Below are 144,179 nucleotides of genomic sequence, written 5' to 3'. Positions count from 1 at the left end.
CCCCCATAAAATCGGCTGTTCGATCGGCCGACGTTACCACCAATGGTAAAAAAAAATCGGCTGATTTTAGTCCCGTCTACGGCCGGCATTTAACCCCATAATTACTTCTGTCCCTTGCAGAGAGCTCCGCTATTATATTTTACATGAAAAAGTCTTGTGGTTGCAACAATGTATCCATTTGTATCCTTTTCGGATACACATTGTTTTATTTGGATACTAATAGATACATTGTTGCAAGACTTTTCATATAAAATATAATAGCGGACTGGAATTCTTCTTCTTTTTCTTCTTCTTGCAGGTCACGGCTCATGCGCAGACTTTTTATCGGTAAAACGATCGGCCGATTTGCCCATCATTGGCGGGAAAATCGTCCGATCGTCAAAATCTGTCACAAATTTACCAACTTGACCAATAAAAAAATGTGCCAAAACCCCGAAAAACGGCCGACCAATTAACCCACTAACGGTGCGAAAATCGGCCAATTTTTTTTTCGGACAAAAAATCAGTCGATTTTTGACCCGTCTATAGCCTGCATTAGACTTATTACTGAGCAATCACATGACTACTTACTGCCCAGTTCTCAGTCTTCTCCAAGTGGAGAGAAGTGACTGTCAGTCATGTCCTCTCCGCTCTGCTCCTCCAGCACTCACAGAAGCATTGGTCAGGGGAGGGGGTGGGTGCAGCTGGCTCCAGATCTCAGTCGCATGCTGAGAGGCAGATCCAGCTGTCAGTCTGACAGTCAAATGGATCCTGACAATTTTGTCGGGATCCTTCCACAGCCTGTAGAGGCTGTGCCATGTCAGATGATAGCGGGCAATCTGGGTCACAGAAGAGTAAGTAAGTGCACTCCTGTGCCCCACAAGAGATGTACGGACGAAAACCATTTTTGGAATATTTCTCTTTCAAAGTATTTTTATTTTGTTTGCTTTATAAACATTCATTTTAACACCATTGTGGTGCTTTTTAAATTGTATATCAGATTAATGGCTTCCATCAGAATACACAGAGCTAAAGGAAATAGCTAATAGGTTTGTTCTTTATCCTCATTGCAAATAATGTCAGTTCTCTGTGTGATAACATAGACGCATGGCCACATACCTACAAGGGTTTCTTGGTAGGTGACCTTTGTCTTGTGTCTATTTTCCAGGAGCGCAGTAATAAACGGTCCTACAAATGGTACAAGTTATACAGCCGTAATGGCAGCCTTTACAGATAACACATATTCGGTCGGGCTCTTGGAAGAAGACACCGTGACTGTGGAAGATACTATTTACCTTTCTGTGAGAGTACCAGATCTGGATGCCAACACCTTCAGTCTCTCAGTGGTGAATATTTATGCCTCTCCTACCAACTCAAGCTCCCCCAAGTACTATCTTCTTCAGGACGGGTAAGTACACAGTATGCCGGTTAGCAATTCTATGTGGTCTTTGACTACAGAAATAATTCATTAAATGCCCAGAAAAAGATATCATATTAGGAGGTAGGTTGCTGTAGTGTTGCCAAGAAGTTCTGAACTAATCTGGTCAAACAACTTATTAAAGTGACATAATTAACATTTATTAACATTTATTTTTGCTTGATACAGGGGGGTTTATTTACTAAAGCTGGAGAGTCCAAAATCAGACTCACTTCTGCATAGAAACCAATCAGCTTCCAGGTTTCATTGCAAAGCTTCATTGAACAAGCTGAGGTTAGAAGCTGATTGGTTTCTATGCAGAAGGGAGTCTGATTTTGGACTCTCCAGCTTTAGTAAATAAACCCCAGTATGTTTTCCATTGAAGGGCTCATTCACACCACAATCGATGGGTTCCTTTGCTCAAGGCAGGCCCAATGCATTGACAATCCGTTGTTTATTACAAGTCCAGGTCACAGCAATGTGTTGGTGCGCATTGGAGGAAAATGGAGCATGCTGCAATTAAGCAGAGTGCAATACATGCAAATTGATGTATTTCATTCATCTCAATGGAGAATACATCAGGGAGAAAATCATGTAGGTGTGAATAGGTCTGAGGTGTGAAGAAATACTGGTCACAGAGCATGTAATCATTTCTTGTGTACGGCACAATGACTCCACCAATTAAAATGTGAATTGGGGACTTTAATTCTGAATAACAGGAACAATATAATGAACACATGCCTAGAACTGTTCAGTTATAAAATACATATAAAATAGGGAAGACATGCCATGTATTGTCCATCTATAATATATATATATATATATCTGTAAATCTATATCGATAGATAGATAGATAGATAGATAGATAGATAGATAGATAGATAATAGATAGATAGATAATAGATAGATAGATAGATAGATAGATAGATAGATAGATAGGTAAATAGATACAGTATTTATATATTGAACATACCCCATACATTGATCAGCTCTATTAGTATGTACCAGTATTGTGTTCTAATCTATAGATTACAGTAACTGAAAGCTGATGAAAGGTTTCTGTATCCAGGTGCCCATCTAGCCAAATATCTGCTGACCAGCTAACAGTGGATAACAATGGAGTCGGCATTGAAGCTCTGTTTGCAATGAAAGTCTTCAAGATCACCAGTTCTAACACCGTCTATCTCTTTGCTGATCTTAGACTCTGCACTAATGATTGCACCGTGGTAAGACTCAACGTACACATAGAGGATGTTCTGTGATTTCTGTACCTGAAGGAGCAGTCAGGGCTTCATTAGCCATACCCACATATTAGGAACCGGGGGTTTTCTTCAATGGGAATGCAGTTCTGGCACCTTCAGCACAGAATGTTTGTAAGGGCAAGGAGTGGTGGGAAGTAGAGGTCTTTTGTTGCTAAGGAGGTCAGTTGTTGCTGGGGGCAATATTGTTACGGGTTGGGGGGTCTATTGCTGTTGGGAAGGATCTATTGTTGTTGGGGGGTATTTACTTGTGGGGGGTCTATTGTTGTTGGTTGCTGACAGGTATACTGTTGCTAAAGGGTGTCTATTGTTGCTATGGTGGATCTATTGTTGATGGCTTTATTGTTGTAAAGGGAACTATTGTTGCTGGTTTGGATTTATTGTTGCTGGGATGATATTTTATTTGGGGGGGGGGGCTATTGTTGATGGCTGCAGGGGATCTATTTTACTGCTTTTTGTTATCATTAACATATTCCAAACAAATTTAGCAATACAAAATTATACTTTGTTCTGTGTCTTTTAAAAGGGGCGGTACTGGAAGGTCGGTATGGGGTGGAACTAAGGGACAGTACTTGGAGGTGGGTGGAGGGTGGACACACGGAGTGGCTTGGAAGGAGGGAGTTCTTGCACCTATTCTCTGGGAAAAAACTCCTGAAAGGAACAGTTTAGACAGGTACCAAGAATCCTACTAGCATGTTGGAGGAAATCCACACAAACATAACATGCAAACTCCATGCAGTTAGTGTTCTGGCTGGGAGTTTAAGATCCCCAGTGCTGCAAGGCAAAGAGTACTAATCATCAAGCTACTGCGCTGCCCAAATGTCCACATTTGGCTTTCTGATCGTTGCACAGCCTTATTAAGATGAATAGAGGTGTTTATGGACCAAAAATATATGAACACCAAGCATAAAGATACCAGTTTTCCTCCTGAATACCAGATCTGCTGCTGCTAACCAAGCGGGTAGAACATTGCTGTGTGTAAAGAGTATAGTAGCTGAAATAATGGCCAACTCCACACAAAAGTGGCAAATTAAGTTATATGCTGGCTTCTGATACTGAGATATCACCACCAGAATTCACAGTTCTGCCCATCTGCTGCAGCCATAACATGGGATGAGCTAGAGTTTGGCTCAAACCCAAGTCCATCCCTAACAAAGTTGATTGATGGCTTCATGCTTATCCCCAACAAAGACAATGGATGGTTTCATGCTCATTCCTAACAAAGACAATGGATGGTTTCATGCTCATTCCTAACAAAGACAATGGATGGTGTCATGCTGCCCCGATACAATGTATAATAAATAGGTGATTCCTATTACAGGGAAGTCTCACCATTGGAGTGATGGAAGAACCTGGTGCGCCCGCATCCTCCACTGTTTCCATTGTGGGGATAACACAGATAAAGGAACATGAAGGGGACGTTGTGACTTTAGCATAGCTGTGGTGTTTCTTTGATACAGTTTGCAGTTCCTTTATCGATTTCACTTGTCTGGAATTTCTGTTGAATTACTTTTATTTCCTTACAGACCTGCGGCTCCAGATCAGGTGTTTCCAAGAACATTGCAGGAAGAACCGGTATCTATCTGAATGCAGGTAAGTCATCTCAGGTTCAGTTTTGTTACAGTAATTTTCCGTGTTCCTTCAGTCACATATATTAAAGACAAACATATTTTTTGGGGTAATGTGGGAAAAGGGTTAAAGCTTTTGTCAAGTATTATCTGCTGTCTTTGTTCCCTTTGTGGGAATACCTCTCACTTCCCATTCTGTCTGACTCCTGTCACCTGACCAGGAAGAATGGAGAAATGTCCCAGAGGGGACAAATCAATAAAACTTGCAGAGATTCTAACCCTTCACTGTCATAATAAAAAAAAATTTTTCTTGCTGAGTGTGTCCCGTATATTTAAAAGATAAAAAAGTGAACAAATTGCCCATTGTTTGGGTTTATTGTCGGGGCTTACAAATGCTTCAACGTCTACGGTGAACACAACCCAATTATTTCAGCCTCCAGTGAATGTGAATGTCATACGATATATCCAGAAGAATGAGTCTCAGCCCTGTTGAGATCTCCAATTAACAGAAATGTTTTTCTTTATTTCCAGCTGATAAGTCTTACGATATAGATGTCAGTTCTGCTAGCGGTAAGTAAACTCTTACATTGAGAATTCTCATTGTTTAAACATGTTCAACCCATTTACAGCAACAACACCCCTATACACTGGGGAAGGGCAGGTCGACCTCAACATCTATCCCCTGCATATATGCCCCACCCCCAGAGCTGTAACCGAGCTGTCACCAATATCCCACAGTCAACTACCGATAATCAGCAGTTGGTAGGATTGGCTCTGGATGATGTCAGCACTGAATCATCTAAACTAAACATCTAAGCTCATCAACTAAAGCTGAATTCCAGGAAATAATCTACATTTTCAGATGATTAACAGATAGGGGAGCCATAGTACCTGCCAACGGATTTGTAATTCTGTCTATGCATTCCTGAGATTTACACAACTCTGCCATGCAGCACAGCCATGAAGATGACGCCATTTTTACTGTTACACTTAGGAATACAATGGTGTCCTCTCCTCACCCCCAGTTGGGCAGTAGCACACTGATTAGGTCATCTACCCCTCCTCCTATCTGCATGCTCCTTGTAAATACTTCTGTGTGCAGCACATGATTAGTATTCTATCCTTTGTGCTGTTTCTTCCTCTCACTTTTATTTATTATTTTATTGCAGGTACTTATATAGCACCACCAATTTACACATATATTATACATTCATATCAGCCCCGCCCTCAAGGAGCTTACAATCGAAGGTCCCTAACTCTCATACCCACATACATACAAATACTAGGGCCGATTTAGCTCCCATTGTGTAGGTAGTATCGTGGTTGGGATTTGAACCAATGAACCCAGTGCTGCTAGGTTGAAGTTCTAACCACTTAGCCACTGTGCTGCTCTCACATTTAATCTCTACTGTACAGGGACGGCAAAAGGCCGATACCAGGTAACATCTAGGTACTTACACTGCTTGCATTAAAAAAATGCTCAGCAAAAATATTGTCTCCTTTTCAGCCTTTGCAGATTCCTTTTACTGGCCACAAAAAGAATTAACTCCTCCATAGAGATATGTCAAATTTCCCATTTCCCCCATCTCACCTGTCTAATTCCAACACTGACTGAGAGCTTTGACCTATCCATATAATTCTATGCATACAGTTAGTATTTATCTAAAAATGTATTGATGTTATTTTTTTTATAAAACTATAAAGTTAAAAGGTTGTTAGCAATGATTGAGACTTTCAATTAGAAAGAGACAGTCTGAAGGCAAACAGCTTCTGTTGTGCTGTCTTTGGAAAACACATAATGCTCCATGACACAAATATTGTATTAACATTTTTTTTTGTGGTATTTAATGCTGTCCCCCACTAGACAGATTTCCCTTCACCTGTATTAAAATGTTACTGTTTTTGGTGGTATTTATTGTTTCCCCCCCACTAGACAGATTTCCCATCACTTCCTGTGTGGTCAACAGAACTACAGTGGAGGGGATCTCTGTATTAATGAGTACATCCAGCCATTTTTTTCTCAGCTTTAGAAATAGTTGGAAAGGATAAGGCTCCATTTTGGGCTTTTATTACCATCTTGGGATATGTTAGAGAAATTTCCCTTTGCTTACTGTCCCAGTGGCAACGGTTTTACCAAACCAGAAGTGAGAGCAAATCTCCAACAACAACACAGACAGAAATAATTTTTTTTATTAAGTAGAGTATAGAAAGGTCAAAGTACCTGCCAGCTTTTTTATTGCTGTTTGGGTCCTTGTAGCAGATTTTCCCTCAATTCCTTTTTTTTAAAACCATTGTCACTTTGACGGTAAATGAGGGTAAATTTCTCTATATCAGTTAGACTGACAAGAGTTCGAATTCTATCTCTATTGTATCAAGATTTATAAAAATTTTGGTTGTACATACACTTTAAATTCCCATAGTCACAATCTGGTATAAAAGTTGGCTTTCTTCAGACTGCAACTACAATGAAAACTTAGGATTGAACAGAAGATCTTCCATAGGAAGGTGAAGCCCTTCCCAATCCATTCCTAATATCTCTTGTGTGATGTTATTGGAAGATGAAGCCCTTCCCGCTCCATTCCTAATATCTCTTGTGTGATGTTATTGGAAGATGACAACCCTTCCCTCTCCATTCCTATTATCTCTTATGTGATGTTATTGGAGGATGAAGCCCTTCCCTCTCCATTCCTAATATCTCTTATGTGATGTTATTGGAAGGTGAATGTCACGGTGTAAGGTCAGGTTCAGAGACCAGTTGCTATAGCAGTAAAAGGCTTACCTGGAACCAGCAGGATAGGTACACCAGCGGATCCCCCTGGGAATGACGCAGGCTCACCTGAGGTGCGGGGTCTAAGTATTAACCGGTATTCACCAGAGCTCCTAATGGTGGAGATGGATTGGGCTGCGTGTTAATACCAGGTCGCAGATCTCAGGATCACCCCACCAGGGAATGAGCAGACTGGGAACCAATAGCGGATCAACAGGTTAGGGATCAGACGAAAGCAGAGTCGGTCACAAGCCAAGGGTCGGTCACAAATGGTAGCAGATCAATCGTGGTCAGGAACAAGCCAAAGGTCAGTAGCGGAGGTGTAGACAGCAGCAGGAACAGTAGCAGGAATATTGGCTGGAAAGGCACAATAATCTGGCAAGGAGGAAGTCCAAGGACATGGCTTATATAGGAAGTTCATGGGAGGAGCAAGGAGTTCAAGGTTCAAGAGCAAACAAGGCACAAGGCAGGATTATCCAATAGATGAGGCAAAGTGTTGTCCAGCATCCCAGGTAGCTCAGTGAGTAGAGTTACTGCCTGACACAGTAGAAGTCCCAGGTTCAAGTCCAGGCCCTGACAGTGAAGCCCTTCCCGATCCATTCCTAATATCTCTTATGTGATGTTATTGGAAGATGACAACTCTTCCCGCTCCATTCCTAATATCTTCTCTGTGTTGTTCCAGGATTCTCCATGCCTTGGACTTTGTCTGCTCTGATCTCCTCCTGGATCCTGATGAAGCTGATGTAAAGTCTTCGAGCACCAACCATCCCGGGCACCATGAGGCTTTGTCGTAACGTCAACCCCAATGCTCTCGGCAGAGAGAAGTTATGAAGGAATCTTGTATCTATTTCATTTTCTGTGTATGCTATTGGCTGCATCATATATAACGCTACCTAGGATAACCTCGCCGCTATGCCCCCTGATTATTACTCATTTTGTACAGTGCCGATATTCTGCTCTTTTGGCTTAGAGGTGCCGGCTTTATATCTGAGCTATTTATTGTGTTGTATTTATTGTACGGCAAGAATGGTTAATGGAGTGGACAATATATTAGATATTTTGTATCCCTGGTGAGCACAACCTGTACTTTTTACTGTTCTTTTACATATAATAAACTGCAAAGTAATGTAATTCAAGGTGTTTCTTTGCATTTATATTCAGTCATTGCAGGTGCTATGGTTAGGGAAAGGTGCCTCCTAAGGCATAGCTAACCCCAAAACCCAAAATGTAATATATTGCAGCTCACTGGCCCTTAGATTAGTGGTTGCATTTTTCTTTTTTTACAGGCATTTTCCCCCTTTTTATAATTTAAACTTTTATTTGATTTTCCAGTACAAAAAGAACAACACCTTTGCAAAAATTTTTTCACATATACATATTTCCATTTACTACAATATTACCCCCACCCACCCTTCCACCCTCCCCCCAACCTATTTAACCCGTCCACATCCTCTTTCCTGAACTATATCTTCTCTCATATATATCTATCTATCTCTGATACTGCTCTCTCTCAGATTCTCAATTAAGGCTCTCTCCTGACTTCTAATTTTCCCCCTCAATTCCGACCAGTTCCATATATTTTTCAGAGGTTTTACATTTCAACCTGCACCACATTTTCCTGAATTTTTTCCATTTTATGCTTCTCCATGTGACATAGATATTTTCAACTCTATTTATCCATTCGTTAATTCTTGGTGCTTCAGCAACCTGCCAGAACTTGGCAATCAAACCCTTAGATGCCCTAATTAAGTGATAAAGTCCCCTATTTTTATATAATTTCGCTGATTGCTCAAATTTATAAAATAAACACCTCCAGGGATCACTCTGTACAGTTATCTCACATATTTCCTGAATGTATTGGATTATTTCCCTCCAGTAATCCTGTATTTTTGGGCAACCCCACCATAGATGTGCCATTGTACCCCTCTCTCCGCATCCTCTCCAGCACAGAGGTGAAGTATCTACTTGTTACCTGTAAGCTACGTTTGGTGTAATATACCATCTAGTTAAACATTTATAGTTCATCTCCACTGTGCTCATATTTGTCACCTCATTTGTTAATTTGAAAACTTTATTCCATTGCTGTGCATTCAATTATGTTCCAAGCTCCTTTTTCCATTTTTCCAAGAACCCCAGAGGATCAGTTCCTTCCATAGCCATAAGGATCTTATAAATCCTAGAAGTGACACATTTTGGGGTTATTTTTTCATTTAACAATTTATCAAATGCATACATGTCCAAAACTTATATGGTATCCATACAATCTTCTTTAACTGTGCCTTAATTAAAATCCCTTCCATCTTTACCCATCCTTCCCCTTGTGAATTAAATGTCCAATCTACTATTCATGACAAAATCATTGCTAGATAGTAATTCCTTACGTTGGGTAAGCCCAAAACCCCATTCCCTTTTACTCTACTCAGGACCTCGTAACTGATTCTTGGTTTCTTATTTGCCCATATAAACTTAGTAATCATCTTATTATCCTGAAAAAAGACCCTGAAAGGTGAACCGGGAGCATGTGGAACTTATACAGAATTTTTGGCATTATCACCATCTTTACCAAATTTATACATCCGAACCAAGAGGCTCCTCCCTTTGAAAGTCTCCTTAGCTCTTCCTTAACTTCATTTAGTAGTGGGATATAGTTTGCCTTATATATACCTTTTATTGAGGGGGTTAATTTTACTCCCAGGTAACCTATTTCCTTTTCCCTCCAGATAAATGGAAACTCTTTTTGTAGACTCAACTTCTCTGACATTGGGAGGTTGATATTTATTATTTCTGATTTTACCGGGTTTATTTTCAGGTTTGGTAGCTCACCATACTGTTTTAATACTCTCATTAGGTTAGGCAACGTTATTCTGGGGTTTAACAATATAAAACAACGTATCATCTATGTCAACATATCATCTGCATATGTGGCTACTTTATGCTCCATTTCACCTATCTTTATTCCCGCTATATCTACACATTTCCTTGCCCTCGCCAGAACAGGTTCCAAAGACAGTACAAACAACAAGTTGTTCATTCTAAAAAACTGAAAAAGAGATCCGTTAACCGTGACCGCTGCTGACGGGCTATTATACAATCATTTTATCCATTTTAGCATTTTAGGCCCTATTTCTAATGTCTAGTGTATCAAACATGAATCCCCAATAAAACCTAAAAAAAATTTTCAGCATCGATCGATAGGAGTATTGCCAGCACGTTCTCTCTCTTAGCTCTTTGTACAAGAATCAAGGGTCTCAAACCATTATACCTACCTTCTCTTCTCGGGATAAAACCCACCTGATCTAGATGTACTCATTCAGGCATCAAGTCCTTCAGTCTCATTGCCAGCACCTTAGCATATAATTTAGTGTCTATGTTTAGTAATGATATAGGCCTGTAACTGGCCTCCAACTCCTCCCCCCCGTGATTTCATATACCTGCACATTTTAGGGACAAGAAGATCTCTAAACTTTTTTAAATATCCCACTGTGTATCCATGCAGCTTTGGGATTTTACCTCCCACAGTGTTCTTTAAGGCTAAGTTAATTTCCTCTGGGATAATAGGTCTCTCAAGGGTCTTTAGTTTTTCTTCCACTAATCGTGGCAACTCCACTTCATGTAAATAATTTACGTGGTTCTTTTCTTTTCCTCTTCCCTTTCCTTTTGATCACCACCTTCTCATTAAGTATTTTCCAAGTCTATTCCCCCACTGGTATCTTTCCTTTAAGACCCTATTAACTATTCTCCTCGACTCTTGTTCCAAAAGATCTTTTAACTCATCTCTTTTAAGTATTATCTTCTGATATACATCTGTTCCTCTTTTCTTTGTGTAGCTGTTCCAATTTATAAAGCTCTTCTGTCACCATCTTTATTTTTTTTCTGTTCCTATCAAAATCAGTATTCCCCTAATATAAGTTTTATGTGTATCATACTGTGGCTACCAAGACCTCATTAGTCTCATTGAGCTCAAAAAAGTGTTAAATTTCTCACCTTAACAAACTTCAGGATCCTGTATGAGCATTTAATTTAATCTCCATATAGTTGTTTTATCTCGGCCTCCTCCTACTCATAATCTCATTGTGATGGGAGCATGGTCAGAAATGGACATGACTAGAGATGAGCGAATCGAACCAGGCGAACCGGAATTCGAGTCGAATTTCAGGAAATATTCGATTCGCGTCGAAACCGAAATTTTGCCTACTTCGGGTGCGCAAATCGAAGATTTCCCGATCAGCCGGCAAAAGTGTCCCTGCAGTGAGCTCCGCTATTTCTGACAGTTCTCTGACAGAAGGAACACATGTTTAGCGGTTGAAACATTGTATCTATTAGTTTACATTTAGGATACAGATGTTTCAACCACTGTACATGTGAAGAAGCTGTGAGAGAACTGTCAGAAATAGAGGAACTCTGCACATACACTTTTTGCCGGCTTGGAATTATTCTTCTTTTCATCCTACTTCTTCTTCTTCTTCATCCTCATCCTCAGAAGAAGAGGATGAGGATGAAGAAGAAGAAGAAGAAGAAGTAGGATGAAAAGAAGAATAATTCCAAGCCGGCAAAAAGTGTATGTGCAGAGTTCCTCTATTTCTGACAGTTCTCTCACAGCTTCTTCACATGTACAGCGGTTGAAACATCTGTATCCTAAATGGAAACAAATAGATACAATGTTTCAACCGCTGTATGGAAGGAATGTCCCAGAACTGTCATTAATAGTCTATTTCTGACAGTTCTATGACATTCCCTCCATACAGCGGTTGAAACAGCTGTATGGAGTGAATGTCCCAGAACTGTCAGAAATAGACTATTTATGACAGTTCTGGGACATTCACTCCATACAGCGGTTGAAACATTGTATCTATTTTTTTCCATAAATGACATTCTGCAGATACACTTAGAGGAGCGCTGCAGATACACTTTTTGCCGGCTTGGAACTATTCTTATTTTCATCCTACTTCTTCTTTTTCTTCTTATGAGGATGAGGATGAAGAAGAAGAAGTAGGATGAAAATAAGATTAATTCCAAGCCAGCAAAAAGTGTATCTGCAGCGCTCCTCTAAGTGTATTTGCAGAATGTCATTTATGGAAAAAAATAGATACAATGTTTCAACCGCTGTATGGAAGGAATGTCCCAGAACTGTCATAAATAGTCTATTTCTGACAGTTCTATGACATTCCCTCCATACAGCGGTTGAAACAGCTGTATGGAGTGAATGTCCCAGAACTGTCAGAAATAGACTATTTATGACAGTTCTGGGACAATCACTCCATACAGCTGTTTCAACCGCTGTATGGAGGGAATGTCATGGAACTGTCAGAAATAGACTATTAATGACAGTTCTGGGACTGTCCTTCCATACAGCGGTTGAAACATTGTATCTATTTGTTTCCATAAATGGATCCATTTATGGAAACAAATAGATACAATGTTTCAACCGCTATATGGAGTGAATGTCCCAGAACTGTCAGAAATAGACAGAAACTGTCACAGAACTGTCCTTCTTCTCATCCTTCTCCTTCTTCTCATCCTTCTTCTCATCCTTCTCCTTCTTCTCATCCTTCTCCTTCTTCTCATCCTTCTCCTTCTTCTCATCCTTCTCCTTCTTCTCATCCTTCTCCTTCTTCTCATCCTTCTCCTTCTCCTTCTTCTCATCCTTCTCCTTCTTCTCATCCTTCTCCTTCTTCTCATCCTTCTCCTTCTCCTTCTTCTCATCCTTCTCCTTCTTCTCATCCTTCTTCTTCTCCTTCTTCTCATCCTTCTCCTTCTTCTCATCCTTCTCCTTCTTCTCATCCTTCTCCTTCTCCTTCTTCTCATCCTTCTCCTTCTTCTCATCCTTCTCCTTCTCCTTCTTCTCATCCTTCTCCTTCTTCTCATCCTTCTCCTTCTCCTCATCCTTCTCCTTCTCCTTCTTCTCATCATTCTCCTTCTCCTTCTTCTCATCCTTCTCCTTCTCCTTCTTCTTATCCTTCTCCTTCTCCATCTTCTCATCCTTCTCCTTCTTCTCATCCTTCTCCTTCTCCTTCTTCTCATCCTTCTCCTTCTTCTCATCCTTCTCCTTCTCCTCATCCTTCTCCTTCTTCTCATCCTTCTCCTTCTTCTCATCCTTCTCCTTCTCCTTCTTCTCATCCTTCTCCTTCTCCTCATCCTTCTCCTTCTCCTTCTTCTCATCCTTCTCCTTCTTCTCATCCTTCTCCTTCTCCTTCTTCTCATCCTTCTCCTTCTCCTTCTCCTTCTTCTCATCCTTCTCCTTCTTCTCATCCTTCTCCTTCTCCTTCTCCTTCTTTTCATCCTTCTTCTTCTCATCCTTCTCCTTCTCCTTCTTCTCATCCTTCTCCTTCTCCTTCTTCTCATCCTTCTCCTTCTCCTTCTTCTCATCCTTCTCCTTCTCCTTCTTCTCATCCTTCTCCTTCTCCTTCTTCTCATCCTTCTCCTTCTCCTTCTTCTCATCCTTCTCCTTCTCCTTCTTCTCATCCTTCTCCTTCTCTTTCTTCTCATCCTTCTCCTTCTCCTTCTTCTCATCCTTCTCCTTCTCCTTCTCCTTCTCCTTCTTCTCATCCTTCTCCTTCTTCTCATCCTTCTCCTTCTTCTCATCCTTCTCCTTCTCCTTCTTCTCATCCTTCTCCTTCTCCTTCTTCTCATCCTTCTCCTTCTCCTTCTCCTTCTCCTTCCTCATCTCCAAGGGCATTTAAATTAAAGGTACAGTGTTCTGCACTAATTTAAAGGCTCTCTGAAGCCTAGAAACCCTTTTTATAAGTCATCTTCGTAGCGAAGAAATTCGCATAGAATCGAATTTCATACTGGAATTCGCCGAATCAGCCGAATCGAATTTTTCATTTCTTCGCTCATCTCTAGACATGACCTCTATGTTGGAACTAACCAATGATTCCAACTGTCTATGCTCTATCATTATATAATTTGTACTAGGAGGGGGGATGGAGGAGGGAATTTCTGCTAGGAGATGGGATGGGATGATTAGGTGGTTGGTTGTGCTGGGAGGGGAGATTTTGGGGAAACTTTATGCTAGTAGAGGGGATTGAGTGGGAATTTGTACTAGGAGAGGGGGAGTAGGGGGGATTTGTGTTAGGAGGGGGGATTGGGGGAAAGTTGTGCTAGGAGTGGGGATTGGGAGGGGTTGTGCTAGAAGATGGGATTTGTGCTATGAGGGGGGATTTGGGGGGGGAGATTTGTGCTGGGAAAGGAATTTTGGAGGGGGTTGTACTAGGCTCGGATTCAGGGGGGATTTCAAGTAGTAGGTGGGATTGGATGGATTTATGCTAGGGGGTAAAGTAGAACTATAGGTGAAGTTTTATCTTTTTGAGGGGGGATGCAAGTAGCTGATCTTGCCTAGGGCACAAAATAGTCTAGCACCATCACTGGGTAGGATTGCAGGAAATAGAGGAGTAGGGATGAGATTACTGCTCATTCCGGAGCATATGAGGGTCATGTAGTGGATGAAGCTGAAAGGAACAAGCAGAAGAGTAGTTGATGGACAACCCAAAGGGTCAGTAATCAGTAGTAGCTGGATGGGATCTGATGGAAGCTAAGGGTCAAAAACGAGTGTTAGCAAAGAGCAGTACAGCAGTAGGTATGCAAGGAGCATGAAATCGGCTGGATTGAGCTCAATATTCTTGTAAACAGGAGGTACAATGACATGGCTTAAAGCAGAACTTTAGTCAGAAAAGTCCTTCTGGATCACTTAAGGTTGGCCCCTTTTGCAGGTGTAGCTAGGTAAAACATTAAAAATAAGTGCCTATACTGTTTAGAATACAGTAATACACCATCTCATCTTTTTCTGCACATGCTCAGTTGCTCTTTATTTTCGGCGTTGTGTTCAAAATGTAAAGGCTTGTCCACTGACAGCCTAAAGATTTACTGCTGCTCGGGGGCTCTGGTCTTCAGTAAGTTGGCGGCCTCCAGCAAGAAGAAATGGGAGCAATGCTGGAGGAAATTTAGAGCACGCACTAATTTTGGTAGCATAATTATTAATTTGGAATGTATTTTCCTTGCTAAAGAACAATGTTTTGTACCAAGTGGTTTGGGTAAAGTTCCCCTTTAAGCTATGTCCCTACACCTCCTATTTGTCTGATTATTGTGCTCTCTCCAGATGATGTCTTGCCCCTTGCATACCTTCTGCTGTCTTTCTCTTTGTTACCACATTTTATCAACCCTTGGCTTGTTCATTATATATGCTTCCACCTAGGACCACCGCTAGACTATTTTGCGCTGTAGGCGACTAGGCAGCTCCTTTCTCCACCCCCCAAAAAAATAGAACTTCACCTGTAGTTCTCTTCACCCCTCCTAGCACACATCCTCTTTCCCCTCAAATTTTCCACACTAGCACAAATCCTCCCCTCCTAATTCCCCCCTCCCCCATAGCATTAATCCCCCCCCCCCCCCAATCCCGCCTCCTAGGAAAAATCTATCTAAATGTATTCTCTTAGCACAATCCCCTCCAAATTACCCTTCCCTGCACAAATCCTTTCTCCCCACCCAAATCCCCTCTCCTAAGACAGATCCCGCCCTCCTAGCACAACCCCCTCCAAATTACCCTTCCCAGCACAAATCCTTTCCCCCCACCCAATTCCCCCATCTTAGGACAAATCCCTCCCTTCTAGCACAACCCCTCTCAATCCCCTCTTCTAACCCAATTTCCCCCCAATCCCCCCTCCTAGCACAACCCCTCCCAAAACCCTATGGAGGATTGCTCCACTGACAGGAGAGGAAAGCAAAGCCTACACCTCCTGGCTCTCTCCTGTCATTTCTCCTTTGCAGGCTTCACTGATTCAGGCTGCTCTCCCCTTGTTCCAGCCGTGAGTGTGGGAATAGAGGAAAACACTCAGTGGCCAGGCACAGCATCAAGACTGGCCTGACAGGGGCACAACTGAAATCTGGGGGGAGGTGTAACCCATCCCAGCACTCCCCTTAGATCAGGCCATGGAGGAGAGTAAGGACTTCAGCGGCCTTGGCTGCACCCTAGGTGGCATTGTGCCCTAGGCAGCTGACTATTTTGCCCAGTGGTAGCGCCAGCCCTGCTTCCTTCTACTCTCATCCAGATCCTACTGATTACTGACCTTTTGGCTTGTTTTTGATCGACTACACTCCTGCTTTTTTCTTCCTGCTTCATTTTCTACCTGACTCCTTCTTCCTCTCTTCCTGTTGGGGCAAACCAGAGGGTCGTGACCTGGCATTAGCCCCACTGTCAGGAGCTCTGGTGAAGACTGACTAGTACTTATACCCCAGCCTGTGTTATTGCTAGGAGGATCTGCTTGTGTATTCATCCATCTGACTACTGTGTGAACCTCTCTACTGCTACATCCACTGGCCTTCAAGACTAATCCCAGACCATGACAGTCTGGGTCCCTCACTGGTGCCATTCCGAAAGTGAGAGTGTGTAACGTCTTCTCATTGCGCTGTCTTCTGGATCATGAGAGAACCCCACCACTGGAAAGACATTGTCTATGTCCATACAGTGATGTGGGCACTTGAAGAAGGACCTTCTTACCCTGCTGTAGGAAAAGTCAAAGACTCAAGACCAGGAAAGAGACCACAGATTTAGGTAAGTAAAAGGAGCTTTTAGATAGTCTATGTTCCTAAACAAGGGACAGGTGTTCCATAATTCATAGAGGCTTGAGATAAGACTGCAGGGTGCACAAAGATCTTTTTCTCCAACCTAATTGTATATTTTAAAGACCCAAAGTAGAACTATTGTATAGAGTATACCAGGTAAATTGGTAGAGAAAGGTACCACATCCGAAAATGTACAAGAATCACGTAATGTCATATGTAAAGGACTGACTAAACTGAGGGTGTTAGATAGGAAAATTGGATGGGAGCTGGAGAGACATTCAATCTCACCGTCCTTGTGTAATGATTTTACAGGTGCCACACCCCTATTTAATCAGAAAAAAGCAAAGACCCTAACAGAGGAAAAACTTATGGGGCTTTTCAAGGCATCATACCCTATGGTTTGGTATATGGTATGGTGCCTTGAAAAATCTCATTAGTTTTTCCTCTGTTAGGGTCTTTAAACTGAGGGTGCTTACAATGTAGTTCTTTCCACATTGGTGATCCAATGGAATAGGAACTCCTAGGTATTTTTTAAGTAGATAGAGGAAGAATGGACACATTAAGGGATCCAACAGGAGAAATGTTATTATACCATACCTGTATAATTGGCTATCAAAGGGGATATTTTGAAGGGTGGTCTTAGATTTTCATCATTAGCTAGAAGTTCCAGTATTTCGCTCTTTCCTTTGGTGCCTCTCTATGCTCCGGTGGGAGGTTTTATGGTCTTATCGGTGGTGTAATTGGCTGGCAAGCAATCACCATGCATACACTGCCAATACACTTCTGAGAAAGTAATTCTTGTGAAATATGTTGAGTCATCCCATTCCACTAGATCACCAGACTATGATAGGGAAATAGCTACATTGTGACACATTTGTGTATCATAGTAAATCTAATCATCTTTAGGTGGTATGTGGGATGCAGTATATGGAAGTCTAGCACCATCAGTATAGTCAGTCCTTCATATATGATCTTATGTGACTTTTAATCTATTTGTTGTACAATAAAATGGGTTTGTTTATACCTTTTGTTGGGGTTTGGTATCTCAAAAGCCTGATCTCCTGTTTTGTAAAGACTAAAAAGCAACAAATAGGAGAAGTTCCTTTCTAAGTTTATTTGCCTTTATAGTTTGTCAATAATAGATTTTTGGGCACTGAAAAAAAGTGTCCAAAATTGTGTTTTAAACAAATATTTAAAATGTTGAAAGTTTATTTTTGTAATAGAACTTGCTGACGTTTCATACCAACTATACGCATTAAATGCCTCCAGAAAAATATTTCAGCCAATAAGAATTGTTTTAGAGTTATATCGAGACAGCTCGGGGCTAAATCCTGCCTGAGTGAGGCCCATGTACTCTAACGTCACCCAACCTTCTACGTTCTTCACAAGGTAGACGTATGGCATTCCATCTGGACCAATGAGTATATAAGAAGCTGAGAGATCAGTAATTGTCCACAGATCCCCTCCAACATCCAACTGCCTCTCCTAAAGGTAGCAAAGCTCAACCGACAACGAACTTTGCGCACTTGTTGGAAGATCATCAAGCTGCTGGAAGTTTCGTGAAGACCTGGGACGTTTGAAAACCACATTTATCGGTTAGTATACAATTCCTAAGTCATTTACAACTGATAGCAGACAATAAGGATACAATTGTCATTTTCTAAAGCTGTACAATCTCCATGATGGGAGGGGATGTCATGGGAGAACGATGGAGATTGCCATTGGTGACTCTGTATTTTCAGAATGCTGGTTGGTTATCAAGATAATTCACTGATCTGCGGCTTTGTAATTGCGCTACTTTATGTGATTTCAAAGTCGCATTCAGTGTGAACCAGAGCTCACCGTATTTCTCTAATGGTTTGAATCTTAATGTTTTTTCCTAGTAAATAGAAATAATGAATATTGTAACATATAATAATGTTTTTTCTTTCTTTGTATTTATTTTGTTTTACTTTGTATTTTGCTATATTGCTCTTCAGGTTTGAATCTTATTCTTTAGTTCACGTTATAAATTCTTCTTCTTCTTCTTCTTAATAATAATAATAACTAGAAAAGCTACAATTTCTGGGGAAATTGTGTGAAGTGTTCTTGCCTCCACCTGTAGTCTACAACTGGAGTGGGCGGAGTAACTGGGTGGAGTAGCTTGAGTAACATTGTGTAGTTGGAGTGGCTGAAGTAACTGTGAAAAGGTTGGAGTGGGCAGAGTAACTTTATGGAGTGCGCAGAGTAACTTTATGGAGTGTTTGGAGTGAGTAAAGATAGTAAACATGACACTAACCAATTGATCATAGCAAGCTTGATAGAGTGAGAAATGCATTTCAACTTTTAATTATTTATATAGCACATCAAACAGTTGTAATTTAAAAATTATAAATCCTACACCAAAGAGCTTTGTATTGTGAGAATCACAAGACCCAGACCTACATTTTGATGCATAGTATGTCTCTGAAATATTAAAAATGAAGGCACAGTCACAGTTTAGAAATTGCCCTTCAAATTTGAGGTGACTAGAGTGGAGTTTCAATGAATGTCAATGGGCGGCGTGAGTTTCAAACAAATGGTTATATTGTGAAAACTATCAGGACTATGGCTTAGCCGTGGACATTTTTAGTGGCCACAGGGATAGCTGAACGTTTTGATATAAGATTTGTGTAGGGGGGCTCGCAAATGAGGGAGTGATGGCAGTTTAGAAATCATGTCCTGATTTTTCAGCTCACACTCTAGCTTTTGTCAGCTCACACTCTAGTTTTGAACATTCCACCATTCATTCCTATGGGACCAATTTCACCACAAAAATGCTGATATTTCGTGAACCATTCGGCGAAACGTTCCACAAAGTAATAGCGCACCAATCGGGAACAATCCGCACGTTTCAGTATATTACTGTCTATGGAGTGTAAAAACTGTGGGAGGAGTTTGGGGGGTAAATTTGGCTCTAATAATCAGAATATATATGTGAGATAACAGGAAGTAGTCTTGCCATGCAGGAACACTTAATAATAATAATATATACATATATATGAAATAATTTCTTATCAAATATTGTTAGATCTTATATGTTATGTAGTCAACAAAAATAATGAATATTGTAAAATATATGGATGTTTGGTGTTTGTTTTTTTATTGTATTTATTTTGTTTTATTTTGGATTTTATTGTATTACTTTACTGGTTTGAATCTTATTGTATATTTCTAGTTATAAATTTATATATATATAATTTTTTTCAGTTAAAATTTTGGTAAGTCTAGTATGTTACATAGTCAATAAAGATAATGAATATTGTAGCAGATATGGACATTATTTTTTCTGTTGTATTTATTTTGGGTTTTTCTGTATAAAACTATGTATAAAATAAAGCAAACTCTGCAGGACTTGTTTCTTTTTCTTTCTGTTTTTTCTTTTTTTTCTGATTTTTGCTGAATCACAAACAGAATTTGGTTGCTCATACTGGATGTATTTTCCAGGGTCCCTGATAACCATGAAGACAACACTGCTGCTCTCTGTATTGTGCGCTGCCATGGCGGGTGAGTGAAGTTGATGTCCTTTTCTCCTATAATAACACATCTGGAATACAGAGGCAGCGATAGTTCCCAGAAATTAGATGGCACAATTGGGGAAGGGCAGATGGACAGAGAAAGAATGAGGGAGATCAATTCTCTGATTTAAATTTATCTAAACTAAATCTAAATAATAATGTAATATATTGCAGCTTGCTGGTTCTTAGTGGTGGCTGCATTAGTTTTCTTTTTTTAGACTTTTTTGTGAATGTTTTCATCTGGTGATCCTGCCAGCCTCCATGTAACATCTCCCACTCTCCATATTGTATCTATGAACAAGCACTGCCATAGGACTACAAAATCCTTCCCCCTTTCCTCATCTGTGTAAGATAGGAGGAAGGGGCAATAAACTGACCTGACAGGACTGATAACCCTGTATGAGATAAGACTGCAGAGTCCACAGGAGAGCATTGGATTTCTGGCAGGATCAACAGATAACAAAACAAATTAGGAATGAATGGCAGCCCCGCGTATCTGCTGAATATCAGCGTGGTTTGCCTGAGGGTGCAGGAATGCGTGTGATTTACACAAATTCCGGCACCTACATATATGTGAACCTCGCCTTATTCAGGAACACGGGTGACTACAACGCAGGGAAGAGGGTTGTGGAGCACTTTGTTTATGAATTGTAACACTTTTGGTAGACGTTTGTATATTGGAACACTCGGATACAAGTTGCAGCGGTTGGACAATTATTGGATTGCTGTGGAGAACTTTGAAACAAACTAGACATTATCGCTGATTTATTTGAACTGTTGTGATCCTTGTGTCACATAGTAGCTTGATATGAGACCTGTTTAGACTTCCACACAGGAACACAGGGCGCACTTTAATGTTTTTCTGTCTCTCCAGTGGCTGCGTCTCAATCCTGTGACACTATTACCTGTGCTGCTGATGAGTATTGTGAAAATAATATTGCCTGCGTGTGCAATACAACTCTCTATACAAACTCAGGTATGGTATGATATAATATGGTCAGAATGGGAGCCTTTTAAAATCAAATATTGAATTTATGAAATAAAATGTATTTCTATGAATAAACCATATGAGGTGCATGTAGCACACATTAAATAGTGGGAAGGTGCAATGGTCACTTTACACCAGGATTCTAAATGAACCGCAATGGAGTGCCCTGGTGTGAATGAGCCCCCCGACTTCCTGAACATGAATGGTGGATAGTACAGGAATAATCTGACTGTCTGCAGATAAACATACAAACTGGGATTGCTGTGTGTAATATGGAGTCAGGAGACCATAGCAAGACCCAACTGAAGTCAGCTTATCGTGTCCCCAAAGAAACAATCACTGTTTGCACCCAGATTTGTGGCTTAGGGAGGTCTGTATCGGGGAAATCACGAAAAGAGTCTTCAGCTTCTGAAGGACTCCGGTGTGCCAGACTATACCAGACATTGCATGGGGTTCCTTGAGCAAAGTCTGCCTCTGATAAGTCTGCTCTTTTTTCTTCACTCCCGATGAATGACAGATCTGATGGGGGACAGATGATATATACAAAAGGTGGGGTCTCCCTGGAGATATCAATGATCATCTATGGACATGACCAACACTGGGATCCAAATGCCTGAAAAGCCAAGCTACTTGACTTGTTCAGACGGAATCCTAAGCTCTACTGACCACCAATGTATGGGGGCTCTACACTGACCACCAATGTAAGGGGACACTACACTGACTAACACTGACCACCAATGTAAGGGGCACTACGTTGACCACCAATGTAAGAGGGGCTCTACGCTAACCACCAATGTAAGGAAGCATTACACTGACCACCAATGTAAGGGGGCACTACATTGACCACCAATGTAAGGGGACACTACACTGACCACCAATGTAAGGAGGCACTACACTGACCACCAATGTAACAATCGATACCCAACCATTAACAGTAGCTCTCCCCAGCAAAAATGGACAGACACTCAAAATAGATGTCTTCCAGCAACAATAGATCCCAAGCAGCCAGAAACAATAGACCCATCTTAACAGTAGATCCTGTCCAGCAACAATTTACCCTCCCACAATAATAGATCCCCCACCAACAACAATAGACCACCCAGCAGCCAGCATTAATAGACCCAGCAACACACCCCAGCACCCCTTGCCATTACATAAATTCAGTGCTGGAGGTGCCGGAATGGCGTTCCCCCATGTTCCCACTGAAAAAAAGCCCTGGTTGGCACTACACTGACCACCAATGTATGGAAAGGGGGTGCATTGACTATGAACAGTCTGTACTGTATGTAAACTGGAAGTTTAATTTGTCTTTAACTCTGACTCTGGCTGCTTTCTCCCCAGTCCCTGGTCACTCCTGCCACCCCAAAGTGGGTATATATAGAAACCCCCTATAGTGTATAATGTACATCAGGTATGTCACCGTCACCTTCTCATCTCAGAAATGCTGAATGAATTTACTCTTTTTACAGGAAGCAAACCATCTCCAAATTTGACTTGTGATGGAGGATCTTTCAATATACAAGTGTCAAAATGTTGGTTGGAAGCAAATGGTTATAATACGTCCAATATAAGTCTGAACGACACCAACTCCAAGTGTTGGGCAGTAAGGGAGATTGTGGGTGGAATATCGCAGATGGCCATTCATAGTCCATTGACAAAATATGTCTGTGACACTGATACTGTGGTAAGTTCTCCTGACACGGTCTGACTGTTTACTATACAAGAGAAGTAAAAACAGATCCATTAAAGTATGTATGGACAAAAATATTCTGTTTTAGGATTTTAATGTAATAGAGAAAACTTAGAACCCTTGTTATGTTATTTTTGTTTTCAGAAGAATGTTTCACCTTCTATATATTTTTGCTACTTAGTCTTGTAAGAAAAGAAATGACAAAACAAACACTTTTGTTATATGCCCCAGGCTCAACAGAACACATTAAGATTGCACTAATGCCTAAGAATTTTTTTGTTACCCCCATGCCCTGTTGAATTTACAACCCCCCCCCCCACATCCTCATATACATACCTGGTGTCCCTGGTCATTTCCACCGGGTCCTCCAAGTCTGCACCCTTCCTCGAACCTCCTGTTTGTAGAGGAGATAGTGAGGGAAGGGGTGTGTTTGGCTCCTGCATCTGCATGGGAGGAGGGAGCAGGGGCGTGGCTTGCTGGGCGCTGTGTGTTTGAAAAGACGCACACAGCCCCAGCTGGGGGCCCACATGCATGTATGTCTCTTTAGCAGCAGGCTAGTTAAAAGAGACATGCAAAAGGATGAGCTGAATTCCAGGCAGATATAAAAGACACAAATAACACAGCTCTGTATTTATTTACATCATTAAATTTATTTTTTTTAATACAGTCAGTATAAGTACCTCCATGTGATCTGGTTTCAGCCTCTGGCAATCCCTGTTCAACTGGGAGAAAGAGAAGCAGCACATGTAGATAGTTAGTTCATGTGCTGACAAAGATTATGTTGATAGGAGGAGAGAGCAGAGTGACAGAGAGATGAGCTCATCAGTCCTCTGCTTCTCTTATTACTGAACAGTCACAGGCTGGGGGTGTGGGGTCCAGGGGGACCTGGGCTCAGAGAAAGTGGGTTGATACTGGCTGTCAGAGTGAGCACATAAATTGGCAAAAAAAAAAAAAATCCACAGGAGGAATCTCTGAACTGAAGTTGAATTTTGCACGTATTTTGTTATTTTATCTTTGGGATATTTATTTATTATTTTTTACAATGGAGTTTATTGATAGTATCAAGTCATCAGATGAATCCAAGGATAGAAATATCAGTGAAGAGGAATAAACATGCAGCTCCTCTAGGTAACATAAAGCATAATAAATGCACTGAGTTATAGAAGCAAACAAGAAATGTGATTACAATTTGTAATGAAATGATAAGATACATAACAAAGTGCAGTATTGATTAGCATATGAAGATCTCAGATTCATCAGTAGAAAAGGAGAAAATGGGGGCGACCATTGGGTGGTAGAAGGTCACACCCCGGGAAATGTCATAGAGCCACGTCCCAAGCGTTTTCCACACAGCTTTGATATTCCCCACCCTCTGAAAGAGGTAAACTGTATCCACCATCTCCATTCATCTCCCGGATGGGAGAGCTGCCGATGCAGGGGGACGTTTCTAAACGTCCCCCTGCATCCAGTGCTTGTGCGCACTCCCTGGGAACGTATGACACCGCATTTAGTGCCTGCTTTGCCCTCCGGACACAGCGGAACACCGATCGCTGTATGGACCCTCTGTGTGAGGTCCAGATTCATGTGATCACCGATTGGCCAATCAGTGATCATATGAATAGTAGTAAACAAAATGCCACTTCCTGACATCATTGCTTATTACTATGATCACAGAGGTCACATGGTACAGGCAATGTGACAAGCTGTGACCAATCACAGCTCACACATTATTTCTCAATGGCTGCAGGAATGCAGCCAGAGAGGAGAAATTATTGCATTTACAGCCTTTATGGGTGTAAATGCAATCAATGTAAAAAAAGAAAAAAAAATCTTCATCACTCCCCACAAGTAGTACAGTGTCACTATGGTGACATTGCACTTCTAGGGTGACAGTATGTAAGCCCCCACCCCATAAATAATAATATAAAAGAAATAAAATAAAAATGTAAAAAATTTAAAATTTTGTAAATTTGAAAATTTTAAATGTTTGGTTATAAACTAATTTGTTTTTTTTTTGGTTTGCTAAAAAGATAGCTGAATACATTTTGGCCAAGATTTATGAAGAAAGATTATTGATTTGCAAAATTTTATAAGAAAAACACTTTTTTTCCAAATTTTTGGTCTCTTTAATTTATATAGCAAAAAAATAAATATCCCAGCGGTGAATAAATACCACCAAAATAAAGTTTTATCTGTCTCAAAAAAAGACTATGGGTACAGTGTTGCATGACCGCGCAATTGTCAACCAAAGCACTGAAAGCTGAAAATTGTCCTGGACAGGAAGGGGGTGACAGTGTCAGGACTTGAAGGGGTTAATAAAGCAACATTGTTTTTGTTCTTTGTGTACGGAGTTTATGTGCCCAAAAAGTCCATTAGGTTCTCATGAATCTGTAAGTAAACATGAAGACAGCATACAAAGCATTATGTGTAACCCCATGAGAGGAGTGTGGATATGCCAATCCTGTGGGCCCAAAATGGGTCCAGCGATTATACAAAATGCTTCTGTTTCCAAAAAAAATGCATATTCAGCTGAAGTACAGAATGAAAAAGAAGAGTAGATGAAAAGAAAGAAAAAGTTAAAGAAAACATAAAGGTTCCCGGGGGATCACGGTAGAAGGCGGGTATTTATTTTTATCTGGTTGTTTTTGGCCGGAGTTCTGCTTTAACAAAACTGGAGACTTGCTTTTTGACTTGTCAGGGAATACACTGACATTAATAGTAACTGTCTGTAAATGTGCAGATCACTGTATGGAGTTTTCTGACCTCGTCTAATGACTTATGTGCTTCCTCTCTCTACAGGTAAACAGAACCCATATCACATACACAAATCAGCTGAATATTTTTGCCAATACGGGTCCGATCATAACACAAAATGACGCTGCCATGAATGTTTCCTGCTCTTACCCGCTGTATATGAATATCACGCTTAATGTGACCCTGCACCCAATACTCGGGTAATTATTATTACACATTGTTGGTCTTTCAGAAATCTATGTTGGCCATCTCTTATGACATTGGATTCCATCATATACTCTTGTATGAGGTGCTTATAGCGGAGTTCCAGCTGAAAAAAAAATACAGACACTTACCTGTCCCTCAGTCCAGCGGTGTCCTCACCATGGCTGGTTTCGCCGGTTGTCTTCTCTCCCTGGCGCCAGCATCTTCAGCGGAGTTCCAGCTGAAAAGAAAAAAAAAGTCAGCAGCTACAAAAACTTTAGCAGCTGACTGCAAACACTTACCTGTCCCTCGGTCCAGCGATGTCCTCACCACCAATGTTTCACCAACCGTCTTCTGCGCCGATCCCCCGAGAGCCAATTGGATATTCCTTGGATCAACCCTGGATCAACTTTCCCTATAAATGTTAGTCCATACTCGTCCGTACGAATGAAGGGCGCACTCTCTTCGTGCATTACCGTGGTGAAACACGAGTTTATTAAAATGCATAAATGTACATACTCACAAACCAAAAGAGATAAAAACAGAGACAAAGAGTCAGTGGTGACGGTCCCAAATGACGGGAGACCCTTGATTACGTCGGGAGATGTACTCCCTTCTTCAGAGCTCTCCTTTGGTTTGTGACTATGCACTTTTATGCATTTTAATAAGCTCGTGTTTCACCGCGGTAATGCACGAAGAGAGTGCGCCATGTTTTTGCTTTTCTTCACCAGTTACAAGGTTTCCTGATCTTCCAAGGGCTGCACCTCAGTGAATGACAGTCACAGTACCCCTAGTCAGCATGAAGATATGAGCGCTGGTTTTCTTTTTTGGATACTCGTCTGTATGCTGCCATAATGGTGTAATTGGTGTGTTTCTGCAGCTGCCCCACATTGGCTCTAAGACTGAGATGTGAGCAATCGCATGACTACTTACTGCCCAGTTCTCAAGTGGAGAGAAGTGACTGTCAGTCATGTCCTCTCCGCTCTGCTCCTCCAGCACTCACAGAAGCATTGGTCAGGGGAGGGGGTGGGGGTAGTTGGCTCCAGATCTCATTCATATGCTGAGAGGCATATCCAGCTGTCATTCAGATAGTCAAATGGATCCTGACAATTTTGTCGGGATCCTTCCACAGCCTGTAGAGGCTGTGCCATGTCAGATGATAGCAGGCAATCTGGTTCACAGAAGAGTAAGTAAGTGCACTCCTGTGACCCACAAGAGATGTACGGACAAAAAAGATTTTGGAATATTTCTCTTTCAAAGTATTTTTGTTTTGTTTGTTTTATAAGCATTCATTTTAAAACCATTGTGGTGCTTTTTAACTTGTATAGCAGATTCATGGCTTCCATCAGAATACACAGAGCTAAAGGAAATAGCTAATAGGTTTGTTCTTTATCCTCATTGCAAATAATGTCAGTTCTCTGTGTGATAACATAGACGCATGGCCACATACCTACAAGGGTTTCTTGGTAGGTGACCTTTGTCTTGTGTCTATTTTCCAGGACCGCAGTAATAAACGGTCCTACAAATGGTACAACTTATACAGCCGTAATGGCAGCCTTTAAAGAAAGCACATATACGGGCGAGCTCTCAGAAGGAGACACCCTGACTGTGGAAGATACTATTTACCTTTCTGTGAAAGTACCAGATCTGGATGGCAGCACCTTCAATCTCTCAGTGGTGAATATTTATGCCTCTCCTACCAACTCAAGCTCCCCCAAGTACTATCTTCTTCAGAACGGGTAAGTACACAGCACACAGGTTAGCAATTCTGTGTGATCTTTGACTACAGAAATAATTCACTAAATGCCCAGAAAAAGATATCATATTAGGAGGTAGGTTGCTGTAGTGTTGCCAAGAAGTTCTGAACTAATCTGGTCAAACAACTTATTAAAGTGACATAATTAACATTTATTAACATTTATTTTTGCTTGATACAGTATGTTTTCCATTGAAGGGCTCATTCACACCACAATCGATGGGTTCCTTTGCTCAAGGCAGGCCCAATGCATTGACAATCCATTGTTTATTATAAGTCCAGGTCACAGCAATGTGTTGGTGCCCATTGGAGGAAAATGGAGCATGCTGCAATTAGGCAGACTGCAATACATGCAAATTGATGTATTTCATTCATCTCAATGGAGAATACATCAGGGAGAAAATCATGTAGGTGAGAGTAGGTCTGAGGTGTGAAGAAATACTGGTCACAGAGCATGTAATCATTTCTTGTGTACGGCACAATGACTCCACCAATTAAAATGTGAATTGAGAACTTTAATTCTGAATAACAGAAACAATATAATGAACACATGCCTAGAATTGTTCAGCTATAAAATACATATAAAATAATGAAGACATGCCATGTATTGTCCATCTATAATATATACTGTATAGATAGATAGATAGATAGATAGATAGATAGATAGATAGATAGATAGATAGATAGATAGATAGATAATAGATAGATAGATAGATAGATAGATAGATAGATAGATAGATAGATAATAGATAGATAGATAATAGATAGATAGATAGATAGATAGATAGATAGATAGATAGATAGATAGATATGAAATCATCCAGCTATAATACAGTATACATGTAAAATAATGAAGACATGCCATGTATTGTTCATCTATAACAGATATATGTATTTATACAGTATATACCCCATACATTGATCAGCTCTATTAGTATGTACCAGTATTGTGTTCTAATATTTAGATTACAGTAACTGAAAGCTGATGAAAGGTTTCTGTATCCAGGTGCCCATCTAGCCAAATATCTACTGACCAGCTAAAAGTGGATAGCAATGGACTCAGCATTGAATCTCGGTTTGCAATGAAAGTCTTCAAGATCGCCAGTTCTAACACCGTCTATCTCTATGCTGATCTTAGACTCTGCACTGATGATTGTAACGTGGTAAGACTCAACGTACACATAGAGGATGTTCTGTGATCTCTGTGCCTGAAGGAGCAGTCAGGGCTTCATTAGCCATACCCACATATTAGGAACCGGGGCTTTTCTTCAACGGGAATGCAGTTCCGGCACCTTCAGCACAGAATGTTTGTAAGGGCAAGGAGTGCTGGGAAGTAGAGGTCTTTTGCTGCTAAGGAGGTCAGTTGTTGCTGGGGGCGATATTGTTACTGGGGGGGGTCTATTGCTGTTGGGTAGGATCTATTGTTGTTGGGGGTATTTAGTTGTGGGGGTCTATTGTTGTTGGCTGCTGACAAATATATTGTTGCTAAAGCGTGTCTATTGTTGCTATGGTGGATCTATTGTTTAGGGGTTTTTTTTGTTGTAAGGGAACTATTGTTGCTGGTTTTTATTTATTGTTGCTGGGAGAGTATTTTATTTGGGGGGGGTATTGTTGTTGGCTGCGGGGGATCTATTTTACTGCTTTTTGTTATCATTAACAAATTCCAAAAAAATTATTTAGCAATACAAAATTATACTTTGTTCTGTGTTTTTTTAAAAGGGGCGGTACTGGAAGGTCAGTAGGGGGTGGGACTAAGGGACAGTACTCAGAGGTGGGTGGAGGGTGGGCACAAGGAGTGGCTTGGAAGGAGGGAGTTCTTGCACCTATTCTCTGAGAAAAAAAACCCTGATAGGAACAGTTTAGACAGGTGCCAAGAATCCTACTAGCATGTTGGAGGAAATCCACACAAACATAACATGCAAACTCCATGCAGTTAGTGTTCTGGCTGGGAGATTAAGATCCCCAGTGCTGCAAGGCAAAGAGTACTAACCATCAAGCCATTGTTCTGCCCAAATGTCCACAGTTGGCTTTCTGGTTATTGCGCAGCCTTATTAAGATGCATAGAGGTGTTTATGGACCAAAAATATATTTAAAAAATAATGAGCACCGAGCATAAACATACCAGTTTTCCTCCTGAATACCAGATCTGCTGCTGCTAACCAAGCAGGTAGAACATTGCTGTGTGTAATGAGCAAAGTAGCTGAATTAATGGTCAACTCCACACAAAAGTGGCAAATTAAGTTATGTGCTGGCTTCTGATACTGAGATATCACCACCAGAATTCACAGTTCTGCCCATCTGCTGCAGCCATAACATGGGATGCGCTAGGGTTTGGCTGAAACCCAAGTCCATCCCTAACAAAGACAAATGATGGCTTCATGCTCATCCCAAACAAAGACAATGGATGGTGCCATGCTGCCCCGATACAATGTAGAATAAATAGGTGATTGGGGAATATGGCTTGGAGTGACTGAAACCAATGTGGAGGGGAAATGCAAACTATTCCAGGGAGGTCTCACCGCTGGAGTGATGGAAGAACCTGGTGCGCCCGCATCCTCCACTGTTTCCATTGTGAGGATAACACAGATAAAGGAACATGAAGGGGACGTTGTGACTTTAGCATAGCTGTGGTGTTTCTTGGATACAATTTGCGGTTCCTTCATCGATTTCACTTGTCTGGAATTTCTGTTGAATTACTTTTATTTCCTTACAGACCTGCCCCTCTGTATCCAGATCAGCTCGTTCCCAGAACATTGCAGGAACAGTCAGTCTCTATCTGGATGCAGGTAAGTCATCTCAGGTTCACAGTTTCCTTACAGTAATTTTCCGTGTTCCTTCAGTCACATATATTAAAGCCCAACTCCAGACCAACCCATTGTTTGGGTTTATTGTCGGGGCTTACAAATGCTTTAACGTCTACGGTGAACACAACACAATTATTTCAGTCTCCAGTGAATGTGAATGTCATACGATATATCCAGAAGAATGAGTCTCAGTCCTGTTGAGATCTCCAATTAACAGAAATGTTTTTCTTTATTTCCAGCTGATTCCTCTTACGATACAGATGTCAGTTCTGCTAGCGGTAAGTAAACTCTTACATTGAGACTTCTCATGGTGTAAAGAGGTGTAATTAAACATGTTCAACCCATTTACAGCAACAACACCCTTATATGTGGGGGAAGGGCAGGTGGACCTCAACATCCATCCCGTGCATATATGCCCCACCCCCAGAACTGTGACCGAGCTGTTACCAATAGCTCACAGTCAACTACCAATAATCAGCAGTTGGTAGGATTGGCTCCGGATGATGTCAGCACTGTGCAGCAAATCACAGTGCAGCGTGATCAGGTGACCCTCCTATCGACCTTTGGGTATCAGGGACCATTTAAAGCACCAGCTGCCACCAGCATAAAGAGGCTAATGCTGAATTCCAGGAAAAATCTAAATTTTCAGATGATTAACAGATAGGGGAGCCATATTACCTGCCAACGGATTTGTATTTCTGTCTATGCGTTCCTGAGTTTTACACAACTCTGCCACGCAGCACAGCCATGAGGATGACGCCATTTTTACTGTTACACTTAGGAGTACAGTGGTGTCTTCTCCCCACCCCCAGTTTGGACAGTAGCACACTGATTAGGTCATCTACCCCTCCCCCATCCCAGGGGTAGGCAACCTGTGGCTCTCTAGCTGTTGTGGAACTACATTTCCCATGTAAAAATTTTAGAACTGACAGTTACAGCTATGACTTGCAGAGTCATGTAGGAACTTGTAGTCCTGCGGCTCTCAAGTTGCCTACCCCTCCTCCTATCCGCATGCTCCTTGTAAATATTTCTGTGTGCAGCACATGATTAGTACTCCATCCTTCTGCTGTTTCTTTCTCTCACTTGTATTTATTATTTTATTGCAGGTACTTATATAGCACCACAAATTTACACATATATTGTACATTCATATCAGTCCCGCCCTCAAGGAGCTTACAATCGAAGGTCCCTAACTCTCTTTCATACATACAAATACTAGGGCCAATTTAGCTCCCATTGTGTAGGTAGTGCCGTGGTTGGGATTTGAACCAATGAACCCTGTGCTGCTAGGTAGAAGTTCTAACCACTTAGCCACTGTGCTGCTCTCACATTCTACCTCTGCTGTACAGGGACAGGAAAAGGCCAATACCAGGTAACATCTAGGTACTTACACTACTTGCAGGTAGTGCCGTGGTTGGGATTTGAACCAACAAACCCAGTGCTACTAGGCAGAAGTGCTAACCACTTAGCCACTGTGCTGATCTCCCATTCTTCTTCTGTACAGGGATGGCAAAAGGCCGATACCAGATCACATTTAGGTACTTACACTGCTTGCATTAAAAAATGCTCAACAAAAATATTGTCTCCTTTTCAGCCTTTGCAGATTCCTGTTACTGGCCACAAAAATAATTAACTCCTCCATAGAGATATGTCAAATTTCCCATTTCCCCCCATCTCACCTGTCCAATTCTAACACTGACTGAGAGCTTTGACCTATCCATATAATTCTATGCATACAGTTATACATTTATCTAAAAATGTATTGATTTTTTTTTTTATAAAACCATAAAGTTAAAGGGTTGTTAGCAATGATTGAGACTTTCAATTAGAAAGAGACAATCTGAAGGCAAACAGCTTCTGTTGTGCTGTATTTGGAAAACACATAATGCTCCATGACACAAATATTGTATTACAATGGTTTTTTTTGTGGTATTTATTGTTTTCCCCCCACTAGACAGATTTCCCATCACTTCCTATGTGGTCAACACAACTACAGTGGAGGGGATCTCTGTATTAATGAGTACATCCAGCCATTTTTTTTTCTTAGCTTTAGAAATAGTCGGAAAGGATAAGACTCTATTTTGGGCTTTTATTGCCATCTTGGGATATGTTGGGGAAATTTCCCTTTGCTTACTGTCCCAGTGGCCACGGTTTTACCAAACCAGAAGTGAGAGCAAATCTCCAACAACAACACAGACAGAAATATTTTTTTTATTAAGTAGAGTATAGAAAGGTCAAAGTGCCTGCCAGCTTCTTTTTATTGCTGTTTGGGTCCATGTAGCAGATTTTCCCTCAATGCCTTTTTGGTAAAAGTCACTTTGACGGTAAATGAGGGTAAATTTCTCTAATGATGCCCCATATCAATTAGACTGACAAGAGTTCGAATTCTATCTCTATAGCATCCAGATTTATAAAAATTTTGGTTGTACATACACTTTAAATTCCCATAGTCACAATCAGGTATAAAAGTTGGCTTTCATCAGACTGCAACTACAATGAAAACTTAGGATTGAACAGAAGATCTTCCATTGGAAGATGACAACCCTTCCCGCTCCATTCCTAATATCTCTTATGTGATGTTATTGGAAGATGAAGCCCTTCCCTCTCCATTCCTAATATCTCTTGTGTGATGTTATTGGAAGATGACAACCCTTCCCGCTCCATTCCTAATATCTCTTGTGTGATGTTATTGGAAGATGAAGCCCTTCCCTCTCCATTCCTAATATCTCTCGTGTGATGTTATTGGAAGATGACAACCCTTCCCTCTCCATTCCTAATATCTCTTGTGTGATGTTATTGGAAGATGAAGCCCTTCCCTCTCCATTTCTAATATCTCTTGTGTGATGTTATTGGAAGATGAAGCCCTTCCCTCTCCATTCCTAATATCTCTTGTGTGATGTTATTGGAAGATGACAACCCTTCCCTCTCCATTCCTAATATCTCTTGTGTGATGTTATTGGAAGATGAAGCCCTTCCCTCTCCATTCCTAATATCTCTTGTGTGATGTTATTGGAAGATGAAGCCCTTCCCGCTCCAATCCTAATATCTCTTATGTGATGTTATTGGAAGATGAAGCCCTTCCCGCTCCATTCCTAATATCTTCTCTGTGTTCTTCCAGGTTTCTCCATGCCTTGGACTTTGTCTGCTCTGATCTCCTCCTGGATCCTGATGAAGCTGATGTAAAGTCTTCGAGAACCAACCATCCCGGGCACCATGAGGCTTTGTCGTAACGTCAACCCCAATGCTCTCGGCAGAGAGAAGTTATGAAGGAATCTTGTATCTATTTCATTTTCTGTGTATGCTATTGGCTGCATCATATATAACGCTACCTAGGATAACCTCGCCGCTATGCGCCCTGATTATTACTCATTTTGTACAGTGCCGATATTCTGCTTTTTTGGCTTAGAGGTGCCGGCTTTATATCTGAGCTATTTATTGTGTTGTATTTATTGTACGGCAAGAATGGTTGATGGAATGGACAATATATTAGATATTTTGTATCCCTGGTGAGCACAACCTGTACTTTTTACTGTTCTTTTACATATAATAAACTGCAAAGTAATGTAATTCAAGGTGTTTCTTTGCATTTATATTCAGTCATTGCAGGTGCTATGGTTAGGGAAAGGTGCCTCCTAAGGCATAGCTAACCCCAAAACCCAAAATGTAATATATTGCAGCTCACTGGCCCTTAGATTAGTGGTTGCATTTTTCTTTTTTTATTCAGGCTGGTTACCTTTATTTTGATCTGGTGATCCTTAGAACAACACTCCTCCTGTCACTTTGTGGCTACGCTCATTTATACACTGTATCTGTGCTTTAAGTGGAACTCCAGTCCAAACCTTTTTTCTTGTTTTGGATAGAGTGAAGAAGTATTAATACCTCTGTTAGGTTTTTTTACCAAAACCGGAGAGTGCAAAATCTGGTGCAGCTCTGCATAGAAACCAATCAGCTTCCAGGTTTTATTACCAAAGCTTCATTGAACAAGCTGAAGTTAGAAGAAGATTGGCTACCAGGGCCAGCTGCACCAGATTCTCTGTGCTCCCTGTTAGTAAATCCCCCCCCCCCATGTGTGTCCACTGGGGAGACTTCCCACCAGTTCCTATCTAAGAGCCACACATCAATTGAGTAAAAATCTCTCTAAAATAGGATAAAATCCCACCTTAGACAGTTCTTATGGAACATTTTGTCTAAAAATAAGCCCTGCTGAGAGACACTGTGTATCCAATGCCTTGTGAGTAAAATAAAAAACAATAAAATGATCAATAAAAACTAAATGTAAAATTGGAAATAATATTTAAAAAAAACCCCTGTGCCTTGTGAATTGTCTGAATTGAATGCAATGGCATGGGGTGGTGGGGGGATGTGGTGCTTTGGTGCACATTACTTTACTGCACATGTATACAGTGAGGTACTGCAAACAGAGGGTGTCAGCAACAAGTGTACGTTCTGAGACCCCCAAATAAAAAAAAAGTCCCCAGCAAAATTAAATAAAGTATACATCCCCCCAAAAAAAACAAAAAACAGCAGTAGCTATTGTAATCTCTGAATGGATGCAGGTACTGATTGGACAACAATTTTCCACTTGACTTCTCTGATTTTTTTAATGGAAGGATGTTGGCTGGGGGGGCCACCAGCTGATCAAATTGTGGACAGTCCGTTAGAGAGCAGCCAAAATTTGCTCAGTGTATGGCTAGCTTAAGAAGAGAAAGGCTTTGTCCACTTCAATACATCCAGTGTGATGAGTGCAATGAGGGCAGGATTGGTAATGTTGGCAGAAGTTTGATAGGATCAGGGTCGGTGCTACCACTAGGTAACCTAGGCAGCCGCCCTATGGCGCCCTGTGGCCAGGGGAGCAGCCATAGCCAATGGTTTCCCTACTCTCTGCCATGGCTGGATCTAGGGATTGAAGGAAGAGGACTGATGCTGGGAGGGGGATTTGTGCTAGGAGAGGGGTGGGGAATTTGTGCTAGGAGATGGGATGGGGGGAGTTGTGATAGAAGGAAGGATTAAGTTGAGGGGGTTGTGCTGGGAGGGGGTATTTAGGGGATTGTTTATGCTAGGAGAGAGGATTGGGTGGGAATTTGTACCAGAAGAGGGGGGTTGGGGTTGATTTGTGTTAGGAGGGGGGATTGGGGGGAAAGTTGTGCTAGGAGAGGTGATTTGGGTGGGAAAGGAAAGTTGGAGGGGGTTGTGCTAAGAGGAGGGACTCAGGTGGGATTTCTGGTAGTAGGTGGGATTTGGTGGATTTATGCTCGGGGGGGGGAGGGGGGTTGAGAGAGAGGATTGCTAGGAGGGGTGAAGTAGAACTATAGGTGAAGTTTTATTTTTTTTTGAGGAGGTGCAAGTAGCTGATCTTGCCTAGAGCACAAAATAGTCTAGCACCGTCCCTGGGTAGGATTGCAGGAAATAGAGGAGTAGGGATGAGATTACTGCTCATTCCGGAGTTCAAACCAAACCTTGGCTGTTTGGGCATTTGGGAAATACCTGAACATTTCAGCGGACATTGCTTCCTTTATTATACATGACAGATTGCTGTTGTTAGTGGTTATTAAGGATGCAAATATGCCGAGTCCTGAACAACTAGTGACATCACTCTTCCCTATTTACTTCCATGTATGGGAATCCCTAGCCAAGTAAGCAAAGGAGCTCGGGATATATATATATATATATATATATATATATATATATATATGAAAGAAAAAACATTGTGGTGGGTCCTCCCATAATTCATACTAAGCCTTTCAGGTCTGCTATGAATTTTAGGAGAACCACATGCAAAAGAATTGTGTGGTGGCTTCCTCAATATCCATACTAGACCCTTCAGCTTCCTCAAAGATTTAAGGGGGAACCCTATGCAAAAATCAAGAAAAAAAATGTTGAGGTCCCCTCAAAATAGAAATATCAGACCCTTTTCTGAGCATGCAGTAATGGGGAGCAAGCATGCCTCCCTTCCTCCTGAACCATACCAGGCCACATTCCCTCAACCTGGGCAGGGACAGAAGAAAGGGGCTTCTCAGAATCTGAAAGCCCCTTTAACAATTTGGAGGACACCAGATAACACCTCCCCATGTGAATGCATAAGGGGTAAAAAAAAAAGCCCCCCCCCCCCAAAGTACATCCTTTGTTAATTATGTTTCCCAGCTATTTAGATCCACATCAATCATTATATGTGACATTTGCTGAAGGAAAAAAAAACCTGATGCCCACCAACATGATCATACCCCAACGGCGGCTTGTCCACTTCTTACAGCTGATTTAGATAAAAGAGGAGGTTTCTCCCAGGTGACATCACTTACCATATTTAGACATGACCCAAAGGGTCTGACGTGAAACACAAAGGAGGACTCCGACCCTAGTTTTGTATGGGGATCACCCTTAAAATTGACCTGACCTGATTCTTTTCTTTGTAAATATCACTGTTGCTGTAGTGGGTTGTATACATCAAACTGATGCACCACTTCACAGGCAGGGACCCCCCCCCCAGGCATGCTATTCAATAGAGACTTGCATTTTTAATGTTGTAATTTGAATGTTACTAATATCACTGCTCTCTGTCATATGGAAATATTTTTGCTTTTTTTGTTTTGATACATATTTCCTAGGGCAGTGCCCTGCCCCCGGTGACATTTGCTTGACGTTTCCTGGCCTATTCACCTAGAAAATGTCCAGAAATGATTTAAAGCGGTATTAAACTCATAACCAGAAATGTAATATATTGCATTATACCAATTAGATGTGGTGGCTGCTTTAATTGTCTTTTTTATGCTTTCCCCCTCTGTTTTCACTTGGCCAGTAACACTGCTCCTGTATTACTCTCCATGGTTCCACTTCAGTCACAAGACTTCTGTTGGAGTGTCCCCTGACAGCACCTTCAGAAGTGCAGGATGAAGTCTCCGGCTCCAGTACTGACTGTTCCTACTGACTGTGAAGCTAAGTTGTGTCACATGACCTCAATGCAGAGCAATGCAAAGAAAGTCAGCACTGCGACACTATGTGAGAATGAAAGAGAATAGAATGTGCATGTGTGGGTTGGGAATGAAGTCAGGAGTGCTCATTTGTAGGTTTTGGGGGCCTCACATCCAACAATGGGTACATCCTGCCATTTGCAGGATGGAATGGGGAGGACAATAACACAAGCAGCTGAAAAGGTAAGCATTTATTTGTAAAATGGACCACATCATTTATTGGATGAAGGATACTGCAAGGCATAGCAATGATTTTAGGAAAAGTATTTAAAGGAGAACTAGACCTTCAAAGATTCATCTTCTGTGGGCTTCAATACCCTTCAATACCCCATGACCCCAGTACGATGGAGATGAGGTATGTTTATCTCATTACAACTACTAACTTCATCCTAGTTTGTATATGTCCCATTGATAATTGCTGTCTACTGTCCATCCTTTGACTCGTTCTTGATCCATGTACACAACCCAATGAACAGAACATTGCACTCTGAGACAGAAATAGTTGGGATTGATTGCCATTCCACTCCCAAGGATTGCATGCTTCATGCTGGTATTGGATATCCCAATGTCGACGGCTTTTAATGTCTATAGCTAAGAGATGTCCACTTAGTCACTGTGGAAATGAAGCATGTGATCAATCTACAGCCACAATGGTTCATGACTGTTTCTATTACCTTTATAATAATTTATCATTGTCCCATCAGTAGTATTGGCAGTTGGAACCTCCCCGGGTCATGGGTATTTAACAAATTTGAACACCGTCCCAATGCTCATAGAATAGATATTGTTAAAAGCTAGTCATTTACCCGAGCTGTAAACATAAATCCACCTCTAATAGCTAAAGTGCAACCCCACCTATAACCATAAAGTCCAAATCCCCCCCAGTGCCCTTGAACCTGAACTCTAACCTCACCACTAATAAACCAGAGAGGGAGAGTCTAAGGGAAAAGAGGCTCTGAGGTTCTCTCGCTTGAGAAAACTGACAATGCTCTGTGAATCCTGTGTCAGGGGCACACCTCGAATTAAATGTCTATTTGTAAAACATACATTTTATATAAGTAATAAAGGACCAAATACTGTATAAATCATTATCTTAAACCTGTACAGACTTTACAAAAATTACAAAAGACTTTAGAAAGTTTTTGTTAAAATACTCTTGCTTTAAGAGGTAACTTTAAAGCCCATACATTCTCCAGGCCTCTCCTCTGAGTGAATGAAAGGTTAACCAAACTTTTGTGAAGCAATGGCATTAAGCAGGACATCCAGCTAATCCCTGTCTACACCAGGAAGCCACCACCATGCCCTGCTCAACTCCTCTCTCCAGACACAATACCCGTCGCTCATCCACAACCAGCATTAGTGCCCAAAACCAATTCCTTCACCCCTTAGCTCATCCACTGTTTCAGAGTTCCTTTTATGGAGACAATCTAATTGTAAGATTTATCGGCAGCTTTGAAGATGGTCATTTAATCCTGATTGTCTGCCAGTTTTAAATGACTTAGAAATTAAAGCTTAATACTAACCGACAAATGGTGTCTGCAAATGTCCCGGGACTGCAAGAGGCTTCCAACAGCTTGATGTTCTTCCAACAAGTTAGCTGTTGGTTGAGCTTTGCTTTAGGAAAGGCAGTTGGACTGCGGTGGTGGTTCTGTTTGCAATTACTTTTCACTCAGCTACCTATATACTCATTGGTCCAGATGGAATGCCCTTCATGTATCTTGCGATGAAAGCAGAAGGTGGAGGTCAGGTGACATTAAAGTAAATTGGCCTCACCCAGGCAGGACTTACCCCTGAGCTGTCACAGTTTAACTTTAAAGCAATTCTTACTGACCGATGTATTTTTCTGGAGGCATTTCATATTTGTAGCTGATTAACACTACTTATACTAGTTCTATTAGAACTTAAGCTATCAATTCTTTATATACTTGTTTATAACCCAACTCTGACCAAATTCTTTTTTTCATTTTGGACATTCAGTGCCAAAAAAAATCTATTAACGACTGTCTATAAAGGTAATAAGACCCTGGAAGACATCTGGTTATGACGAAACGCGTTGGACGGAGCCTCCATTCTGATAACATTGCGTAAGGATCGCCATGTTAGCTTGTTTCTACTGATTGATGTTTTTAAGCTTGTAAGTGCATTTTCGTTCTTCTAAATAAATTAACCTTAACTTACTATGCGAGGCACCTCTTTATTTGATTCATATGAGTCTATGTTGACCCCAGGACATCGGGATGACTTGAGGAGTCTTGGGTGGTGCACATGATCCGATCTGAGACACATGAGCCTGGACAGGATTATATATATTGAGCACGTTGTGACCTCCTATGATGAAGGGATCAAAGGATCTGGTAAGTCTCCAATTTGATATCACGGTGGTCCAATTCTTGTTGGTGGTTATATTGGAATGAAGATTTTTCATCATTTATCACAGATAAAAGGGGGCTGTTCTATACACTTTATAAGGACTGTTTTATAAATGTTTATTTATTTTATTTGTTTTTTGGCAAAGGTTCACTCTTGAGCACTTTCTTGTTTATCTTTTATTGGACATATATTATTTGTACATTATTTATGAATAATAATCTCGGACCATTTATTAGGGGGGCGCTGGGTAGACCAAGAGATGAGAGTGCGGAGGTGAGTAGCCAAATAATATGTCACAAGATCTGGTGATAACCTCACTAAAAGAGAAAGAAAAGCTCTAAAAGAATTAAAAGAGACTAGAGATATTGTCATTAAGAGAAGTGATAAAGGGGGTAATGTGGTGATTATGAAAGAACTAAACTATGTTAGGGAGGTGAAACGTTTATTGAGTGATTCATCCACATATAGGAAAGTGACTGCGAATCCTTTCCATATGGTGGTTAAAAAACTGAATTCCATTTTAACATTAGGAAAAGAAGTGGGTTTATTAACAAAAAAAGAATATGACTATCTGAGAACTGAAGAATTCAATCACCCTACTTTTTACATTATCCCAAAAATACATAAAAACCAAGAAAACCCTCCAGGCAGACCTATTGTTTCTGCCATTAATGGTCCCCTAGATAAAACAGGGAAATATATTGACTTGTTTCTTAAGGATATGGTTCCGAATCTCGCCTCATATGTTAGGGATACTAAAGATGTGTTGGCTAAAATCAAAAATATGACTATTCAGGACAACTCCATTCTAGTGGGAATAGATGTGGAGTCACTTTACACCTCTATCCCACATGAATGTGGTGTGAGATCAGTTTCCTACTTCCTTGACAAAACATATCCCACTTTAGGAGGACAGAACGAATTTATTAGTGAGTTACTGGAGTTTGCATTGAAACATAACTTCTTTCAATTCAATAATACCTTTTATCAGCAAACTAGAGGTACTAGTATGGGAGCACCGTGGGCTCCGGCTTACGCATGTCTCCATTTGGGGTTTTGGGAGGAACAAGTAGTGTTTAGATCACCAAGATTCCTAGCTAATGTCCAGATCTGGTTAAGATATATAGATGATGTGTTCCTTGTATGGCAAGGAACATCTGAGGAATTAAAATTATTCCTGGAAGAGCTAAATCAGAACTCCTTTAATATTGGACTTACATACATATTTGATGAAAGATGCATTTCTTTTCTGGATCTGGAGATTAGACTGGAAAATGGAAAACTTCTCACTAAGACATATAGAAAACCCACAGCCGCCAATACTTTATTGGAGGCAAGAAGCTACCATCCACGTTCACTGATCTCAGGGATTCCTGTGGGACAGTTTTTGAGATGTCGAAGAAACTGTTCAAACATCAATGATTTTAAAATAGAAGCTCAGGACCTCTACAAAAGATTTAGAGAAAGGGGATATTCCCACTCCCAAATTAGAAATGCTCGGAGGCGGGCATATCAAACTGACCGCGAGGACTTATTATCTACCAAAAAAGAAAGAAAAGGCCAAATTGAGTGATCAGCCTGTGAGAATGATAACCCAATTTGGAGCCCAGTGGCAAGATGTCAAATTGATATTGGAAAAACACTGGAAGATTCTCACCCAATGTCCCAGGTTGAGTAAGATAGTAGGTGAACGTCCCCAAATGGTAGCAAGAAGAGCACCAAATCTTGGTGATCTCCTTATTCATTCAGATTATCAACCATTAAAACAAACAACATGGCTAAAATCACGTACTAAGGGAATGTTTAAATGTGGGAAATGTCAAATCTGCAAGTATGTGGATCGCACAGATTCTTTTCATGATTCAGGAAATAATACTCACTACAAAATTCAGAGTCTTATAAATTGCTCTACAGTAAGAGTACTATATATTTTAACCTGTCCCTGTAAAAAGATGTATATAGGTAAGACTAAAAGACAACTTAAAGTACGAATAGGTGAACATCTTAGAGATATCAGATCTAATGACCCTGATAGTAATCTTGCTCAACATTATGCCAAATACCATGGAGGCAAATTGGATGGTACCAAAGTAAAAGGTTTCTATGCATTGCACTTCCCACAAAGGAGGGGTGACTTTGATAGAGAACTGCTTAAAAAGGAGAAATATTGGATATATAAACTTGATACACTGTACCCTAAGGGGCTAAATGTGGAATGTGATCTCCAAGTGTTTTTGGAAAAATAGATCTATGGGACTATGTACTGGTTCACTACCATGTGACGGTTAGTTGATGGCATTTCCCCATCCCCCTTGGTGGTTGGAATTGTGATCAACTAATCTCATTAACCACACTATATACAGTGGGAATATTTATACAAGTAGGGATGATCCTATGATATGAACTTTCATGTAGCTTGTATAATGTGTAAGGGTTTACGGCCTGATCAAATGATCTTTAGTACTTCCTTTCTTTGTACAATAATCACATTATGAGATAGCTGTTAAAAAATTGGGAAAGAATTGGGATATTTTAGTCGTAATGACCCTTATGTGAATTTTCAGGTTATATTGCCATCTTGTGGTGGTTTTAGGTAATACAGGATACCTGTTGATAATAGATATTGATTTTTAAGTAACCAGATTTGGTGAATGGAATTGTTGATTCTCTGATCTATATCACTATCTATTGGTGGGAATGTATGAAAGGCTTTAATAGATTGAGAGATATATATAATTTATGATCCATGTGATCAATATATATATCGGTAAATAATATTCAGCCTCTCCCCTCATTGTTGACTCCAGCCGTCTGTTTTCTTTTAATTTTATTAAGACCAGCAGCTGTGCTAAGTATTTAGCCTCCCCCCCCTTGTTCTTTCCCATTAGAATAATTGCAGGTCATCCTCTTTTGCATAAATGGGTGGGTTCTTACCCACTATAAATAGGATATTGAAATGCAGTTATCTCATTGGTCCTGACGAAGCTGAGTGAGATACGCCCATCGGCGAAACGCGTTGACGTCATACGTCAGTTACGTCACTTCCGGTCATGCGCACTAGGTGGAACGCACGCTGGTCCATGAGGAGGAAGCCATCTTCACATGCCATGAGGCAAGTGTGAGCAGCACAAGCGCCAAGAAGGGGCTGGAGCCCGCGGTATATCGGCGGATGTCAGCGGTGGCTCCCTGGTCTCTGTGGCCGTGTATGGCAATACCCATGAAGGACTTTTCTTTTATTCTCATTTTCCACAGCACAGGTGGTGAGTGGACTGTTGCGGGACATTAGATATATGATCCTCTGTGATCTATATGATCTATATATCTTACTGAGTGTAAGCTCTGTCAGTGACTTCCCACATTATTTGTTTTACTACAGGATGGGGACATCATGGTGCTTTATGTAGGACACAAGATATAACACCATATATATTTCTACAAGCAGAAGATACCTTGGGACATGTCTTGTTGTTTTTTCTACAAAAGGTGGTGTGTAGTCCACAAACAGTGGTGAAGACACCATTTCAAGCAGTATGTTGCTATTTGCATCTTTTCTCCCATCCTGGGAATAACTGGGGCTTATTTTCATTCAAAAGCTATGAGATACAGCTGTTCATATTACAGATGAATGGGCCCCAACCACGTGTGCTGGCACAGGAATGCATTGTATCATATATTGGACATTTATGTCTTTTTCCATACAGGCCCTAGGCCTATTGTTCTCTACTTCACGCTTTTTGTGCTGCTGCCTTGCATACATGTGATATACATATATATCCATAGTATAATTTTTGGATTCCCTTATTGGGATTCACCAGATTGATATGGTCATTCATTATATATTCTATATTATGGTATACCTATGGTATAATTTTTGGATACACCTCCCCATGGAAGTGTTCACCTATGTGCTTGCGCTGCAGAGGTATTAGACTCTTGTAGTCATTCCTTCTGTTGCACATGCATTTAGACCGGTCTTGATGTCATTTTATATGGTTTTAGGTCTGTGTGTTATTGTCTCATACTGAGGTGATGGTAAACCAGGGCATATGCCCATATGTCATATCTATATATGTGTAATAAAGCATAATTTTTGGAAATTTTCTGAGTGTCACGTTCTATTCATTATGTAGCCGCTTTTCTGTGAATCTCTTTTCACAAACCCCTCTTTTTTGAATCCCTAGACCTCCCCTAGGTCGTGGTGAGGTGTGCAATCAATTCGGTGAGATTTATTATGCCAGATAAAGTGGAGGAAAAATTTCTGAAGGGAACAGAGCTTGGACATAGGGATAGGGACTGGGAGCGTCTCAAACAGGTACAAGAGCTTTGGTCATTTTTAGTACATTAATCCTTCCCAGGAAGGAGATGGCAAGAATTTAAGGATTGAGTAATGGATTGAAAAAGGTGTGGTAAATTAGATTCATAAAGGGAGTTGTAGGAGGAAGTGAGGTTGTTACTTAAATATCTCAAGGAGTGGGGGCACCAGTGGTAGGGGTAGTTTAATTGAAGAGAAGATAAAATGGCAGGGGGTATGTGAAGTGGTAACACTTCTGTTTTAGAAGTGTTAACCTTGTAGCCAGACAAGGCACCAAAGAGCTGGAGAGTACGATGTAGAACAGGAAGAGTAGTGTGGGGCTCTGTCCGTTAGTTAGTAAAATTACATCAGCAAACAAAGACAGCTTAAAATCACTATTGGGGGAACGTATCCCATGAATATCAGGATTAGATCTGATAGCTATAACTAGGGGTTCCACACAGAGAATAAACAGTAAAGGGGAAGGAGGGCACCCCTGGCACATACCATTAGACATCCGAAATGAAGGTGATAAGTATGAGGCCAGTTTGACCTAGGAAGAGGGAGTGGAGTAGAGGGCTTTCAAAGCTTTTACAATCGGACCACTAAATCCAAACCTCTCCAAGATGAGAAACATATAAGGCCAACTTGCCTAGTGCAAACAGAAGCCTTCTTCAAATGAGCGACCACAGAAATACAGAGGACTCTATAGATGGTCTTATGGGTCTCCCAGAGGGTAGAGGATGAGGATACTGAGCCAACATTTTATTGAAAATAAGTGTCTAAACCCTGGGAGAGCTCCTCTCGAAGTTGTTCAGAGCACAGACAACTCTCATTAAAGTGCCAGTGGCAAACCCTAGGGGTAGAGTTAGAGAGGATAAGATCAAGTGGTCCGACACGTCATCGGATTGATCAAAGAAACCAGGAAAGGGATCATGGGGGCAGTGACAAAAGAAATGATCCAACCTAGAGTACATGTGGTGTGGATTAGAGTAGAATGCGATTTGCCTATGGAGAGGGTGTTTAATTCACCAGGCGTCAAAGAGGCGATGCTCCCAAATCAATTGGCGGAAAGCCATAGAGGAGGAGCATAGTCTCTTCGACAAAGTGGGGGTAAAGAGTACTCTTCTATCCTTATGGGATGACATGACTAAATTAAAATCCCCCCGATTATCATACAAGGAGCAGATATTGAACATAACTTGTCTAGAGTCTGAGAGAGAAATAACAGCTGACCAGGATTGGGTGCATACAAATTCAAAAGTACAAGTTGAGTGTTAGCATACATACATTCAAACAAAACATAGGGACCATGTGGGTCAACCTGAGAGGAGGAGACACTCAGAGAGCAGTTTTTCCAGATCAAGATAGCTACTTTGGCTTTCCTGGAGGCATTAAAGGCTGAGTAGGATTGTGGGAAGCTCTTGGAGGCAAAACGAAAAGAGCCCTCCTGTTTAAAATGGGTTTCCTGAATGAATATAATATCTGCTCCCAAGGATCTCAACTCCTTCAGAGCCATCCACTGTTCTTGGACCGAACTGAGCCCCTTGACATTCTATGACAGCAGCTTTAGAGCCATCATGAGGCAGTAATGAGTATAGCAGCTGTGTAACCTGAGCATACGAGGTAATTATCTTCAATGACACAGAACATAACATAGTCAGAAAACCATAAAGCTATCATGGAAACAGGCCTAGCAAGTGCATCACAAAGAACAGAGGCTACACAGGATACGGGCGAAAGAGCAAGAAATGCCAAAGATATCATCAAACATCCAGATGTCTCGAGTCGCCAGGACAAAAAGCCTGACGCACAAGGGGGCAACACAGCAGCTGTCCCTAAATAGCAGGTGCTTACCTCTGTTAACCATGCAATAGCAGTATTCAGGACATACATGTGAGAGGATACAAAGAATAATAGGAGTTCCTAAAGTACACATGAGAATGTAGGAGCTTATTCAGCAAGGCGGGAAACCTGGTATGCGGAAGAGTCAGGTGGTGGAGCCCGACGAGCCAGGTAGTCTGGGCTGCTGGGGAGTGCGTGGGATCCTCTTCATCCCTGGTTTAGCTGGTGTCCAGATCTTATGTGGAGTAGTGGAAGGTCTGGATGATGTAGGAGGTTGCAAAAAGGCCTCTTCTGTCAGGGGAGGAAGACCCAGCTGCTTGAAGAAAGCATCCGCTTCATGTAAATCGTGGAGTAGAACTTGGGAGTTATCTTTGGAGACAACGAGCTTAAAAGAAAACCCCCACCAGTAGGCAATACGATGCGGTTGGAGATGAGTGGTAACTGGCTTCAAAACACACTGCTTGGCCAAGGTAATAGGAGATAGATTGCTGAAAATCTGAAACTTGTCCCCTTTAAATTCCAGGGAGGCCTTGTCGGTAGAGGTGAGCAAGGCTTCTTTGCTGTCAAAGTAGTGGAAGCGAATGATAATGTCTCTGGGCCTAGTACCCTCAGGAGGCTTCAGGCCTAATGGTCTATCGGCCCAGTCCATACGCCAATCAATAAAATAAATGACATCTCAGACTGGATGTCGTTCCATTTCCTCAAGCTTAACCTTTCCAAAACCGAGCTCCTCGTCTTTCCCCCTGCCCACGCCCCCCCCATCCTATCCATCACTACCAACAACACCACCATCAATCCTGCCCAGCAAGCCAAAGTCCTTGGCCTCACTTTGGACTCAAACCTTTCCTTCCAACCTCATGTCAAATCACTTACAAACACATGCAGGCTCCACCTCCGCAACATCGCCAAGATACGCTCCTTCCTCATCCCAGACACCACTAAACTACTCGTACACTCCCTGATTATCTCGCGCCTTGACTACTGCAACTCCCTTCTCACCGGCCTGCCCCAGCGCAGGCTCTTCCCGCTTCAGACCATCCTGAACTAGACTCATCCACCTCATCAACCTCTCCACCTCTGCCACCCCCCTCTGCCAATCCCTCCATTGGCTCCCGGTTGCCCAACGCATCAAATTCAAACTGCTAACTCTGACCTACAAAGCCATTCACAACACTGCCCCTGACTACCTCACCAACCTGATTCCCAAGTACCACCCTACCCGTACCCTTCGCTCCTCACAGGACCTCCTTCTGTCTTGCTTCCTGGTCTCCTCCTCCCACGCACGACTGCAAGACTTCTCCAGGTCCTCCCCCATCCTCTGGAACTCACTACCCCAATCCATCAGATTGTCGCCTTCCCTCCTCACCTTCAAGCGCTCCCTGAAAACCCATCTCTTCAGGGAAGCCTACCCCACCCTCACCTAACAGCCGTCCTTCTTCATTCCTCCTACCACTCCATCCCCCAAAGCCACTTCCTCCTGTACCACTACTCCCTCCCTCCTAGATTGTAAGCTCGAAAGAGTAGGGCCCTCTAACCCCCCGTGTGCTGTTTGTTGTTGCTGTACTGTTTCATGTATTGTCCCCCCCCCTCTATTGTACAGTGCTGAGCAGACCCGTTGGCGCTATATAAACTCGATGTAATAATGATAATAATAATATCTGGAACTCTGGGTGCCAGAGTAGTAAACAGGGACAGCAAGTAACGTTTAAGTTGGAAGTCAGGGACCGTCTCAGAGATGCCACGAACACGAATATTCTGGCAGCGTTCCCTGTTTTCCAGGTCCTCCTGTTGGAGCTGTAATTGAGTCACGGAATGTTTCAAATTCTCATTATCTTTTTCCAAGCCATGCACATACTGCACTCATTTCTGTGCGTCTCCCAATTGAGTAATCTCCCCCCTGAGCTCTTGGGCTAATTTCCCGGTCTCAGCAGAGATAGTGCGAGTGATATTATGTAACAATACCTGCAGTTTGTCCTCCAGGATATCCACCATCAGGTAGGGAGATGCAGGATTAGGAGGCAGAGCAGCAGGATTGTCTGTGTCCATCCCTGTCATTTCAGTGGACTCTCCTGAGCACTCACTCAGGCCTCCGCAGCTACTCGAGGCTGGGGATGCAGGCCTAGTGAAGAAGCGATCCAGAATGGAAAGCCTCAGATCCAGGGGAGGCGGCGTGGACTGTTTCCACCACCCAGTTTATCTCATGGGTGTGCTTAAGGGCGTCCTGATGTGGAAAAGGGCACTCCTGGGTCTGTGGTGACTGTAGGAGTGGATTGGCGGAGCTCACCTGCTACACATTCGCCATCTTGGGAATGCTGCGCATGCGCCCCACCCATACTGTTTAAAATCGAGTAATACACCATCTCACCTTTTTCTGCACATGCTCAGTTGCTCTTTATTTTCGGCATTGTGTCGAATATGTAAAGGCTGATCCACTGACAGCCTGAAGATTTACTGCTGCTCGGGGGTTCTGGGCTTCAGTAAAATGGTGGCCTCCAGCAAGAAGAATTAGGAGGAAATTTAGAGCACACACTAATTTTGGTAACATAATTATTATGTGGAATGTATGTTCCTTCCTAAAGAACAATATTTTGTATCAAGTGGTTTCGGTAAAGCTCCCCTTTAAGCTATGTCCCTAAACCTCCTGTTTGTCCGATTATTGTGCTCTCTCCAGCTGATGTCTTGCCCCTTGCATACCTTCTGCTGTCTTTCTCTTTGTTACCACATTTTATCAACCCTTGGCTTTTTCCTCATATATGCTTCCACCCAGGGCCACCGCTAGACTATTTTGTGCTCTAGGCGACTAGGCAGCTACGTTCACCACCACCACCCCAAAAAAATAGAAATTCACCTGTAGTTCTACATCACCCTTCCTAGCACACATCCTCTCCCCCTTCAATCCCACCTCCTAGCATTAACCCCTCCTCAATCCCGCCTCCTAGAACAAATCTCCCTAAATCTATCCTCTTAGCACAACCCCTCCAAATTACCCTTCCTAGCACAAATCCTTTCTCCTCACCCTACCCCCCCCCCTAGGACAACTCCCTCCCTTCTAGAACAACCCCTCCCAAGCCCCTCTTCTAGCCCAATTTCTCCCCAATCCCTCCTCTTAGCACAACCCCTCCCGAAACCCTATGGATCATTGCTCCAATGACAGGAGAGGAAAGCAAAGCCCACACCTTCTGGTTCTCTCCTGTCATTTCTCCTATCCAGGCTTTTCTGAGGCTTCAGGCTGCTCTCCCCTTGTTCCAGCCTTGAGTGTGGGAATAGGGGAAAGCACTCAGTGGCCAGGCACAGCATCCATGGAAACACTAGCCTGAGGCGGGCACAACTGAAATCTGGGGGGGGGGGGGTAGCCCACCCCAGTGCCCCCCTTTATCAGGCCATGGGAGAGAGTAGGGAACCCAGCGGCCATGGGTGCACCCTAGTGCAGTGTGTCCTAGGCAGCTTTCAATTTTGCCTAGTGGTAGCGCCGGCCCTATTTCCATCTGATCTCATCCAGCTATGGCTCACTACTGACTTTTTGGCTTGTTCATTGACTACACTTCTGCTTGCTCCTTTCTGCTTCATTTGCTACCTGACCCCTACTTGCGTTCTTCCTGCTGAGGCAAACCAGAGGGTCGTGACCTGGCATTAGCATGAAAGTGAAACCCATCCCCACCATCAGGAGCTCTGGTGAAGATTGGCTAGTACTTAGACCCCACACCTTAGTTGAGCCTGTGTTATTGCTATGGGGATCTGCTTGTGTATTCATCCAGCTGACTACTGTGTGAACCTCTCTACTTCTACAGCCACTGGCCTTCAAACCCGATCCTAGACCATGACAGTCTGGGTCCGTCACTGGTGCCATTCCGAAAGGGAGAGTATGGTAACGTCTTCTCATTGTGCAGTCTTCTGGATCCTGAGAGAACCCCACCACAGGAAAGATAAGACATTGACTATATCCATACAGTGATGTGGTCACTTGGAGAAGGACCTTCCTACTCTGCTGTAGGAAAAATAGAGGACTCAAGAACTGACAAGAGACATTAGATTTAGGTAAGTAAAAGGGGCTGTTAGACAGCCTATGTTCCTAAACCAGGGGGAGGTGTTCCATAATTCATAGAGGCTTGAGATAAGACTACAGGATGCACAAAGCACAGGTCAGCGCTGGATTTCTGGCAGGATCAACAGGTATTCTTTGCCCTTTTTTCCAACCTCATTGTGTATGATAAAGACCCAAAGTAGAATTATTGTATAGAGTGTAACAGGTAAATTGGTAGAGAAAGGTACCACATCTGAAAATGTACAAGAATCACGTAAGGTCATATGTAAAGGACTGACTAAACTGAGGGTGCTAGTCCTCCACCCCACACACCACTGACCAGCTCTATCTATGTAAGACGATTAGATTTACTACAATGAACAAATGTGTTACAATGTAGTTATTTCCACATTGGTGATCCAATCGAATAGGAGCTTCTAGGTATTTTTTAAGTGGATAGAGGAAGTATGGACACATTAAGGGATCCAACAGGGGTGATGTTATTATACAATACCTGCATAATAGGTTATCAAAGGGGATATTTTTAGGGGTGCTCTTAGATTGTCATCATTAGCTAGAAGTTCCAGTATTTCGCTCTTTCCTTTGGTGCCTCTCTATGCTCCGGTGGGAGGTTTTATGGTCTTATCAGTGGTGTAATTGGCTGGCAAGCAATCACCATGCATACACTTCCAATACACTCCTGAGAAAGTAATTCTTGTGAAATATGTTGAGTCGTCCCATTCCACTAGATCACCAGCACTATGATAGGGAAATAGCTACATTGTGACACATTTGTGTATCATAGTAAATCTAATCATCTTTAGGTGGTATGTGGGATGCAGTATATGGAAGTCTAGCACCATCAGTATAGTCAGTCCTTCGTATATGATCTTATGTGACTTTAAATATATTTGTTGTACAATAAAATGGGTTTGTTTATACCTTTTGTTGGGGTTTGTTACCTCAAAAGCCTGATCTTCTGTTTTGTAAAGACTAAAAAGCAACAAATAGGAGAAGTGTCTTCCTAAGGTTTATTGCCTTTATAGTTTGTCAATAACAGATTTTTGGGCACTGAATGTCTAAAATGGAAAAAAATAAAGTGTCTGAAATTGTGTTTTAAACAAATATTTAAAATGTTGAAAGTTTATTTTTGTAATAGAACTTGCTGACGTTTCATACCAGCTATACGCGTGAAATGCCTCCAGAAAAATACTTCAACCAATAACAATTGCTTTACAGTTAAATCGGGACAGCTCGGGGCTAAGTCCTGCCCAGGTGAGGCCCATTTACTCTAACGTCACCCAACCTCCATCTTCTACGTTCTTCACAAGGTAGACGTATAGCATTCCATCTGGACCAATGAGTATATAAGAAGCTGAGAGATCAGTAATTGTCCACAGAACCCCTCCAACATCCAACTGCCTCTCCTAAAGGTAGCAAAGCTTACCTGTCAAAAAACTTTGCGCACTTGTTGGAAGATCATCAAGTTGCTGGAAGTTTCGTGAAGACCTGGGACGTTTGAAAACCACATTTATCGGTTAGTATACAATTCCTAAGTCATTTACAACTGATAGCAGACAATAAGGATACAATTGTCATTTTCTAAAGCTGTACAATCTCCATGATGGGAGGGGATGTCATGGGAGAACGATGGAGATTGCCATTGGTGACTCTGTATTTTCAGAATGCTGGTTGGTTATCAAGATAATTCACTGATCTGCGGCTTTGTAATTGCGCTACTTTATGTGAAGCAGCGTGATATCAAAGTCGCATTCAGTGTGAACCAGAGCTCACCGTATTTCTCTAATGGTTTGAATCTTATTGTTTTTTCCTAGTAAATAAAAATAATGAATATTGTAACATATATGAATGTTTTTTTTCTTTGTATTTAGTTTGTTTTACTTTATTGTGTGTTTTGCTGTATTGCTCTACAGGTTTGATTCTTATTCTTTACTTCATGTTTTAAATTCTTCTTCTTCTTCTTAATAATAATAATAATAAAAAATAATAATTTTATATATATATACATGAAATAATTTCTTATCAAATATTGTTAGGTCTGGTATGTTACGTAGTCAATAAAAATAATGAATATTGTAAAATATATGGATGTTTGTTGTTTGTTTGTTTTTTCATTGTATTTATTTTGTACTATTTTGGGTTTCACTGTATTACTTTACTGGTTTGAATCTTATTGTATATTTCTAGTTTATATATATATATATATATATATATATATATATATAAACATTTTTTGGTACGTCTAGTATGTTACATAGTCAATAAAGATAATGAATTGTAGCATATATGGACTTCTTCCATTGTATTTATTTTGGGTTTTACTGTATAAAACTATATATAAAATAAAGCAAGGACTTTTTTCTTTTTTTCTTTTTCTTTTTTCAAATTTTTGCTGAATCACAAACAGAATTTGGTTGCTCATACTGGATGTATTTTCCAGGTTCCCTGATAACCATGAAGACAACACTGCTGCTCTCTGTATTGTGCGCTGCCATGGCGGGTGAGTGACGTTGATGTCCTTTTATCCTATAATAACACATCTGGAATACAGAGACAGCGATAGTTCCCGGAAATTAGATGGCACAATTGGGGAAGGGCAGATGGACAGAGAAAGAGTGAGGGAGATTAATTCTGTAATTTAAATGTATTGAAACACGTGAATAATATTGCAGCTTGCTGGTTCTTAGTGGTGGCTACATTAGTTTTCTTTTATTTCAGACTTTTTTCACATGTTTTCACCTGGTGATCCTGCCAGCCTTCCTGTGACATTGCCCACTCTCCATATTGTATCTATGAACAAGCAGTGCCATAGGACTACAAAATCCTTCCCCCTTTCCTCATCTGTGTAAGATAGGAGGAAGGGGCAATAAACTGACCTGACAGGACTGATAACCCTGTATGAGATAAGACTGCAGAGTCCACAGGAGAGCATTGAATTTCTGGCAGGATCAACAGATAACAAAACAAATTAGGAATGAATGGCAGCCCCGCGTATCTGCTGAATATCAGCGTGGTTTGCCTGAGGGTGCAGGAATGCGTGTGATTTACACAAATTCCGGCACCTACATATATGTGAACCTCACCTTATTCAGGAACACGGGTGACTACAACGCAGGGAAGAGGGTTGTGGAGCACTTTGTTTATGAATTGTAACACTTTTGGTAGACGTTTGTATATTGGAACACTCGGATACAAGTTGCAGCGGTTGGACAATCATTGGATTGCTGTGGAGAACTTTGATTGCTGTGGAGAACACGGGGCGCACTTTAATGTTTTTCTGTCTCTCCAGTGGCTGCGTCTGCATGTGGAACCTGTAACTCTGATGAGTATTGTAAAAATAATACTACCTGCGTGTGCAATACAACGTTCTATACAGACTCAGGTATGGTATGATATAATATAGTCAGAATGGGAGCCTTTTGAAATGAAATATTGAATTTATGAAATAAAATGTATTTCTATGAATAAACCATATGAGGTGCATGTAGAACACATTAAATAGTGGGAAGGTGCAATGGTCACTTTACATCAGGATTCTAAATGAACCGCAATGGAGTGCCCTGGTGTGAATGAGCCCCCCGACTTCCTGAACATGAATGGTGGAGAGTACAGGAATAATCTGACTGTCTGCAGATAAACATACAAACTGGGATTGCTGTGTGTAATATGGAGTCAGGAGACCATAGCAAGACCCAACTGAAGTCGGCTTATCGTGTCCCCAAAGAAACAATCACTGTTTGCACCCAGATTTGTGGCTTAGGGAGGTCTGTATCGGGGAAATCCTGAAAAGAGTCTTCAGCTTCTGAAGGACTCCGGTGTGCCAGACTATACCAGACTGAACCCGAGTTCTGTGCAATCGTGGGGTTTCTCCACAGATTGCATGGGGTTCCTTGAGCAAACTCTGCCTCTGATAAGTCTTCTCTTGTGTCTTCACTCCCGCTGAATGACAGATCTGGTGGGGGACAGATGATATATACAAAAGGTGGGGTCTCCCTGGAGATATCAATGGTCATCTATGGACATGACCAACACTGGGATCCAAATGCCTAAAAACCCAAGGTACTTGACTTGTTCAAACGGAACCCTTAGCTCTACTGACCACCAATGTAAGGGGCTCTACACTGACCACCAATGTAAGGGGACACTAAATTGACCACCAATGTAAGGGCACACTACACTGACCTCCAATGTAACGGGGCACTACACTGACCACCAATGTAACGGTGCACTACACTGACCACCAATGTAATGGGGCACTACATTGACCACCAATGTAAGGGGACACTGCACTGACCACCAATGTAACGGGGCACTACACTGACCACCAATGTAACGGTGCACTACACTGACCACCAATGTAATGGGGCACTACATTGACCACCAATGTAAGGGGATACTACACTGACCACCAATGTAAGGGGACACTGCACTGACCACCAATGTAAGGGGACACTACACTGACCACCAATGTAACGGGGCACTACACTGACCACCAATGTAATGGGGCACTACACTGACCACCAATGTAAGGGGACACTGCACTGACCACCAATGTAAGGGGACACTACACTGACCACCAATGTAAGGAGACACTACATTGACCACCAGTGTAAGGGGGCACTACACTGACCATTAATGTAAGGGGCACTACATCGACCACCAATGTAAGGAGGCACTACACTGACCATCAATATAGGGGGGCACTACACTGACCATCAATGTAAGGGGCACTACATTGACCACCAATGTAAGGGGCACTACACTGACCATCAGTGTAAGGAGACATTACACTGACCACCAATGTAAGGAGACATTACACTGACCACCAATGTAGACCTCTAATTCAACATCAGATCCCTTCCAGTAAAAATGGACCCCCCAGCAAAAATAGATCCCAAGCAGCCAGCAACAGTAGACCCCCTCTTAACAGTAGATCCTGACCGGCAACAATTGGACCCCCAGCAACAATAGATCCCCCACTGAAAACAATAGACCACCAAGCAGCCAGCATTAATAGACCTACCAGCACACCTCAGCACCCCTTGCGTTCCCCCACATTCCCACTGAAAAAAAGCCCTGATTGGCTCTACACTGACCACCAATGTATGGAAAGGGGGTACACTGACCACCAATGTAAGGAAGGGGGGTACACTGACCACCAACAGTCTGTACTGTATGTAAATTGGAAGTTTAATTTGGCTTTAACTCTGACTCTCTGGCTGCTTTCTCCCCAGTCCCTGGTCACTCCTGCCACCCCAAAGTGGGTATATATAGAAACCCCCTATAGTGTATAATGTACATCAAGTATGTCACCTTCTCATCTCAGAAATGCTGAATGAATTTACTCTTTTTACAGGAACGTTTCCACATTTGATTTGTGATGGAGGACATTTCTTTATAAACATGCCAGAATGTTGGTTGGAAGCACATGGTTATAATAAGTCCAGTATAAGGCTGAACAGCCCCAACCCCGAGTGTTGGGCAGTAAATGAAACATTTGATGGAATACCACAGATGACCATTGATCGTCCATTGACAAAATATGACTGTAACACTAGTACTGAGGTAAGTTCTCCTGACTCGGTCTGACTGTTTGTTATACCAGAGAAATAAAAACAGATCCATTAAATTATGTATGGACAAAAATATTCTGTTTTAGGATTTTAATGGAATAGAGAAAACTTAGAACCCTTGTTATGGTATTTTTTTGGTCTTTGTTCTCAGAAGAATGTTTCACCTTCTATATATTTCTGCTACTTAGTCTTGCGAGAAAAGAAATGACAAAACAAATACTTTTGTTATATGCCCCAGGCTCAACAGAACACATTAAGATTGCACTAATGCCTAAGAATTTTTTTGTTACCCCAATGCCCTGATGATGTTACACCCCCCCGCCCATATACATACCTGGTGTCCCTGGTCATTTCCACCGGGTCCTCCAAGTCTGCATCCTTCCCCGAACTTCCGGTTTGTAGAGGAGATAGTGAGGGAAGGGGTGTGTTTGGCTCCTGCATCTGCATGGGAGGAGGGAGCAGGGGCGTGGCTTGCTGGGCGCTGTGTGTTTGAAAAGACGCACACAGCCCCAGCTGGGGGCCCACATACATGGATGTCTCTTTAGCAGCTGGCTAGTTAAAAGAGACATGCAAAAGGATGAGCTGAATTCCAGGCAGATATAAAAGACACAAATAACACAGCTCTGTATTTTTTTACATCATTAAATGTATTTTTTTAATACAGTCAGTATAGGTACCTCTGCGTGATCTGGTTTCAGCCTCGTGCAGTCCCTGTTCAACTGGGAGAAAGAGAAGCAGCACAAGTAGCTAGTTAGTTCATGTGCTGACAAAGATTATGTTGATAGGAGGAGAGAGCAGAGTGACAGAGAGATGAGCTCATCAGTCATCTGCTTCTCTTATTACTGTACAGTCACAGGCTGGGGGTGTGGGGTCCAAGGGGGACCTGGGCTCAGAGAAAGTGGGTTGACACTGGCCGTCAGAGTGAGCACATAAATTGGCAAAAAAAAAAAAATACAGCAAAGGGAATCACTGAACTGAAGTTGCATTTTGCATGTATTTTGTTATCTTATCTTTGGGGTATTTATTTATTATTTTTTACAATGGAGTTTATTGATAGTATTAAGTCATCAGATGAATCCAAGGATAGAAATATCAGTGAAGAGGAATAAACATGCAGTTCCTCTAGGTAACATAAAGCATAATAAATTCATTATGCTTTATGTTACCTAGAAATGTGATTACAATGTGTAATGAAATGATAAGATACATAACAAAGTGCAGTATTGATTAGCATATGAAGATCTCGGATTCATCAGTAGAAAAGGAGAAAATGGGGGCGACCATTGGGTGGTAGAAGGTCACACCCCGGAAAATGTCATAGAGCCACGTCCCAAGCGTTTTCCACACAGCTTGGATATTCCCCACCCTCTGAAAGAGGTAAACTGTATCCTCCATCTCCATCCATCTCCCGGACGGGAGAGCTGCCGATGCGGGTGGATGTTTCTAAACAACCCCTGAATCCATTGCCTGTACACGCTCCCTGGGAGCACGTGGCACCTCATTTGGTGCCCGCTGTGTCCTCCGGACACAACGGAACATAGATCACTGTACAGGACCCTCTGTACGAGGTCCCGATTCATGTGATCACTGATTGGCCAATCAGTGATCACATGAATATCAGTAAACAAGATGTCACCTGCCATCATTGCTTACTACTATGATCACAGAGGTCACATGGTACAGGGCTATTCACAGCAGCCTTGTACCATGTGATAAGCTGTGACCAATCACAGCTCACATAGTATTTCTCAATGGCTGCAGGAATGCAGCCAGAGAGAAGGAGAAATGATTGTTTTTACAGCCTTTATGGGTGTAAAAGCAATCAGTGTAAAAAAAGAAAGAAATCACCCCCCACAAGTATTACAGTATGTAAAAAAAACCCCATAAATAATAATATTAAAAAAATAAAATAAAAATGTCAAAAATTATTATTTTTTGGTTATAAACTAATTTTTTTTTTTACTAAAAAGATAGATGAATACATTTTGGCCAATATTTATGAAGAAAGATTATTTATATGCAAAATTTTATAAGAAAAATATATAATTTTTTAAAATTTTTTAAATTTTTGGTCTTTTTCATTTATATAGCAAAAAAATAAAAATCCCAGCGGTGAATAAATACCGGCAAAATAAAGTTTTATCTGTCTCAAAAAAAGCTAAAAAATTCATATGGGTACAGTGTTGTATGATCGCGCAATTGTCATTCAAAGTGTGATAGCGCTGAAAGCTGAAAACTGGCCTGGACAGGAAGGGGGGGGAAAGTGTCCGGACTGGAAGGGGGTGAAAGTGTCTGAACTGGAAGGGGGGGAAAGTGTCTGGACTGGAAGGGGGTGAAAGTGTCTGAACTGGAAGGGGGTGAAAGTGTCTGAACTGGAAGGGGGTGAAAGTGTCCAAACTGGAAGGGGGTGAAAGTGTCCGGACTGGAAGGGGGGTGAAAGTGTCTGGACTGGAAGGGGGTGAAAGTGTCTAAACTGGAAGGGGGTGAAAGTGTCTGAACTGGAAGGGGGTGAAAGTGTCTGGACTGGAAGGGGGTGAAAGTGTCTGAACTGGAAGGGGGTGAAAGTGTCTGGACTGGAAGGGGGTGAAAGTGTCCGGACTGGAAGGGGGTGAAAGTGTCTGGACTGGAAGGGGGTGAAAGTGTCTGGACTGGAAGGGGGGGAAAGTGTCCAGACTGGAAGGGGGGGAAAGTGTCTGGACTGGAAGGGGGGGAAAGTGTCCAGACTGGAAGGGGGTGAAAGTGTCTAAACTGGAAGGGGGTGAAAGTGTCTGAACTGGAAGGGGGTGAAAGTGTCTGGACTGGAAGGGGGTGAAAGTGTCTGGACTGGAAGGGGGTGAAAGTGTCTGGACTGGAAGGGGGTGAAAGTGTCTGGACTGGAAGGGGGGGAAAGTGTCCAGACTGGAAGGGGGGGAAAGTGTCTGGACTGGAAGGGGGGGAAAGTGTCCAGACTGGAAGGGGGTGAAAGTGTCCGGACTGGAAGGGGGGGAAAGTGTCCAGACTGGAAGGGGGTGAAAGTGTCCGGACTGGAAGTGGTTAATATACCAACATTGTTTTTGTTCTTTGTGTACGGAGTTTATGTGCCCAAAAGGTCCATTAGGTTCTCATGAATCCGTAAGTAAACATGAAGACAGCATACAAAGCATTATGCGGAACCCCATGAGAGGAGTGAGGATACACCAATCCTTTGGGCCCAAAATGGGTCCAGCGATTATACAAAACGCTTCAGGTTCCAAAAAAAAATCATATTCAGCTGAAGTACAGAATAAAAAAGAAGAGTAGAGGAGAAGAAAGAAAAAGTAAAAAAAAAAGAAAAGGAAAAAGGTTCTCGGGGGATCACGATAGAAGGCGGGGTATTTATTTTTATCTGGTTGTTTTTGGCCGGAGTTCTGCTTTAACAAAACTGGAGGCGACCTTTTTCACTTGTCAGGGAATACACTGACATTAATAGTAAATATCTGTAAATGTGCAGATCACTGTATGGCGGGGAGTTTTCTGACCTCGTCTAATGACTTATGTGCTTCCTCTCTCTACAGGTAAATACAACCCATATCACATACACAAATCAGCTGAATATTTTTGCCGAGACGGATCCGATCCGAATAGCCAATGACGCTGTCATGAATGTCTCCTGCTCTTACCCGCTGTATATGGATGTCAAGCTTAATGTGACCCTGCACCCAAAACTCGGGTAATTATTATTACACATTGTTGGTCTTTCAGAAATCTATGTTGGCCATCTCTTATGACATTGGATTGCCTCATATACTCTTGTATGAGGTGCTTAAAGTGGAGTTACAGCTGAAAAAAAAAGTCAGCAGCTACAAAAACTGCAGGTAGAGCCATACAGGGGGTCATTTCCAGTAACCCCCCCCCCACATGCCTTGCTGATCACCCTCCCTGCTCACATCCAATTCACCCAGATGCCCAGGACCCCCTGCTGGCCTGGGCCCCGTACAGGAGGACTGGTGCTACCTCCTTATCCACAACCCTGGGTGTGTATATATATATATATATATTCTAAAATCAAGTCTCATAAGGTTGTCTAACATGTCTGCATTACACAATCCTAAAGATTCCACAACAGAAGATCTTATAGAAAAATGTACATGAACTCTTTATTAACAATAACAGGTTAAAAGTTGGGTAAACCTCTTGCACCAAGCCTTAATAAATTATAAGGAAAAGCTAGCTAACTGAGCTCAACTCTCTGAGGACACATGGGTGTAAGCCATCTTAGCAAAGTGTTTTCCAGCAACTCTGGCAAATATTTAGAAGAAATGTCTCTGCAATAGAAGAGTTTTCACGGCCTGTGTCTGCTACCTTCCTTCTGCTTCAGTTCTAAAGCCTACACGAGACTCTGTGGCATTCAGTGTTCCTCAGGGTCCCCTGCCACATTGTGTGTTCCTTCCTCCTCACCCTACAACACTGCTGAGTCCTGTATGGACATTGGGGTCAGAGAAGGAACCATGGCATGCAATGGAAGACACTCTTTCAGAAATGTTGAATATTGAGGAGTCTGGTGGAGGCTGGAGCACAGGAACGGAGGACAGATAGGAGACATGGGCTGACAGGTGAATATAAAAGCTCTTATATTGCAGGTACGTTTCTTCTAGATTTCTGGATTTAAAAAGTAATAAACATACATAGTTACATAGTTAGTCTGGCTGAAAAAAGAAAAATGTCCATCCAGTTATACCATAAAAAAAAAGTTATAATCCTACACCCACAGTTGATCCAGAGGAAGGCAAAAAACCCAGCAATCCAATTTGCTTCTGCAGGGAAAAAATTCCTTCCTGATCCCCCGAGAGGCAATCGGATATTCCCTGGATCAACTTTCCCGATAAATGTTAGTACATACTCATCTTTGCACTCTCTTCATGCATTATCGTGGTGAAACACAAGTTTATTAAAATGCATAAATGTACATACTCACAAACCAAAGGAGATAAAAACAGAGACAAAGAGTCAGTGGTGACGGTCCAAAATGACGGGAGACCCTTGATGAGGTAGGCTGACGCATTTCGGGAGACGTACTCCCTTCTTCAGAGCTCTCCTTTGGTTTGTGACTATGCACTTTCATGCATTTTAATAAGCTCGTGTTTCACCGCGGTAATGCACGAAGAGAGTGCGCCCTGTTTTTGCTTTTCTTCACCAGTTACAAGGTTTCCCGATCTTCCAAGGGTTGCACCTCAGTGAATGACAGTCACAGTACCCCTAGTCAGCATGAAGATATGAGCGCTGGTTTGGTTTTTTGGATACTCGTCTGTATGCTGCCATAATGGTGTAATTGGTGTGTTTCTGCAGCTGCCCCACATTGGCTCTAAGACTGAGATGTGAGCAATCACATGACTACTTACTGCCCAGTTCTCAGTCTTCTCCAAGTGGAGAGAAGTGACTGTCAGTCATGTCCTCTCCGGTCTGCTCCTCCAGCACTCACAGAAGCATTGGTCAGGGGAGGGGGTGGGTGCAGCTGGCTCCAGCTCTCATTCATATGCTGAGAGGCATATCCAGCTGTCATTCAGACAGTCAAATGGATCCTGACAATTCTGTCGGGATCCTTCCACAGCCTGTAGAGGCTGTGCCATGTCAGATGATAGCGGGCAATCTGGGTCACAGAAGAGTTAGTGCACTCCTGTGCCCCACAAGAGATGTACGGACAAAAAAAGTTTTTGGAATATTTCTCTTTCAAAGTATTTTTATTTTGTTTGTTTTATAAACATTCATTTTAAAACCATTGTGGTGCTTTTTAAATTGTACATCAGATTCATCTCTTCCATCAGAACACACAGAGCTAAAGGAAATAGCTAATAGGTTTGTTCTTTATCCTCATTGCAAATAATGTCAGTTCTCTGTGTGATAACATAGACGCATGGCCACATACCTACAAGGGTTTCTTGGTAGGTGACCTTTGTCTTGTGTCTATTTTCCAGGAGCGCAGTAATAAACGGAACTACAGCAGGTACAAGTTATACAGCCGTAATGGCAGCCTTTACAGATAACACATATTCGGTCGCGCTCACAGACGATTCCATCCTGACTGTGGAAGATACTATTTACCTTTCCGTGAAAGTACCAGATCTGGATGCCAACACCTTCAACCTCTCAGTGGTGAATATTTATGCCTCTCCTATCAACTCAAGCTCCATCAAACACTATCTTCTTCGGGACGGGTAAGTACACAGCACACAGGTTAGCAATTCTATGTGGTCTTTGACTACAGAAATAATTCACTAATTGCCCAGAAACAGATATCATATTAGGAGGTAGGTTGCTGTAGTGTTGCCAAGAAGTTCTGAATTAATCTGGTCAAGCAACTTATTAAAGTGACATAATTAACATTTATTAACATTAATTTTTGCTTGATACAGAATGTTTTCCATTGAAGGGCTCATTCACACCACATGTGATGGGTTCCTTTGATCAAGGCAGGCCCAATGCATTGACAATCCGTTGTTTATTACAAGTCCAGTTCACAGCAATGTGTTGGTGCGCATTGGAGGAAAATGGAGCATGCTGCAATTAAGCAGAGTGCAATACATGCAATTTGATGTATTTCATTCATCTCAATGGAGAATACATCAGGGAGAAAATCATGTAGGTGTGAGTAGGTCTGAGGTGTGAAGAAATACTGGTCACAGAGCATATAATCATTTCTTGTGTACGGCACAATGACTCCACCAATTAAAATGTGAATTGAGGACTCTAATTCTGAATAACAGGAACAATATAATGAACACATGCCTAGAATTGTTCAGCTATAAAATACATATAAAATAATGAAGACATGCCATGTATTGTCCATCTATAATATATACTGTATACCTATATATATTTATATAGATAGACACAGTATTTATATATTGAACATATCCCATATATTGATCAGCTCTATTAGTATGTACCAGTATTGTGTTCTAATCTTTAGATTACAGTAACTGAAAGCTGATGAAAGGTTTCTGTATCCAGGTGCCCATCTAGTGATATATCTACTGACCAACTAAAAGTGGAAAGCAATGGAGTCGGCATTGAAGCTCGGTTTCCTATGAAAGTCTTCAAGATCGCCATTTCTAACACCGTCTTTCTCTTTGCTGAACTTAAACTCTGCACTGATAATTGCACCGTGGTAAGACTCAACGTACACATAGAGGGTGTTCTGTGATTTCTGTGCCTGAAGGAGCAGTCAGGGCTTCATTAGCCATACCCACTTATTAGGAACCGGGGCTTTTCTTCAAGGGGGATTCAGTTCCGGCACCTTCAGCATAGAATGATTGTAAGGGCAAGGAGTGCTGGGAAATAGAGGTCTTTTGTTGCTAAGGGGGTCAGTTGTTGCTAGGGGCGATATTGTTACTGGGAGGATCTATTGCTGCAGGGTAGGATCTATTGTTGTTGGGGGGTATTTAGTTGTGGGGGTTTATTGTTGTTGGCTGCTGACAAATATATTGTTGCTAAAGGGTGTCTATTGTTATGGTGGATCTATTGTTGAGGTTTTCGTTTTTGTAAGGGGAACTATTGTTGCTGGTTTAGATTTATTGTAAAGATGGTATTTTATTGGGGGGGGGGCTATTGTCGTTGGCTGTGGGGGATCTATTTTACTGCTTTTTGTTATCATTAACAAAGTCCAAACAAATTACTTAGCAATACAAAATGATACTTTGTGCTGTGTTTTTCAAAAGGGCCGATACTGGAAGGTGGGTAGGGGGTGAAATTAAGGGAAAGTACTTGGAGGTGGGTGGAGGGTGGGCAAAAGGAGTGGCTTGGAAGGGGAGAGTACTTGCACCTATTCTCTGAGAAAAAAAATCCCTGATAGGAACAGTTTAGACAGGTGTCAAGAAACCTACTAGCATGTTGTTGGAGGAAATCCACGCAAACAAAACATGCAAACTCCATGCAGTTAGTGTTCTGGCTGGGAGGTTAAGATCCCCAGTGCTGCAAGTCGAAGAGTACTAACCATCAAGCCACTGTACTGCCCAAATGTCCACAGTTGGCTTTTTGATCGTTGCACAGCCCTATTAAGATGCATAGAGGTGTTTATGGGCCAAAAATATATGAACAGCAAGCATAAAGATACCAGTTTCCCTCCTGAATACCAGATCTGCTGCTGCTAATCAAGCAGGTAGAACATTGCTGTGTGTAATGTCTGATACTGAGATACCACCACCAGAATTCACAGTTCTGCCCACTGCTGCAGCCATAACATGGGTTGAGCTAGGGTTTGGCTCAAACCCAAGTCCATCCCTAACAAAGATGATTGATGGCTTCATGCTCATCCCAAACAAAGACAATTGATGGTTTCATGCTCATTCCTAACAAAGACAATGGATGGTTTCATGCTCATTCCTAACAAAGACAATGGATGGTGCCATGCTGCCCCGATACAATGTAGAATAAATAGGTGATTGGGGAATATGGCTTAGAGTGACTGAAACCAATGTGGAGGGGAAATGCAAACTATTTCAGGGAAGTCTCACCATTGGAGTGATGGAAGAACCTGGTGCGCCCGCATCCTCCACTGTTTCCATTGTGAGGATAACACAGATAAAGGAACATGAAGGGGACGTTGTGACTTTAGCATAGCTGTGGTGTTTCTTGGATACAATTTGCAGTTCCTTCATTGATTTCACTTGTCTGGAATTTCTGTTGAATTACTTTTATTTCCTTACAGACCTGCCCCCCTAAATCCAGATCAGCTGGTTCCCAGAACATTGCAGGAACAGTCAGTCTCTATTTGGATGCAGGTAAGTCATCTCAGGTTCACAGTTTTGTTACAGTAATTTTCCGTGTTTCTTCAGTCACATGTATTAAAGTCCAACTCCAGACCAACCCATTGTTTGGGTTTATTGTCGGGGGTTACAAATGCTTTAATGTCTACGGTGAACACAACACAATTATTTCAGTCTCCAGTGAATGTAAATGTCATACAATATTATTATTATTATTATATAGTGTTTATAAAGCACCAAAAAAGTTTGCTCAGCGCTGTACATTACAATGGGGGACAGTACATGAGACAATACAGTAACAATACAATACATGAGGGGTTCGAGGGCCCTGCTCTTTCGAGCTTACAATCTAGGAGGGAGGGGCTAGAGGTACAGGAGGAAATAGCTGTGGGGGATGGAGTGGTAGAAGGAGTGGAGGAGATCGGCTGTTAGGTGAGGGTGGGGTAGGCTTCCCTGAAGAGATGGGTTTTCAGGGTGAGCCTAAAGGTGAGGAGGGTAGGTGACAGGCTGATGGATTGGGGTAGGAGGTCTTGTGAGGAGCGAAGATTACGGGTTGGGTGGTATTTGGGTATCAGGTCAGTGAGGTAGTTTGGGGCAGCGTTATGAATGGCTTTGTACGTCAATGTCAGTAATTTGAATTTAATGTGTTGGGGAATCGGAAGCCAATGGAGGGAATGACAGAGGGGGGTGGACGACACTGAGTGGAGGCCAATGTAGGGAATGACAGAGGGGGGTGGAGGACACTGAGTGGAGGCCAATGGAGGGAATGATGGAGGGGGGTGGAGGACACTGAGTGGAGGCCAATAGAGGGAATGATAGAGGGGGGTGGCAGATGCGGAGCGGCTGGTAAGGTGGATGAGTCTGGCCGCTGAGTTCAGGATAGACTGAAGCGGGGATAGTCTGCGGTGAGGTACGCCGGTGAGGAGGGAGTTGCAGTAGTCGAGTCGTGAGATAATAAGGGAGTGAATGAGTTGTTTAGTGGTGTCTGGGGTTAGGAACAGACGTATTTTGGAGATGTTGCGGAGGTGGAGCCTGCATGAGTTAGCCATAATGATATATCATGTTTTTTGCTGTCTTTGTGACTGCGATATATCCAGAAGAATGAGTCTCAGTCCGGTTGAGATCTCCAATTAACAGAAATGTTTTTCTTTATTTCCAGCTGATAAGTCTTACGATATAGATGTCAGTTCTGCTAGCGGTAAGTAAACTCTTACATTGAGACTTCTCATGGTGTAAAGAGGTGTAGTTAAACATGTTCAACCCATTTATAGCAACAACACCCTTATATGTGGGGAAAGGGCAGGTGGACCTCAACATCCATCCCCTGCATATATGCCCCACCCCCAGAACTGTGACCGAGCTGTCACCAATAGCTCACAGTCAACTACCGATAATCAGCAGTTGGTAGGATTGGCTCCGGATGATGTCAGCACTGGGCAGCAAATCACAGTGCAGCGTGATCAGGTGACCCTCCTATCGACCTTTGGATATCAGAGCCCATTTAAAGCACCAGCTGCCACCAGCATAAAGAGGCTAATGCTGAATTCCACGATATAATCTCAATTTTCAGATGAATAACAGATAGGGGAGCCATGTTACCTGCCAACGGATTTGTATTTCTGTCTATCCATTCCTGAGATTTGCACAAATCTGCCACGCAGCACAGCCAGCAGGATATTGCCATTTTAACTTTTACATTTAGGAATACAGTGGTGTCCTCTCCCCAACCCCAGTCAGCTGATTGGGCAGTAGGTAATCTACCCCTCCTCCTATCAGCATGCTCCTTGTAAATACTTTTGCATGCAGCACATGATTAGTACTCCATCCTTGTGCTGTTTCTTCCTCTCACTTTAATTTATTATTTTATTGCAGGTACTTATATAGCACCACCAATTTACATATATATTGTACATTTACATCAGTCCCCGCCCTCAAGGAGCTTACAATCGAAGGTCACTAACTTGCATGCATACATACACATGCTAGGGCCAATTTACCTCCCATTGTGTCTTTGGAGAGTGGAAGGAAACTAGAGTACCTGGAGACCATGCAAACTCCAAGCAGGTAGTGCTGTGGTTGGGATTCCAACCAATGAACCCAGTGCTGCTAGGCAGAAGTGCTAACCACTTAGCCACTGTGCTTCTCTCCCATTCTACCTCTGCTGTACAGGGACTGCAAAAGACCGATACCAGGTCACATTTAGGTACTTACACTACTTGCATTGAAAAATGCTCAGCAAAAATATTGTCTCCTTTTCAGCCTGTTACTGGCCACAACAATATTCAACTCCTCCATAGAGATATGTCCAATTTCCCATTTCCCCCCACAGTTAGTATTATCTAAAAATTTATTGATATTAGTTTTATTATAAAAGCATAAAGTTACAGGGTTGTTAGCAATGATTGAGACTTTCCATTAGAAAGAGACAGTCTGAAGGCAAACAGCTTCTGTTGTGCTGTCCTTGGAAAACACATAATGCTCCATGACACCAATATTGTATTAAAATGTTTTTTGTTTTTTTTGGGTGGTATTTATTGTTTTCCCCCCACTGGACAGATTTCCCATCACTTCCTATGTGGTCAACACAACTGAAGTGGAGGGGATCTCTGTATTAATGTGTACATCCAGCTTTTTTTTTTCTCAGCTTTAGAAATAGTTGGAAAGGATAAGACTCCATTTTGGGCTTTTATTGCCATCTTGGGATATGTTGGTGAAATTTCCCTTTACTTACTGTCCCAGTGGCAACTGTTTTACTAAACCGGAAGTGAAAGCAAATCTCCAACAACAACACAGACAGAAATCATTTTTTTATTAAGTAGAGTATAGAAAGGTCAAAGTACCTGCCAGCTTTTTTATTGCTGTTTGAGTTCTTGTAGCAGATTTTCCCTCAATTCCTTTTTGGTAAAACCATTGTCACCTTGACGGTAAATGAGGGTAAATTTCTCTAATGATGCCCCATAGCAGTTGGACTGACAAGGGTTCGAATTCTATCTCTATAGCATCCATGGTTGTACATACACTTTAAATTTCCATAGTCACAATCTGGTATAAAAGTTGGCTTTCATCAGACTGCAACTACAATGAAAACTTAGGACTGAACAGAAGATCTTCCATTGGAAGGTGAAGCCCTTCCCACTCCATTCCTAATATCTCTTATGTGATGTTATTGGAAGATGAAGCCCTTCCCACTCCATTCCTAATATCTCTTATGTGATGTTATTGGAAGATGAAGCCCTTCCCTCTCCATTCCTAATATCTTCTCTGTGTTCTTCCAGGTTTCTCCATGCCTTGGACTTTGTCTGCTCTGATCTCCTCCTGGATCCTGATGAAGCTGATGTAAAGTCTTCGAGAACCAACTATCCCGGGCACCATGAGGCTTTGTCGTAACGTCAACCCCAATGCTCTCGGCAGAGAGAAGTTATGAAGGAATCTTGTATCTATTTCATTTTCTGTGTATGCTATTGGCTGCATCATATATAACGCTACCTAGGATAACCTCGCCGCTATGCGCCCTGATTATTACTCATTTTGTACAGTGCCGATAATCTGCTCTTTTGGCTTAGAGGTGCCGGCTTTATATCTGAGCTATTTATTGTGTTGTATTTATTGTACGGCAAGAATGGTTGATGGAGTGGACAATATATTAGATATTTTGTATCCCTGGTGAGCACAACCTGTACTTTTTACTGTTCTTTTACATATAATAAACTGCAAAGTAATGTAATTCAAGGTGTTTCTTTGCATTTATATTCAGTCATTGCAGGTGCTATGGTTAGGGAAAGGTGCCTCCTAAGGCATAGCTAACCCCAAAACCCAAAATGTAATATATTGCAGCTCACTGGCCCTTAGATTAGTGGTTGCATTTTTCTTTTTTTCAGGCCTTTTCCCCCTTTATTTTGATCTGGTGATCCTTAGAACAACACTCTTCCTGTTGCTTTGTGGCTACCCTCATTTATACACTGTATCTGTGCTTTAAGTGGAACTCCAGTCCAAACCTTATAATTTTTGGTTGTCTTTTTTGCCAGTGTGTCCTGACCCCTACATTCTGTGCATTTTTACTTCAGCCCCCTGCACTCTGTGAGTTATATACTCCTGACCCCTGTACTCTGTGTGTTATATACTCCTGGCCCCTGTACTCTGTGTGTTATATACTCCTGACCCCTGTACTCTGTGAGTTATATACTCCTGACCCCTGTACTCTGTGAGTTATATACTCCTGACCCCTGTACTCTGTGAGTTATATACTCTTGATCCCTGCACTCTCTGTGTTATATACTCCTGACCCCTGTACTCTGTGTGTTATATACTCCTGACCCCTGTACTCTGTGTGTTATATACTCCTGACCCCTGTACTCTCTGTGTTATATACTCCTGACCCCTGTACTCTCTGTGTTATATACTCCTGACCCCTGTACTCTGTGTGTTATATACTCCTGACCCCTGTACTCTGTGTGTTATATACTCCTGACCCCTGTACTCTCTGTGTTAAATACTCCTGACCCCTGTACTCTCTGTGTTATATACTCCTGACCCCTGTACTCTCTGTGTTATATACTCCTGGCCCCTGTACTCTGTGTGTTATATACTCCTGACCCCTGTACTCTGTGTGTTATATACTCCTGGCCCCTGTACTCTGTGTGTTATATACTCCTGGCCCCTGTACTCTGTGAGTTATATACTCCTGACCCCTGTACTCTGTGTGTTATATACTCCTGGCCCCTGTACTCTGTGTGTTATATACTCCTGACCCTGTACTCTGTGAGTTATATACTCCTGACCCCTGCACTCTCTGTGTTATATACTACTGACCCCTGCACTCTGTGAGTTATATACTCCTGACCCTATACTCTGTGTTTTATATACTCCTGACCCTGTACTCTGTGAGTTATATACTCCTGACCCCTGCACTCTGTGTGTTAAATACTCCTGACCCCTGTTTTAGTATCATTTTAGTCATCTGAATTGTTTTAGTTGTATTTTAGTTAACTAAAATAGTGCTAATTAAATCGACGAAAATATTTTAGTCAACAAAATTTACACTGGTTGGGTCCCAGGCAGCCATATTGATAATGTGCTTTAGCTGTAATAGAGAAAGCATAGGAAGTGCTGCTGATGAAGTGCGTTGGGACAGATTACTCTAGGCCTTGTAGACACTGGTCTCTTTAAGTCACTGTTTCTCAACCAGGTTCCATGGAATACTAGGGTTCCTCCAGAGGCTGCTAGGGGGTTCCTTGAGCAATGTCTGCCTCTCAGATAAGTTCCCACTGACACCATTGACCTTTTTAACTACCTGAAAGAGGGTAATTCTTCCCAATGACCACAAGTGTAAGGAGCATTCTTCCCACTGACCATCACACCAATGTATCATGAGATGTAGATATAGTGATCTTTAGCAGGGGTTCCCTGAGACCAGAATGTTTTTTCAAGGGTTCCTCTGTGTTGGAAAGGTTGAGAAAGGCTGCTTTAAGTAGATGTAAACCCTTACTGAATGTCTACTGTGTGTTTTATCAAATTTAGGGGGGGGTATTATCAGGGGCGGACTGACAACTCATGGGGCCCCCGGACAATAGGGGATCATGGGGCCCCTGTGTCCTTGCCCAAACTCAAAAAAGCCTATGAAAAAGGTACCAGGGGCATCTCATGGGTCCCCCTACTGACCCCGGGCCCTCGGGCAGCCCGAGTTTCCAAATGGTCAGTCCGCCCCTGGTTCTGACCTGTGAAATTCCCAGGTCAGAATGCTAATACAGCTGCAGTAGCCAGCTACACAGCCTGCAGAATGTGACTGTACAGGAATCCAGGTTCATCTATGTGCTGTGTGGAGAGGAGGAGGTCTGCTGTCTGTATCCAGGCTCTGCCCTGCCAGCAGTGACCCCTGCCTTTGGCGCTGATGACCCCTGTACACTGCCCTACTGACCCCTTTACACTCTTCTGCTGACCTCCTATCCTTTGCGTGCTGACCCCCTGTACACTGCCCTGCAAACTGGTCCAAATGGTCAGTCCACCCCTGGGTATTATCATTTATTACATCTTAATACTGTTGATTTCCACAGGCTTCATTTCAGCCTGTCCCTGTCAACATTCATTACAGTTGTAACCGACTGCGTGTGTTTTTTCACAGGGCGTATGTCTCAATTGTTGCTGGCTGCAATTGTTATCTTTTTCTGCAGACCTTTTCTATATGGTGATACCAGTGGAATATGCCTGTTCAATGTGCATCAGCACGGTGGCTTACAGTATAGTTTCCACTGGGAGAGCATGTGACAGGGTGATTTACAGACAACAGATTGTGGGAGATGGGGCAGAACATTGCCACCCCAAAATGTGTCCAAATAAGGACCATCTGTTGGGTATAGGTTTTCCAAGTGAGATGTTAAATCGTGTTTGAGATGTTAGTGGTTGGGTTTACATCTGGTTGGGGTTACATAATCAATTCTTGAGTTTTTTTAATTGCGGTGCTGGGGTACATTTATTATGTGCGCTGCCTGTATGCACATGCCATGCACCAGGGCTTTTTCTTAGGGAATAGGTGCAGGAACTCACCCTCCTTGGCCAACTCCCCAACCCCAGTGTTCCTTGTGGAGAGCAGTAGTAGCAGCGTCAAATAATCTTCGCATTGCACAAGGCACAAGAGGTACCGAAAACCACACCCAGTATTGCATAACACACAGGGCTCGGGAGTGCTAAGGTGTTCTTATCACACAGGGAACATAAAAAATCAGCACATGGGGCATCACTTACATATCCCCTCTCTAAGTAACCATCTATTGCTCACCTTTGCACACTTCTTTTGCTTGCCTCTGTACCACCATCTACAGCTCACCTCTGTACCCAGCTCAACACTGACTCTACCTCCCCTGCAGAACTCTCCTTTGGAGGTCTCATCTGGACCCACTCACCCAGACCCAGCGGTCGCAAAGGTGGTGGAGTTGGTCTGCTCCTGTCACCACAGAGCACCTTCCGAGTCCTCCCAAACCCCCCCTCTCTATCCTTCTCCTCCTTCAAGGCCCACTGCATCCGACTATTCTCCCCAACCCCCCTGAGGATTGCTGTAATCTACCGGCCTCCTGAACTTGGCCTCCTGAACTCTGAGCTACCCACCATCATCCTTGGGGATTTCAACATCCCTGTCAACATCGACAACCCGGCCACATCCCAACTCCTCCACTTAACCTCCTCTTTTGCACTCGCACAGTGCATACAATCCACCACCCACTCTGACAGGAATATCCTGGACCTTGTCTTCTCCCATCTCTGCGCTCCCCACAACACAACAAACACCCCTTCCCTCTCTCTGACCACAACCTTATTACCTTCTCTGTCTCCTAGTCCTCTAATGCCTACCCCTCCAAATGTCATACTACTACCAGCCGTAACCTCCACAACCTGAACCCTGCCCCCCTCCACTCTGCAGCTGATCAACTTTACAACAGCATCCTCCCCCTGTCCTGCCCCGACATGGCCATGACTGCCTATAACAACTCGCTGTCAACCGCCCTTGACTCGCTAGCGCCTTTAACCACACGAAACATCAGACCCCAACCGCTCCAGCCCTGGAAGACTGATCACACTAAAACTCTCAAACGACGCAGTTGTGCGCTGGAGCGAGATTGGTGCAAAACAAGATCCCAACTAGCCTTCACCCGCTATAAATCTGCCTTCCACACCTACACCTCCTCCTGCCGCACTGCCAAAGAAGCCTACTTCCTGACCCTCATCAAGGCCCTCTCCTCCAATCCTCACCGGCTCTTCTCCACCTTCAACTCTCTACTCTCTCTGCCCCCACCTCCACCCAGCACCTCACTCACCGCCCTTGAGATTGCCAATCACTTCAAAAACAAGATTGACACAATTCGCAGGGACATCGCCACTGCCCAGACTTACTCCCCACCCATTCCCTCTCACTCAGCAACCCCCTCATCACCCCTCTCCCTTGGCCTCACCACTGTTCAGACCTCCACCCCACCTAACATTCCTCACACTGAAGCCCCCTCAACACTCCACTCCTTCGACCTTACTACCATTGAGGAGGTCACCAAGGTCTTCTCCGAAGCCCGCCTCACCACCTGCCCCCTTGACCCTGTCCCCTCACAACTCCTACGACCTTCCTCCTCCTCCATCCTACGCTCCCTCACCCACATCTTTAATCTCTATCTCTCTTCCGGCGCATTCTCCTCCCCTCCGAAGCACACACACATCACTCCCATACTTAAAAAGTCCTCCCTGGACCCCAATGACCAGAACAATCTTAGACCCATCTCCCTGCTGCCATTTACATCCAAACTCCTCGAGCGCTTAGTCTACAATTGCCTAAGCTTCCACCTCAACGGCAACAACCTCCTCGATCCCCTACAGTCCGGCTTCCGTCCCCTACACTCTACCGAAACCGCCTTACTCAAACTCTCCAACGACCTGCTAACCGCCAAAGCTAATGGCCACTATTCAGTGCTTCTACTCCTCGACCTCTCTGCGGCCTTTGACACAGTCGACCACCCCCTCCTCAAAAAAAAAACTACACTCCCTCGACTTCAGAGATTCTGCTCTCTCCTGGCTCTTGTCCTACCACCTCCCCCTCACTCCCCCTCTCTGTTGGGGTACCTCAAGGCTCTGTGCTCGGGCCCCTTCTTTTCTCCATCTTCATCTCCATCTCCCTTGGCCAGCTGATACACTCTCATGGCTTCAACTACCACCTCTATGCCGACGACACACAAATCTATCTCTCGACCCCTCGTCTCACCCCCTCGGTCTCCGCCCGAATCACAAGCCTACTGAACGACATATCAGATTGAATGTTGCTCCACTTCCTTAAACTGAACCTCTCCAAAACCGAGCTCCTAGTCTTCCCCCCAGCCTGCACACCACCCCCCACTGACTTTCCATCACGTCCAACAATGCCACCATCAGGCCCGAGTACCTTAATACGGCAGCCAAAACTCATCCACCTTACCAACCGCTCAGTTTCCACCACCCCCCTCTGCCAATCCCTCCACTGGCTTCCGATTGCCCAACGGATCAAATTCAAAATGCTAACACTGACGTACAAAGCTGTCCACCATACTGCCCCAAACTACATCACCGACCTAATATCCAAGCACCACCCTACACGCACTCTCCGCTCCTCACAAGACCTCCTTTTCTCTAGTTCCCTGATCTCCTCCTCCCATGCCCGCCTCCAGGACTTCTTCAGGCGTCACCCATACTCTGGAACTCCCTACCCCAATCCATCAGACTATCACCTACTCTCCTCTCCTTTAGACGCACCCTGAAAACCCATCTCTTTAGGGAAGCCTACCCCACCCCCTGCTAGCTTGCCGACCTCCTCCACTCTTCCTACCACTCCATTCCCCAAAGCTATTTCCTCCTGTGCCACCATGCCCTCCCTCCTAGATTGTAAGCTCCAAAGAGCAGGGCCCTCAAACCCCTCGTGTATCGCATTGTGTTGTTGCTGTACTGTCTCGTGTACTGTCCCCCTTTGTAATGTACAGCGCTGAGCGAACTATTGGCGCTTTATAAATACTGTATAATAATAATAATACCCTACATATATAGCTCATTACTGCAACCCCCATCCACAGCTCACTTGTCCCCCCCCCCCATCCACAGATCACCACTTCTCCCCCTGTCCACAGCTCACTTATCCAACCCCCCATCCACAGCTCACCACTTCTCCTCCTGTCTACCGTTCACTTGTCCACCCCACCCCATCCACAGCTCTCCACGTCTCCCCCTGTCCACAGCTCATCACTTCTCCCCCTGTCTGCAGCTCACTGGTTTTCCCCCATCTACAGCTCACCACTTCTCCTCGTGTCCACAGATCACTTGCCCCCCCCATCCACATCTCACCACTTCTCCCCCTGTCCACAGCTCACTTATCCCCCCAATCCATAGATCACCACTTCTCCTCCTGTCCACCTCTCACTTGTCCACTCCCCCCCATCCACAGCTCACCACACCTCCCCCTGTCCACAGCTCACTTGCCCCCCCCATCCACAGCTCAACACTTCTCCTCCTGTCCACAGATCACTTGCCCCCCCCCCCCATCCACAGCTCACCACTTCTCCCCCTGTCCGCAGCTCACTTGTTTCCCCCCCCCCTCCATCCACAGCTCACCACTTCTCCCCCTGTTCACAGCTCACTTTACCCCCCCCCTAATCCACAGCTCAGCACTTCCCCTGTGCACAGCTCACTTGCCCCCCCCCCATCCACAACTCACCACTTCTCCCCCTGTCCACAGCTCACTTATCCCCCCCAATCCATAGATCACCACTTCTCTTCCTGTCCACCGCTCACTTGTCCACTCCCCCCCATCCACAGCTCACCACATCTCCCCCTGTCCGCAGCTCACTTGTCTACCCCCCCCCCCCATCTACAGCTCAACACCTCTCCTCCTGTCCACAGCTCACTTGCCCCCCCCCCCCAACCACAGCTCACCACTTCTCCCCCTGTCCACAGCTCACTTGTCCCCCCCCCCCATCCACAGCTCACCACTTCTCCCCCTGTTCACAGCTCATTTTACCCCCCCCCCCCCCCCCTTATCCACAGCTCACCACTTCTTCCCCTGTCCACAGCTCACTTGTCCCCCCCATCCACAGCTCATCACTTCTTTCCCTGTGCACAACTCACTTGCCTCCCCCATCCACAGCTCACCACTTCTCCCCGTCAGCTCACTTGTCCCCCCCAATCCACAGCTCACCACTTCTCCCCCTGTCCACAGCTCACTTGTCTGTCCCCCCAATCCACAGCTCACCACTTCTCTCCCAGTCTACAGCTCACCTCTTCTTGTTCTGTCTACAGTTCACCTCTTTACCATATCAGAGCTCAACTCTGCACCCCTGTCCACAGTTCTGCTCAGCACCCCTCATCCACAACTCACCTTTCTACCCCTGTCAACAGCACAACTGTCCCCCCCCCACATCCACAGATTACACCCCAACTGTGTATGAGAATCAACTTACACAACCTGTCCCCCCCCACACAACTCTAACTTTGCACAACCTGCCCCCCTTTCCCTTCACAGCTCTCACCTCCTTTCACAAATTCACCCCCCCCCCCCAGCATTCTCACCTTTTTCAAACTCAGTCCCCCCCCCCCCCCCCCCACTTTACAGCTTTAACCTCTTTTCACAAATTCACTAGTCTCCCCCCCATCACAAATTCATACCCCTCCTTCTCACAGTTCTCATCTCAGGAATAAAAAACTCCTGTTAAGATCCTGTTCCTCTCCCTTTAGACTTCTCCCCCTATCCACAGTTCATTTCTCCATCCCCACAGATAAAAGGAATCCCCGGCCATTTGTTTACAAACAGAACAAAGCAGCAGGGAAATGTCATTTTGCTAGCGATTTTAACACACTCTTTTCTTTGTAAATGTCGGTGTTACTGTAGTGGGTTGTATACATCATACATATGCACCACTTCACAGGCAGGGTCGCCCCCTCCCCAGGCATGGTATTTAATAGAGACTTGCATTTTTAATGTTTCAATTTGAATGTTACTAAAATCATTGCTCTCTGTCATATGAAAATATTTTTGCTTTTATTTGCTTTGATACATATTTCCTAGGGCAGTGCCCTGCCTCCCGTAACATTTGTTTAACGTTTCCTGGCCTATTCACCTCGAAAATGTCCAGATCTGATTTAAAGTGGTATGACTTTCAAAACCAAAAATGTAATATATTGCATCTTACCAATTATTAGATGTGGTGGCTGCTTTAGTTTTTTTAAATGTTTTTTTTCCCCTCTGTTTTCACCTGGCTAGTAACACTCCTCCTGTATTACTCTCCATGGTTTCATGTCTGTCACAAGACCTCTGTTGGAGTGCCTCCTGACAGCACCTTCAGAAGTGCAGGATGAAGTCTCCCGCTCCAGTACTGACTGTTCCTACTGACTGCGAAGCTAAGTTGTGTCACATGACCTCAATGCAGAGCAATGCAAAGAAAGTCAGCAGTGCGACACTATGTGAGAATGAAAGAGAATAGAATGTGCATGTGTGGGTTGGGAATGAAGCCAGGAGTGCTCATTCGTTGGTTTTGGGGGCCTCACACCCAACAATGGGTACGTTCTGCCATTTGCAGGATGGAATGGGGAGGAGCAGCTGAAAAGGTAAGCATTTATTTGCAAAATGGACCACATCATTTATTGTATGAAGGATACTGTAAGGCCTAGGAATGATTTTAGGAAAAGTATTTAAAGGTGAACTAGTTCTTCAAAGATTCATCTTCTGTAGACTTCAATGGGGGTCACTACGGTGGAGATGAGTTACTTTTGTTTCATTACAACTGCTAACTTCATCCTATTTTGCATATGTCCCATTGACAATTGGGGGTTTATTTACTAAAGCTGGAGAGTCCAAAATCAGACTCACTTCTGCAGAGAAACCAATCAGCTTCCAGGTTTCATTGCCAAAGCTTCATTGAACAAGCTGAGGTTAGAAGCTGATTGGTTTCTATGCAGAAGGGAGTCTGATTTTGGACTCTCCAGCTTTAGTAAATAAACCCCTTGCTGTCTACTGTCCATCCTTTGACTCGTTCTTTATCCATGTACACAACCCAATGAACAGAGCATTGCAATCTGAAACAGAAATAGTTGGGATTGATTGCCATTCCTCCCAAAGGTTGCGTGCTTCATGTAGGTATTGGTTATCCCAATGTGGATGGCATTTAATGTCTATAGCTAAGAGATGTCCACTTAGTCACTGCGAAATTGTGTGTGGTCAGTCTAGAGCCGCAATGGTTCATGACTGTTTATATTACCTTTGTAATAATTTCTCATTGTCCCCTCAGTAGTATTGGCAGTTGGAACCTCCCCGGGTCATCGGTATTTAACAAATGTGAACACCGTCCCAATGCTCATAGAATAGATATTGTTTTGGCAGGGTAATCACCAAACTTGAAAAGCTAATCATTTACCCGAGCTGTAAACATAAATCCACCTCTAACAGCTAAAGTGCAACCCCACCTATAACCATAAAGTCCAAATCCCCCCCCAGTGCCCGTAAACCTGAACTCTAACCTCACCACTAATAAACCAGAGAGGGAGAGTCTAAGGGCAAAGAGGTTCTGATGTTCTCTTGCTTGAGAAAACTGACAATGCTCTGTGAATTCTGTGTCAGGGGTACACCTCATATCAAATGTTTATTTGTAAAACATACATTTTATATAAGTAATAAAGAACCAAATATAAATCATTATCTTAAACCTGTACAGACTTTTCAAAAATTACAAAAGACTTTAGAAAGTGTCTGTGAAAATACTCTTGCTTTAAGAGGTAGCTTTAAAGTCCATACATTCTCTAGGCTTTTGTGAAGCAATGGCATTAAGCAGGACATCCAGCTAATCCCTGTCTACACCAGGAAGCCACCACCATGCCCTGCTCAACTCTGCTCTCCAGGCACAATCCCCCTCGCTTATCCACAACCAGCATCAGTGCCCAAAACCAAATCCTTCACCCTTAGCTCATCCACTGTTTCAAAGTCAATGACTCCAAGAGCAATAAAGCCAAAAAATTATCATGATAACCAGCCAACTAGCAATCTCAAAATGAAGACCTACCAATGGCCATCTCCATCATTCTCTCATGACATTCCCTCCTTTTACCAAGACAATCTGATTGTAAGGTTTATAGCCAGCTTTGAAAAATGGTCATTTTATCCTGATTGTCTGCCAGTTGTAAATGACTTAGAAATTAAAGCTTAATACTAACCGACAAATGGGGGTTTATTTACTAAAGCTGGAGAGTCCAAAATCAGACTCCCTTCTGCATAGAAACCAATCAGCTTCTAACCTCAGCTTGTTCAATGAAGCTTTGGCAATGAAACCTGGAAGCTGATTGGTTTCTATGCAGAAGGGAGTCTGATTTTGGACTCTCCAGCTTTAGTAAATAAACCCCATGGTGTCCGCAAATGTCCCGGGACTGCAAGAGGCTTCCAACAGCTTGATCTTCTTCCAACAAGTTAGCTGTCGGTTGAGCTTTGCTTTAGGAAAGACAGTTGGACTGCGGTGGTGGTTCTGTGTACAATTTCTTTTCACTCAGCTACCTATACACTCATTGGTCCAGATGGAATGCCTTTAATGTATCTTGCGATGAAAGCAGAAGGTGGAGGTCAGGTGACATTAACCTCCCTGGCAGTATGATTATTTCAGATTTTTGGTGCTGAAAGCGGTACCATTATTTTGCATGGAAATATGTTTTTTTTTATTGTAGGCCTGTAATTTTTAGGAATAACTCACTGAAATCTGTCCGGACAAGAGTCTAGTAAACATCCCGGGTATGATAAAATTTGAAACACTAAATCATAAATTATAATTTAATAAATAATCATAAAAATAATAATATAATAATAATAAATTTAATTTAATAATATAATCAAACCAAAAACACTTAAATTTGAAATATAGCGCCAAGTTCGCACATCACTGAGCAAAGTCGCAAAATCGTTTTCACTGTTTGATGACGAATTTCCCCCACCAATCATTATCACTCAATTCTGCAAGTGGTTCTGATTTACTATCGCTGTTCTCTAGCCGGTCTAAAACCGCTTTTGACCTAAAGGGACGCTTTTTGGACGCCATGGACATTTCTCAGTTTCCAGGCAATAAGAACAGTAAAAATGCAGGCAGGGCGCCGGACAAAGCACTCGGGACAAAATGTTTGTGAAATGGTTTGATACAGTAATGGAATACTATGTGATTTTAGTGATTTTAGTGAATGTCACTTTTTGTCATTTTTGAATTTCCCGCCGTTCCGTCCCCCGTACGTCTCGACGCTCACAGGGGACGGAACCCAGATGACAGATGCCGGCATCCGCCGGATTACATTGTCGGGGACACTGCAGGAGGAACATCGTGGGAGCGCAGGACAAGGTAAGTGATACAGGGATCGTGGAGCAGCGCCGCATGGTATTCCCGAGTGTAGCTCGGGGTTACCGCTTGTGGTACTGAAACCTTACCCCGAGCTACACTCGGGAATACCGCCAGGGAGGTTAAAGTAAATGGAACAAACAAGCAGAGTAGGACTGGCCATAGAGGGATTACTTTGATGCAGTTGGCCAGCTTAAGCATGTATTGCAATATGTGTGAACTAAATATCCCCATTTATTGCATAGTCTGCTTGGAAGGGTATATACCAGTGTGCAGAGGGTCTTCAGAATTTCTAGTGTTAATATGTGGTTACACCCCTTTAGCCCCTGATGGATAAATGCATGCACTAGCTGTTGGGATCTGAGCACAGGGATCTCTTGTTTGTTGTATTGTTGGGTCAGTAGCCAGACCTGAACCTTGTAGTTCTCCCCATTGTGTCTTTTCCCCTATGCTAGCATTGTGTCCACAGTAGCATTTGCGTAGGAAGGGCAGAGTAGGACTGGCCATAGAGGGATTACTTTGACGCAGTTGGCCAGCTTAAGCATGTATTGCAATATGTGTGAACTAAATATCCCTATTTATTGCATAGTCTGCTTGGAAGGGTATATACCAGAGTGCAGAGGGTCTTCAGAATTTCTAGTATTAAAGTAAATGGGCCTCACCCAGGCAGGACTTACCCCCGAGCTGTCACAGTTTAACTTTAAAGCAATTCTTACTGACCGATGTATTTTTCTGGAGGCATTTCATATTGGTAGCTGATTAACACTACTTATACTAGTTCTATTAGAACTTAATCAATCAATTCTTTAGATACTTGTTTATAACCTAACGCTGACCAAATTTTTTTTTTCATTTTGGACATTCAGTGCTGAAAAAAATCTATTACCGACTGTCTATAAAGGCAATAAGGCCCTGGAAAACATCTGGTTATGACGAAACGCGTTGGAAGGAGCCTCCATTCTGATATAATTGCGTAAGGATGGCCATGTTAGCTTGTTTCTGCTGATTGACGTTTTTAAGCTTGTAAGTGCATTTTCGTTCTTCTAAATAAATTAGCCTTACCTTACTGCACTATGCAAGGCACCTCTTTATTTGATTCATATGAGTCTATGTTGACCCCAGGACATCGGGATGACTTGAGGAGTCTTGGGTGGTGCACGTGATCCGATCTGAGACACATGAGCCTGGACAGGATTATATATATTGAGCGCGTTGTGACCTCCTATGATCAGGGGATCAAAGGATCTGGTAAGCCTCAAATTTCATATCACGGTGGTACAATTCACGTTGGTGGTTAGATTGGAATGAAGATTTTTCATAATTTATCACAGATAAAAGGGGACTGTTCTATATACTTTATAAGGACTGTTTTATCTATGTTTATTTATTTGTTTTTTGGCAATGGTTCACTCTTGAGCACTTTCTTGTTTATCTTTTATTGGACATACAGTTGTGTTCAAAATAATAGCAGTGTGTTGAAAAAAGTGAATAAAGCTGAAAATCCTTCTAATAGCTTTTATTTCCATCCACACAAATGCATTGGGAACACGACACATTCTATTCCAAATCACAACATGAAGAAAAATACATCAAATTTGTGTTGTTCCTCTAAAAAAATGGAAGAAAAGTGAATAGTAGATGGTTCAAAAAAAATGGCAGTGTTTGTATTCTTCTTTACAAAGTCAAACATTCACTATATAAACTGAGAAATGTTTGAAGATTTTGCTTTCCTTTGAATGACTTCATGAATATTTGGTTGTAGTCGCACTGTTTCTGAGAACTGCTGTACATCTGTGTTGCATGGAGTCCCCCAACTTCTGGCCCCTGTGATCAGGTATTCCAGCCCAGGATGATTGGACCACATTCCACAGTTCTTCTCTATTTCTTGGTTTTGCCTCAGAAACGGCATTTTTGATGTCACCCCACAAGTTTTCTATTGGATGAAGATCCGGGGATTGGGCTGGCCACTCCATAATGTCCATCTTGTTGGTCTGGAACCAAGATGTTGCACGTTTACTGGTGTGTTTGGGGTCGTTGTCTTGTTGGAACACCCATTTTAAGGGCATTTCCTCTTCAGCATAAGGCAGCATGACCTCTTCAAGTATTCTGATGTATTCAGACTGATCCATGATCCCTGGTATGCGATAAATAGGCCCAACACTGTATGAAAAACATCCCCATATCATGATGCTTGCACCACCATGCTTCACGGTCTTCACAGTGTACTGTGGCTTGAATTCAGTGTTTGGGGGTCGTCTGACAAACTGTCTTGGCATCATAGGTAGACCTCAACTATGAGAGACAAAATGAGAAAAAAAATACAGACAATCACATTGGCTGATTTGGAAAGAATTTATTTGCAAATTATGGTGGAAAATAAGTATTTGGTCAATACTTTGTTATATATCCTTTGTTGGCAATGACAGAGGTCAAACGTTTCCTGTAAGTCTTCACAAGGTTGGCACACACTGTTGCTGGTATGTTGGCCCATCCTCCATGCAGATCTCCTCTAGAGCAGTGATGTTTTGGGGCTGTCGCTGGGCAACACGGACTTTCAACTCCCTCCAAAGGTTTTCTATGGGGTTGAGATCTGGAGACTGGCTAGGCCACTCCAGGACCTTGAAATGCTTCTTACGAAGCCACTCCTTCGTTGCCCGGGCGGTATGTTTGGGATCATTGTCATGTTGGAAGACCCAGCCACGTTTCATCTTCAATGCCCTTGCTGATGGAAGGAGGTTTGCACTTAAAATCTCACGATACATGGCCCCATTCATTCTGTCCTGTACATGGATTAGTCCTCCTGGTCTCTTTGTGGAGAAACAGCCCCACAGCATGATGTTGCCACCCCCATGCTTCACAGTAGGTATGGTCTTCTTTGGATGCAACTCAGCATTCTCTCTCCTCCAAACATGACGAGTTGTGTTTCTACCAAACAGTTATATTTTGGTTTCATCTGACCATATGACATTCTCCCAATCCTCTTCTGGATCATCCAAATGCTCTCTAGCAAACTTCAGACGGGCCCGGACATGTACTGGCTTAAGCAGGGGGACACATCTGGCACTGCAGGATCTGAGTCCCTGGCAGGGTAGTGTGTTACTGATGGTAGCCTTTGTTACGTTGGTCCCAGCTCTCTGCAGGTCATTCACTAGGTCCCCCCATGTGGTCCTGGGATTTTTGCTCACCATTCTTGTGATCATTTTGACCCCACGGGGTGAGATCTTGCGTGGAGCCCCAGATCGAGGGAGATTATCAGTGGTCTTGTATGTCTTCTATTTTCTAATTATTGCTCCCACAGTTGATTTGTTCACACCAAGCTGCTTGCCTATTGCAGATTCAGTCTTCCCAGCCTGGTGCCGGTATACAATTTTGTTTCTGGTGTCCTTCCAGCTCTTTGATCTTCACCATAGTGGAGTTTGAAGTGTGACTGTTTGAGGTTGTGGACAGGTGTCTTTTATCCTGATAACAAGTTCAAACAGGTGCCATTTATACAGGTAATGAGTGCAGGACAGAGGAGCCTCTTAAAGAAGAAGGTACAGGTCTGTGAGAGCCAGAAATCTTGCTTGTTTGTAGGTGACCAAATACTTATTTTCCACCATAATTTGCAAATAAATTCTTTCCAAATCAGCCAATTGTGATTGTCTGGATTTGTTTTCTCATTTTGTCTCTCATAGTTGAGGTCTCCCTATGATGTCAATTACAGGCCTCTCTCATCTTTTTAAGTGGGAGAACTTGCACAATTGGTGGGGGACTAAATACTTTTTTGCCGCACTGTAGCTACTTTGGCTTTCCTGGAGACATCAAAAGCTGAGTAGGATTGTGGGAAGCTCTTGGAGGCAAAGCGAAAAGAGCTCTCCTGTTTAAAATGGGTTACCTAAATGAACATAATATCTACTCCCGAGGATCTAAACTCCTTTAGAGCCATCCACTGTTCTTGGACCGAATTGAGCCCCTTGACATTCTATGACAGCAGCTTTAGAGCCATCATGAGGCAGTAATGAGTATAGCAGCTGTGTAACCTGAGCATACAAGGTAATTATCTTCAATGACACAGAACATAACATAGTCAGAAAACCATAAAGCCATCATGGAAACAGGCCTAGCAAGTGCATCACAAAGAACAGAGGCCACACAGGATACGGCCGGAAGAGAAAGAGATGCCAAAGATATCATCAAAGATATAAACCCGAGGCATCCAGATGTCTCGAGTCGCCAGGATAAAAAGCCTGACGCACAAGGGGGCCACACAGCAGCTGTCCCTAAATAACAGGTGCTTACCTCTGTTAACCATGCAATAGTAGTATTCAGGACATACATGTGAGAGGATACAAAGAATAATGGGAATTCCTAAAGCACACATGAGAATGTAGGAGCTTATTCAGCAAGGCGGGAAACCTGGTATGCGGAAGAGTCAGGTGGTGGAGCCCAACGAGCCAGGTAGTCTGGGCTGCTGGAGAGTGCGTGGGATCCTCTTTATCCCTGGTTTAGCTGGTGTTCAGATCTTATGTGGAGTAGTGGAAGGTCTGGATGATGTAGGAGCAGGGGCGGACTGACCATTTGGAAACTCGGGCACTGGGGTCAGTAGGGGGCCCCATGAGATGCCCCTGGTATCTTTTTCATAGGCTTTTTTGAGTTTGGGCAAGGACACAGGGGCCCCATGATCCCCTATTGCCCAGGAGCCCCATGAGTTGTCAGTCCGCCCCTGTGTAGGAGGTTGCAAAAAGACCTCTTCTGGCAGGGGAGCCAGGTAGTCTGGTCTGCTGGGGAGTGTGTGGGATCTATTTTATCCCGGGTTTAGCTGGTGTCCAGATCTTACGTGGAGTAGTGGAAAGTCTGGATGATGTAGGAGGTTGCAAAAAGACCTCTTCTGGCAGGGGAGGAAGACCCAGCTGCTTGAAGAAAAAGTCCGCTTCATGCAAATCATGGAGTAGAACTTGGGAGTTATCTTTGGAGACAACGAGCTTAAAAGAAACCCCCACCGGTAGGCAATACGATGCGGTTGGAGATGAGTGGTAACTGGCTTCAAAACACACCGCTTGGCCAAGGTAATAGGAGCGTCTCAGAGATGCCACGAACACGAATATTCTGGCGGCGTTCCCTGTTTTCCAGGTCCTCCTGTTGGAGCTGTAATTGAGTCACGGAATGTTTCAAATTCTCATTATCTTCTTCCAAACCATGCACTAATTTCTGTGTGTCTCCCAATTGAGTAATCTCCTCCCTCAGCTCTTGGGCTAACTTCCCGATTTTGGCAGAGATAGTGCGGGTGATATTATGTAACAATACCTGCAGTTTGTCCTCCAGGATATCCACCATCAGGTAGGGAGATGCAAGAGTAGGAGGCAGAGCTGCAGGATTGTCTGTGTCCATCCCTGCCATTTCAGTGGACTCTCCGGAGCACTCACTTGGGCCTCCGCAGCTACTGGAGGCTGGGGATGCAGGCCTAGTGAAGAAGCGATCCAGCATGGAAGGCCTCAGATCTGGGAGAGGTGGCGTGGACAGCTTTCACTGTCCAATTTTTCTCATGGGTGTGCTTAAGGGCGTCCTGATGTGGAAGAGGGCACTCCCGGGTCTGTGGTCGCTATAGGAGTGGATCGGGAGGCCATTGTAGGCTGAGCTCACCTGCTACACGTCCACCATCTTGGGAATGCCGTGCATGTGCCCCGCCCATACTGTTTAAAATCCAGTAATGCACCATCTCAACTTTTTCTGCACATGCTCAGTTGCTCTTTATTTTCGACATTGTGTCGAATATGTAAAGTCTGATCCACTGACACCTTAAGAAGAACTACTGCTTGGGGGCTCTGGGCTTCAGTAAAATGGTGGCCTCTAGCAAGAAGAAATAGGAGGAAATTTAGAGCACACAGTAATTTTGGTAGCATAATTATTATGTGGAATGTATGTTCCTTGCTAAAGAACAATATTTTGTATCAAGTGGTTTGGGTAAAGTTCCCCTTTAAGCTATGTCCCTACACCTCCTGATTGTCAAATTATTGTGCTCTCTCCAGCTGATCTCTTGCCCCTTGCATACCTTCTACTATCTTTCTCTTTGTTACCACATTTTATCAATCCTTGGCTTGTTCCTCATATATGCTTCCACCCAGGGCCACTGCTAGACTATTTTGCGCTCTAGGCGACTAGGCAGCTCCTTTCACCACCACCACCCCAAAAAAATAGAACTTCACCTGTAGTTCTACTTCACCCCTCCTAGCACACATCCTCTTTCCCCTCAAACGTTTCACCCTAGCACACATCCTCTCCCCCCCAATCCCACCTCCTAGCCAGGGGCAGACTGACAATTCATGGAGCCCTCGGGCAATAGGGGATCATGGGGCCCCTGTGTCCTTGCCCACACTCAAAGCACACTCAAAAAAGCCTATAAAAAAGGTACCAGAGGCATTTCATGGGGCCCCTTACTGACCCTGGGCCCTCGGGCCGTGCCCGAGTGCTCGAATGGTCAGTCCGCCCCTGCTCCTAGCATAAACCCCCCTCAATCCCGCCTCCTAGCACAAATCTCCCTAAATCTATCCTCTTAGCACAACCCCTCAAAATTACCCTTCCCAGCACAAATCCTTTCTCCCCCCCCCCAGGACAAATGCCTCCCTTCTAGCACAACCCCTCCCAAGCCCCTCTTCTAGCCCAATTTCCCCTCCAATCCCCCCTCTTAGTACAACCCCTCCCGAAACCCTATGGAAGATTGCTCCACTGACAGGAGAGGAAAGCAAAGCCCACACCTTCTGGCTCTCTCCTATCATTTCCCCTATGCAGGCTTCACTGATTCAGGCTGCTCTCCTGTTGTTCTAGCCATGAGTGTGGGAATAGGGGAAAGCACTCAGTGGCCAGGCACAGCATCCATGGAAAGACTGGTATGAGTGGGGCACAACTGAAATCTGGGGGGGTAGCCCATCCCAGCACCCCCCTTCATCAGGCCATGGAGGAGAGTAGGGAACCCAGTGGCCATGGCTGCACCCTAGTACAGTGTGTCCTAGGCATCTTCCAATTTTGCCTAGTGGTAGCGCTGGCCCTGCTTCCATCGGATCCCATCCAGCTATGGCTCATTACTGACCTTTTGGCTTGTTCATTGACTACACTTCTGCTTGTTCCTTTCTGCTTCATTTGCTACCTGACCCCTGCTTGCGTTCTTCCTGCTGAGGCAAACCAGAGGGTCGTGACCTGGCATTAGCATGAAGTGAAACCCATCCCCACCATCAGGAGCTCTGGTGAAGACTGGCTAGTACTTAGACCCCACACCTTAGTTGAGCCTGTGTTATTGCTAGAGGGATTTGCTTGTGTATTCATCCAGCTGACTACTGTGTGAACCTCTTTACGTCTACAACCACTGGCCTTCAAGCCCGATCCTAGACCATGACAGTCTGGGTCCCTCACTGGTGCCATTCCAAAAGGGAAAGTATGGTAACATCTTCTCATTGTGCAGTCTTATGGATCCTGAGAGAACCCCACCACTGGAAAGATAAGACATTGTCTAAATCCATACAGTGATGTGGTCACTTGAAGAAGGACCTTCCTACTCTGCTGTAGGAAAAATATAAGACTCAAGACCTGACAAGAAACCATAGATTTAGGTACGTAAAAGGGGCTTTTAGATAGCCTATCTTCCTAAACCAGGGGGAGGTGTTCCATAATTCATAGAAACTTGAGATAAGACTGCAGGGTGCACAAAGCACAGGTCAGCGCTGGATTTATGGCAGAATCAACAGGTATTCTTTGCCCTTTTTTCCAACCTCATTGTATATGTTAAAGACCCAAAGTAGAATTATTGTATAGAGTATAACAGGTAAATTTGTAGAGAAAGGTACCACATCCGAAAATGTACAAAAATCATGTAAGTTCATATGTAAAGGACTGACTAAACTGAGGGTGCTAGTCCTCCATCCCACCTACCACTGACCAGCTCTATCTATGTAAGACGATTAGATTTACTACAATGAACAAATGTGTTACAATGTAGTTATTTCCACATTGGTGATCCAATGGAATAGGAGCTCCTAGGTATTTTGTAAGTGGATAGAGGAAGAATGGACACATTAAGGGATCCAACAGGAATGATGCTATTATACAATACCTGTGTATTAGCTTTTCAAAGGGGCTATTTTTAGGGGTGCTCTTTGATTTTCAATGGTGGCTAGAAGTTCCAGTATTTCGCTCTATCCTTTGGTGCCTCTCTATGCTCCAGTGGGAGGTTTTATGGTCTCATCAGTGGTGCAATTGGCTGGCAAGCAATCACCATGCATACACTGCCAATACACTCCCGAGAAAGTAATTCTTGTGAAATATGTTGAGTTGTCCCATTCCACTAGATCAGTGGTGGGCAACCTTTTTTTTCAACTGAGCCAAATCTCGCCAAAACCACGATTGAAATTTATTTTGAGAGCCACATTTTTAAAACTGAAAATACATCCCCCATATAGTAATTCATCCCCCATAGTAATTCATCCCCCATATAGTAATTCATCCCCCATAGTAATTCATCCCCCATAGTAATTCATCCCCCATATAGTAATTCATCCCCCATATAGTAATTCATCCCCCATAGTAATTCATCCCCCATATAGTAATTCATCCCCCATAGTAATTCATCCCCATATAGTAATTCATCCCCCACATAGTAATTCATCCCCCATATAGTAATTCATCCCCCATATAGTAATTCATCCCCCATAGTAATTCATCCCCCATATAGTAATTCATCCCCCATAGTAATTCATCCCCCATAGTAATTCATCCCCCCATAGTAATTCATCCCCCATAGTAATTCATCCCCATAGTAATTCATCCCCCATAGTAATACATCCCCCATATAGTAATTCATCCCCCATATAGTAATTCATCCCCCATAGTAATTCATCCCCCATATAGTAATTCATCCCCCATAGTAATTCATCCCCCCCTATAGTAATTCATCCCCCCTATAGTAATTCATTCCCCATATTGTGTCAATTCACTTACCTTTGCTCCGCGCGTTCCTCTCGCCATGTTCCCGCGCCGTTCCGGTCTTCAGGGCAGACTGTGAGAGGAGTTCGTCACGCTGCCCCGCCTACATCCTGACAGCCAATGTTTGCCACGCTCCACGGGATTAAAAGGTCCGCCGGGCCGTAGTTTGCCCATTGTTGGGCTAGCTGCAGAGTCCTGACTTTTGGGGCGGCCGCCCGAGAGGAGGGAGGGGAGCGGGCGCCCAGCACACAGAAGAGCCGCATTAAAATGTGTAAAGAGCCGCATGTGGCTTGCGAGCCGCGACTTGCTGACCACTGCACTAGATCATCAGCACTATGATAGAGAAATAGCTACATTGTGACACATTTGTGTATCATAGTAAATCTAACCATCTTTAGGTGGTATGTGGGATGCAGTATATGGAAGTCTAGCACCATCAGTATAGTCAGTCCTTCGTATATGATCTTATGTGACTTTAAATATATTTGTTGTACAATAAAATGGGTTTGTTTATACCTTTTGTTGGGGTTTGTTACCTCAAAAGCCTGATCTTCTGTTTTGTAAAGACTAAAAGGCAAAAATTAAGAGAAGTTCCTTCCTAAGGTTTATTGCCTTTATAGTTTGTCAATAATAGATTTTTGGACCAAAATGGAAAAAAAAAAGTGTCCAAAATTGTGTTTTAAACAAATATTTAAAATGTTGAAAGTTTACTTTTGTAGTAGAACTGGCTGACGTTTCATACCAGCTATATGCATGAAATGCCTCCAGAAAAATACATCAGCCAATCAGAATTGCTTTAAAGATAAACTGTGACAGCTCGGGGCTAAGTCCTGTCTGGGTGAGGCCCATTTACTTTAATGTCACCTGACCTCCACCTTCTACGTTCTTCGCAAAGGTAGACATATAGCATTCCATCTGGACCAATGAGTATATAAGAAGCTGAGAGATCAGTAATTGTCCACAGATCCCCTCCAACATCCAACTACCTCTCCTAAAGGTAGCAAAGCTTAACTGTGAACAAACTTTGCGCACTTGTTGGAAGATCATTAAGTTGCTGGAAGTTTCTCAAAGACCTGGGACATTTGAAAACCACATTTATCGGTTAGTAAGTAACATTCAGTGTGAACCAGAGCTTACTGCATTTCTCTAATGGTTTGAATCTTATTTATTCCTAGTAAATAAAACTAATGCATATTGTAACATATATGAATGTTTTTTTTCTTTGTATTTATTTTGTTTTACTTTGTGTTTTACTGCATTGCTCTACAGGTTTGAATCTTATTCTTTATTTCATATTATAAATGATAATTTTTATTATTATTATATGGATATTTGTTATTTGTGTTTTTCATTGTATTTATTTAGGGTTTTTTTGGGTTTTATTGTATTACTTTATAGGTTTAAATGTTATTGTATATTTCTAATTAGAAATATATATATATATATATATATATATATATATATATATATATATATAACCTTTTTCTGTTAAAATATTGGTAAATCTAGTATGTTACATAGTCAATGAAAATAATAAATATTGTAACATATATGGACATTTTTTTCCCTTTGTATTTATTTTGGGTTTTACTGTATAAAACTATATATAAAATAATGCAAAACTCTGCAGGACTTTTTTCTTTCTTTCTTTTTTTTTCTAATTTTTGCTAAATCACAAACAGAATTTGGTTGCTCATACTGGATGTATTTTCCAGGGTCCCTGATAACCATGAAGACAACACTGCTGCTCTCTGTATTGTGCGCTGCCATGGCGGGTGAGTGAAGTTGATGTCCTTTTCTCCTGTAATAACACATCTGGAATACAGAGACAGCGATAGTTCCCAGAAATTAGATGGCACAATTGGGGAAGGGCAGATGGACAGAGAAAAAGTGAGGGAGATAAATTCTGTAATTTAAATGTATCTAAACCCGAGAATAATAATGTAATATATTGCAGCTTGCTGGTTCTTAGTGGTGGCTGCATTAGTTTTTTATTTTTTAGACTTTTTTTCCGCATGTTTTCACTTGGTGATCCTGCCAGCCTTCCTGTGACATCGCCCACTCTCCATATTGTATCTATGAACAAGCAGTGCCATAGGACTACAAAATCCTTCCCCCTTTCCTCATCTGTGTAAGATAGGAGGAAGGGGCAATAAACTGACCTGACAGGACTGATAACCTGTATGAGATAAGACTGCAGAGTCCACAGGAGAGCATTGGATTTCTGGCAGGATCAACAGATAACAAAACAGATTAGGAATGAATGGCAGCCCCGCATATCTGCTGAATATCAGCGTGGTTTGCCTGAGGGTGCAGGAATGCGTGTGATTTACACAAATTCCGGCACCTTCGTATATGTGAACTTCGCCTTATTCAGGAACACGGGTGACTACAACGCAGGGAAGAGGGTTGTGGAGCACTTTGTTTATGAATTGTAACACTTTTGGTAGACGTTTGTATATTGGAACACTCGGATACAAGTTGCAGCGGTTGGACAATCATTGGATTGCTGTGGAGAACTTTGAAACAAACTAGACATTATCGCTGATTTATTTGAACTGTTGTGATCCTTGTGTCACATAGTAGCTTGATATGAGACCTGTTTAGACTTCCACACAGGAACACGGGGCGCACTTTAATGTTTTTCTGTCTCTCCAGTGGCTGTGTCTGTACCCTGTGGAAGTGATACCTGTAATCCTGATGAGATCTGTAACAATAATACTGCCTGCATGTGCAATGCAACTTTCTATACAAACTCAGGTATGGTATGATATAATATGGTCAGAATGGGAGCCTTTTAAAATCAAATATTGAATTTATGAAACATTGACTTCCTGAACATTAGAGTGGTGGATAGTACAGGAATAATCTGACTGTCTGCAGATAAACATACAAACTGGGATTGCTGTGCGTAATATGGAGTCAGGAGTGGAGACCATAGCAAGACCCAACTGAAGTCGGCTTTGTTCCCAAAGAAACAATCACTGTTTGCACCCAGATTTGTGGCTTGGGAAATTCCTTCAGCTTCTGAAGGACTCCAGTGTGCCAGGCTATACCAGACTTTCTGAACCCGAGTTCTGTGGAATTGTGGGGTTCCTTGAGCAAACTCTGCCTCTGATAAGTCTGCTCTTGTTCCTTCACTCCCACTGAATGACAGATCTGGTGGGGGATAGATGATAAATACAAAAGGTGGGGTCTCCCTGGAGACATCAATGACCATCTATGGACATGACCAACACTGGGATCCAAATGCCTGAAAAGCCAAGGTATTGACTTGTTCAGACAGAACCCTAAGCTCTACTGACCACCAATGAAAAAGGACACTACACTAAACACCAATGTAAGGGGGCACTACACTAACCACCAATGTAAGGGGGCACTACACTAACCACCAATGTAAGGGGGCACTACACTGACCGCCAATGTAAGTAGAACACTACACTAAACACCAATGTAAGGAGGCACTAAACAAACCACCAATGTAGGTGGGCACTAACCACCAATGTAAGGGGGCACTACACTGACCGCCAATGTAAGTAGAACACTACACTAACCACCAATGTAAGGGGAACACTACACTAACCTCCAATGTAAGGGGGCACTACACTGACCACCAATGTAAGGGGAACACTACACTAACCACCAATGTAAGGAGGCACTACACTGACCACCAATGTAAGGAGGCACTACACTAACCACCAATGTAAGGAGGCACTACACAAACCACCAATGTAAGGAGGCACTACACTAACCACCAATGTAAGGAGGCACTACACTGACCACCAATGTAAGGGGACACTACACTGACCACCAATGTAAGGAGGCACTACACTGACCACCAATGTAAGGGGGCACTACACAAACCACCAATGCAAGCACGCACTACACTGACCATCAGTATACGGGGGCACTACACTGACCACCGATGTAAGGAGGCAATACACTGACCATCAATGTAAGGGGACACTACACTGACCACCAACGTAGGGGGGGAGGAACTACACTGACCATCAATGTAAGCAGCACTACACTGACCACCAATGTAAGGGGGCTCTACAACGACCACCAATGTAAGGAGACATTACACTGACCACCTTAGTAGACCCCTAATTCAACAGCAGATGCCTTCCAGAAAGAAATGGACTCCCCAGCAACAATAGATCCCCACCAGCAACAGTAGATCTCCCCAGCAAAAATTGACAGACACTCAAAATAGATGTCTTCCAGCAACAATAGATCACAAGCAGCCAGCAACAGTAGATCCCTCTCAACAATAGATTATGCCCAGCAACAATTGACTCCCCCCAGCAACAATAGATCCCCCACCAACAACAATAGACCACCCAGCAGCCAGCATTATTAAACCCACCAGCACACCCCAGCACCCCTTGCCATTACATATACTCAGTGCTGGAGGTGCCGGAATGGCGTTCCCCCACGTTCCCACTGAAAAAAAGCCCTGATTGGCACTACACTGACCACCAATGTATGGAAAGGGGGTACACTGACTACGAACAGTCTGTACTGTATGTAAACTGGAAATTTAATTTGGCTTTAACTCTGACCCTGGCTGCTTTCTCCCCAGTCCCTGGTCACTCCTGCCACCCTAAAGTGGGTATATATAGAAACCCCCTATAGTGTATAATGTACATCAAGTATGTCACCGTCACCTTCTCATCTCATAAATCCTGAATGAATTTATTCTTTTTACAGGAAGCTTTCCAAATTTGACTTGTAATGGAGGACATTTCAATATACAAGTGCCAAAATGTTGGTTGGAAGCACATGGTTATAATTCGTCTGATATAAGGCTGAACAGCACCAACCCCGAGTGTTGGGCAGTAAGTGAGGTTGTGGATGGAATATCGCAGATGACCATTCATCGTCCATTGACAAAATACGACTGTAACACGTATACTGAGGTAAGTTCTCCTGACACGGTCTGACTGTTTGCTATACCAGAGAAGAAAAACCAGATACATTAAATTATGTATGGACAAAAATGTTCTGTTTTAGGATGTTAATGGAACAGAGAACTTAGAACCCTTGTCATGTTTTTTTTGTCTTTGTTCTCAGAAGAATGTTTTATCTTCTATGTATTTTCTGCTACTTAGTCTTCTAAGAAAAGAAATTGAAAAACCAAAACGTTTGTTATATGCCCCAGGCTCGACAGAACATGCTAAAATTGCATTAAAGCCTAAGAATTTTTTTGTTACCCCAATGTCCTGATGAAGTTACACCCGCCCCGCTCATATACATACCTGGTGTCCCTGGTCATTTCCACCGGGTCCTCCAAGTCTGCACCCTTCCCCGAACTTCCTGTTTGTAGAGGAGATAGTGAGGGAAGGGGTGTGTTTGGCTTCTGCATCTGCATGGGAGGAGGGAGCAGGGGCGTGGCTTGCTGGGCGCTGTGTGTTTGCAAAGACGCGCACAGCCCCAGCTGGGGGCCCACATACATGGATGTCTCTTTAGCAGCTGGCTAGTTAAAAGAGACATCCAAAAGGATGAGCTGAATTCCAGGCAGATATAAAAGACACAAATAACACAGCTCTGTATTTATTTGCATCATTAAATGTATTTTTTCAATACAGTCAGTATAAGTACCTCTGTGTGATCTAATTTCAGCCTCATGCAGTCCCTGTTCAACTGGGAGAAAGAGAAGCAGCACAAGTAGCTAGTTAGTTCATGTGCTGACATAGATTATGTTGATAGGAGGGGAGATCAGAGTGACAAAGAGATGAGCTCATCAGTCATCTGCTTCTCTTATTACTGTACAGTCACAGGCTGGGGGTGTGGGGTCCAAGGGGGACCTGGGCTCAGAGAAAGTGGGTTGACACTGGCTGTCAGAGTGAGCATATAAATTGGCAAAAAAAAAAAAATACAGCAAAGGGAATCACTGAACTGAAGTTGCATTTTGCATGTATTTTGTTATTTTATCTTTGGGGTATTTATTTATTATTTTTTACAATGGAGTTTATTGATAGTATCAAGTCATCAGATGAATCCAAGGATAGAAATAACAGTGAAGAGGAATAAACATACAGCTCCTCTAGGTAACATAAAGCATAATAAATGCACTGAGTTACAGAAGCAAACAAGAAATGTGATTACAATGTGTAATGAAATGATCAGATACATAACAAAGTGCAGTATTGATTAGCATATGAAGATCTCGGATTCATCAGTAGAAAAGGAGAAAATGGGGGCGACCATTGGGTGGTAGAAGGTCACACCCTGGAAAATGTCATAGAGCCACGTCCCAAGCGTTTTCCACACAGCTTGGATATTCCCCACCCTCTGAAAGAAGTAAACTGTATCCACCATCTCCATCCAATGTCCTTTGGAATCAGTTTGTAATGTTTGGTTGGTGGGGGGGGGAGGGGGGACATGCTGTGTTCCTATTGTGCAATGCAATTTTAAATATATGCAAGATACATTTTAGATGTGCAATATTTATAAAGCAACATTGTTTTTGTTCTTTGTGTACGGAGTTTATGTGCCTAAAAAGTCCATTAGGTTCTCATGAATCCGTAAGTAAACATGAAGACAGCATACAAAGCATTATGTGTAACCCCATGAGAGGAGTGAGGATACACCAATCCTTTGGGTCCAAAATGGGTCCAGCGATTATAGAAAACGCTTCAGGTTCCAAAAAAAAATTATATTCAGCTCAAGTACAGAATGAAAAAGAAGAGTAGATGAGAAGAAAGAAAAACTTAAAGAAAAGGAAAAAGGGTCCCGGGGATCACGGTAGAAGGCGGGGTATTTATTTTTGGCCGGAGTTCTGCTTTAACAAAACTGGAGGCGACCTTTTTGACTTGTCAGGGAATACTCTGACATTAATAGTAACTATCTGTAAATGTGCAGATCACTGTATGGCGGGGAGTTTTCTGACCTCGTCTAATGACTTATGTGCTTCCTCTCTCTACAGGTAAATAAAACTGATATCATATACACAAATCAGCTGAATATTTTTGCCAAAACGGATCCGATCCGAACAACAAATGATGCTGTTATGAATGTCTCCTGCTCTTACCCGCTGTATATGAATATCAAGCTTAATGTGACCCTTCGCCCAATACTTGGGTAATTATTACACATTGTTGGTCTTTCAGAAATCTATGTTGGCCATCTCTTATGACATTGGATTCCATCATATACTCTTGTATGAGGTCCTTAAAGCGGAGTTTCAGTTGAAAAAAAAATACAGACACTTACCTGTCCCTCAGTCCAGTGGTGCCCTCACCACGGCTGGTTTCACCAGCCTTCTTCTCTCCCTGCTGCCGGCATCTTCAGTGTGGGCACCTGGCTGTGACAGCTTGTGGCTTCACAGCCGGGGTCTCAACTGTGCATGAGCGAGAAGTGCTGCTCTTTGTGAATGGCCCCGTAGTCTTCATGGACCTGTCATGTGCCCCAGCAGACTATGGGGAGGGAGGGGGGAGGATAACTTCCGCTTCCAATCACCTAGGTGATCGCAGCGGAAGTGGGAGTGGGTACCTGTCAAATTTGGGTACCCGCTCCCCAAAGAAGCCAATCCTTAAAGGGGAGAGAGGGACAAAGCATTAAAGTGGAACTTCCTCTTTGGGGTGGAGCTCCACTTTAAGCAAACCTTCAAGTGTCTTCCTTACAGTAGATGGTAAACTTACAGGTGTGTAGTTACTGGTTGAAGACTTTAATCCCTTTTTAAACAAAGGCACTACATCGGCCTCAATAACTTAGAAACAAAAGCTTAGATATAACTGAGCTCAACTCTCTAAGGATACATGGGTGTGTCTATCTATCTATTATCTATCTATTATCTATCTATCTATTATCTATCTATTATCTATCTATCTATCTATTATCTATCTATCTATTATCTATCTATCTATTATCTATCTATCTATCTATCTATCTATCTATCTATTATCTATCTATCTATCTATCTATCTATCTATCTATCTATCTATCTATCTATCTATCATCTATTATCTATCTATCTATCTATCTATCTATCTATCTATCTATCTATCTATTATCTATCTATCTATCTATCTATCTATCTATCTATTATCTATCTATCTATCTATTATCTATCTATCTATCTATCTATTATCTATCTATCTATCTATCTATCTATCTATCTATCTATCTATCTATTATCTATCTATCTATCTATCTATCTATCTATCTATCTATCTATCTACCTATCTATCTATCTATCTATCTATCTATCTATCTATCTATCTATCTATTATCTATCTATCTATCTATCTATCTATCTATCTATTATCTATTATCTATCTATCTATTATCTATCTATCTATCTATCTATCTATTATCTATCTATCTATCTATCTATCTATCTATCTATTATCTATCTATCTATCTATCTATCTATCTATTATCTATCTATCTATCTATCTATCTATCTATCTATCTATCTATCTATTATCTATCTATCTATTATCTATCTATCTATTATCTATCTATCTATCTATCTATCTATCTATCTATCTATCTATCTATTTATCTATCTATCTATCTATCTATCTATCTATCTATCTATCTATTATCTATCTATCTATCTATCTATCTATCTATCTATCTATCTATCTATTATCTATCTATATATATATATATATATATCTATATAGATAGATAATAGATATATATATATATATTCTAAAATAAAATCTCATAAGGTTGTCTAACATGTCTGCATTACACAATCATAAAGATTCCACAACAGAAGATCTTATAGAAAAATATACATGAACTCTTTATTAACAATAATAGGTTAAACGTTGGGTAAACCTCTTGCACCAAGCCTTGATAAATTATAAGGAAAAGCTAGCTAACTGAGCTCAACTCTCTGAGGACACATGGGTGTAAGCCATCTTAGCGAAGTGTTTTCCAGCAACCCTGGCAAATATTTAGAAGAAATGTCTCTGCAATAGAAGAGTTTTCATGGCCTGTGTCTGCTACCTTCCTTCTGCTTCAGTTCTAAAGCCTCCACAAGACTCTTTGGCATTCAGTGTTCCTCAGGGTCCCCTGCCACATTGTGTGTTCCTTCCTCCTCACCTTACAACACTGCTGAGTCCTGTAGGGACATCGGGGTCCAAGAAGGAACCATGGCATGCAATGGAAGACAGAGGCACTCTTTCAGAAATGTTGAATATTGAAGAGTCTGGTGGAGGTTAGAGCACAGGAATGGAGGAAATGTAGAAGGCATGGGCTGACAGGTGAATATAAAAGCTCTTATATTGCAGGTTCGTTTCTTCTAGATTTCTGGATTTAAAAAAATAATCAACATACATAGTTACATAGTTAGTCTGGCTGAAAGAAGACAAAAGTCCATCCAGTTCAACCATAAAAAAAGAGTTCACAGTTGATCCAGAGGAAGGCAAAAAACCCAGCAAAGCACGATCCAATTTGCTCCTGCAAGGGAAAAAATTCCTTCCTGATCCCCCGCGAGGCAATCAAATATTCCCTGGATCAACCCTGGATCAACTTTACCTCCAAATGTTAGCACATACTCGTCAGTACGAATGAAGAAAAGCAAAAACAGGGCACACTCTCTTCATGCATTACCGTGGTGAAACACGAGTTTATTAAAATGCATAAATGTACATACTCACAAACCAAAGGAGATAAAAACAGAGACAAAGAGTCAGTGGTGACGGTCCCAAATGACGGGAGACCCTTGATGAGGTAGTCTGACGCGTTTCGGGAGATGTACTCCCTTCTTCAGAGCTCTCCTTTGGTTTTTGACTATGCACTTTTATGCATCTTAATAAGCTCGTGTTTCACCACGGTAATGCACGAAGAGAGTGCGCCATGTTTTTGCTTTTTTTAACCAGTACCAAGATTTCCCGATCTTCCAAGGGCTGCACCTCAGTGAATGACAGTCACAGGACCCCTAGTCAGCATGAAGATTTGAGCGCTGATTCTGTTTCTTTGATACTCATCTGTATGCTACCATAATGGTGTAATTGGTGTGTTTCTGCATATTGGCTGTAAGACTGAGATGTGAGCAATCACATGACTACTTACTGCCCAGTTCTCAGTCTTCTGCAAGTGGAGACTAGTCAGTGCTCCTCCAGCACTCACAGAAGCATTGGTCAGGGGAGGGGGTGGGTGCAGCTGGCTCCAGCTCTCATTCATATGCTGAGAGGCAGATCCAGCTGTCAATCAGACAGTCAAATGGATCCTGACAATTCTGTTGGGATCCTTCCACAGCCTGTAGAGGCTCTGCCATGTCAGATGATAGCGGGCAATCTGGGTCACAGAAGAGTAAGTAAGTGCACTCCTGTGCCCCACAAGAGATGTACGGAAAAACAATTTTTTTGGAATATTTCTCTTTCAAAGTATTTTTATTTTGTTTGTTTTATAAACATTCATTTTAACACCATTCTGGTGCTTTTTTAATTATATATCAGATTCATGGCTTCCATCAGAATACACAGAGCTAAAGGAAATAGCTAATAGGTTTGTTCTTTATCCTCATTGCAAATAATGTCAGTTCTCTGTGTGATAACATAGACGCATGGCCACATACCTACAAGGGTTTCTTGGTAGGTGACCTTTGTCTTGTGTCTATTTTCCAGGAACTCAGTAATAAATGGACCTACAGCAAATGCAAGTTATACAGCTGTAATAGCAGCCTTTAAAGAAAGCACATATACGACCCTTCTCTCAGAAGATGACACCCTGACTGTGGAAGATACTATTTACCTTTCTGTGAAAGTACCGGATCTGGATGCCAGCAGCTTCAATCTCTCAGTGGTGAATCTTTATGCCTCTCCTACCAACTCAAGCACCATCAAATACTATCTTCTTAAGGACGGGTAAGTACACAGCACACAGGTTAGCAATTCTATGTCATCTTTGACTACAGAAATAATTCACTAAATGTCCAGAAAAAGATATCATATTAGGAGGTAGGTTGCTGTAGTGTTGACAAGAAGCTCTGAAATAATCTGGTCAAACAACTTATTAAAGTGACATAATTAACATTTATTTTTGCTTGATACAGTATGTTTTCCATTGAAGGGCTCATTCACACCACAATCGATGGGTTCCTTTGCTCAAGGCAGGCCCAATGCATTGACAATCCGTTGTTTATTACAAGTCCAGGTCACAGCAATGTGTTGGAGCGCATTGGAGGAAAATGGAGCATGCTGCAATTAAGCAGAGTGCAATACATGCAAATTGCTGTATTTCATTTGTCTCAATGGAGAATACATCAGGGAGAAAATCGTGTAGGTGTGAGTAGGTCTGAGGTGTGAAGAAATACTGGTCATGGAGCATATAATTATTATTTATTATTATACAGGATTAATATAGCGCCAACAGTTGGCGCAGAGCTTTACAAAATGAAGGAAGACATTACAGTTACAATACAATTTGGTACAAGAGGAAACAGAGGAAGGGTTGAGTGATACAAAAGGTAATAGCTGAGGGGGGGGAGCTGATGGAGGAAATAAATGGCGGTTTACTAGGTAGAAGCAGGATAGGCTTCTTTTAAGAGAGATGTTTTCAGGGATCGTCTAAAGGTGGGTAGATTAGGAGAAAGCCAGACAGATTGGGGTAGGGAGTTCCACAAGATGGGAGAAGTCCTGGAGGCGAGCATGGGAGGAGGCGAGACAGGAACTAGAGAGCAGAAGGTCTTGGGAGGATCGAAGAGAGCGGTTTGGTTGATATTTTGAGACCAGGTTGGTGATGTATCTGAGGGCGGAGTTATGCGTAGCTTTGTAAGTTGTTGTTAGTATTTTGAATTTTATTAATTGGGTGAGTGGAAGCCAGTGGAGGGATTGGCATGGAGGACACTGAATGGAGGCCAGTGAAGGGATTGGCAGAGAGGGGTGGAGGACACTGAATGGAGACCAGTAGAGGGATTGGCAGAGAGGGGTAGCAGACATTGAATGGAGGCCAGTGGAGGGATTGGCAGAGAGGGATGGAGGACATTGAATGGAGGCCAGTGGAGGGATTGGCAGAGAGGGATGGAGGACATTGAATGGAAGCCAGTGGAGGGATTGGCAGAGAGGGGTAGCAGACATTGAATGGAGGCCAGTGGAGGGATTGGCAGAGAGGGGTAGCGGACACTGAATGGTTGGTAAGGTGGATGAGTCTGGCAGCAGTATTCATGTAATCATTTTTTGTGTACGGCACAATGACTCCACCAATTAAAATGTGAATTAAAGACTTACATTCTGAATAACAGCAACAATATAATGAACACATACCTAGAATTGTTCAGCTATAACATACATATAAAATAACGAAGACATGCCATGTATTGTCCATCTATAATATATACTGTATATCTATATATCTATATCGATAGATAGATAGATAGATAGATAGATAGATAGATAGATAGATATGATAGATAGATAGATAGATAGATAGACAGACAGACAGACAGACAGACAGACAGACAGACAGACAGATACCTAGAATTGTTCAGCTATAACATACATATAAAATAACGAAGACATGCCATGTATTGTCCATCTATAATATATATACTGTATATCTATATATCTATATCGATAGATAGATAGATAGATAGATAGATAGATAGATAGATAGATAGATAGATCGATAGATAGATCGATAGATAATAGATAGATAGATAATAGATAGATAATAGATAGATAGATAGATAGATAGATAGATAGATAGATAATAGATAGATAGATAGATAGATAGATAGATAGATAGATAGATAGATAGATAGATAGATACAGTATTTATATATTGAACATACCCCATATATTGATCAGCTCTATTAGTATGTACCAGTATTGTGTTCTAATCTATAGATTACAGTAACTGAAAGCTGATGAAAGGTTTCTGTATCCAGGTGCCCATCTAGCCAAATATCTTCTAACCAGCTAAAAGTGGAAAGCAATGGAGTCGGCATTGAAGCTCGGTTTCCTATGAAAGTCTTCAAGATCACCAGTTCTAACACCGTCTTTCTCTATGCTGAACTTAAACTCTGCACTAATGATTGTGCGGTAAGACTCAACGTACACATAGAGGATGTTCTGTGATCTCTGTGCCTGAAGGAGCAGTCAGGGCTTCATTAGCCATACCCACATGTTAGGAACTGGGGCTTTTCTTCAACAGTAACGCAGGGAAACGCAGTTCTGGCACCTTCAACATAGAATGTTTGTAAGGGCAAGGAGTGTTTGTAAGGGCAAGTAGAGATCTTTTGTTGCTAAGGAGGACAATTGTTACTGGGGGGATCTATTGCTGCTGGGTAGGATCTATTGTTGTTGGGGGGTATTTACCAGAATTCACAGTTCTGCCCATCTGCTGCAGTCATAACATGGGTTGAGCTAGGGTTTGGCTCAAACCCAAGTCCATCCCTAACAAAGATGATTGATGGCTTCCTGTTCATTATCAAGAAAGACAATGGATGGTTTCATGCTCATTCCTAACAAAGACAATTGATGGTGCCATGCTGCCCCGATACAATGTAGAATAAATAGGTGATTGGGGAATATGGCTTAGAGAGACTGAAACCAATGTGGAGGGGAAATGCAAACTATTCCAGGGAAATCTCACCATTGGAGTGATGGAAGAACCTGTTGCGCCCGCATCCTCCACTGTTTCCATTGTGGGGATAACACCGATAAAGGAACATGAAGGGGACGTTGTGACTTTAGCATAGCTGTGGTGTTTCTTGGATACACTTTGCAGTTCCTTCATCGATTTCACTTGTCTGGAATTTCTGTTAAATTACTTTTATTTCCTTACAGACCTGCGGCTCTAAATCCAGATCAGATGTTTCCCAGAACATTGCAGGAAAAGTCAGTCTCTATCTGGATGCAGGTAAGTCATCTCAGGTTCACAGTTTTGTTACAGTAATTTTCCGTGTTCCTTCAGTCACATATATTAAAGCCCAACTCCAGACCAACCCATTGTTTGGGTTTATTGTCGGGGATTACAAATGCTTTAACGTCTACGGTGAACACAACACAATTATTTCAGCCTCCAGTGAATGTGAATATCATACGATATATCCAGAAGAATGAGTCTCAGTCCGGTTGAGGTCTCCAATTAACAGAATTTTTTTCTTTATTTGCAGCTGATTCCGCTTACAACACAGATGTCAGTTCTGCTAGCGGTAAGTAAACTCTTACATTGAGGTTTAAAGAGTTGTAACTAAACATGTTCAACCCATTTATAGCAACAACACTTTTATATGTGGGGGAAGGGCAGGTGGACCTCAACATCCATCCCCTGCATATATGCCCCACCCCCAGAACTGTGACCGAGCTGTCACCAATAGCTCACAGGCAACTACCAATAATCAGCAGTTGGTAGGATTGGCTCCGGATGATGTCAGCACTGTGCAGCAAATCACAGTGCAGCGTGATCAGGTGACCCTCCTATCAACCTTTGGGTATCAGGGCCCATTTAAAGCACCAGCTGCCACCAGCATAAAAAGGTTAAAGCTGAATTCCAGGAAATAATCTAAATTTTCAGATGAATAACAGATACGGGAGCCATAGTACCTGCCAACGGATTTGTATTTCTGTTTATCTGCTCCTGAGATTTGCACAACTCTGCCACGCAGCACAGCCATGAGGATGACGCCATTTTCACTCTTACAAATACAGTGGTGTCCTCTCCCCACCTCTAGTCAGCTGATTGGGCAATAGCGCACTGATTAGGTCATCTACCCCTCCTCCTATCCGCATGCTCCTTGTAAATACTTTTGCGTGCAGCACATGATTAGTACTCCATCCTCGTGCTGTTTCTTCTTCTCACTTTAATTTATTATTTTATTGCAGGTACTGATATAGCACCACCAATTTACACATATATTATACGTTCATATCAGTCCCCACCCTCAAGGAGCTTACAGTCGAAGGTCCCTAACTTGCAGGCATACATACACATACTGTACTAGGGCCAATTTACCTCCCATTGTGTCTTTGGAGTGTGTGAGGAAACTGGAGTACCTGGAGGAAATCAACACAGGCACAGGGAGACCATGCAAACTCCAGGCAGGCAGTGCTGTGGTTGGGATTCGAACCAACAAACCCAGTGCTGCTAGGCAGAAGTGCTAACCACTTAGCCACTGTGCTGCTCTCACATTCTACCTCTGCTGTACAGGAACTGCAAAAGGCTGATACCAGATCACATTTAGATACACTGCTTGCATTAAAAAATGCTCAGCAAAAATATTGTCTCCTTCTCAGCCTTTGCAGATTCCTGTTACTGGCCACAAAAATATTCAGCTCCTCCATAGAGATATGTTCAATTTCCCATTTCCCCCCATCTCACCTGCCTTGGAAGATGACAACCCTTCCCACTCCATTCCTAATATCTTCTCTGTGTTGTTCCAGGTTTCTCCATGCCTTGGACTTTGTCTGCTCTGATCTCCTCCTGGATCCTGATGAAGCTGATGTAAAGTCTTCGAAAACCAACCATCCCGGGCACCATGAGGCTTTGTCGTAACGTCAACCCCAATGCTCTCGGCAGAGAGAAGTTATGAAGGAATCTTGTATCTATTTCATTTTCTGTGTATGCTATTGGCTGCATCATATATAACGCTACCTAGGATAACCTCGCCGCTATGCGCCCTGATTATTACTCATTTTGTACAGTGCCGATATTCTGCTCTTTTGGCTTAGAGGTGCCGGCTTTATATCTGAGCTATTTATTGTGTTGTATTTATTGTACGGCAAGAATGGTTAATGGAGTGGACAATATATTAGATATTTTGTATCCCTGGTGAGCACAACCTGTACTTTTTACTGTTCTTTTACATATAATAAACTGCAAAGTAATGTAATTCAAGGTGTTTCTTTGCATTTATATTCAGTCATTGCAGGTGCTATGGTTAGGGAAAGGTGCCTCCTAAGGCATAGCTAACCCCAAAACCCAAAATGTAATATATACAGCTCACTGGCCCTTAGATTAGTGGTTGCATTTTTCTTTTTTTTCAGGTATTTTCCCCTCTTTTTTTAATTAAAATTTTTATTTGATTTTCCAGTACAAAAAGAACAACACCTTTTCAAAAATGTTCACACATACATATTTACATTCGCCTCAATATTACTTGACCCCTACATTCTGTGCATTTTTACTCCAGTCCCCTGTATTCTGTGAGTTATATACTCCTGACCCCTGTATTCTGTGAGTTATATACTCCTGACCCCTGTATTCTGTGAGTTATATACTCCTGACCCCTGTACTCTGTGTGTTATATACTCCTGACCCTGTACTCTGTGTGTTATATACTCCTGACCCTGTACTCTGTGTGTTATATACTCCTGACCCCTGTATTCTGTGAGTTATATACTCCTGACCCCTGCACTCTGTGTGTTTTATACTCCTGACCCCTGCACTCTGTGTGTTATATACTCCTGACCCTGTACTCTGTGAGTTGTATACTCCAGTCCCCTATATTCTGTGAATTATATACTCCTGACCCCTGTACTCTGTGTGTTATATACTCCTGACCCCTGTACTCTGTGTGTTATATACTCCTGACCCCTGCACTCTGTGTGTTATATACTCCTGACCCTGTACTCTGTGTGTTATATACTCCTGACCCTGTATTCTGTGAGTTATATACTCCTGACCCCTGCACTCTGTGTTTTATATACTCCTGACCCCTGCACTCTGTGTGTTATGTATTCCTGACCCTGTACTCTGTGAGTTATATACTCCAGTCCCTTGTACTCTCTGTGTTATATACTCCTGACTCTGTACTCTGTGTGTTATATACTCCTGACCCTGTATTCTGTGAGTTATATACTCCTGACCCCTGCACTCTGTGTGTTATATACTCCTGACCCCTGTACTCTGTGAGTTATATACTCCTGACCCCTGCACTTTGTGTGTTATATACTCCTGACCCCTGCACTCTGTGTGTTATATATTCCTGACCCCTGTACTCTGTGTGTTATATACTCCTGACCCCTGCACTTTGTGTGTTATATACTCCTGACCCCTGCACTCTGTGTGTTATATACTCCTAACCTCTGTACTCTGTGAGTTATATACTCCTGACCCCTGTACTCTGTGAGTTATATACTCCTGACCCCTGTACTCTGTGTGTTATATACTCCTGACCCCTGCACTTTGTGTGTTATATACTCCTGACCCTGTACTCTGTGAGTTATATACTCCTGACCCTGTACTCTGTGAGTTATATACTCCTGACCCCTGTACTCTGTGTGTTATATACTCCTGACCCCTGCACTTTGTGTGTTATATACTCCTGACCCCTGTACTCTGTGTGTTATATACTCCTGACCCCTGTACTCTGTGAGTTATATACTCCTGACCCTGTACTCTGTGTGTTATATACTCCTGGCCCTTCCTTGACTCTGTGTGTTACTTACTCTTAACATTGTGCATTACATACTCCTGTCCCTGCACTCTGTGACTAGGAATGATGTTCAGGTTTAGGTCCATCAAGGATCCGAGGTGCCCACTCATGGTTCACAGACCTGCCCAACTAATGTGTAATTTTGCTGTCATAGCGAATAACTAAGATGGTTTAGAAGGGCCAATAACAGGGCCTTTGAATAAGTCAACACTTTCAGTATAAAACGTTGGGTCCAGTGTTAATTTTTTATGTCAAATTTTATCAAAGTCTTTTGACTAAAATGGCATTTTAGTTTTCGTTGTATTTTAGTCATCTGAATTGTTTTAGTTTTAGTTGTATTTTAGTCAACTAAAGCCACATGTTAGATTGCAGTTTGTGTTCTTACCTTGCTGCAGTCCTGTTTCTGATCCCTTCTCATGTTTGTCTGTGCTCTCCTATGGGCATCATCTGCTGTCCTCTGGGTTTCATTTCCTTCCCTTACATCACTTCCTGTCCCGCCTCCTTGTTTGCCTACATAAGACTTGCTCAGACTAGGCCACTTTGCCTGAGCAACTTCTTAGTTGTTGGAGCTCCCATGTGTTTCTGCTGTGAATCCTCTATTGTCTACCTGTGTACCGACCCCGGCTTCCTTCCCTACCTTGCTTGTTTTTCGCCTGTCCTGACCTCGGCCTACCTATTGGATTCCTTTTGTCTTCTCCTGTTATACTCTGCTCCCGCGAGCGGTCTCCTCCACCTCAGCTGGGTGTACCTGGGGGCCGCAACCTGGTCCCAGCCTGCTGCAAGTCCATCCCCACCATTAGGGGCTCTGGTGAACAAGCAGGCGGGGGCTTAGACTCCGCGCCCTGGGGAACCCCAAGTTGAGGATCAATACCTCACTACCACAGGTGCTGACATGTAATGCATTATTTCTCTAGAATTTCCAGACTCATTATATACATCTGCAGTAAAAATCTAATAGCATGTTATTATTTATGGTATTAAGGTTTGAACATGCCCTGCAGACACTGATTTAGCCGTTGTGATATATATCCAGTGTTAGTTTTGACTTAACATTTCGATTATAGTCCTTTGACTAAAATGGTATTTTAGTCTAATTTTAGCCGTCTGAATTGTTTTAGTTTTAGTCGTCTGTTAGTAGACTAAAATATTGTTAATTTCATCAACTAAAATATTTTAGTCAACAAAATGAACAGTGTTAGCTGTAATAGAGAAAGCATAGGAAGTGCTGCTGATGAAGTGCGTTGGGACAGATTACTCTAGGCCTTGTAGACACTGGTCTCTTTAACCACTTGCCTACCCGGCACTTATACCCCCTTCCTTACCAGGCCAATTTTCAGCTTTCAGCGCTGCCGCACTTTGATTGACAATTGCGCGGTCATGCAACATTGTACCCATATGAAATTTTGATCATATTTTTCTCACAAATAGAGCTTTCTTTTGGTGGTATTTAATCGCCACTGGGCGCTTTACTTTTTGCGCTATAAATTAAAAAATGTGCAAAAAATTTGAAAAAAAAAAAAAAGTTTATTTGTTTCTTTTATAAAATTTTTCAAACAGGTATTTTTTCTTCTTCACTGATTTGCGTTGATGAGGCGGCACTGATGGGCACTGATAGGCGGCACTGATGGGCACTGATAGGCAGCACTAAAGGGCACTGATAGGCAGTACTAATGAGGTGGCACGGATAGGCGGCACTGATAGACAGCACTAATTAGGGGTCACGGATAGGCGGCACTGATATGCAGCACTGATAGGCGGCACTGATAGGTGACACTGATTATGGGTACTGATAGACGGCACTGACTGGCATCACTTCTGGGCACTGACTGGCGGCACTGACTGGCACAACCCCTGGGCACTGACTGGTGGCACTGACTGGCAGCACTGCTGGGCTGCACTGGTGGGCGGCACTGGTGGGCAGCACTGGTGGGTGGGCACAGGTGGGTGGCACTGGTGGGCACAGGTGGGTGGGCACAGGTGGGTGGCACTGCTGGCACATGTAGGTGGCACTTCTGGGCACAGGTAGGTGGCACTGCAGAGTGGCACAGGTGGGGGCACTGCTGGGCACAGGTGGGGGCACTGCTGGGCACAGGTGGGTGCACTGCTGGGCATGGGTGGGCGGGGCTAGTGGGCGCACTGCTGGGCGGAACTTGCGGGTGTCACTGCTGGGCACCGATCATCAGGGCACTGATCATCAGTGCCCTGATGATCGGTGCCGATCCCCACTCTGACAACTGCCGGTTCTCGGCAGTACTTTCCTCACGATCTGACAGCGTGAGGAAAGTGCAGCCGAGAACCGGCACTTGCATTTCCCTGTGATCAGCGTGTCATTGGACACCGCTGATCACGTGGTAAAAGGCCGGTGGGATCGGCCTTTCACCACATCTCGTGATCAGCTGTGTCCGTAGGACACAGCGATCACGGAGATCGCCGGGTGCGCGCCCCCTGGGGCGCGCAGGAGAGCGCGTTCTGGGAGGACGTCATATGACGTCCACCCAGAACTAGCCGGCCGCGGTGAAGCCGTCATTCGGCTATGCGCGGTCGGCAAGTGGTTAAGTCAGGGTTTCTCAACCAGGGTTCCATGGAATCATAAGATTCCTCCAGAGACTGCTAGGGGGTTTCTTTAGCAATGAGCAATGTCTTCCTCTCAGATAAGTTCCCGCTGACACCATTGATCTTTTTAGCTACCTGTAAGGTGGGAATTCTTCTCAATGACCACAAGTGTAAGGAGCATTCTTCCCACTGACCATCACACCAATGTATCATGAGATGTAGATATAGAGATTTCAAGTAGGGGTTTCCTAAGACCAGAAAATTAATTCAAGGTTGAGAAAGGCTGCTTTAAGTAGATGTAAACCCTTACCGAAAGTCTGCCGTGTATTTTATCAAATTTAGGGGTGGAGTATTATCTTTTATTACATCTTAATATTGCTGATTTCCAGAAGCTTCATTTCAGCCTGTCCCTGTCAACATTCACTACAGTGATAACCGACTGCGTGTGTTTTTTCACAGGGCGTATGTCTCAGTTGTTGCTGGCTGCAATTGTTTTCTTTTTCCGCAGACCTTTTCTATATGGTGATACCAGTGGAATATGCCTGTTCAATGTGCATCAGCACAGTGGCTTACAGTATAGTTTCCATTGGGAGAGCATGTGACAGGGTGATTTACAGACAACAGGTTGTGGGAGATGAGGCAGAACATTGCCACCCCAAAATGTGCACCTGTTATTTTCCTGAAAGCTAGCCGATTGGGTATAGGTTTTCCAAGTGAAATGTTAAAGCTTGTTTGAGATGTTAGTGGTTGGGTTTACATTTACTTTAACAAACAATGCTTGAGTTTTTTTAATTGCGGTGCTGGGGTACATTTCCTATGTGCTCTGCCTGTATGCACATGCTGGGAACCAGGGCTTTTTTCAGGGAATAGGTGCAGGAACTCACCCTCCTTGGCCAACTCCCCACCCCCAAACCCAGTGTTCCTTGTGGAGAGCAGTAGCAGCAGCGTCAAATAGTCTGTGCATTGCACAAGGCACAAGAGGCACCGAATACCGCACTCAGTATTGCATAACACACAGGGCTCGGGAGTGCGTACCATGCAGTGCTAAGGTGTTCGTATCACACAGGGAACAGAAAAAAATCACCACAAGGGGCATCACTTACATATCCCTCTCAAAGTAACCATCTATTGCTCACCTTTGCACACTTCTTTTGCTTGCCTCTGTACCCCCATCTACAGATCACCTCTGTACCCTCCATACATAGGTCATTACTGCAACCCCCATCCACAGCTCACTTGTCCACCCCCCATCCACAGATCACCACTTCTCCCCTCATCCACATCTCACTTATCCAACCCCCCATCCACAGCTAACTACTTCCCCCCTGTCCACAGCTCACTTATCCAGGTCACATGACTGATGAAAGGGTCCTGCAAGACTCCGAAACATTGCATTGCTGTAACTGTGATGTGATTGTTCATTAAAATTCTTGGACTCATATTGGTGGTCCTCGGTGTGCTCGTGAGATTCTCCCCAGCTCACTTATCCAACCCCCCACTTCTCCCTCTGTCCACAGCTCACTTGTCCACCCCTCCATTCACAGCTCACCATTTCTCCCCCTGTCCACAGCTCACTTGTCCACCCCCCTATCCACAGCTGACCACTTCTCCCCCTGTCCACAGCTCACTTTTCCACCCCCCCATCCACAGCTCACTTTTCCACCCCCCCATCCACAGCTCACTTCTCCACCTCCCCATCCACAGCTCACTACATCTCCCCCTGTCCACAGTTCACTTCTCCAGCCCCCCATCCACAGCTCACCACTTCTCCCCCTGTCAACAGCTCACTTGTCCACCCCCCCATCTACAGCTCACTACTTCTCCCCCTGTCCACAGCTCACTTCTCCACCCCCCCATCTACAGCTCACCACTTCTCCCACTGTCCACAGCTCACTTGTCCACCCCCCCATCCACAGCTCACCACTTCTCCCCCTGTCCACAGCTCACTTGTCCACCCCCCCATCTACAGCTCACTACTTCTCCCCCTGTCCACAGTTCACTTCTCCACCCCCCCTTCTACAGCTCACCACTTCTCCCCCTGTCCACAGCTCACTTGTCCACCCCCCCATCCACAGCTCACTACTTCTCCCCCTGTCCACAGTTCACTTCTCCACCCCCCCCCCCACCCGCAGCTCACCACTTCTTCCCTTGTCCACAGCTCACTTGTCCATCTCCCCATCCACAGCTCACTACTTCTCTCCCAGTCCACAGCTCCATCCACAGTTCACCCCTTTGACAAATCCGAGCTCAACTCTGCACCCCTGTCCACAGTTCACCTCATCTCCTCCCGTCCACAACTCACCTTTTTTACCCCTCTCAACAGCTCAACTCTTCCCCCCCATCCACAGCTTATACCCCAACTGTGGATGAGAAGCAACTTAAACAACCTGCCTCCTCCCAACACAACTCTAACTTTTTCACAACCTGCCCCCCTTTCCCTTCACAGCTCTCAACTACTTTTACCCCTGTCAAGTACCTGTGCCTCTCCCTTTAGACCTTCCTGACATTTTTTAAAATTAAGAGGATAACCTGAATTTATTGCAATGCCTAATTGTGAATTGTCTGAATTGAATGCAATGGCGTGGGGTGGTGGGGGGATGTGGTGCTTTGGTGCACACTACTTTACTACACATGTATGCAATGAGGTGCTGCAAACAGAGGGTGTCAGCAACAAGTGTATGTTCTGAGGCCACAAAATAAAAAAGGCCCCAGCAAAATAAAATAGTATATACCCCCCCCCCAAAAAAAAAAACAAAACATCAGCAGCTATTGTATTTTCTGATTGGATGCAGGTGCTGATTGGACTACAATTTTCCACCTGGCTTCTCTGATTTTTGTAATGGAAGGATGTTGGGTGGGGAGCCACCAGCTGATTGAATTTTGGACAGTTCGTTAGACAGCGGCCAAAATTTGCTCAGTGTATGGCCAAGAGATGTCCACTTAGTCACTGCGGAATTGAAGCATGTGATCAATCTAGAGCTGCAATGGTTCATGACTGTTTATATTACCTTTGTAATAATTTCTCATTGTTCCCTCAGTAGTATTGACAGTTGGAACCTCCCCGGGTCATGGGTATTAACATATTTGAACACCGTCCCAATGCTCAAAGAATAGATATTGTTTTGGTAGGGTAATCACCAAACTTGAAAAGCTAATCATTTATCCGAGCTGTAAACATAAATCCACCTCTAACAGTTAAAGTGCAACCCCACCTATAACCAAAAAGTCCAAATCCCCCCCCCCCCCAGTGCCCTTGAACCTGAACTCTAACCCTGCCACTAATAAACCTGAGAGGGAGAGTCTAAGGGCAAAGAGGTTCTGAGGTTCTCTCGCTTAAGAAAATTGACAATTGTAACGGAACCGGACCCCTACTGCACTAGGGTATTTCCGTTAGACTCCCGCTTCTCTGTCCGAACACAGAACTACCACAGATCCACCACAGATCCACGGACACCACCACTGACCATACAAGATGAAACAGCACCAGACTTGTATTAAAACAGGAAATGGACTGCTTTATTTTAACACAGACACAAAATGTATACACAGGGCGGGGCAATACATTTAGTAACAAGAGACACACCAGCAGAAAACCCCATCAGGGGGAAGGGCTGCCGGAAACACCCCCCACCAAGCCAATACACATAGACATACTGTACATCCCATAATAGTTTGCTCCCAAGCCAGACACACAATAGAACAATGGGACAACCACATGGCATTAAACAATGAACAACCCCCCACCCCACCTATACATGTCTACTCAATAGCAGGATATTTCACCCTGTACCCCTAACAGGCACAGGGTGACTTACACATAAAAGGGATATGGGGAGCTGAGACAGGGGTCTCCCCACCCCTCCAAAGTGGGCTGTGTTCCATGGGCCCCCGCACCCAAAGTGACTCCCATCACAACAATGCTCTGTGAATCCTGTGTCTCTGTTAAAATACTCTTGCTTTAAAAGGCAGCTTTAAAGTCCATCTCCGGGCATACATAATCCCCAGAACAATTCCTCTATTTAAATAAAGAATAAAAAATAATTTAATAATTTCCTTCATCTACTCATCTGTATCAGGATCAAGATCTCAACCTGGGACCTCTGCATTGTCTGGCTGTATCTCTTCTCACTGTGCCACCTACAGTGATGGGCAGTGCCTTGTCTGGTGCCTTGTCTCTGTTGAATCTTTAACTCTTTGCTCCCCCATGTACTTCCTATTTAAATATAAAGTTCATAGAGGAGAAAAAGTTCAAGGTTTAACAGAGACAAGTTATAAATCAGGAATGTCCATAGAACCTGACAAACAGCAGTCCAGGGTCGCAGATGCCACAGCAAGAAGAGCCTCAGCCAGACACAGCAGTGGTTCCAGGTTCAGAATCTGGATCCTGACTCAGATGATGGATTCAGGTGCATGAAAAACATTGCCATTCAGGTCATTAAAACATACTGTAGACAAACACACGGTGTACTAGATTTTAACATCCATTATAAAAGTTAAAAAATAGTATACTCACACAACAATCACCATATACTGTAACTACCCCTTTATATATACATTCTCCAGGCCTCTCCTCTGAGTGAATGAAAGGTTAACCAAACTTTTGTGAAGCAATGGCATTAAGCAGGACATCCAGCTAATCCCTGTCTACACCAGGAAGCCCCCACCATGCACTGCTCAACTCTGCTCTCCAGGCACAATCCCCCTCGCTTATTCACAACCAGCATCAGTGCCCAAAACCAATTCCTTCACCCTTAGCTCATCCACTGTACCAAAGTCAATGACTCCAAGAGCAATAAAGCCAAAGAACTATCATGATAACCAGCCAACTAGCAATCTCAAAATGAAGAATAACCAATGTCAGCCTCCATCATTCTCTCATGACATTCCCTCCTTTTACGAGACAATCTGATAGTAAGGTTTATGGCCAGCTTTGAAAAATGGTCATTTTATCCTGATTGTCTGCCAGTTGTAAATGACTTAGAAATTAAATATTAATACTAACCGACAAATGTCTGCAAATGTCTGGGGACTGCAAGAGGCTTCCAACAGCTTGATGTTCTTCCAACATGTTAGCTGTCGGTTGAGCTTTGCTGTAGGAGAGGCAGTTGGACTGCGGTGGTGGTTCTGTGTGCAATTACCTTTTACTCGGCTACCTCTATATTCATTGGTCCAGATGGAATGCCCTTCATGTATATTGCGACGAAAGCAGAAGGTAAAGGTCAGGTGACATTAAAGTAAATGGGCCTCACCCAGGCAGGACTTACCTCCGAGCTGTTACAATTTAACTTTAAAGTAATTCTTTTTGGCCGATATATTTTTCTGGACGCATTTCATATTTATAGCTGATTAAAACCTCCACTAGTTCTGTTAGAACATAATCTATAAATACTTGTTTATAACCCAACTCTGACCAATTTTTTTTTTCATTTTGGTCATTCAGTGCCAAAAAATCTATTAACGACTGTCTATAAAGGCAATACATTTTAGAAAGTGATTGATTTTGTGTCTTTACAAATTAAGAGATCAGGCTTTTGAGGTACCAAACCCCAACAAAATGCATAGAAAACCCATTTTATTGTATCACAAATAGATTTAAAGTCAAATAAGATCATATATGAAGGTCTGACTATACTGATGGTCCTAGACATCCATATTCTGCATCCCACATACCATCTATGTAAGATGATCAGATTTACTATGATACACAAAGGTGTCACAATGTAGCTCTTTCCATATCATAGTACTGGTGATCTAGTGCAGTGTTTCTCAACCTTTTTTCAGTTAAGGCACCCTTTAAAATTATGGACAATCTCAAGGCACCCCATTCTAAAATGTTTTACATAACTCAGCAACATCCACATATGTAGGACACCCAACGTTAGAAGTGAATTATTTTTCCAAAGCAAATAACCTTTTGAACACTGGTACTGACGAGTATTTCAATGTTCCTCATCTCCTTCAGTTTCTCTCCCTCACTCAGCTAATGTGACCCCAGTGCTGATGGAGAGGTGCAAGACAAGGATGCCATGCAGACACCCGACGTCCTCCTTATCAACTAATGATGTAACTGCTTGTTAGGATGCCAGTAGCTGACAAGTTGTAAAAGTGCTCAACGAAAACCTATGGCTTTTTGTAACTAAAAGGTAGGCTTGATCCACCTGCTACAATTTTTGGGCAGTTAAGCATTTTGCCAAGGCATCCCTGAAAAAGCCTGAAGGCACCCCTGGTTGAGAAAGGCTGATCTAGTTGAATGGGGCGACAACATATTTCACAAGAGTTACTGCTTTCTCAGGAATGTATTGGAGGTGTATGCATAGTGATTGTTTGTCAGCCAATTGCACCACTGATGAGACCATAGGACCAGGGGGTACAGTATTTACCGAGAGGCAAGCAAGGCATTTGCCTAGGGCTGCATTTTTTTTTTTGGGGGGGGGGGGGCACCGCCTTCTGAAAGAAGGGACACCTGTGGCAGGTGTCAGAGGCTGGAGACCAGATGAGGAACTGCCTGAGCTTTGCTGGAGGGTGTAGGTAGAGGCTGACTCTCGTTCCCACACAAGGACGACACTGGGCTTTCCTGACCTTGTCTCCGAGGATGGCTGGCTGCTTTCAATCTAGAGATGAGCGCTGGAGGAATGTCTCTCTCTGCTCTCCCTTTGATGACCTCTTAAACAGGTATTGTATATTAACATCGCTCTAGTTGGATCCCGTGAAGTGTTCATACTTCCTCCATCCACTTAGGAGCTCCTATTCCACTGGATCACCAAAGTGGAAATTATTACATTTGTGTATCGTAGTAAATCTAATCATCTTACATAGATATAGCTGTTCAGTGGTAGGTGGGATGGAGGTCTAGGACCATCAGTTTAGTCAGTCCTTTATATAATGATCTTATGTGACATTAAATCTATTTGTGATGCAATAAAATTAGTTTTTATGCATTTTTCTGCAGTTTAATACCTGAAATGTCTGATCTCCTTTTTTTTTTTTTTCGTAAAAATTCTTGTATATTTACGGATGTGGTTCATTACTCTACCCCTTTACCTGGAATACTCTATACAATAATTCTACTTTGAGTCTTTCAAATATACAGTTAGGTTGGAAAAAAGTGCAAAAAATACCTGCAGAACCTGTCAGAAATGTGCACCCTGCATGAATATGGACAATTTCTCAGCTTTGCAGTGGTGGGGTCTTTCAGGATCCAGAAGACTGCAAAATGAGAAGACATCACCACAATGGGATTGACTGGCATGGGCAAAGAATACAGTCTAGCTTTCAAAATGGAACAAGCGAAGAACACAGACTGTCATGGTCTGGGATCAGGCTCGGAGGCCAGTGGCTGTAGCAGTAGAGAGGTTCACATAGTAGTCAGCTGGATGAATACACAAGCAGATCCCCCTAGCAACAACACTGGTTGCACCAAGGTTTAAGAGGTCTATGTACTAGCTAGCCTTCACCAGAGCTACTTAAGGTGGAAATTGTTTTTGATGTGCGCTATTGCCAGGTCACAGCTGTCACGATCGTGGCGTCAGACTAAGGCGGCATTTTTTTGGGGGGGGGGGGGCACCGCCTTCTGAAAGAATGGACACCTGTGTCAGAGGATGGAGACCAGATGAGGAACTGCCTGAGCTTTGCTGGAGGGTGTAGGTAGAGGCCGACTCTCGTTCCGACACAAAGACAACACTGGGCTTTCCTGACCTTGTCTCCGAGGATGGCTGGCTGCTTTCAATCTAGAGATGAGCGCTGGAGGAATGTCTCTCTCTCTCCTCTCCCTTTGATGACCTCTTAAACAGGTATTGTATATTAACATCGCTCTAGTTGGATCCCGTGAAGTGTTCATACTTCCTCCATCCACTTAGGACCTCACTTCCTGTCTGGTAAAACCATTGTCACCTTTGCAGTGAATGAGGGTAGATTTCTCCAGTGATGTCCCATTCTAATTTTATCTGAAAACGAAAATATTGGTTGGTCATACACTTTAAATTCTCACCATGTCATAAACTGGTATAAAAGTCGGCTTTCATTAAATTGCAACTACAATGAAAACATAGAAATGAACAGAAGATCTTCCATAAAAGGATGAAGCCCATTCTACTCTGTTCCTGATATCTCTTGTGTGTTCCTGGTTTCTCCATGCCTTGGACATTGTCTGCTCTGATCTCCTCTTGGATTTTGGTGAAGCTGATGTAAACTCTTCGAGAACCAACCATCCCGGGCACCATGAGGCTTCTTCGTACTGTCAACCCCAATGCTCTCAGCAGAGAGACATTATGAAGGCATCTTGTATCTAGTTCTTTTTTCTGTGTATGGTATTGGCTGCATCCTATATAATGCTACCTAAGATATCCTCGCAGCTATGCGCCCTGATTATTACGCATTTTGTACAGTGCTAGTATCCTGCTTTTTTGGTATAGAGGTGCTTGCTTTTTACTTGAGCTAATTATTTTATTGTATTTATTTTGCTGTAAGAATGGTTAATGGAACTGACAATATAATAGATATATTGTATCGCTGGAGAGTGCAACCTGTACTTCTTTTACATGCAATAAACTGCAAAGCAATTGAATTCAGATTGTTTCTTTTCATATACTGTATATTCAGTCACTGCAGGTTCTATGTGTAGCGCTCACTCCCTGAAGGGTCATCCGAGTGGTTCCAAGGTCCTTTCCCAAGCTAGTGTATCGGCAAACAGGCACACAGTCTCAGTCAGGCTCCTGGATCAGTAAACAGGCTAGGGTAGGGTTCTCCACACTTGCTAAACAAGTGGCCAATTTACTGTCCTTCAGACGTCAGCGGGGCTGGGCTTTGGCCAGTGGAAGTAAACAATGTCAAATCTTTAGTTGGAAGAATAGTGCCCCATCATTGGTGTCATTGGGAGGAATAGTGCCCCATTGTTGGTGTCAGTGAGAGGAATAGTTCCCCATCATTGGTGTCACTGGAAGGAATAGTGCCCTGTCATTGGTATCAGTGGGAGCAATAGTACCCCATCATTGGTATCAGTGGGAAGAATAGTGCCCCATCACTGGTATCAGTGGGAGGAAGAGTGGTCCTTTGTTGATGTCAGTGGGAGGAATAGTGCCCCCATCATTGGTATGAACTAAATATACCACTGGCCAAAGCATCTCTCAGGCATGATAATTAATGAACATTTATTTCAGTGGGGGGCAGATTTGCCACTCAACCTTACCCATGTTCGACAAACCCTCCAACCAAAACCAAGACTATTTGACTCATCATTACAGCGAAGGAGGTGGAGGAGGAGAAGGATGAAGTTGTGGTGAAGAAGGGAAAGGTGGTGGAAGATGGAGAACAGGATGTGATGGAGGAGAAGGAGCAAGAGCACATAACAGCAACAAACTACCTCCACACACATCAATTCTACCTCTCCTTTTACACCATCCATTCATTGCTTTTATGCTGGAAAAGCAGATGAATTGCAGATGTGCCTGGCCTCGTCTGTGTGCAGCTGAACCACTGCATTGTTACAAAATGACTAAGAATAGAATATGAATACATTAACAACAATAAACAAAAAAATGCATATTGGAATTTGCCAGGTGTAATGGAACCATCCCAGCCTGCGCTGAGTACTTCCGTTAGAATACCGCTTCCCCGTCCGAACACCAACCAGACACCACAGATTTGAAGTAAACCAGGAAATAGACTACTTTATTTTAACACAGATACAAGATATATGCATTCAAGGGAACAATCCCCCCTCCCTGCATAATGACACAGGGCGGGGCAATCTACCTTTAGTAACAAGAGACACACCAGCAGACAGTCCCATCAGGAGGGAGGGCTGCTGGAGACATCCCCCACCAAGCCAATACACAAACACATACATCCCACAATAGTTTGCTCCCAAGCAAGACACACAATAGAACAATGGGATGAAACCACATGGCATTAAACAATCAACAACCCCCCACCCCAATATTAGGACAGATCACCCTGTACCCCTAACAGGCACAGGGTGACTTACACATAAGAAGGATATGGGGAGCTGAGACAGTGGTCTCCCCACCTCTCCAAAGTGAGCTGTGTTCCATGGGCCCCCCACCCAAAGTGACTTCCGTCACACCCAGGCTTCAGGGAGGTCAAAGTATATCTTATTTTGTAGCTCTTGATAGTAGCTGGTGCCTGCTGCCTTCTGGTGCTGCCCTGTCCAGCCACTGTACAATATTTTTAGCTCCTGTCTCTCAGATAATAGACTCTAATGCTTATTTGAAGATAAAACCTTCTTCCTCTCTCCCTCTTATATTGCAGCCTAACTAAACTTGTATTGCAATTCAAAAAAATCGCCACTGACCCAATCTATAACTGGCTTTCATAGCAAGGAGCACAAAGAAGGGCGAAGCATGTCAAACAATAAAGGAGAAAAATTCCCAGCTCAATGTACCAACCAGCTTGCAAACAAACTGAATTGTCCTGTCTAACAGTATGCGTTAAAAAAACGGGTTTAGTTTGCACACATTTGCAAATGCAGTACCTCTTTACGGCACCCCAATATTCTTCAGTTCTTAACTTTAAATTTCGAGAGGCTCCATAGTACAAGCACATGTATAAATGGATAGACAGAGGGCAGGTGACCCTGGGGGAGCCCACCCCTCCTTAAAGATACAGTGGCGCAATGAACACCCAGCATATAGCACAATGGCAGCCAGGGTGTCCAGTGCAGCATCTCACCAGCATATCAACATTACAAAAAATGGCCACTGCCCCAATCATTAACTGGTCTTCATAGCAAGGAGCACATGGAAGGGCGATGCACAGAGGCATCCCTAGGGTTGGTGTCACCCCTCCAGAGTGGAAGGAGCGGTGCCAGTGTAGCGGTAAAATGAGTATCCTGGCCTGTGAAGATATGTATCCCCTGAAGCAACTGCGCATGTGCCCGTTTCAGGCTGAAGAATCCGATCTCCGACTTTAGCACAGAGCCGCCACAGTTAACCTCTTACAGGCTGCAAACTGCTATAGCTGATCACTGTGGATTGCAAGATCAATTAACCCCATATAAGTTGAACCTATACGGGGTTAACTGATCTTGCAACCCATAGTGATCCGCCGGATCAGCTTCAGCGGTTTGCAGCCTGTAAGATACCCCTGCAGCCTGTAAGACACCCCTGTATGACTCGCTCTGCAGCAGCTGAAAGCCAGCGGGAGAGGAGAAGTCAGCTTTCAGCTGTTGCAGAGAGAGCCATACAGGGGATCGGTTCCAGTAATTGTCACCCACCCCCCCCCCACCCCTGGCCACACCCATCGCCCTCCCTGTGCACCATACGTTTCTCCCTGCTGCTCAGGCCCTTCATCCCAGCAGTGCTGCCGGCTTCCCTCCTCTCCCTCCCACCGGCACCTGCAAACACACAATAGGATCCTTCAGGAGACAGAGAATCGGTTCTGGTAATTGCCCCCCCCCACCCAGTCACAGTGCCGATCACCTTCCCCACATCCAATTCACCCAACTGCCTATAGGTCCCCCAGCTGGCCTGGTCCCCATACAGGAGGACTGGTGGTACCCCCTTACCCATGGCCCTGGTCAGAGGTGAAGGAGCTGTGTAATGTGAAGGGATTCAGAGGTGCAGGGTCTGTGTAATGTGAAGGGGTCAGAGGTGAAGGGGCTGTGTAATGTGAAGGGGTCAGAGGTGCAGGGTCTGTGTAATGTGAAGGGGCTGTGTAATGTGAAGGGGTCCAGAGGTGAAGGAGCTGTGTAATGTGAAGGGATCCAGAGGTGCAGGGGCTGTGTAATGTGACGGGGTCCAGAGGTGATAAAATGAAAAATAGTTTTCAACATTTTTGACAAATAAATATGTGAAAAGTGTAGCGTGCATTTGTATTCAGCCCCCTTTACCCTGATACCCCTAACTAAAATCTAGTGGGACCAATTGCCTTCAGAAGTCACCTAATTATTAGATAGAGTCCACCTGTGTGTCATGTAATCTCAGTATAAATACAGCTGTTCTGTGAAGCCCTCAGAGGTTTGTTAGAGAACATAAGTGAACAAACAGCATCATGAAGGCTGAGGAACACACCAGTCAGGTCAGGGATAAAGTTGTGGAGAAGTTTAAAGCAGGGGTAGGTTAATAAAAAATCTCCCAAGCTTTGAATATCTCATGGAGCACTGTTCAATCCATAATTCAAAAATGGAAAGAGTACGGCACAACTGCCAACCTACCAAGACATGACCGTCCACCTAAACTGACCGGCCGGGCAAGGAGAGCATTCATCAGAGAAGCAGCCAAGAGGCCCATGTGAACTCTGGAGGAGCTGCAGAGATCCACAGCTCAGGTGGGAGAATCTGTCCACAGGACAACTATTAGTCCTGTACTCCACAAATCTGGCCTTTATGGAAGAGTAGCAAGAAGAAAGCCATTGTTGGAGGAAAGCCATAAGAAGTCCCGTTTGCAGTTTGTGAGAAGCCATGTGGTGGACATGGCAAACATGTGGAAGAAGGGGCTCTGGTCATAGGAGACTAAAATTTAACTTTTTGGCCTAAAAGCAAAACGTTATGTGTGGCAGAAAACTAACAATGCACATCACCCTGAACACACCATCCACACTGTGAAACATGATGGTGGCAGGGTCATGTTGTGGGGATGCTTTTCTTCAACAGGGACAGGGAAGCTGGTTGGAGTTGATGGGAAGATGGGTGGAGCCAAATACAGGGCAACCTTAGAAGAAAACCTGTTAGACTTGAGACTGGGGCGGAGGTTCACCTTCCAGCAGGACAACGACCCGAAACATCCAGCCAGACCCACAATGGAAGGGTTCAGATCAAAGCATCTTCATGTGTTAGAATGGCCCAGTCACAGTCCAGACCCAAATCCAATGGAGAATCTGTGGAACGGCTTGAAAATTTCTGTTCCCAGACGCTCTCCATCCAATCTGACAGAGCTTGAGAGATTCTGCAAAGAAGAATGGGCAGAAATGTCCCTCTCTAGATGTGCAAAGCTGGGAGAGACATCCCCAAAAGACTTGCAGCTGAAATTGCAGCCAAAGGGGGTCCTACAAAGTATTGACTCCGGGGAGCCAAATACAAATGCCGCTACACTTTTTACAGATTTATTGGTCACAAATGTTGGAAACCATTTCTCATTTTCCTTCCACTTGACAATTATGTGCCACTTTGTGTCCATCACATCTAATCCCAATAAATACATTGTAACATGACAACATGGGGGACATTTCGGGGGAGGGGATACATTGTAACATGACAACATGGGAGACATTTGGGGGGGATACATTGTAACATGACAATATGGAGGACATTTCAGGGGGGAATACATTTTAACATGACAACATGGGGAACATATCAGGTGGGATGAAGACTTTTTCAAGGCACTGTATATATGGACGCTTGGCGTTAAAGGGTTAGCACACCTTTACATACATTTCCCAAAAAGATCCCTATGCATTATGAAGTCCTTACTACAGTAAAATACTGTAAGTAAATGCTTACTTTTTCAGTTGCTCTTACTATTGCCTTCCCCTTTCTGTCCTGCAGATGGCAGGACATACCCAATGTTCAATGCATGGAGTTGGAAACTCAACAAAGAGCACTGCCAGGTTCCCTCCACACTCACATATGCACCGTCTGCTCTACCTTGCAGCTCAGCATTCTGTAAGAGTGAAAGAGAATGGACTACGTATGTGTGGGTAGGGAATGAAACCAGGAGGGCTTGCATTTCCAAGGCCTGACATCCAACAATGGGTACGTCCTGCCATTTGCAAGATGGAGTGAGCAGGACAATGATACAAGGAGCTCACAATAGAAGCCTTTATTTGCAAAAATGGACCACAAAAGTTTAATGTATTAAGGACACTGTAAGGCATAGGAATGTTTTCTGGGGGAAAGTATGTAAAGGTGAACTAACCCTTTAAAGATTGGTTTTCTGTTGGCTCCCATGGGGTTCTGCACGACGAACCTCTTGACTGAACCTAGGTTGGCTTGTCTCATTACTACTGCTAGCTTCATCCTATTATACATACAGTATGTCCCATTGGCAACTGCAGTCTCCTCTCCATCCTTTGACTTGTTCTTCATCCATGTACACAACCATATGAACAGAGCATTGCACTGATAAGGGTTATCACCAGTCCTCTTGTACAGGGCTCAGACCAGCAGGGAGAACCAGGGCTGTGGCCAGTGAGGATGATCTGTGAGGCGGGGTAGCAATTATTGGAACCGATCCCGTATATGGCTCCTTCTGCAGCAATGGAAATCTAGCATCTCCTCTGCCTCCAGCTGGCTTTCAGCTGCTGTAGAGAGAGCCATTGGGGGATCAGTTCCAGTAATTGCCCCACCGTCACACCGATCACCCTCCCTGTGCACCAACCTCTTCCCTCTGTTGCCTGGACCCCCTGTGTGCCCCCTTTTCGCACAGAGGGCTGCTGGCTGTCCTCCTCATCCTCCAGCCGGCTTTGGAGGCCCATGGGGGATGTTCAGGATTGAGAGCGGGGCAATGTCATATTTATTGGTCCCTTCCTTACCTAAAGGAACACAATGGGAGGGATTTACTAAAGCTGGTTCACTCAGAATCTGGTGCAGCTGTGCATGGGAGCCAATCAGCTTTTAACTTCAGTTTGATCAATTCAGCTTTGGCAATAAAACCTGGAAGCTGATTGGTTTCCATGCAGAAGTGAACCTAACTTTACACGCTCCAGCTTTAGTAAATGAGTGATCATGTACCGATCACTCGTTGTGTTCATTCATAACTGATGCCTAGTAAACTGTGTTTACTACGCAGTGCAGCTAAGGCTGCAGAGAAAGGGACTGAGAAATGTAGACACACCGTCTATGTTTAGGGCACCTACAGTAAATCAACACGCCTGTCAAATTAGGGCCTGCGTCTGTGTTCACACAGCTGCTGCATCCCCATAGCATAACCTAGCCTGCCTACACACAGCCCCAACCACATAAAACACTGATCCCTGCTGCGCACATGTGAATGAGGACCTGAGACCTCATTCACACACAGAGCTTTATTTATTACCTCAATACAGTTTTATCTTTTTGATTTAGCAGCACTTGTGTAAGTTATGTTGTGCTTGTATCTGCTAATAATGATTTGAGTGTATTTTATGTGAAAATATCATTTTGGTATTTGGGGGGGGCTGTCAGGTAGGCTGTTCAGGTCCCCGTAATTTCTAACAGCCCTATTCATTACCATTCTGCTCCCAAGAATTGGATGTTTCATACTGGCAATGTGGAATGCTGCTAATGCCTAACGCCACTTCATCAACATCAATGATCTTTTTAGCTGTCTGTAAGGATGGCATTTTGACCAACGCTGTAAGGGGAACATTCTTCCCATTGTCCTCAATTATTTCATTTCAGATGAGGTTCCCCAAGACTTTTAAATTATTTTAAGGGTTCCTCTAGGGTAGAAAGGTTGCGAAAGGCTGTCCTACAGAAATGTCCACTTGGTCACGGTGGAATTGGAACATGTGATGGATTTAGAGCCACACTGGTTCATCACTGTATATATCACCCTTGTAATCATTTCTCATTGTCCCCTCAGTGATACTGGCAGTCAGAACCTTCATAGATCACAAATATTTGACATACATTATATTGCCAAAAGTATTGGACCACCTGTCTTTACTTGCATATGACCTTTAATGGCCTCCCAGTCTTAGTCTGTAGGGTTCAATATTGAGTTGGCCCCGCCTTTCCCCGCACATGAACTTTAATGGCCTCCCAGTCTTAGTCCGTAGGGTTCAATATTGAGTTGGCCCCGCCCTTTCCACACACATGACCTTTAATGTCCTCCCAGTCTTAGTCCGTAGGGTTCAATATTGAGTTGGCCCCGCCCTTTGCAGCTATAACAGCTTCAACTCTTCTGGGAAGGCCGTCCACAAGGTTTAGGAGGGTGTCTATGGGAAGGTTTGACCATTCTTCCAGAAGCACATTTGTCAGGTCAGGCACTGATGTCGGGGGAGGAGGCCTGGCTCGCAGTCTCCGCTCCAATTCATCCCAAAGGTGTTTTATGGGGTTGAGGTCAGGACTCTGTGCAGGACAGTCAAGTTCCTCCACCCCAGACTGGCTCCTCCATGTCTTTATGGACCTTGCGCACTGGGGGGCAGTCATGTTGGAATAGGAAGAGGCCACCCACAAAGTTGGGAGCATGATATTGTCCAAAATGTCTTGGTATGTGTCAGGGAATGCGCATAGATATGCGCGGGCGCAGAGCTTCTGTTGGCTCTGCTCACAGCCGGTCGGCGGGTGCTCATTGGCTATTTAAATTGAGCTGGGACTCTGCATCAATGCCGTTTGGTCTTTACCCCTGTGCATCTGTGTATCCTGCTACCTGTTTTCCTATTGCTGATCCAATCTGTCATTGGCCTCGCTAGAACGCCGCCTGCATCGACCCCTGCCTGCCCTCTGGACCGTTCTTCTGCCTGCCGATTCTGTCTTACTTGCCTGCTTGTTGCTGACTCGGACCACCTGACCTTGCTTACGCTGATCCTACTCCTAAACCGACTTTACCCTGTCAGTATCCTGCACCTACACGTCTGCCTGAGAGCCAGCTACCAAACCATTCCTTCACCTCTGCCAATGTGCCATCCTCCAGCAGCTCCTGCATTCCTGACGCACATCATCCCGTCCTATCAGGCACTCATGCACATCTGTGCTCCTGCGATCCCTGTTATTCGACCAGGGCCCCTGAACCAAAGCCGCAAGGGAGGTCCTCCTCTACATCTCAGGTTCTACCAACAGGTACATGACAGTACCATGTTGGAACCTGAAAGAGGGGCCTTCCCGCTTGATGAAATCTGCCAGCATATCGCTGCACTGACCCAGGCTATCAAAAGTCTTCAGGACGGTTATCCGCAGATCAATAGCTGCCTCCAAGCCTTGCCTGCACCCACAAACCTGACTACTGCAGCTTCCACCAATTCTACCTCACTCCTTCTACTTCCCAGGCCGCTGCTCCAGCCACTTTCACCATTATGATTAGAGATGAGCGAATCGAACCAGGCGAAGTGGAATTCGTTTCGAATTTCAGGAAAAATTCGATTCGCATCGAATCCGAATTTTAGCAAACTTCGGGCGCACAAATCGAATTTTTCCCGATCAGCCGGCAAAAGTGTCACTGCAGAGAGCTCCGCTATTTCTGACAGTTCTGACAGTTCATTTACAGCGGTTGAAACATTGTATCTATTTGTTTCCATTTTGCTTCTTCTTCTTCTTTTCATTCTTCTTCTTCTTCTTTTCATTCTTCTTCTTCTTTTCATTATTCTTTTCATTCTTCTTCTTCTTCTTTTCATTCTTCTTCTTCTTCTTTTCATTCTTCTTCTTCTTCTTCTCATTCTTCTTTTAATTCTTCTTTTCATTCTTCTTTTCATTCTTCTTTTAATTCTTCTTTTCATTCTTCTTTTCATTCTTCTTCTTCTTCTTTTCATTCATCTTCTTCTTTTCATTCTTCTTCTTCTTCTTCTTCTTCTTTTCATTCTTCTTTTCATTATTCTTCTTCTTCTTTTCATTCTTCTTCTTCTTCTTTTCATTCTTCTTTTCATTCTTCTTCTTCTTTTCATTCTTCTTCTTCTTCTTTTCATTCTTCTTTTCATTCTTCTTCTTCTTCTTTTCATTCTTCTTTTCATTCTTCTTCTTCTTCTTTTCATTCTTCTTCTTCTTCTTCTTGTCATTCTTCTTCTTCTTGTCATTCTTCTTTTCATTCTTCTTCTTCTTCTTTTCATTCTTCTTCTTCTTCTTTTCATTCTTCTTCTTATTCTTTTCATTCTTCTTTTCATTCTTCTTCTTCTTCTTTTCATTCTTCTTCTTCTTTTCATTCTTCTTTTCATTCTTCTTCTTCTTCTTCTTTTCATTCTTCTTCTTCTTCTTCTTCTCATTCTTCTTTTAATTCTTCTTTTCATTCTTCTTTTAATTCTTCTTTTCATTCTTCTTTTCATTCTTCTTCTTCTTCTTTTCATTCTTCTTCTTCTTTTCATTCTTCTTCTTCTTCTTGTCATTCTTCTTCTTCTTGTCATTCTTCTTTTCATTCTTCTTCTTCTTCTTTTCATTCTTCTTCTTCTTCTTTTCATTCTTCTTCTTATTCTTTTCATTCTTCTTTTCATTCTTCTTCTTCTTCTTTTCATTCTTCTTCTTCTTTTCATTCTTCTTTTCATTCTTCTTCTTCTTCTTCTTTTCATTCTTCTTCTTCTTCTTGTCATTCTTCTTTTCATTCTTCTTCTTCTTCTTTTCATTCTTCTTCTGCTTCTTTTCATTCTTCTTCTTCTTTTCATTCTTCTTTTCATTCTTCTTCTCCTTCTTTTCATTCTTCTTTTCATTCTTCCTCTTCTTCTTCTTGTCATTCTTCTTTTCATTCTTCTTCTTTTCATTCTTCTTCTTCTTCTTTTCATTCTTCTTCTTCTTCTTTTCATTCTTCTTTTCATTCTTCTTCTTTTCATTCTTCTTCTTCTTCTTTTCATTCTTCTTTTCATTCTTCTTCTTCTTCTTTTCATTCTTCTTTTCATTCTTCTTCTTCTTCTTTTCATTCTTCTTCTTCTTCTTTTCATTCTTCTTCTTCTTTTCATTCTTCTTTTCATTCTTCTTCTCCTTCTTTTCATTCTTCTTGTCATTCTTCCTCTTCTTCTTCTTGTCATTCTTCTTTTCATTCTTCTTCTTTTCATTCTTCTTCTTTTCATTCTTCTTCTTCTTTTCATTCTTCTTTTCATTCTTCTTCTTCTTCTTTTCATTCTTCTTCTTCTTCTTTTCATTCTTCTTCTTCTTCTTTTCATTCTTCTTTTCATTCTTCTTCTTCTTCTTTTCATTCTTCTTCTTCTTCTTCTTTTCATTCTTCTTTTCATTCTTCTTCTTCTTTTCATTCTTCTTTTCATTCTTCTTCTTCTTCTTTTCATTCTTCTTCTTCTTTTCATTCTTCTTCTTCTTTTCATTCTTCTTTTCATTCTTCTTCTTCTTCTTTTCATTCTTCTTCTTTTCATTCTTCTTTTCATTCTTCTTCTTCTTCTTCTTCGTCGTGCCCCGTGACTGCCCAAATGAGTGAAGTGTGCGGTGATTCTAAGATCGACGGCACTCATCTGCATGTCATACTGACTGACAGTATTATTTCTCTTCCCCAGCAGACTCCAAGGGCATTTAAATTAAAGGTACAGTGTTCTGCACTAATATAAAGGCTCTCTGAAGCCTAGAAACCCTTTAAATAAGTTAAATTCGCGGCAAATAAATTCGCATCGAATCGAATTTCTCCCGCAAATTCGGCGAATCAGCCGAATCGAATTTTTGAATAATTCGCTCATCTCTAATTATGATGCTTCCTCCTGAACCAAGGGTGCTCACACCAGAGAGATGTTTCGGGGATCGGACTAAGTTTCATGAATTCTGCAACGCATGCTAGCTATCTTTTGTGTTGCAACCCCGCACCTTCTCACTAGAAGCCACCAAAGTGGGATTTGTAATCACTCTATAACAAGAAGAATCCCAGATCTGGGCTCATCACCTCTTGGAAAAAGAAGAGAAGATGCCAGATTGTCCACCCTTTTTTCGACACTATGGCACAGTTATATGATGATCCTCAATGTTCAGCCTTGGCAGAGGTGGCTCTTCACATGCTTCAGCAAGGCTGCAGGGCAGTAGAGGACTATGTGACCAAATTTAACGCTGGATCGCTGACTGGAATGACGCAGTCCTACATTATCAATTCCGCAAAGGAATCTCGGAACCCCGAAAGGATGAATTAGCCAGATTGGGGGTTCCAAGTTCTTTAGAAGGGCTGATTGACCTGTCAATCCATATTGACCGGAGACTCAGAGAGAGACCCGTCCTGTATGAATGCTACCTAGGGTGCCATCTTCTGCCAGTCCAGCATCTTCAGTGGCACCTGCCAGAATCATATAAACCTGAGCCTATGCAGTTAGGCCCCCTGCGTCTGTCCCTGTCACTGGAGGAATGCCAGCGGCGGCGACTGAACAGCCTGTGCCTTTACTGTGGAAAAGCAGGCCACTATGTGCGGAATTGCCCAGCCAAACTACGTAAGTGCCTGTCCATCTCTTCCACCAATAGATCATCTGCACTACCTGCTTCAGCTCAAGCAACTCTTTCCATCTTTTTCTAGCTTCTGGGAAAGGTCCTTTTGGTTTCCACCATTATTGACTCTGGAGCCTGCAGTTGCTTCATAGACCAGTCCTTCGCAACCCAACATCAGTTTCCCTTACAACCTAAAGCCCAAGGACTCTCTGTCTATCTGGTGGATGGAACCAGTATTAAATCTGGGACTGTAACACAGGAAACAATTTTGCGACCTGTATCCACTTCAATTCCTGCCCACAAGGAACTGTTACATCTGGATGTCATCTCATCAACATTATATCCTGTCATTTTGGGAATGCCATGGCTTCCGGCACATAATCCCCATATTAACTGGGCTACGGGGAAGGTGGACTTCCTTTCTGCCTATTGTCAGGAGCATTGCCTGACAGGGGATACAGTTCAGACTTCCACGCTACTATGTATGGACTCTGATAATAAACTCCGCCTGATGGTTCCTGAAGCATATCATGAATTCTCGGATGTCTTCAACAAGAAGGGAGCTGACACTCTGTCACCTCACAGATCCTATGACTGTCCCATTGAACTACTACCGGGGGAAATTCCTTTTGGTTGAATTCTTCCCCCTGCCTGAACGTGAACTAGAGATCCTAAAGTTATATCTGGATGACAGTCTCAGCAAAGGATGTATCCGGCCATCCACCTCCCCTGCGGGAGCAGACTTTTCTTTGTAGAGAAAAGAGATCATTCTGTTTGGCTCTGTGAGGACTACAGAGAATTAAATAAGATCATGGTGAAAAATTGATACCCCTTTCCTCTGATCCCCGAGCTATTTCAGAGACTTAGAGCTGCTGCAGTCTTCACCAAATTGGACTTGCGAGGGGCTTATAACCTGGTATGAATAAGGGAAGAGGATGAATGGAAAACGGCCTTCCGCACTGGGTCGGCCATTTTGAATCCCTAGTAATGCCTTTTGGATTATGTAACGCACCGGCAACATTTCAGTACTTTGTCAATTACATTTTTAGAGACTTCCTGGACATTTTCATCATTGTCTATCTTGATGATATACTGGTCTTCTCCGCTTCTCTGGAACTACACTGTGTTCACGTTAAAAAGGTGTTGGCGCAGCTCCGACAGCATAGATTATATGCCAAACCAGAGAAATGTGCGTTTGAGCAACACAGTATCCAAATCTTGGGATTGATCATCTCTAAAGAGGGAATTAAAATGGATCCCCAGAAAGTTTCTGCCATCTTAGACTGGCCTCCTCCTACAGATAAGAAAGGAATTCAGTGCTTCATCGGCTTTGCAAACTTTTACCGAAAATTCATCAAGGGATTTTCCGCTATCATCGCCCCAATTACACGATTAACCAAGCAAGGTACACATTTCAGCTGGTCCCCAGAGGTGCAGTCTGCTTTTGAAAAATTGAAAGGCCTATTTACTTCCGCACCCATTTTAACCACTTGCCAAATGCAGATAGCCGAATGACGGCTTCAATGCGGCCGGACAGTTCTGGGAGGGCATTATATCATGTCCTCTCAAAAAGCGCCCTCCCTATGGACACATCTGATCACGTGATGTGGTAAAAGGCCAATCACAGCAGCCTTTTACCACGTAATCAGCCGTGTCCAATGACACAGCAGATCACTGGTAAATGCAGTTGTCACGCTGTCACAGCGAAATGAAAGTACTGCCGATAACTGGCAATTGTCAGAGAACGGATCGGTACCAATCATCAAGGCACTGATAATCAGTGCCGTGATGATCAGTGTCCAGCAGTGCCACTCACCGATGCTGCCCACTTATGCCCAGCAGTGCCTCCCATAAGTACCCAGCAGTGCCACCCACCTGTGCCCATCAGTGCCCAGAAGTGCCACCCACCCGTGCCCTGAAGTGCCACCCACCAGTGTCCATCAGTGCCTCCCAGCCGTGCCACCCATCGATGCTCAGCAGTGCCACCAATCAGTGCCCAGCAGTTGCACCAGTCAGTGCCATCAGTCAGTGCCACCAATCAGTGCCCATCAGTGCTTCCCATCCGTGCCGTCTATCAGTGCCCATCAGTGCCGCCTATCAGTGCCCATCATTGTTGCATATCAGTGCAGAATCAACAGTGCTGCCTCATCAGTGCCGTCTATCCGTGCCCATCAGTGACGCTTATCAGTGCCCATCAGTGCTGCCTATCAGTGCAGCCTCATCAATGCACATCAGTGAAGGAGAAAAATTACCTGTTTGAAAAATTTTATAATAGAAACTTTTTTTTTCAAAAGTTATGCTATTTTTTTGTTTACAGCACAACAAATAAAAGACCCGGCGGCGAGTAAATACCACCAAAAGAAAGCTCTATTTGTGTGAAAAAAATTATAAAAATTTCATATGGGTGCAGTGTTGCATGACTGCTCAATTACCATTCAAAGTGCGATAGCGCTGAAAGCTGAAATTGGCCTGGGCAGTAAGGGGGTATAAGTGTCCGGTAAGCAAGGGGTTAAGTCATCCTGACCCAGCACTACCATATATCTTGGAGGTGGATGCCTATGAAAATACACTTGGGGAGGTTCTGTCACAACGCCAGGGGTTAAAAACTTTACTACACCCCATTGCATTCTTCTCACGTAAGCTTTCATCTGTCGAGAAGAATTATGACGTTGGTCACCGTGAGTCACTGGAAATAAAGTCTGCTCTAGAGGAATGGAGGTACCTTCTGGAAGGATCAGCTCACCCTATTCTGATTTACACCCTTCACAAAAACCTGGAATACCTGAAGACAGCCAGGAGACTGAGACCCCGTCAAGCCAGGTGGGCACTATGTTTCTCTAGATTCATGTTCCATATTACCTACAGACCTGGGGATTAGAACACTAAACCTGATGTGTTGTCCCACATGTTTGACGATCCTAAGCAGTCACCTTCCTCAGATACCATCCTGTCAGATGGGAACTTTTTATTGTTGCAGGCAGATGTCATTACTCAGATTAAGCAGGCATCTGTAGGAGCCTCCTCAACTCCGGGAGTTCCCCTGTTGGTCAAGGAAAGATTGCTATGGTGGGAGGTTAAAATCTTTATGCCTGAAGAACTCCATCTGGTGGTACTGGAATTGTGCCATGACCACCCACTAGCAGGGAATTTTTGAATTCACAAAACCACTGATTTGGTTCAACGCCTGTTCTGGTGGCCTGATCTGGCCAAGGATTGTAAATCATATGTGAATTCCTGTGTCAAGTGTACCTGTAGCAAGAGCAGCAGAAACAAGACGTGAGGTTTGCTCAGGCCCCTTCCAATCCCAGATAGGCCGTGGAGGATGATTGCCATGGATTTTATTGTGGAATATCCATCCTCTGAACGATATGCTACTATCATTGTGGTAGTTGACCGATTCTCCAAAATGGCCCATTTTCTTCCCATGAAGGGTACACCTTCTGAATCGGAAACAGCAAAAGTCTTTGCTAAGGAGATAGTTTGTCTGCATGGTACCTCTACTAACATTGTATCTGATCGTGGGGTCCAGTTCACATCCCGATTTCTGGAGGGCGCTCTGCGAGACGCTAAAAATTGAACTTTCATTTTCATTTGCATACCACCCACAAACCAATGGGCAGACTGTAACGGAACTGGACCCTGACTGCACTAGGGTATTTCCGTTAGACTTCCGCTTCCCTGTCCAAACACAGATTCATGGACACCACCGCTGACCATACAAGACGAGACAGCACCAGACTTGTATTAAAACAGGAAATGGACTGCTTTATTTTAACACATACACAAGATATATACACAGGGCGGGGAAATACACCCAGGAAACACATCAGCAGGCTGCCCCATCAGGGGGAAGGGCTGCCGGAAACACCCCCCACAAAGCCAGTACAAACACATATCCCATAATAGTTTGCTCCCAAGCAAGACACACAATAGAACAATGGGATACACCATGTGGCAGTAGACAATAAACAAACCCATACATCCCGTAACAGTTTTCTCCCAAGCAAGACACACAATAGAACAATGGGACAACCATGTGGCATTAAACAATGAACAACCCCCCACCCCACCTATACATGTCTACTCAATAGCAGGACATTTCACCCTGCACCCCTAACAGGCGCAGGGTGACTTACACATAAGAGGGATATGGGGAGCTGAGACAGGGGTCTCCCCACCTCTCCAAAGGGAGCTGTGTTCCATGGGCCCCCCACCCAAAGTCACTCCCGTCAGACAAAGAGAACAAATCAAACCCTGGAGCAATATATCCGCTGCTTCACATCTTGCTCTCAGGATGATTGGGTATCCCTATTGCCCTTGGCTGAGTTTGCCTACAATAACATCATCCACTCAACAACCAAGCAATCCCCGTTTTTTTCAAATTATGGCTTTCATCCATCATTTCTCGCCAATGAGCTGCCTGAATCTGCAATTCCAGCTGTCCAAGACACCCTGAATTTTTTCCAGCAGATCAATAGCATCGTACAAGAAACCATAGCCAAAGCACAGGAGGACAATCACAAAGTCTTTGATAAGAGGCGAAGGGGTGAATTAATTCTGGAACCCAAAGAACAGGTTTGGCTATCCACAACTGATCTAAGATTGGCATGCCCGATGAAGAAGCTAGAACCTGGATTCATAGGACCCTTTCCTGCCAAGAAAAAAATGAATAATGTCTCTTATGAACTTGTACTACCTGATTCTTTGAAGGTTCACCCTGTATTTCATGTTTCTCTGCTAAAACCCATAGTCCCCTTTCCTTTTTCAGGTTGCAATACAGGTCCCCCAGAACCAGTAATCATTGACGGTGAGGAGGCATATGAGGTGGAGACCATCCTGGACTGCAGGAAAAGAAGGAACCAGGTACAATACTTAATTAAATAGAAGGGGTATGGGGCAAAAGAGAACTCTTGGGAGCCACAGACTAATGCTCTTGCCAAGGAAATAATTTGGGCATTTTTCTGCAGGCATCCTGAAAAGCGTGCCAATAAGGAGGGGGCAATGTCAGGGAATGCGCATAGATATGCGTGGAAGCAGAGCTCCTGTCAGCTATGCTCACGGCTGGTCGGCGGCTGCTCGTGGACGTGCATGCGCGATGGCACTTTGCGGCCAGGCGGGCTATTTAAACTGAGCTGGGATTCTGCATCAATGCCGTTTGGTCTTTACCCCTGTGCATCGGTGTATCCTGCTACCTGTTTTCCTATTGCTGATCCGATATGTCATTGACCTCGCTAGAACGCCGCCTGCATCTACCCCTGCCTGCCCTCTGGACTATTCTTCTGTCTGCCGATTCTTTCTCACTTGTCTGCTTGTTGCTGACCCAGACTGCCTGACCTTGCTTACTCTGATCCTGCTCCTAAACCGGCTTTACCCTGTCAGTAACTGCACCTGCACGTCTGCCTGGGCACCAGCTACCAAACCATTCCTGCACCTCTGCCAGTGTGCCATCCTCCAGCAGTTCCTGCATTCCTTATGCACGTCATTCCTGCGGAAATCCCACCAGGCACTCGTGCACCTCTGTGCTCCTTAGAGCTGCAAGGGAGGCCCTCCTCTACATCTCAGGTTCTACTATCAGGTACATGACAGTATGCTGATGCCTTAAGAGATCCCTTCACTGGAACTAGGGGGCCAAGCCCAACCCCTGAAAAACAACCCCACACCATAATCCCGCCTCCCCCAAACTTTACACTTGGAACAATGCAGTCAGGCAAGTACCATTCTTCTGACAACCACCAAACCCAGACACATCCATGGAATTGCCAGACATAGAAGCGTGATTGGTCACACCGTCCACAAGGTTTAGGAGGGTGTCTATGGGAAGGTTGGACCATTCTTCCAGAAGTACATTTGTCAGGTCAGGCACTGATGTCGGGGGAGGAGGCCTGGCTCGCAGTCTCCACTCTAATTCATCCCAAAGGTGTTCTATGGGGTTGAGGTCAGGACTCTGTGCAGGCCAGTCAAGTTCCTCCACCCCAAACTGGCTCCTCCATGTCTTTATGGACCTTGCTTTGTGCACTGGTGGGCAGTCATGTTGGAACAGGAAGGGGCCATCCCCAAACTCTTCCCACAAAGTTGGGAGCATGAAATTGTCCAAATTGTCTTGGTATGCTGATGCCTTAAGAGTTCCCTTCACTGGAACTAGGGGGCCAAGCCCAACCCCTGAAAAACAACCCCACACCATAATCCCGCCTCCACCAAATTTTACACTTGGAACAATGCAGTCAGGCAAGTACCATTCTTCTGGCAACCACCAAACCCAGACACATCCATAGGATTGCCAGACAGAGAAGCGTGATTGGTCACACCAGAGAACACGTCTCCACTGCTCTAGAATCCAGTGGACTTATTGCACAGGTGGCAACCTATCACGGGACCACACTTGAATTCACTGAGCTCCTGAGAGCAACCCATTCTTTCACCAATGTTTGTAGAAGCAGTCTGCATGCCTAGGGGCTTGATTGTATACACCTGTGGCCATGGAGGGGATTGGAACACCTAAATCCAATGATTTGGAGGGCTGGCCCAATACTTTTGGCAATATAGTGTATTTGACCACCTTCCCAACGCTCATCAAATAGATATTGTTTTTCGCAATGTAGTCATCAAACTTGAAAACCTAATTATTTACCTGAGCCATAAACTTTAAGTTCACCTCTAATCCTTTAACCCAATCTATAACCATAAAGTCCAAATCCCCCCCCCTCCAATGCCCTTGAGCCTGAACTCTAACCCTATCACTAATAAACCAAAGAGAGAGAGAGATGGTCTAGGGCAGTAGTTCTCAACCTTTCTAATGCCGCGACCCCTTAATACAGTTCCTCATGTTGTGGTGACCCCCAACCATAAAATTATTTTCGTTGCTACTTCATAACTGTAATTTTGCAGTGGGAGGAATAGTGCCCCATCATTGGTGTCAGTGGGATGAATAGTGTCCCATCGTTGGTATCAGTGGGAGGAATAGTGCCCCATCATTGGTGTCAGTGGGAGGAATAGTGTCCCATCATTGGTGTCAGTGGGAGGAATAGTGCTACATCATTGGTGTCAGTGGGAGGAATAGTGCCCCATCATTGGCGTCAGTGGGGGGAATAGTGCCCCATCATTGGTATCAGTGGGAGGAATAGTGCTCCATCATTGGTGTCAGTGGGAGGAATAGTGCCTCATCATTGGCGTCAGTGGGAGGAATAGTGTCCCATCATTGGCGTCAGTGGGAGGAATAGTGCCCCATCATTGGTATGAGTGGGAGGAATAGTGCCCCATCATTGGTATCAGTGGGAGGAATAGTGCCCCATCATTGGTATCAGTGGGAGGAATAGTGTCCCATCATTGGTGTCAGTGGGAGGAATAGTGTCCCATCATTGGTGTCAGTGGGAGGAATAGTGCCCCATCATTGGTATGAGTGGGAGGAATAGTGCCCCATCATTGGTATCAGTGGGAGGAATAGTGCCCCATCATTGGTATCAGTGGGAGGAATAGTGTCCCGTCATTGGTGTCAGTGGGAGGAATAGTGTCCCATCATTAGTATCAGTGGGAGGAATAGTGCCCCATCATTGATGTCAGTGGGAGGAATAGTGCCCCATCATTGGTATCAGTGGGAGGAATAGTGCCCCATCATTGGTGTCAGTGGGAGGAATAGTGCCCCATCATTAGTATCAGTGGGAGGAATAGTGCCCCATCATTGGTGTCAGTGGGAGGAATAGTGCCCCATCGTTGGTGTCAGTGGGAGGAATAGTGCCCCATCATTGGCGTTAGTGGGAGGAATAGTGCCCCATCATTGGTATCAGTGGGAGGAATAGTGCCCCATCATTGGTGTCAGTGGGAGGAATAGTGCCCCATCATTAGTATCAGTGGGAGGAATAGTGCCCCATCATTGGTGTCAGTGGGAGGAATAGTGCCCCATCATTAGTATCAGTGGGAGGAATAGTGCCCCATCATTGGTGTCAGTGGAAGGAATAGTGCCCCATCATTGGTGTCAGTGGGAGGAATAGTGCCCCATCGTTGGTGTCAGTGGGAGGAATAGTGCCCCATCATTGGTATCAGTGGGAGGAATAGTGCTCCATCATTGGTGTCAGTGGGAGGAATAGTGCCCAATCATTGGCATCAGTGGGAGGAATAGTGCCCCATCATTGGTGTCAGTGGGAGGAATAGTGCCCCATTGTGGGTGTCATTGGGAGGAATTTCTAGAGTTAATGTGGTTACACCCCTTTAGCACCTGATGGATAAATGCATGCACTAGCTGTATGGATTTGAGCACAGGGATCTCTTGTTTGTTGTATTGTTGGGTCAGTAGCCAGACCTGAACCTTGTAGCTCTCCCCATTGTGTCTTTTCCCCTATGCTAGCATTGTGTCCACAGTAGCACTTGCGTAGGCAGGGCAGAGTAGGACTGGCCATAGAGGGATTACTTTGACGCAGTTGGCCAGCTTAAACATGTATTGCAATATGTGTGAACCAAATATCCCTATTTGTTGCATAGTTTGCTTGAAAGGGTATATACCAGAGTGCAGAGGGTCCTTCAGAATTTATTGGGAGGAATAGTGCCCCATCGTTGGTGTCAGTGGGGGGAGGAATAGTGCCCCATCGTTGGTGTCAGTGGGGGGAGGAATAGTGCCGCATCGTTGGTGTCAGTGGGGGGAGGAATAGTGCTCCATCGTTGGGGTCAGTGGGGGGAGGAATAGTGCCCCATCGTTGGTGTCAGTGGGGGGAGGAATAGTGCCCCATCATTGGTGTCAGTGGGGGGAGGAATAGTGCCCCATCGTTGGTGTCAGTGGGGGGAGGAATAGTGCCCCATCATTGGTGTCAGTGGGGGGAGGAATAGTGCCCTATCGTTGGTGTCAGTGAGGGGAGGAATAGTGCCCCATCATTGGTGTCAGTGGGGGGAGGAATAGTGCCCTATCGTTGGTGTCAGTGAGGGGAGGAATAGTGCCCCATCGTTGGTGTCAGTGAGGGGAGGAATAGTGCCCCATCGTTGGTGTCAGTGGGGGGAGGAATAGTGCCCCATCGTTGGTGTCAGTGAGGGGAGGAATAGTGTCTCATCGTTGGGGTCAGTGGGGGGAGGAATAGTGCCCCATCGTTGGTGTCAGTGGGGGGAGGAATAGTGCCCCATCGTTGGTGTCAGTGGGGGGAGGAATAGTGCCCCATCGTTGGTATTAGTGACACAAATGATGGGGCACTATCCCTCCCACTGACACCAATGATACTTACCTTGCTGACTCCTGCTCCAGCCTGGGCTCGCTCTCTCCCTCTCCCATCTACAGCCTGCATACCTGGCTGCAGCAGCAAAATTTGCACTTACCTGTCAACTGTCTTCCTTCTCTGGCCTCTCTCTTCACTCGTTCCTGCAGCTCCCTCGATCTTCTTCGATCTCCGCGCGCTGCCGCTCGGCTCCTCCTCTCCAAGCTCCACCTTCTCGCCGGTGATTGGCCACCTGTGTGCCTCTCCTGAGCTACAGTTCCGGTGGCCAATCAGCGGCGAGGAGGCGGTGACAGGGGCAGCATATCATCCCGCCCACACATCGCCGGAGACAGGAGCGGTGTCTCGGTTCCTAAGACCATCGGAAATATGTGTTTTCCGATGGTCTTAGGCGACCCCTGGGAAATGGTCGTTCGACCCCCAAAGGGGTCGCGACCCCCAGGTTGCGAACCGCTGGTCTAGGGGCAAAGAGGTCTGTGTCAGGGGTGCATCTCATATTACATGTTTATTTGCAAAACTTAAATTTTATATAACCACTTGAATAGCAAACATTTTCTGGGACGTTTTGTTTACAAGTTTAAATCTGTATTTTTTGCTAAAAAATTACTTATAACTCCCAAACACTATATAGATACAGTATAAAAGCAAAAGACAATTTTTGAACGACATTCGTTCACTTATTGAATATTCAAATAATTTTTGTACAACTTTTCTTACGAAAATTCTTGTCCGAAAAATCTGCACGTGTATGGCCAGCTTTAGTATGGTTTAATATGGGGATAGAAACATAAAAATCAGAAAGAGGCTCACAATATTGTATACTTAATAATAATATTACTTTTTATTTTCATAAAATGAAAGAATATTTTAATAACCAGTTATGATACAATTGAGATCTATGTCCATGTTGAGGCCAGATGGTACAAGGGTATTGAGCTCATATATCCACTTGGTCTCATTGTGAGAGATTTGCTGACATACAGTAGAACACTGCCCCTCCAATATTTAAAAACCCTATAAATCCCACAAACGCTCAAAACAAAGAGATCCCTATTGTGTACTAAAATGGTTCAACAAACTGCGGGACCTGAATCCCTACTTAATGTTGTAAACATGTTCATTAATATGTTTGTAGAGGCATCTCGTAGTCTGCCCTTCATATTTTAACCCATAAGGACATGTGAAAATATATGTGCCACATTTAGTATAAATAAAACAAATTGAATGAGCGCAACTGAATTAGTTAGGTAGAAAAAGTGAAAATAAAAAGACAAGCTGCTAGCATAAAAGGTATACCTCAGCACCAGATTTAAAACATTGAATATGCAGCGCTAGATGTTGTATGAAACCATGATTAATTTATAATAAAACGAGATTGATATAGTCCCAAATAAAGAGTCCTCAAAGACAAAATTAGTATATGTCAGAAATGCTCCAATCTCGTTTTATTATAAATTAATCATGGTTTCATACAACATCTAGTATAAATAAGAAAAATTAATAATAGCGCCTATGGTCAAAATTATATAACTTACTAATAGTGTACCAGCTGCAAAAAATCACCATATATAAAGTGTACCAATAAATGTACCGCTCCGTGAGGACGTCGATGACGAAACGCGTAGGGCGGAGCTTGATTGATGTGACGTCATTACGTTTTTGGCTGCCAGATACTGCGCATGTGCTGAGTAGCCAGGCTCGTTTATGTGATTGCTGTTATGCTGTTGATGCTGGTGTCGGCTGGGACACCTCTTGAGTAAGTGCAATGAGTACCTAATAAATGAATTGGTTTTTATAATATTGCACCATGAAGTCTTTCTGTTTCTCTCGAGTGTTTGGCATTTCCCCCCATGGATACGTTTGAAGGTGGTCCTTTATCTATTGGAGAAGTGGATTTTCGATTAACTACAAAGTTTTTCATCCTGTTATTTCGATCGATGAGGATCGGTGTGTTGCAGAGTTTCCGTTTCTGAAGATATATTTATGGATGATCTGCCATTATATTATCAAGGTTTTTTGGTGAAAATTTTTCATATTTAGACACTTTTTTTGCACAAAAGTTTTTTGCACTTAAAAGTTTTTTTATTTTTTTTGTGGTATTGGCATATATATATATTTTTTTCTGGACTTATGATTTGATGATTTCTTTTTATACACATTTACTAACATCTAGTATAACATGCGATAAATGTATCATTTTATATTCTTTGCCATTGGTGGAGTAAAAGGAGTCTGCTTTCTCCCCTTATCTCTGGCTGTCCTACATGACACACATCTCTCCACATCTGTAGAACCCCGCTCCCTCTATGAAGGTAGTTGCTCTCTTAGGAGGATCTACAATGGTTTAGCTATTCTATTCCTCAAACCCAGGGCTTTCTTATAGATAAAATTGGGCTTGTTTGGGAGGATACCTTTCAAGGTGTTATCCTTTAATATTATGGGCCAGAACTTATCTTCTCCACCATCCTGTATTGTACATTAAATCCCGTAATTAAGGCCATGTCATTTTTTCTTTCTCTTTTAGGTTTCTGCTGGAATAGTTCATCCCTATTTAATTCACCAACCTTATCTCTAACTCTCACTAGTTCACATTCTTTATACCCTTTCTCTACAAATTTTTTGAATAGCATATCCGTTTGTAGTTTAAAGTTCTCATCTTCATCACAATTTTGCCTAATGCGTATAAATTGACCTTTTGGTGTGGCCTTAATCCATCCTGGATGATGGCAACTTCTTGTAGGGATTCTTATTCACCTCTTTAACTACATAAAGACCGCCTGCCCGCAATGTAAGGCAGCAGCTACAGGACCAGCAATGTAACGGGTGATTTTCTGGGGTTCGGAGCGACACGCATACCCCCCACCCGCTGACCCCCGCTGTCATTCGCCGCAGGGCATGTTTGTCAATAGGTCCCAACCAATGACCAGGACTCCATTCATTGCTGACCTGAACTGGATCTAGCTGGATCTTCTCTCCTCTGAACCTTTTCCTTCCAGGGAGAGAAGAAAGACACACCACATGTGAGCAAAAGCAGCACCTTTGCACTCACATGATCGTTAGATACATATTAACCCCTTGATTTCCATTTCTAACCCATTGATCGCCCCAGATGTTAAAGCGATTCTAAAGGTTTTGGGCCTTTTTAAGAAAAAATAACAAACATGTCTATACTTACCTGCTGTGTGTAGGGGTTTTGCACTGAGCAGCCAGGATCCTCCTCTTCTTGGGTCCCCCACAGGCTCTCCTGGCCCCTCCCTCCTGTCGGGTGCCCCCACAGCAAGTGGCTTGCTATAGGGGCACCCACTGCTCCATATTTCCATTCATAGCTTATCCCCACCCTCTCTATCTTCTCATTGGCTCACTGGCTGTGGCATTGGGAGCCAATGGCTCCTGGTTCTGTCTCAGCCAATGAAAAGAGGGAGTCCAGGGGTAGCCAAGACTCCAATGCACATTGCTGGATCGAGAGGGGATGTAGGTGAGTATAAGGGGGTCTGGTTATCATCCTATTGGTTACTATCAGCCAGATTGCATGATTCCCCGGAATGAATATTGGTGCCATTCTCGCCATCACGCATTGGGCTAGTCCCAAACCAGGGGCTTAAGACCAACCTAGAGATTGGTGGTCCACGGGTAACGGAGAGTGCACATCCATGTTACAATTATTCACTTTGTATATGTGAAGCAATATTACTCATGTATTGTCTAATTAATTAATTTATGCGCGGCCCACATGGTATTTTAATTGTATGTTTAACAAGCCCTAAAGTAGAATTATGAAAGCGGAGTTTCACTCACCCTGTGAAAAAATAAAAGTCAGCAGCTACAAAAACTATAGCTGCTGACTGTTAAAAAACAGCCACTTACCTGTCCCACGGTGTGTCCCCTGCGGCCCGTTTCACCGGCCATCTTGTATTCCAGAAGGCCGGCATCTTCAGTGTGGGTACCCGGCTGTGAAAGCGTGTGGCAGAGAAGTGCTGCGCTTCATGAATGGTCCTGTAGTCTTCTTGGACCTGTCACATGTCCCAAAAGACTACGGGGAGGGAGAGAGGGAGGACACCTTCCGCTTCTGATCGCCTAGGTGATCGGATCGGAAGTGGGAGCGGGTACCTGTCAAATTCGGGTACCCACTCCCCTCCCCACCCCCCAAAGGTGCCAATCCTTAATGGGAACTTCCCCTTTTGGGTGGAGCTCCGCTCTAAGTAGAGTATAATGAGTAAAGTGGTAGAGTAATGTACCACATCTGTAAATGAACACAAATCTTTACAGAATAAAAGATCGAACATTTCAGGCAGCAAACCACAGAAAAATGCCTAAAAACACATTTTATTGTCTCACAAATAGATAAAGTCACAGGACTGAGCGTACTAGTCTTCCATCCCACCTACCACTGACCAGCTCTATCTATGTAAGACGATTAGATTTACTACAATGAACAAATGTGTTACACTGTAGTTATTTCCACATTGGTGATCCAATGGAATAGGAGCTCCTCGGTAATTTGGAATTATGTTTTAGTTGAATAGAGGAAATATGGACACATCAAGGGATCCAAAAAGAGTGATGTTATTATAAAATATCTTTATAACAGTTTATCTCAGGGGATCCTTTTAGGGGCACTCTCAGGTTTGCAGGTTACTAGAAGTTCCAGTATTTTGCTCTTTCCTTTGGTGCCCCTGTATTCCCCACTGGGAGGTTTTATGGTCTTATCAGTGGTGCAACCAGCTGGCAAATAATCACATACACCTCCAATACACTCCTGAGAAAGTAGAAATTTTTCATGATATGTCGAGTTGCCCCATTCTACTGAATCCCCAGCACTATGATATGGAAATAGCTACACATTAGCCACATTTGTGTATCATAATAAATCTAATCATCTTACATACACTCAATGGCCACTTTATTGGGTACACCATGCTAGTGCAAAGAAAATCTCCACCCCCTCCACCACCACCATCACCAGCCTGAGCCATTGATAAAAGGCAGGATGGATCCACCTCACCATGACACCACCACCACCAGCCTGAGCCATTGATAAAAGGCAGGATGGATCCACCTCACCATGACACCACCACCACCACCACCAGCCTGAGCCATTGATAAAAGGCAGGATGGATCCACCACACCATGACACCACCACCACCAGCCTGAACCACTGATACAAGGCAGGATGGATCCCCCACACCGTGACACTACCACCACCAGCCTGAACCGTTGATACATGGCAGGATGGATCCACCACACCATGACACCACCACCACCAGCTTGAGCCATTGACACAAGGCAGGATGGATCCCCCACACCATGACACCACCACCACCAGCCTGAACCGTTGATACAAGGCAGGATGGATCCACCACACCATGACACCACCACCAGCCTGAACCATTGATACAAGGCAGGATGGATCCACCACACCATGACACCACCACCAGCCTGAACCATTGATACAAGGCAGGATGGATCCACCACACCATGACACCACCATTGCCAGCCTGAACCATTGATACAAGGCAGGATGGATCCACGCTTTCATGTTGTTTACACCAAATTATAAACCTACCATCTGAATGTTGCAGCTGAAATTGAGACTCATCAGACCCGGCAACATTTTTCCAATCTTCTATTGTCCAATTTTGGTGAGCCTGTGTGAATTGTAGCCCCCGTTTCCTGTTCTTCGGTGACAGGAGTGGCACCCGGTGTGGTCTTCTGCTGCTGTAGCCCATCTGCTTCAAGGTTGGATGTGTTGTGCATTCAGAGATGGTATTCTGCATACCTTGGTTGTAAGGAGTGGTTATTTGAGTTACTGTTGCCTTTCTATCATCTGGAACCAGTCTGCCCATTGTCCTCTGACCTCTGACATCAACAAGGCATTTTCCTCCACACAACTGCTGCTCACTGGATATTTCCTCTTTTCCAGACCATTCTCTGTAAACCCTAGAAATGGTTGTGCGTGAAAATCATAGTAGATCAGCAGTTTTTGAAAGACTCAGACCAGCCCGTCTGGTACAAACAACTATGCAATGTTCAAAGTCACTTAAATCCCCTTTCTTCCCCATTCTGATGCTCAGTTTGAACTTCAGCAAATCATCTTCACCACGTCTAGATGCCTAAATGCATTGAGTTGTTGCCATGTGATTGGCTGATTAGCAATTTGTGTTACCAAGCAATTGAATAGGTGTACCTAATAAAGTGGCTGGTGAGTGTAGATGGGATGTGGGATCCTGTACACGGAGATCTAACACCATCAGTATAGTCAGTCCTTCATATATGATCTTATGTGACTTTAAATCTATTTTTAATACAAAAAAAAATATTTTTTTGCATTCTGTTGGGGTTTGGTACCGAAAAAGCCTGATCTTTTATTTTGTAAAGCAAACTCAAAAGTACCACATAAGAGAAGTCTCTCATTGCTGGTTATGGACTTTATAGACAGTCACTGTACAGATATATAGATTTTGGGCACTAAAAGTATCTCCACAGTAAAAAAAAAAAAAAAGCTGGCTAGAGTTGGGTTTTAAACAAGGATGTGTAAAGGCTGAAAATCGAAATTGTTGACATTCTAATACCAGCTATACCTGTAAAATGCCTCCAGGGAAATACATCAGTTTGTAAGAATTGCTGTAAAGGTGAACTGGGACAGTTTAGGGCTGAGCCTTGCATGGGTGAGGCCCATTTCTTCGCAAGAGAGACGCATGGAATTCCATCTGGACCAATGAGTGTATGAGTAGCCGAGAGGTCAGTGATTATACACAGAACCACTTCCTCAGTCCAACTGTCTTTCCATAAGGTAACGAAGCTCCACCGACGACTGGCCTTGTGCACTTGTTGGACAAACATAAAGTTGTTGGAAGTCTCTCGCAGACCCGGGACATCGGCAAACCCCATTGGTCAGTAAGTAGAAAACTTTTATTCCTAATTCAAAGAGATATTTAATTTATGGCAGATAAACATAATAAAATCTGACTGTTCAATCCCCATTAGATCCAACAATTGCCTGATTAGATGCGCATTAATTGGATAGTTAAACAGGTTGTTATATTACTCTTCTACTTGTTCTAACGTCTACTTGTTCTAACCTCTACTTGTTCTAACTTCTACTTGTTCTAACGTCTACTTGTTCTAACTTCTACTTGTTCTAACGTCTACTTGTTCTAACGTCTACTTGTTCTAACGTCTACTTGTTCTAACTTCTACTTGTTCTAACCTCTACTTGTTCTAACCTCTACTTGTTCTAAATTCTACTTGTT

General features: G+C 43.3%; 5 protein-coding genes across 6 annotated transcripts in view; all 5 read left to right on the top strand.

The window, feature by feature from the left end:
• Positions 1–8,121, top strand: part of LOC149450674 (uromodulin-like) — a 14,762-nt gene extending 6,641 nt beyond the window's left edge. The window contains exons 5-9 of the mRNA XM_089691612.1: positions 1,148–1,387; positions 2,466–2,622; positions 4,182–4,248; positions 4,755–4,793; positions 7,673–8,121. Of these exons, the coding sequence (XP_089547738.1) occupies positions 1,148–1,387; positions 2,466–2,622; positions 4,182–4,248; positions 4,755–4,793; positions 7,673–7,737 (568 nt within the window). The 3' untranslated portion in view covers positions 7,738–8,121. The remainder of the gene's footprint in view (positions 1–1,147; positions 1,388–2,465; positions 2,623–4,181; positions 4,249–4,754; positions 4,794–7,672) is intronic.
• A 9,735-nt stretch (positions 8,122–17,856) lies between these two features.
• LOC149450673 (pancreatic secretory granule membrane major glycoprotein GP2-like) lies at positions 17,857–33,826 on the top strand. Its single transcript, XM_089691610.1, has 10 exons — positions 17,857–18,143; positions 20,014–20,073; positions 20,959–21,060; positions 22,542–22,756; positions 25,562–25,716; positions 27,199–27,438; positions 28,462–28,618; positions 30,169–30,241; positions 30,499–30,537; positions 33,378–33,826. The coding sequence occupies exons 2-10, from the start codon at positions 20,028–20,030 to the stop codon at positions 33,440–33,442; spliced, it is 1,092 nt and encodes a 363-aa protein (XP_089547736.1). The 5' UTR covers positions 17,857–18,143; positions 20,014–20,027; the 3' UTR covers positions 33,443–33,826.
• Positions 33,827–51,137: 17,311 nt separating this feature from the next.
• LOC149450672 (uromodulin-like) lies at positions 51,138–67,789 on the top strand. The gene is made up of 10 exons (XM_089691609.1): positions 51,138–51,288; positions 52,213–52,272; positions 53,062–53,154; positions 55,129–55,337; positions 58,879–59,033; positions 61,276–61,515; positions 62,312–62,468; positions 64,008–64,080; positions 65,225–65,263; positions 67,341–67,789. Exons 2-10 carry the CDS (start codon positions 52,227–52,229, stop codon positions 67,403–67,405), a joined length of 1,077 nt encoding a protein of 358 aa, XP_089547735.1. The 5' UTR covers positions 51,138–51,288; positions 52,213–52,226; the 3' UTR covers positions 67,406–67,789.
• A 20,980-nt stretch (positions 67,790–88,769) lies between these two features.
• On the top strand, positions 88,770–103,662 carry LOC149450671 (pancreatic secretory granule membrane major glycoprotein GP2-like). Its single transcript, XM_089691611.1, has 10 exons — positions 88,770–88,967; positions 89,582–89,641; positions 90,525–90,626; positions 92,580–92,788; positions 94,798–94,952; positions 98,456–98,695; positions 100,717–100,870; positions 101,618–101,690; positions 101,947–101,985; positions 103,214–103,662. Exons 2-10 carry the CDS (start codon positions 89,596–89,598, stop codon positions 103,276–103,278), a joined length of 1,083 nt encoding a protein of 360 aa, XP_089547737.1. The 5' UTR covers positions 88,770–88,967; positions 89,582–89,595; the 3' UTR covers positions 103,279–103,662.
• A 39,976-nt stretch (positions 103,663–143,638) lies between these two features.
• The window catches only part of LOC149450670 (pancreatic secretory granule membrane major glycoprotein GP2-like), a 39,845-nt gene continuing 39,304 nt past the window's right edge, over positions 143,639–144,179 (top strand). Inside the window, exon 1 of one of the 2 annotated variants that reach the window (XM_089691606.1) lies at positions 143,639–143,819. The gene's annotated coding sequence lies outside the window, so the exon portion shown is untranslated. Of the gene's footprint in view, positions 143,824–144,179 lie in introns of both variants that reach the window. The other variant, XM_089691608.1, reaches the window with a different exon arrangement.

This window comes from Staurois parvus, unplaced genomic scaffold (genome assembly GCF_062004578.1).
Source record: "Staurois parvus isolate SC_StPar_1 unplaced genomic scaffold, SC_StPar_1.0 ptg000565l, whole genome shotgun sequence".
Classification (NCBI taxonomy): domain Eukaryota; kingdom Metazoa; phylum Chordata; class Amphibia; order Anura; family Ranidae; genus Staurois; species Staurois parvus.
Note: the sequence above shows the minus strand (reverse complement) of the source record. Positions and strands in the feature narration are given on the sequence as shown.

Bases quoted from the DNA above. Each gene is read 5' to 3' on its own strand.
- LOC149450673 (XM_089691610.1), top strand. From the start codon at position 20,028: ATGAAGACAACACTGCTGCTCTCTGTATTGTGCGCTGCCATGGCGG. The intron at 30,242-30,498 runs GTAAGTCATCTC...CTTTATTTCCAG, and splicing joins CAGTCTCTATCTGGATGCAG to CTGATTCCTCTTACGATACA. The intron at 30,538-33,377 runs GTAAGTAAACTC...GTGTTCTTCCAG, and splicing joins AGATGTCAGTTCTGCTAGCG to GTTTCTCCATGCCTTGGACT.
- LOC149450672 (XM_089691609.1), top strand. From the start codon at position 52,227: ATGAAGACAACACTGCTGCTCTCTGTATTGTGCGCTGCCATGGCGG. The intron at 52,273-53,061 runs GTGAGTGACGTT...CTGTCTCTCCAG, and splicing joins ATTGTGCGCTGCCATGGCGG to TGGCTGCGTCTGCATGTGGA. The intron at 61,516-62,311 runs GTAAGTACACAG...TTCTGTATCCAG, and splicing joins CACTATCTTCTTCGGGACGG to GTGCCCATCTAGTGATATAT.
- LOC149450671 (XM_089691611.1), top strand. From the start codon at position 89,596: ATGAAGACAACACTGCTGCTCTCTGTATTGTGCGCTGCCATGGCGG. The intron at 94,953-98,455 runs GTAATTATTACA...TCTATTTTCCAG, and splicing joins ACCCTTCGCCCAATACTTGG to GAACTCAGTAATAAATGGAC. The intron at 98,696-100,716 runs GTAAGTACACAG...TTCTGTATCCAG, and splicing joins TACTATCTTCTTAAGGACGG to GTGCCCATCTAGCCAAATAT.